This window comes from Macaca fascicularis, chromosome 8, assembly GCF_037993035.2.
Source record: "Macaca fascicularis isolate 582-1 chromosome 8, T2T-MFA8v1.1".
Classification (NCBI taxonomy): Eukaryota; Metazoa; Chordata; class Mammalia; order Primates; family Cercopithecidae; genus Macaca; species Macaca fascicularis.
Genome location: NC_088382.1, coordinates 99,941,115 through 100,085,293, shown reverse-complemented (window position 1 = coordinate 100,085,293; position 144,179 = coordinate 99,941,115). Strand labels below are relative to the sequence as shown.

Below are 144,179 nucleotides of genomic sequence, written 5' to 3'. Positions count from 1 at the left end.
AATTCTCTCACTTGATGACTTCCAACACAGCCAGATTCATCCCTGAGGGCATCAGAAGAGCTACAGCAGCCTCTGATTCATAACCTCCCCATTTCAAGTGCAGAAGAAAAGATCAAAAGCCTTTTGGTGGGGGTAGGCCCCCTAAAAGGAACAAGAAGTAGCTTAGTTCAGGTGACCAACTCTAAAATGATCAACATTCCTTGGAAAACATTTTGATTGTCTAGACCTTTGTCAAATGCTCCACCACTGGAATCAAGAGTATAGGCCTGACAGAACCCTCTGAGGTCATTCCAAGACAGTATACAGTCCTGGGGTCTCCTTGGAAATCTGTATAGATAACATTTCAAGGGCAATACCTTGTTGGTTTTGACTGGATATTCATATAAGCTTTTTAAAGAGTTGAGTGATAGAGCTAACTCTTATCTGTAAGTTTTGAATTTATACTGTTTTATCCCATGGGCAAAACCATTTTTTCCTACAAATAGTTTGGGTTTTTGTTGTTGTTATTGTTTTATTTTTTGCATTCGGGGGTTGTAAAAGAAAAGAAAGCAGGATGTTTTATCATGGATTTTGCTTCAGCAGCTTGAGGACAAATTAAAAGTCAACTCTAGTGCCAGGAAAAAAAAAAGATGGAGTAGATTCTGGGTGGCAAACAACCCTATCCACTAAACCTACTAAAGTACAGGATCCCAGTGTCCTCTCTCTATCTCTCATCATTCAACCCTTATCTCATATAATCAATCACCAAGTATTGCAGACTACTTCTTAAATAATCCCTTTCTTCCCATCGATATTATAACTCCATTAGTTACCTTGAAACATTTCATTCGTTCATTTCTTCAACAAGTATGCATTATCTATAATGTGCTAACATTATAAATTATCACTGAGCAAGGATATATAGATGAAGCAAACATAGATTTTGCCATTAAGGAGCTCACAGTCCACGCAGGAGAAAACAGATTATTATTATAAGATATGTGTGATATAAATATACACAGGGTGCCGAATGAATAGAATTTAAGGCTAATAAAGAATTACTAAAGGAGGTGGTATCTGACTGAAGCTAGGTAATGAGCATTATGACAAACAGAAGGAACACTTGAGCAAGGCTACTGAGGTTACAAACAGCAGAGTCAACATTCTGATTTCAATGATGCATTATAGTTATATAGGATGTCACTACTGGGGGAAACTGGGTGGTGGGTACACGGGACATCTCTGTATTATTTTTGCAACTTACCGTGAGTCTACAGTTATTTTTCCCCAACAGGTTTTTACAAATCAACATGGAATGTGAAGTGTTCTAAACTTCTTGGACACTGCTGGTGCATCTGCTTGAAAGGCAGAGTTTGGAAGATGTTGCAGAGAAGGTGGACAGGTGCCATCTTGTAAAGTAGGCTTACTATTTGTTTGGACCCTGTACCATAGTATTGGAGAACTTGTTGGGTTTTAAGCTGGAGATTGACTTGATTCCTGCCTATTTGTGTCATCTTTTCCTTGTGTATCAATGTGGACACTAGTCCTTACTCTGCAACAATTTCTCGAAGCCTCTAGTTTTTAAAAATCTAGTACTTTGCTTGTTTTTCTCAGATTTTTTGACCTTTTGAACTTGGTAGGAAGATTCTTGCCTTATCCTCTGAGTGACTTCAGCAAATTCTCCAAGCCCACCATATGAGTCTTAATGCCAACCCTCTACTATAGGCTAACCTTGATACCTATGTTAGAATGTAATCACAACTGTGGAGAAGTCAGGGTGGAGAAACACAGCATTACCCAGGGGGTCTAGCCAACAAAAGCTCAGCAACAAAGAGCCATGAAAAACAGTTTTCAGTTTGTTCCAGCGGTTTATTTATTAGCTATTAATACTTGTTTAAAAACATTTATTGTGCACCAACTTCATAGTAGATTCCATGGAAAAATGAGTAGGACAAAATCTCTGTCCTGAATCACCTTCAGCTGAGGGATCAGGGATATAAAAGTCTCAGTAGAAGACAAGAGCCATGCTTGTGGTTCATAAAAGCAGAGTGTTGGCACAAAGAGAGAGAATCAATTCATCCTGAGATGGCTGGGTCACCAAGGGGGCAAGGAATCAAATCTAACTTATGAGGCATGGAAACAGCGATGAGTAGCAGTGACCTGAAGTAGATGAACTGAATTTATCTTCATGTCCTAGAGAGTCATCAATTTTGCATGTTACAAAAGCAGTCTGGTACCCTCTCCAGAGTGGAATGTGAAAAGACTTCAGCAATGCTTTCCTGAACCCCTGAACATTAGAGATTAGACATCCCAAGACATAATTTTAATACAAATTCCAGAGGGAGAATTTTCCCTAGAAATGAAAGACTCTAAATGTGTGACAACTATTTTAGATGAAGGACAAGACAGAGACTAAAGGAAAGAAGGAGATTCATTCATGGACTCATTCAATGAATATTTATTGAGCCCTACTTTATGCAAAACACTCTAGTAGTATCTCAGTATTTTGAGAATTACAAAAATCAACCATTGGCATGAGTCTCTAAAAATACTTATCTTGTTAGCAAGTTCTGATGCAGCCTCTCACAACTGCCTTCCCATTCAAAAAAAAAAAATGAAAACACAGTGAAAAAAGGAACAATTATGTTAAAGAAGGTAGGAAGCAACATAAACATTCTTTGTTGTCTTGTTCAGTTTAGAGACCTAGAAACTACTCACCCTGAAAACCTAGGTTGACATTTCTCTATTGGTTAGGTGCTACATTTTAGGTTTGCCAGAGAAGTGTCCCCGCCACCCTGATATTTGTATAGCTAAACAGAGAGAGGGAAGAAAGGGTAGAATGTTATGGGAATGAGGGATGGAGGTGTAAGGATGGAGGAGGAAGAGGAGTGGAAGAGGAACTCTGCACTCCCAGGGCTGTGGATTCTATTAAAATGACTGAAGCATGAGAAAGAGCCCTGTGCTTCTAAAGGCTTGCTGTATGCTGTGGGGAGTTTTTGTTTGTTTTGTTTTGTTTTTCAATATATTCCATCATTTCCATAGGAGAAAGTCCCAACTTGGTTATGCAAAGCTTTATGAGATACAGGACTCCCAGTCTCTAGAGTGTTTAGTGGGAGCTATCAAAATGAGACTTCCAATCAAGTATCTAAGGGTTCCAAGCATCCAGATAGTCAGAGAGTGAGGTCACTAGTAACACACACCCCTCACTTAAAGACAATGTCAGAATTTGGAGAAATTTCTTCTCATTTGAGGATGATTGTTAATATTACCATCAATAATAAGAATAAGAATAATTAACATTAATTAAGGACTTTCTATGTGCTGGGCACCGAACTAAACACTCTAAATGTTTTATCTACGATATCATTTCAACTCTGAAATAAAATCGATTACTCCCTAAACTGGTTGTATTTAAAAATTCACAGAAGAGAAATTTTATGGTATAACTTATAATAATTTAATGACAATAATATTTTGTTAAAAATGGTAAGTTCTCAAACAGAACAGGTAAATAATAGGACCAAACTTTTTAAATAAGAAATACAAAAGGTCAACAAATAATGGAAAATGGTACTTTCAACTCATTAACAAAAACAGCAAGTTAAAAACAATAGGTAACAACTACATTTTAGGAAACATTGCAATATTATAATATCTAACATGTTCTTTTTAAAAAAATTTTTTATTATTATACTTTAAGTTCTAGGGCACATGTGCATAACGTGAAGGTTTGTTACATATGTATACTTGTGCCATGTTGGTGTGCTGCACTCATTAACTCGTCAGCACCCATCAACTCGTCATTTACATCAGGTATAACGCCCAATGCAATCCCTCCCCCACCTCCCCATAATAGGCCCCGGTATGTGATGTTCCCCTTCCCATGTCCAAGTGATCTCATTGTTCAGTTCCCACCTATGAGTGAGAACATGCGGTGTTTGGTTTTCTGTTCTTGCTATAGTTTGCTGAGAATGATGGTTTCCAGCTGCATCCATGTCCCTACAAAGGACATAAACTCATCCTTTTTTATGGCTGCATAGTGTATATGTGCCACATTTTCTTAATCCAGTCTGCCACTGATGGACATTTGGGTTGATTCCAAGTCTTTGTTATTGTGAATAGTGCCGCAGTGAACATACGTGTGCATGTGTCTTTATAGCAGCATGATTTTTAATTCTTTGGGTATATACCCAGTAATGGGATGGCTGGGTCATAAGGTACTTCTAGTGCTAGATCCTTGAGGAATCGCCATACTGTTTTCCATAATGGTTGAACTAGTTTACAATCCCACCAACAGTGGAAATGTGTTTCTATTTCTCCACATCCTCTCCAGCACCTGTTGTTTCCTGACTTTTTAATGATTGCCATTCTAACTGGTGTAAGATGGTATCTCATTGTGGTTTTGATTTGCATTTCTCTGATGACCAGTGATGACGAGCATTTTTTCATGTGTCTGTTGGCTGTATGCATGTCTTCTTTTGAGAAATGTCTGTTCATATCCTTTGCCCACTTTTTGATGGGGTTGTTTGTTTTTTTCTTGTAAATTTGAGTTCTTTGTAGGTTCTGGGTATTAGCCCTTTGTCAGATGAGTAGATTGCAAAAATTTTCTCCCATTCTGTAGGTTGCCTGTTCACTTTGATGCTAGTTTCTTTTGCTGTGCAGAAGCTCTTTGGTTTAATTAGATCTCATTTATCAATTTTGGCTTTTGTTGCCGTTGCTTTTGGTGTTTTAGACATGAAGTCCTTGCCCATGCCTATGTCCTGAATGGTATTACCTAGGTTTTCTTCTAGGGTTTTTATGGTATTAGGTCTAACATTTCAGTCTCTAATCCATCTTGAATTAATTTTCGTATAAGGAGTAAGGAAAGGATCCAGTTTCAGCTTTCTACTTATGGCTAGCCAATTTTCCCAGCACCATTTATTAAATAGGGAATCCTTTCCCCATTTCTTGTTTCTCTCAGGTTTGTCAAAGATCAGATGGCTGTAGATGTGTGGTATTATTTCTGAGGACTCTGTTCTGCTCCATTGGTCTATATCTCTGTTTTGGTACCAGTACCATGCTGTTTTGGTTACTGTAGCCTTGTAGTATAGTTTGAAGTCAGGTAGCATGATGCCTCCAGCTTTGTTCTTTTGGCTTAGGATTGTCTTGGCAATGCGGGCTATTTTTTGGTTCCATATGAACTTTAAAGTAGTTTTTTCCAATTCTGTGAAGAAACTCACTGGTAGCTTAATGGGAATGGCATTGAATCTATAAATTACGTTGGGCAGTATGGCCATTTTCACGATATTGATTCTTCCTATCCATGAGCATGGTATGTTCTTCCATTTGTTTTTGTCCTCTTTTATTTCACTGAGCAGTGGTTTGTAGTTCTCCTTGAAGAGGTCCTTTACATCCCTTGTAAGTTGGATTCCTAGGTATTTTATTCTCTTTGAAGCAATTGTGAATGGAAGTTCATTCATGATTTGACTGTTTGTCTGTTACTGGTGTATAAGAATGCTTGTGATTTTTGCACATTGATTTTGTATCCTGAGACTTTGCTGAAGTTTCTTATCAGCTTAAGGAGATTTTGGGCAGAGATGATGGGGTTTTCTAAATATACAATCATGTCATCTGCAAACAGGGACAATTTGATTTCTTCTTTTCCTAACTGAATACCCTTGATTTCTTTCTCTTGCCTGATTGCCCTAGCCAGAACTTACAACACTATGTTGAATAGGAGTGGTGAGAGAGGGCATCCTTGCCTTGTGCCAGTTTTCAAAGGTAATCCTTCCAATTTTTGCCCATTCAGTATGATATTGGCTGTGAGTTTGTCATAAATAGCTCAAATGATTTTGAGATACATTCCATCAATACCGAATTCATTGAGAGTTTTTAGCATGAAGGGCTGTTGAATTTTGTCAAAGGCCTTTTCTGCATCTGTTGAGATAATCATGTGGTTTTTGTCTTTGGTTCTGTTTATATGCTGGATTACATTTATTGATTTGCGTATGTTGAACCAGCCTTGCATCCCAGGGATGAAGCCCACTTGATCATAGTGGATAAACTTTGTGATGTGCTGCTGGATTTGGTTTGCCAGTATTTTATTGAGGATTTTTGCATCGATGTTCATCAGGGATATTAGTCTAAAATTCTCTTTTTTTGTTGTGTCTCTGCCAGTCTTTGGTATCAGGATGGTGTTGGCCTCATAAAATGAGTTAGGGAGGATTCCCTCTTTTTCTATTGATTGGAATAGTTTCAGAAGGAATGGTATCAGCTTCTCCTTGTATCTCTGGTATAATTCAGCTGTGAATCCATCTGGTCCTGGACTTTTTTTGGTTGGTAGGCTATTCATTATTGCCTTCATTAAGGAGCATGTTATTGGTCTATTCAGGGATTCAAATTCTTCCTGGTTTAGTCTTGGGAGAGTGTAAGTGTCCAGGAAATTATCCATTTCTTCTAGATTTTCTAGTTTATTTGTGTAGAGATGTTTATAGTATTCTCTGATGGTAGTTTGTATTTCTGTGGGGTCGGTTGTGATATCCCCTTTATCATTTTTTATTGCGTCTATTTGATTCTTCTCTCTTTTCTTCTTTATTAGTCTTGCTAGCGGTCTATCAATTTTGTTGATCTTTTCAAAAAACCAACTCCTGGATTCGTTGACTTTTTAGAGGGTTTTTTTGTGTCTCTATCTCCTTCAGTTCTGCTCTGATCTTAGTTATTTTTTGCCTTCTGCTAGCTTTTGAATGTGTTTGCTCTTGCTTCTCTAGTTCTTTTAATTGTGATGTTAGGGTGTCAATTTTAGATCTTTCCAGCTTTCTCTTGTGTGCATTTAGTGCTATAAATTTCCCTCTACACACTGCTTTAAATGTGCCCCAGAGATTCTGGTATGTTGTTTCTTTGTTCTCATTGGTTTGAAAGAACATCTTTATTTCTGCCTTCATTTTGTTATGTACCCAGTAGTCATTCAGGAGCAGGTTGTTCAGTTTCCATGTAGTTGAGCGGTTTTGGTTGAGTTTCTTAGTCCTGAGCTCTAGTTTGATTGCACTGTAGTCTGAGAGACAGTTTGTTATAATTTCTGTTCTTGTACGTTTGCTGAGGAGTGCTATACTTCCAATTATGTGATCAATTTTGGAATAAGTGTGATGTGGTGCTGAGAAGAATGTATATTCTGTTGATTTGGGGTGGAGAGTTCTATAGATGTCTATTAGGTCTGCTTGCTGCAGAGATGAGTTCAATTCCTGGATATCCTTGTTAACTTTCTGTCTCGTTGATCTGTCTAATGTTGACAGTGGAGTGTTGAAGTCTCCCATTATTATTGTATGGGAGTCTAAGTCTCTTTGTAAGTCTCTAAGGACTTGCTTTATGAATCTGGGTGCTCCTGTATTGGGTGCATATATATTTAGGATAGTTAGCTCTTCCTGTTGAATTGATCTCTTTACCATTATGTAATGGCCTTCTTTGTGTCTTTTGATCTTTGATGGTTTAAAGTCTGTTTTATCAGAGACTAGGATTGCAACCCCTGCTTTTTTTTGTTCTCCATTTGCTTGATAGATATTCCTCCATCCCTTTATTTTGAGTCTATGTGTGTCTCTGCGTGTGAGATGGGTCTCCTGAATATAGCAAACTGATGGGTCTTGACTCTTTATCCAGTTTGCCAATCTGTGTCTTTTAATTGGACCATTTAGTCCATTTACATTTAAGGTTAATATTGTTATGTGTGAACTTGATCCTGTCATTATGATATTAACTGGTTATTTTGCTCATTAGTTGATGCAGTTTCTTCCTAGCATCGATGGTCTTTACATTTTGGCATGTTTTTGCAATGGCTGGTACCATTGCATGTTGTTCCTTTCCATGTTTAGTGCTTCCCTCGGGGTCTCTTGTAAGGCAGGCCTGGTGGTGACAAAATCTCTAAGCATTTGCTTATCTGTAAAGGATTTTATTTCTCCTTCACTTATGAAACTTAGTTTGGCTAGATGTGAAATTCTGGGTTTAAAATTCTTTTCTTTAAGAATGTTGAATATTGGCCCCCACTCTCTTCTGGCTTGTAGAGTTTCTGCCTAGAGATCTGCTGTTAGTCTGATGGGCTTCCCTTTGTGGGTAACCCGACCTTTCTCTCTGGCTGCCCTTAACAGTTTTTCCTTCATTTCAACTTTGGTGAATCTGACAATTATGTGTCTTGGAATTGCTCTTCTCGAGGAGTATCTTTGTGGCGTTTTCTGTATTTCCTGAATTTGAATGTTGGCTTGCCTTACTAGGTTGGGGAAGTTCTCCTGGACGATATCTTGAAGAGTGTTTTCCAACTTGGTTCCATTTTCCCCCTCAGGCACCCCAATCAGATGTAGATTTGGTCTTTTCACATAATCCCATACTTCTTGAAGGCTTTGTTCATTTCTTTTTCCTCTTTTTTCTTTAGATTTCTCTTCTCGCTTCATTTCATTCATTTGATCCTCAATCGCTGATACTCTTTCTTCCAGTTGATCAAGTCGGTTACTGAAGCTTGTGCATTTGTCACATAGTTCTCGTGTCATGGTTTTTATCTCTGTCAGTTCGTTTATGGCCTTCTCTGCATTGATTATTCTAGTTATCCATTCTTCCAATCTTTTTTCAAGATTTTTAGTTTCTTTGCACTGGGTACGTAATTCCTCCTTTAGCTCTGAGAAGTTTGATGGACTGAAGCCTTCTTCTCTCATCTCGTCAAAGTCATTCATTCTCCGTCCAGCTTTGATCCATTGCTGGCAATGAGCTGCGTTCCTTTGGAAGGGGGGATGCGCTCTTGATTTTGAATTTCCAGCTTTTCTGCCCTGCTTTCTCCCCATCTTTGTGGTTTTATCTGCCTCTGGTCTTTGATGATGGTGACGTACTCTTGGGGTTTTGGTGTGGGTGTCCTTCCTGTTTGTTAGTTTTCCTTCTAACAGTCAGGACCCTCAGCTGTAGGTCTGTTGGAGATTGCTTGAGGTCCACTCCAGACCCTGTTTGCCTGGGTATCAGCAGCAGAGGCTGCAGAAGATAGAATATTGCTGAACAGCAAGTGTACCTGTCTGATTCTTGCTTTGGAAGCTTTGTCTCAGGGGTATACCCCGCCGTGTGAGGTGTGGGGTGTCGCTCTGCCCCTAGTGGGGGATGTCTCCCAGTTAGGCTACTCAGGGGTCAGGGACCCACTTTAGCAGGCAGTCTGTCCATTCTCAGATCTCAACCTCCATGTTGTGAAATCCACTGCTCTCTTCAAAGCTGTCAGACAGGGTCGTTTGCGTCTGCAGAGGTTTCTGCTGCTTTTTCTTTTTCTTTGTTTGTTTGTTTAGTTGTGCCCTGTCCCCAGAGGTGGAGTCTACAGAGACAGGCAGGCCTCCTTGAGCTGCTGTGGGCTCCACCCAGTTCGAGCTTCCCAGCGGCTTTGTTACCTACTTAAGCCTCAGCAATGGCAGGCACCCCTCCCCCAGCCTTGCTGCTGCCTTGCAGTTAGATCACAGACTGCTGTGCTAGCAATGAGGGAGGCTCTGCAGGCGTGGGACCCTGCCGGCCAGGTGTGAGATATAATCTCCTAGTGTGCCCTTTGCTAAGACCCTTGGTAAAGTGCAGTAGTGGGATGGGAGTTACCCAATTTTCCAGGTGTTGTGTGTCTCAGTTCCCCTGGCTAGGAAAAGGGATTCCCTTCCCCCTTGAGCTTCCCAGGTGAGGTGATGCCTCGCCCTGCTTCAGCTCTCACTGGTCGGGCTGCAGCAGCTGACCAGCATGGATTGTCCGGCACTCCCTAGTAAGATGAACCCGGTACCTCAGTTGAAAATGCAGAAATCACCCGTCTTCTGTGTCGCTTGCACTGGGAGCTGGAGACTGGAGCTGTTCCTATTTGGCCATCTTGCTCCACCCCCAATAACGTGTTCTTAAATTGAGGAAATTGTCAAGCATGCTGATAAGGCTATTATATTTTCAGAACTTTACTAAAAGCCTTTTGGGCTTATGTCTCAAAACCTGCAAGTAATTCATATGTTTTCCCCTGGTAATTCAACTCTACAAATCTTATTCTAAGGTATCAAAAATCTGCATAAAAATTTATAAAAATATTATTGCATTATGCAAAAAAGTGAAGACATCCTAAATATTCAATAATTCACAATTTGTTTTGAAACACATTGTGCATTCAAATAACAGAATCTAGGTGCAACTATTAATAATAATAATTTTGAGTTCTCCCACTTTGATTTTCATTTTCTTTTTTTTATACATATCTATTTATTTGTATATCTACAGATACACATACATGTTTGAATGTTGAATATTTGCACATGCTCCTGTGAATACACACATACACATATGAAATATATGATTATGTGCAGTTGCATGATCTAATCTTATACTTTTCAAAAATCAGGCCAAACTCTTTTTAGGTAAACATAGCAATATAGGGGCTTCATACATAAAATACATCAAGATAAAGTATTAGTCTGCAAACCCAGAGTGAAAACATAGACTCCCAGTCTGTTTTTGTTTTCTTTTCAACACATGGTTTTTATCAGGAGATTCTTTTTTGCCAGAGATTCTTTTTTTTTTTTTTTTTTAAAACTAGATGTACCATATGACCCAGCCATCCCATTACTCGGTATATACCCAAACGATTATAAATCATGCTGCTATAAAGACACATGCACACGTATGTTTATTGTGGCACTATTCACAATAGCAAAGACTTGGAATCAACCCAAATGTCCATCAGTGACAGACTGGATTAAGAAAATGTGGCACATATACACCATGGAATACTATGCAGCTATAAAAAGGATGAGTTTGTGTCCTTTGTAGGGACATGGATGCAGCTGGAAACCATCATTCTTAGCAAACTATCACAAGAACAGAAAACCAAACACCGCATGTTCTCACTCATAGGTGGGAACTGAACAATGAGATCACTTGGACTCGGGAAGGGGAACATCACACACCGGGGCCTATCATGGGGAGGGGGGAGGGGGCAGGGATTGCATTGGGAGTTATACCTGATGTAAATGACGAGTTGATGGGTGCTGACGAGTTGATGGGTGCAGCACAGCAACATAGCACAAGTATACATATGTAACAAACCTGCACATTACGCACATGTACCCTAGAACTTAAAGTATAATAATAATAAAAAATAAATTTAAAAAAAAAGATTTTCATTTTCAAGATGGTTTGGCATCTCTTTCAAGATGGTTTGTATTTCCATATGAACTTTAGGATCAGCTTGTCAATTTTTGCAAAAATACCAGCTGATATTTTGATAAGGATTTTATCAAATCAGCAGATCAATTTGAAGAGTATTGCCGTCTTTACAGTCATAAGTGATTTCTTTCCATGAATTTTTGTGGTATTCAGTGTACAAATATTGTAGTTATGTCACTAAATTCATGCAAAGTATTTTATAGTTTGAGATGCTATTGCAAATATAATTATTTTCTCAGTTTCATTTTTGGATTATTAACTGCTAAGGTATAGAAATATGATTGATTTTTGTAGGTTGATGGTATGTCCTGCAACATTTCTGAACTCATTTATTAGCTCTAATAGCTTTTAGTGAATTCCTTAGGATTTTCTATACAAAAAATCATACCATCTTCAAATAGACATAATTTTTACTACATCACTTCTGAACTTGATGTCCTTTGTTTCTTTTTTTCTTTTTCTTTTTGTAATTGCCCTGGCTAGAAACTTCATTAAAATGTTGAATACTAGTGATGGAAGCAGACATCTTGTCATCCTGATCTTATAAGAAAAATATTACTCACAATTATGATACTATGAGATTTTTATAGATGTCCTTTATTGGATTGATTTTATAAGGCATTTCCCTTTTGCTTGGCTCATTCTCTCTTGCCTGCCACCATGTAAGACTATGCTTTTCACCTTCCACCATGATTGTGAGGCCTCCCTAGCAACATGGAATGGTGAGTCCATTAAACCTCTTTTTCTTTATAAATTACCCAGTCTCAGGTATGTCTTTATCATCAGTGTAAAAATAGACTAATACAGTAAATTGGTACCAGTAGAGTGGGGTGCTGCTGTAAAGATAACCAAAAATGTGGAAGTAACTTTGGAACTGGGTAACAGGCAGAGGTTGAAACAGTTTGAAGGGCTCAGAACAAGACAGAAGAATGTGGGAAAGTGTGGAACTTCCTAGAGACTTGTTGAATGGCTTTAATCAATAATGCTGATAATGGTATGGACAATGAAATCTAGGCTGATATGGTCTCAGGTGGAGATGAGGAACTTGGTGGGATCTGGAGTAAAGGTGACTCTTGCCATGTTTTATCAGAGACTAGTGGCATTTTGCTGCACCCTAGAGATTTGTGGAACTTTGAACTTGAGGGAGATGATTTAGGGTATCTGGCAGAAGAAATTTCTAAGCAGCAAAGTATTCAAGATGTGACTTGGGTGCTGTTAAAAGCATTCAGTTTTAAAAGGGAAACGGCATAAAAGTTTGAAAAATGTGCAGCCTTACAACACAATAGAAAAGAAAAACCCATTTTCTGAGGAGAAACTCATACTGGTTGCAGAAGTTTGCATAGGTAATAAGGAGCCAAATATTAATTGCCAAAACAATAGGGAAAATGTCTCCAGGGCATATCAGAGACCTTTGTGGCAGTCCCTCTCATCACGGGCCCAGGGCCTAGGAGAACAAAATGGTTTCGTGGTCTGGACCCAGGGCACCCCCTGCTGTGTGCAGACTAGGGACTTGGTGGCCTGCATCCCAGCTGCTCTACCAATGGCTAAAAGGGGCCAAGGTACAGCTCGGGCCATGGCGTCAGAGGGTGCTAATCATTGATTTCTGTTTTTTTTTTTTAATCCTTATTATTTACTTCCAAATTGCTTTGGGTTCATTTTATTCTAGCTTTTCTATTTTCATTGGTAAGAGCCTAGATTATGGATTTGAGAAATTTCCTCATTTCCAATGCAAGTTTTAGTGCCTTAAATCCCACCCACCCTCAGCACAGCTTTAGCTATATGCCACATGTTTTGATATATTGCATTTCATTTTCATTCACTTCTATGGGTTTTTAATTGTCTTTGAGACTTTTTCTTTGATCCATCCGTTGTTCAGAATGTGTTGTTAAGTTCCATGTGTTGAGAGATTTTCCTATTGTCTTTCTAGCTTAATTATATTATGATCAAAGAGTGTATACTCTATAATTTCAATTCTTTTAAATTCACTGAGGTTTGTTTCATGGTCCTGGATATAATCTATGTTAGTAAATATTCCATGGGTGTATTAAAATGTGTGATTCTGCTATTGGTGGTTAAAGTGTGCTATGTAAATCAAATAGACCCTGTGGTTGACTGCATGGGTTAGATTTTCTATATTCTTGTGGATTTTCTGTCTAATAGTTCTATCTGTTGCTGAAAAGGAAATGTCAAAATCCTCATTGAGGACTGTTGATTTGTCCATTTCTCCTTTCAGCTCTATCAGCTTTTGCTTCATACATCCTGACACTGTTTCTTGGTACATAAACACTTAAACCCTTATGTCTTCTTGGTAGACTGTTTCTTTTATCATTACAAGTTGTCCCACTTTTATTTAATAATTTCCTTTGCTGTGAAATTTAATTTATCTGATATCAATATGGCTACATGTCCCTTTTCAAAATAATGGTTGCATTAAATATCTTTTTCCATCCTTTTACTTTCAATCTACCTATGTTGTTGAATTTGAAGTTAATTTCTTATAAACATCATATTGTTGGCTTTTTCATTATGTCCACTCTACATATATCTGCCTTTTGATGGTAAATTACACCATTTACCTTACAGCAATTACTGATACTTAGTGCCTACATTTGCCATTTTATTACTTATTTTCTGTTTATTTCCCCTAAGTCTTATTCTTGTATTTCTTTTTACTTGTCTACCTGAATATTAATTGAACTTTTTGAAAAAATAATTTCTATTTCTTTATAGTGGTTTTGAGTGTATCTCCAATAGTTTTCTTAGTGGTTACTCTGAATATTTTTTTAAATGCATATATGACTGAATTACCAAGCTGGGGCTACCATAACAACATATTACAGAATGGGTAACTTAAACAACCAAAATGTATTTTCTCACAGTTCTGGAGGCTAGAAGTCTATGATCAAGGTGTCAGCAAGTTTGGTTTTTTTTCTGAGGCCTCTTTGACTTGCAGCTGGCTGCTTTCTTGCTGTGTCTCACCTGGTCTTTTCTCCATGTGCACACACATCTGTGTCTTAATCTCCTCTTCTTATAAAGACACTGGTCATATTGGATTACAGCCCATACATATGACCTCATTTTACTCTAATTCCCTCTTTAACAGCCCTATCTCCCAACACAGCCACATTTTGAAGTACTGGGGGTTAGGACTTCAACACATAAATTTTGGGGAAGCAGAATTCAGCCTGTAACAGTGACTTATTTACAATCTAATGGTATCAACATTTTATTACTTCAAGTGAAATGTGGAAATTTTATGTGCATTTAGGTTCATTTACCATTTCAACTTTAAATATCATTGTTTTGAATATTAAAAGTTGCTATAATTTTTGCTTCTACCCTCAAATATTGTTTAGAAAGTTCATGAGGAAAAATATACCCATATGTCTGCTGTCTGTTATTTTTCTTCCTTTCTGATGCTCCAAGCTTGTTTCTTTTATGATTTCCTTTTTGTTTGAGTAACTTTCATTTGCCAATCTTTTTTTTTTGAGACAGGGTCTTACTCTGTTGCCCAGCCTGGAGTGCAGTGGCATGATCACAGTTCACTGTAGCCTCAATTTCCCAGGCTCAAGTGATCCACTTTATCCTCCTGATTAGCTGGGACTACAGGTGTGCACCACCACACCCAGCTAATTTTAAATTTTTTGTAGAGACAGGGTTTCATCATGTTGCCCAGACTGGTCTCAAACTCCTGACCTCACTGATCTGCCTGCCTCAGCCTCCCAAAATGCTGGGATTACAGACATGAGCTACCACATTCAGTTTTTTAAGAGAATGTTTGCTAGTAACAAATTCTTTTAACTTTACTTTCTCTGGGAATGTTTTCAGTTCCTTTTTATTCCTGAAGAATAATTTCACTGAGTTTAGACTTTGCAGTTGACAGTTCCTTTCTTTCAACACATGAAAAATGTTGTGCCACTTCCTCTGACCACCATGATTTCAAAAATAAACTCACTGTCGGCCGGGCGCGGTGGCTCAAGCCTGTAATCCCAGCACTTTGGGAGGCCGAGGCGGGCGGATCACAAGGTCAGGAGATCGAGACCACAGTGAAACCCCGTCTCTACTAAAAATACAAAAAATTAGCCGGGCGCGGTGGCGGGCGCCTGTAGTCCCAGCTACTCAGGAGGCTGAGGCAGGAGAATGGCGTGAACCCGGGAGGCGGAGCTTGCAGTGAGCCGAGATCGCGCCACTGCACTCCAGCCTGGGCAACAGCGTGAGACTCCGTCTCAAAAAAAAAAAAAAAAAAAAAAATAAACTCACTGTCATTCAAATTGGTATCCCCATGTATGTAATGTGTCATTTCTCTGTGCCTGCTTTCAAGATTTATCTTTGTCTTAAGTTTTCAGAAGTTTAATTATGGCATATCTTAGTATTAATTTATTTGGATTTATATTATTTGTGGTTCACTCAACTTCTTGAATCTGTGGATTCATGTCTTTCACCAATTTGGAAAACTTTAAGGCATCATTTATTCAAAGTTTCTTTCAGTCTGTCTCCTTCCCTTGCCTTTCTTTCTAGGGTTCCAATGATACAAATGTTGGATCTTTGGTTATTGTGTTAATAGGCTCCTGAGGTTCTATTTTCTGTTTTATTGTTTTGGTGTAGTATATTTTTTCTCTGTTGTTCAGACTGGGTAAATTTTATCATTCTATCTTCAAGTTCACTTATTCTATGTTTTGTTATCGCTAGTCTACTATTAAGTCCATCTAGTAAGTTTTAAATTTTCTGTTGTATGTTTTAGTTCTGTATTTACCATGTTTCTCTTTTATACCTTCACTTTCTTTGCTACAATTTTCTATTTTTTCATTTGTTTCAAGAGAATTTATAATTGATTGTTGAAACATTTTTATTATAATTGTTTTAGAATCCTTGCCAGATAATTTCAATGTGTGAGTTACTTAAGTGCTGGCATTCATTATCTCTCTGTTCTCAAGTTGTGATTTCCTTGATTCTTCATTATGTTTGGTTGTCAATTGCATTCTGGATATTTTGTCTCTTATGCTAGTAAACTCTTAAGTTCTACTGAAATGCTCTATTTTAGCAAGAAATCAGCACATTTAGGTTTAGCATGCAGATCCTGGCCTACTTCATGGACTGTAGTTCCAATAAGTTTGCTTCTCAGAGCCATTGCAATGTTATTTCGGTCTGCTTTGTTTATCTGTTGCCATGGTTCCTATTTGTACCTGCTAATGCTCTCTGAGGGGATGGAAAGTGTTTCCCTAGGTCAGGCTGCTAGATGTGCTTCGTTGCAGAATTGGGAGGCAATGTGGGTGTTGAAGGAGGATTCCTGGGACTGTGGTGATGAAGATGCCTCCCAGGACAGGGGCTTGTTGTAGTAGTGTGATAGGGCCTGGTCATCCCAGGTGTCTCTGGGTAGGGAATAGGAATCTCAGGTTCACAGGTGCAAAGTCAGGTTGCTTGTTGTGGCAGGGTCTCTTTTGCTAGTGCCACAAGGACATCTCAGTTTCTCTCAGCAGGGGAGTAGTCTCAGGTCAGGTGTGAAAGGAGGGCACTTCCCTTGGCCTCTTGTTATTTGCAGGGCAGTTGATTCTACTTACCAGTGGTGCTGCGCTCACATGGTATTGTTGGAGGTATAAGTATTCTATCTAGGGAGAGGAATAAGCCTCCCTGGGCTGCCTTTTGTGGAAATTGCCTGGTCTTGGTCACTTTCTGCAGTTGAGTGAAGGTAGAAGGAATAGTTCACTATACTGCTGTGTTGTTCTTCCAGTCCTAGGGTTTCTAATTAGTTTGTCATTCTCTTACCACCTTTCAAAGTTTTCCCTTGGTTGCTCCTTGTTCTGTTTTCCAGATTTATTGTTATATTTATCAGGGAGGAGCAGAGAATAATGTATCCATAACAATGTTTCCCAGACTATAATTCCTTTCTTCCTTGGTGACTTTTCAGGCTTATGAAAATTTTCTAAAATTAGAATGTGCTGATGGTTGTATAACTCTGTGAATATACTAAAAACCACTGAATTATATGCTTACATGGATATTTTAATGGTATGTAAATTGTATCTCCAGAAATATATATATTTTTAAAAAGAAGCCAAGGTTCTTTTCATAGAAAGTGGCTTTGGACTTTGCGAAAAAAAATGTATTTCATATTTCACAAAGCTAAAGTACATTTACAGTGAAGCTAGAAGAATGCTTTTACCAGTTCCAGCAACAGGTGACTATCTGGATACAGTGGTGGTGATGTGAAGTGCAACAAGAAGTGTTTCTGACTCCCTGGATAGTCTGTTGAAATCCATCAAACCTGCTGCCAGGTCTTAGTGATCACTGACTGCATGATACATATATAAAGACAAAGTGTCATTTCTGTAATCTTGAAACCCTCAACTAAAGAAATTGCCAGTCAAGTACAGAAAAGGTTTTCATTAATTTTTCCAGTCAAGGGAAGGATATAGTACAAGTTACAAATGTCAGATTTATTATTTTAATCACTGGTTTTAATCAAGAGGATTTCAAACTTCACATATTTCTATAGCGGTTAAACAATGTCTCTGAAAAAACACAAAACAGCAGCATGGAAGACTAAAGATATACTAGAAAAATAAGCCCAGTCATTCTAAGGAAATAGTAATAAATCAAAGCTAATTTCTAGAAAACCAGAGAAAGCAATGTACAAGGTATAGATAGATCATATATAGATATATAGATAAGTAAAACACTGAAACTTTTAACACCCTGAGAAAATATAAACAAAGAGTTATTAATGAGAGATTTGAAGGGATATCTCATTCTTGAAATAGAACAATAGAAATTTTCCTTTTCAAAAGAATCAGCTATAATAGTAGAAAATATTGCATGTTAACTAATGCATTAATGCATTTGTAGGACAAAAAGCTGAGAAAGTAGCAAACGGAGAGATATTGAGTTAAGATAAAAGGAGAACCAGACATTCTTTGTGGTATGTACTACAAATTTTGCAGCCTTCGCTTTGGACAGGCAAAGCATAGGAATGATGTTTTCCTAATGTCCATTATGATACCAGCACTGAGGCAAAGCTTTCAATCTCCAAGTTTTTGATGACCAATGTTATTAGGAGTCCCAAACAACAAAATTTTTTAGAAATTGTATACGAGGGTGGGGTCAAAACAATGAAAAGTGGTGTTGTATACAAAGAAAAACAACACTCCTATAATATTCTGCCATAGTCCAGCCACATACAGGGACCTGAATTTATTTCCAGATTCAAAATTTTAGGAGGACGTTTAAAAATTAAAGCATATTCCTAGGAGAGTGACAGGAAGAAGGGTACAGATACCATGTCATATGAGGAATTCTGACAGACATCTTGTCATAGGAGGCTTGGAAATAAGGCTTAATGAGACAAGGTAACAAGATACCTATCTGAAATTTGGCCCCATGAAAGGTAGACTAACAAAAGATGAGACTCTTAGAGGAAAATATCTAGCAACCATAATGATGAAAATAGTTGACCATTCCAGCTCAGCTGGAAAATAGTTATTAACTTGCATTTTTGTCGCTACCCAGACTTAAAACCAATGAAAATTTAGGTGGGAAGTGGACTATTATTAGAGCGATCTGAAAGTCATTCTATGACGGATGGGCGAATAGATGTAGATAAGTAGAATTCTAGAACTGAACTGAAGCTTTCTATCTAATACCTAATATCTTTTCCTAATTTCTTTCTGGCTTCGGTTTATTCATGTCTTTTACATTTCTTCATATCCATCTTCATTTGTTTAGAATTTTACCTCAAACTTCAGCTAAGATATGAGGAATTCTCATTCCCAGCTATTGCTTAACTACGGGGTCAGAAAAGACTGTCAGGCCTCTCCCAGATTCACAGCTGGACTCAAGATACAAACAAGGTGCCAGGGCCAGCCAGAAGTCTTGATAGCATACACCACCTTATCCCTTCAGATGAGATGCTATAAATATTAACAAATGTTAGGAACTGACTTGAGCCTGTTGAAACTCATTTATTTAAAATAATTTGTTCAAAAGCATATTTCAGATATTTTCAAAGTACTTGGGGCAAATGCAAGGCTGTGTGTTTACCAAGCTCTCTTTCTTTCCCTCCTGGGCACACAATTTATTCACATTTCTGAGTCTTGCCTGCAGCTAGTTTGGGATGTGTAACTCATTTTGACTGGTCAAATACCAGTGGGAGTGGCATGCTTTACTTTCCAACCTTCGTTCCTCCATACTTTTCTCTCTCCACCCTCTGAAAGCAGAGGAGCATGAACAGAGGATGCAAAGCTACCTGATATGTGGATCCTGGATTCCCTAATGACTGTGTGGAGCAGAGCATCCCACTGGTCCACAATGGATGTAGTGTGAGTGAGAAATAAACTTTTATTGGGTTAACTGCAGAAATTTTGGCATTGTTGCGCAGTCAACCTATCTTGCTTGATAAGACAGATATTCATTGCTTGAAAAGGATGCTGCCAAAACAAAACCTAAAATATGTGAAATTGACTTAGCAGTCAGATAGTGCATGGTAAGGAAAAAGATACTGGAGGTTGGAATGTTGACAATTCATGCAGTGTCGGAAACATTTGGTAAAACTATCACCTGCAGCCATACACAGTGGCTCATACCTGTAATCCTGGCACTTTGGGAGGCCAAGGCAAGCAGATCACTTGAGGCCAGGAGTTCAAGACCAGCCTGGCCAACATGGTGAAGCCCCACCGCTACAAAAAAATACAAAAATTATCTTGGTGTGGTGGTGCACGCTTGTAGTCCCAGCTACTCGTGAGGCTAAGGCACGAGAGAATCGCTTGAACCTGGGAGGCAGAGGTTTCAGTGAGCTGAGATCATGCCACTGCACTACTGCCTGGGCAAAAGAGAGAGACTCTGTCTCACAAAAAACAAACAAAAAAAAATTGTCACCTGCAATAACTTGGAAAGCAGATGATATGCTTCCAAGACAGAGTCTTGCTTTGTCACCAAGCTGGAGCACAGTGGTGTGATCTCGGCTCACTGCAACCTCTGCCTCCCGGGTTCAAGTGATTCTCCTGCCTCAGCCTCCCAAGTAGCTGGGACTACAGGCGCCTGCCACCCCCCCGGCTGAATTTTTTGTATTTTTAGTAGAGATGGGGTTTCACCATGTTGGCCAGGATGGTCTTGATTTCCTGACCTCGTGATCTGCCCACCTCGGCCTCCCAAAGTGCTGTGATTACAGGTGTGAGCCACCACACCAGGCCAGTATCTTGAAGTTTTAATCCCCAGTACATGTGACCTTATTTTGAAATAGGATCTTTGCAGCTGTACTCAAGTTAAAAAGGGATTATTTGAGTAAGCCTTATTCCAACATTACTCTCCTTATAAGCAGAGGGAAATCTGGACACAGACAGAGATACATACACACAGAGGGAAGATGATGCAAAGACAGAAGTAAAGGTTGGAGTGATGCATCAACAGCCAAAGAGACATGAAGGATTGCCAATCACCACCAGTAGCTAGGAGAGAAGCATGGGACAGACTTTCCCTCAGACCCTTGCACTAGAAACCAACCCTGCCAACAACTTGATTTCAGACTTCTAGCCCCATAACTCTGAGACAATAAATTTCTATTGTTGTAAGTCACCCAATTTGTGATACTTTGTTATGGCAGCCCTAGGAAATTATTAATAATCCATATACCTATTGAATCTGTTGCTCTAGGGGAAGTGATTAGCATTAGAGTATCACTATATTTTTATTATCATTGGTTTTCAGTGTCTGATTTTTAAGCAGAAATGAAAGGGCATACAGAATCCAGAAATATGAAGCATCCTAGAGTTAGAACAGTTGATTGCTTCAGATCCCAGTTAGTAAGATAAAAAATTAAAAGATCTTGACCAACAAGGCAGCAGGAAACATTGTCAGTTGATCAACACTACAGTAAACCCTACTGTACAGCACTAGTGTGGTCTTCCTAATCATTGGTTTAGATGATATTAAGGTAATTTATTAAACTGAGAAAGACATGAGGAAAATAAACTTAAAAATAAGGCATGTTTTACAGCTATGGTTAGAAAAGATCTATGTAGTCATTTACATGTGGAACTGACTGGGACCAAATAAATCAGAAGCCTACTGATTTGTTGAGATAATCATATTGCCAACGACAACGTGAGTCTTTGATGGTCTGTACTATAAAACAAACTTTATGTTTTCCACTTGCTGTAGCTAGAAGCAGTTGAGATAGCTGTGCATATTCCTCAATTCCCATTTCAGATATGGTCCAGTAGAATAATAAACCAAAAAAATATCTTAGTGTTGAGCCAGATGCTCTGGAGTAAAAACAGACACTGGAATTCTTCCCAAAAAGGGAGATCAGGCCCTAATCAAGCAACTCTCCCCACCTCTAAGTTAGACAGACTTCGGAATGTTTGTCTCAAGCATAGATCTGCAGACTACAGGCCAGGTGCATGTGTACTGTTTTTATAAATAAAGCTTCATTGAAATACAGCTGGGCTTTATGTATTCTCTATAGCTTCTTTTGAACTACAATGGCATAGTTGAGTAATAGTTGAGGCACAGTGGGCAGTATATAGCCTGCAAACCTAAAATATTGGCCATTTTAGGAAATAGGAATTGAATGTCCTTCAGGAAAGCATTTGTTTGGGTGGCTGAGGTGGGAGGATTGCTTGAGCCCAGAAGTTCAAGACCAGCCTGGGCAACCTGGCAAGGTCTCATCTCAAAAGGAGAAAGAAAGAGAAAGAGAAGAAAAAGAGGAAGGAAGGAAGGAAGGAAGGAAGGAAGGAAGGAAGGAGGGAGGGAAAGAAAGAAGGAAGGGAGGAAGGAAGGGAAAGGAAGAAGGGAAGAAAGGAGGGAGGGAGGGGAAAATATTTGCTCACCCCCTGGCCTAAAGTATTTTAATATGCTATGAATAAGTAACTGCTGCATCTTTTATTTTTCACTTTTCTGAATGGGAGATATTATTGAAGTTATTTTGTTCTTGTTGTACCACTATATATTGGGTGCATAAGATTGGAGTGGGGTGGCACTTGCAGAAAATTTGTCTTTCTAATTCTTAACTTCTAGGATCATGGTGGAGAGAACTGAGCATCACCAAGAGATTCTGATCTTTGAGCTGTACACTGTGATTGAATGGGACTCTGAGTTGTCTCTCCTATAAGAGAAAGAAAGACATTTGGTGGCCAGAAATGTGTATTGTGGTATAAGTAATCCTGTGTATTAACTAAATGGCATTTCTTCTTCTCCCTGACCTCACAGTTAGACTTCATTTTCCAACTCCCTGGCAGTTAGGTGGGAACAAGAGACTAAGTTCTAGTCAAAGGAACATACACGGAAGTCATATATACCTCTTCCAGGTCTACCACCTAAAAAGTAGTATACCTCTGCCCCAATTCTTTGTTTTTTTTCTTTTTCTATTTTCTTTATAAAGGAGAAGAAAATAGGAGCCTGAAATATGGCAGAGTTGAATAATAAAAATAGCCTGGATTCCTGAATGACTGGGTGGAGCATAGCCTCCACTGACTCAAATTGAACTATAATGTGAGTAAGCAATAGATGTTTATTCAATAAATATTTACTGAATCAAGCCATTGAAATGTTTGTATTGTTTGTTAAAGGAGTTATCCATCCCTGATGAATACTATTAGATACTATATTTCAACATGAGGATGAATAATTTGTGGACCTGTCTTTCAAGGAACTCACAATACAATGAGAGAGACATGTACCCACAAAGTGATGATAATTAAATATTATAAGTTTTACAAAGATAATGTACTTGATACTACAGCAGAGACAACTGACCCAGTATTGGAGAATTAAGGAAGGCTTTCTAGTAGAGGTAATGCCCAAACTTGACCCTGAGTCAGGAAAACCCACAGAAAGAAAAAGTGAAATAAAGCAAAGAAATAATAAAAATAAAGATGCAGAGGCAAGAAATGGCAATTTATTTGCTCAGTGGACTCCAAGCAGGTGTTGATATTAATTTGTAGGTAAGGATGGGCAGAAGTGAAGGCCAGAATCAGATCATGATGAATCACACATTCATCATGTTGGGAGAACAAGAGGGTGAAGAGGTTGGTGGAGTAGTTCATACTGTTTGCAAATCTTATGAATTTGTGTAATTCATCTCAGATTGCTCAGATACTGCTGATGGCCTGGGAAGAAGTCAGTTTGCCCAAGTCCTTTGTCCTCATGAGCTATTGCTCAGGTCCCTGCTCACAGCTCCCACCCCACTGTGGCAGATGATGTGAGTGTTCAGCTCACTCGATGTGTTTAGACAGATGAAACATTAAAAAGTCTATTTCTAAGGTTCCAGTGGAAGAGGTTCCTTATTTGAATTAGAGTCTACCAATCAGACACACTCATGCAGAGTTTTAATTTGAAATGTAGTTATGAGTGGAGAGAAACAGCTGAAAGGCATTCAGTCAGCCATGCACACCCTGGCAGACTTGGCATGGTTCCAGAGCAGGCAGCAAGGACTCTCTCACTCTGAACCATTGGATCAGCAGCAGCACACCGCGGTGGCGGGCGCCTGTAGTCCCAGCTACTCCGGAGGCTGAGGCAGGAGAATGGCGTAAACCCGGGAGGCGGAGCTTGCAGTGAGCTGAGATCCGGCCACTGCACTCCAGCCTGGGCGACAGAGCAAGACTCCGTCTCAAAAAAAAAAAAAAAAAAAGAACCCAATTGTGTGGTGCGGTTTGGGGCTTTCCTGGAAACGAAGAGTCTGCTTCTTCAGGCTTCTCAATGATTCTACGCTGTTTATGCCTTTTAATAAATTCATCTCCATTTAAACATGCTAAAGTGGGTTTTATTGTCTGTAACTAAGAACCCGGGCCAAGACATTCACCAAATAAGTTTCCAGCACATATGAAACTGGCACTGTGCTTTAAAAAGATTTATTCACTCAACTAATAGTTATTGAGGCCTTACCATGTGTTGGATGCTGTATACCACCCTTTGTACGTTATTTATTCATTTAATAATAATAACAATATTAACAATACTCAGAATGTGGAAATTATAGCATGAGGTTTAAATGAAAAAGAACATAAACACTTTAAATGTAAAGTACAGTTACACTCATATAATTGTTCGTTGTGGTGTCTGTGATACTTAAAGGATTATATATAAATGTAGCCTTTCTTCAAAAGGACTGGATTATCAAGTAGGTTTCCCACCACTAGAGTTGTTCAGAGATAGAATAATAATCTGACACAGATATTGTTTAAGAGATCTCTGCATTGCAGTGAAGTTTGATTAAATAATACTCAGAATCTCAGCTTATCCAAGTAGGGAATCCATATTTCAGCCCCTGCCTCACACCATCAAAGCAAAGCAACAACAATTTGCAGTGGACTCTCCAAAATTGTTCATCTCTTTTATATACGCAATTGGAGCTGGACTGTGGCTCCTTTTGGGAGACAGATGTAGCTTGAAGGGTTTCTTCCCTCCTTGTTCTTAATTCTTCCTGCCCTGATATGGCATTCCATTTCCGAACATGGCAAGCATCTTCCCCCTGGTGCCGCCCCCACCTCGCCCACACTAGGGGAGTGTGGGAGAGCAGTATGCAGCCAATGTGGACACTCTGTTCTATATTTTTGTCTCCTCCTCCAGGTGTCTGAACCTATCCTTACTGGTAATTACAGTACCAGATGCTAGTTGGAAAAAAAAAAAAGAAACCCACAGTTTCACAAAACTGCATCTCCACTCAGACTCCTAATATTCTGTCATTAGTCGCAGCTCATTTATTTGTGTTTTGATGGCAGGAATGGTTTGGTGTGTTTTCCATGGGAAGAAAAATGTATTTCAGTGAAAAGAGCTACATGTTCATGTTCCTAATATATTTATAGAGTCAGTTTATCTAATCTTAGAGAGTTGCAGTTTGAACACTTTGATGTTCAGGGATCACATAAGGGGAACAATAGTAAGCTTAATGAAGAAATCTTCCTGGTGAGCTGCAGGTGTCTCTGTCTAATGAACCATTCATATAACGATCCGGGTCATATATAAAGGTCCTTTCTGGCCGAAATTGCTGCCCACATGAGAGACTCAAATCTGGTTGGTCCCATTGCTGGTCCCGAGTATTGAAATGTGCCCCTGAAAACTATGACTTAGGAGAAGCCTGAAAACAAACACTAATCTGTATGGCCAGGACCTAGAAGAATCTAGCTTAGTCCTAATGAAAACCAGGCAGTGGGCCAACTCCTTTTATATTTGGTTTTCATGAGAATCTGTCTGTGGGGGAGCTCTGAGTGTTTTTAGTGCAATAACAAGCTTGTGTTCTCTGGGCCAATTAGTATGTAATTAGGTGTTGGCTAATGAGGGGGAGGATAAAAGGTGGAGCTGGCAGAGAGAGCGGGTATGGGTGTGACTCATGTGTATGCAGGTGGTGAAGTGGCACATGTTGAGAACTAAATTGAATTTCTAAAGCCCAATAATTTGTTACACACTATTAGTAAGTTCTGTGCTAGACCTTCAGCAGCTTTTTCATATCTCTATTGAAACATGCTTCTATTCCTCTCTGCAAAATAAGATGTTCAGCACATGCATGTTAACGTTTTTCCCTGGCCATCTTCTAAAAGTTTAAAATGAGAGTTGGTTGGGATGCTTGTTAGTATTGAGTTACCTATAAGAAAAACAAAAGAAAACCATTGGTTTGTTCTTCCACTCAGCATATATTTCTTTGCGTGTTCATCAGTGAGCTAAACAAAGATCCCTGCCCTCTTGGAGCTTGCATTCTAGTGAGGAGAGATGGATCATGAACAACAAACTTAAATATGAAAATTATATACTACCTTAGAAGGTGATGAAAAAATTTAGGGTGAGACAAGGGATCACGTCCCCCCTCCCCCACCCCAACACACACACACACAATGTTAAGGGATGTGTGCAAGTTTCAAAAGATAACGTCCCTGAGAAGGTAAGATTTGAGCAAAGACTTGAAGGCCTTATGGAAGGAAAATGTTGGGGGAAAAGAGGTAAGAATTGACACAAATAAGTAATGTCATGCGCCTAAAATGACTGAAGATTCAGCAAAGACCAAATGAAGAAAAAAAAATTCTCATTTTTTTTTATTCCTCTCATCTTTGATGTTTGTCAAAGTCTGTACTGGTGCAGGCACTTTGAGTGTTTCTGTGGCCGCAAGAGGCTCCTGATACTGCTCTCATTTGAGTTTTTTTTTTTTTTAAAGGAGCAGGGCAGAGAGCAAGGAAAATAAAGGAAAATACAGCTTTCGTGAATGAGAAGAAACTGTAGTTTCAATTGCATAGGTGGGCCAAATAGTTTTGGCATTTTTTTTGGTCAGGCAGCAAATGTGTTTTAATTCTGTGAGTCCTTCCCGAGTACACCAGAAACTGTGATATGAGCTTTTTATGAATGCAGCCTTCACCATGTCTCCTGTTAATTCATCCTGGTCTTCATAAAACTGCATAGTTAGGAAGGTAGTCTTCTTGGTTCTCCTGACTTCTGTGTGTCAGAGAGCTACTGCAAGTGAAAGCACCCAAGAGAGTGTAAAATACTTTAAAGATGTAAGATACTACTTTACTGTTAATCTATGTTGTTAAAAAAAATTCTAAATGATGATGAATGTGCTTGTTCTCCTTCTCCAGGGAAGCAAGGTGATAATTTGATTTTTTAGTTAACCTGATGAGTTTTTGTAGCTGTCAAGAACTCTAAAATTGAGGTAAGCCCCAAATGATAAGTAAATTATGATATTATGGTCTGTTTTTCACCAGACTAATTCAGTAAAGCATCATCCCCACTACTTATCAAGGTACGTCTCACACTGCCTGTGCCAAAGGATTCGCCAATGGCAGAAACCGGAAAAAAATCAAATTCTTTTATTCATAGGTTCTCTTCATATTACCACCTCGCTATTATATTCATACATCATCAAGGAAACCACATTACCCCTGATGTTTACTTTTGCTGTTCTGTGCCTCTGGCAAGCTGATAATCTGAAACTAATATCCTTTTATTATTTATACAACATTTGGCAAGAGTGGAATAAGCACCAGTAAAGAGTGTTTATCTTTTGACTTTGTTTTTAATTTCTACTCAAGAGTGCTTCTTTATTGGAAAGGGAACCAATTTTCACATCTCCAATTATGTAAGGAATTTCATGTGACAATATGGTTTAATTGACATCATATATCCAAATTATTCCAGTCATATTTAGTCCTCCTTATAACTAGTTCTGTGGCAGTAGCCTCACCAAGCTCCTGCTTGAAATCTACTCACTGTGAACTTCCTTTCCAATGTAACTTCGCTCTTTCATAAGATTTTACTAATTCATTGACTTCTCCCAGTCCTCAAAGGTAACTGCAGGTGAACATTTTATTTTTGAGCAGACAGACTTAACATTAATATTGTTCTTTGTGTATGAAGGTGACCTTACTGACTGACCAGCCTAGGGGCAGACATTTGATTTTTTTCTCCAGTAATGGGTATAGATTTATTCTGGCATACTTATGGCCTTGCTGAGTAAAGCTGAGGCCATGAATCAGAGTAAGGCTGATTGGCCTCCATAGAGCATTGACCACATAACCATACACTTACTAGCACCATGGGCTAATCTGCTGCATTAATGGTTACAGATGTTGTGTTTAATATCCAAGTCAAAGCTAACCTTTGCAAAGCAGAACAGACTCTGTGCTAAGTACCAGACATAGACCATTTTCTATACTCTACAACTCAGTAAGATTGGTAGTCTTAATCTATTTAGAGTGAGAAGATGAATACTTAAAAGGATTAGGTAATTTGTCCAAGGTGACAATGAGAATAAGTAGTAAACCCAGGATTCGAACCCAGCTTTAATATAGATCCATCATTTTTAACCTCTACACTAAACTGTGTCCTTCATTAATGGTATACCTAAGTTATAGCCTGTAATCTATACTGTAATCTAGCCCTGTAATAATCAGGAATAAGTTGACTTCTATATAAGGGCTATACTATACTATCCTTGACCAAGAAATATCTCCAAGTTTCAAGCAAACTCTCAAAGCTTCAGGTCAAACTTCCTCTTCAGAGTTAGCCATAGAGAATATAGGCCAATATATGGTATATTGTCCTGATACTTAAAATATTTTCTGTAAGCAAAGATTTATCAGGAAATTGATTTACTGAATGGCCATGGGGGCACCATCACATCCACTCCTGCTTCAGTGAGCTGACCAATTGGGTCTTTATTCCTCACAAGCAGGTTGCTTGCTGAAATCTAATTTATTAAATCCATCAAATTTTGGTTTACAGTGTGTACTCAACACAAGCAAAATAATCTCAATTTCAAAGATAAACTTATACAAATTGTATAATTCATATAATAGACTGTTCTACTGATAATCAATGAATAAAAATATGTCATATTTTAAGATGATTTTGCAATTAGGGGAAAAAGGAGATTTTCCTCAATTAAAAAATTAGTAGGCATATGTAGAATATAGTATGTTTTAAGTGAAAAATCAGAAAAAATGATTTAGAAATGGCAGTATTTCTTCGTCTTTGAAGGGTTTAAGCTATTTTAAAGAGATTTTTAAACCTTTGAACTTTAGAGAGAAAAAATGGTCTACCAGTAGTCACAAAAATAAAATGTAAATTAATTTTTGCTTTAAGAAGCAAAATATGAAATGCTCCACAAGATTTACTTTTGTGTGGTGTTTTTTTCCTTCTTGTTTTGCTTTTACTTTGAGCAAGAAACACAAAGTGTCATGAAATAATTACAAGTAGTAACAAATTTTTTATAAGACTGGAAAATATTGCTCTTAGACAAGTTTGAGGTCAAATCTCAAATCTAACACTTACTGACTGTGTTATTTTACATGAGTTAGTTAACTCTCTAAGTTCTAAAAAATGTTTAATATAAAGTAAGACACTCTCCCGCGGAATCTTGGAATAACCAAATTGTGGTAGACTATGTATGCAAAGAGGTGGGCATAGTGCATGCCTTATAGCAAGTGCTCGATGGATGCACATTGCAGTCTTTTAAAAATCTCTATTCTCTATTTTAGACAATGAAAGCAAAATTCAATAGAAGAAAGGAAAAATGAAAAAGACAACATTAAAAGAGAAGATCAAGGTAATTTTACTCTTAAGAGATCGTAGAAAAATACAGAAAGTAACAGGAAAAATATGATGTTTTAATAGAAACATAATATTAGTGCTTTCAAAGCTTTAAGAAAAAGAAAGTTAATTTATTAATAATGTAATACCCAAGTTTCATAACGGGCACTAAGCAATCTCAACATGAGTAATAAAAGTATTTCAACTGATTTAAAAGATGGACACATAAGACTTCCTGAAGCCTTTTAAAAAAAATTCCAACAGAGAAAGCCCTAAATTTCCATTTTGAGGAATGTGACATCTAATTATACAGGGAAAACCTTTCTACTTTCATTGAACATCATCTGCATACCATAACCTTTTAAGAAAGCATTGTTAAATCACTTAAGGTATGTATTGTTTTCACAACTCTAAGAATAAATGAAGATTATTACCACTTGGAATTTCCCTATAGTGTCACCATCTGAGTAACAGACGTAGCCACATTTCTAAATGTTGCTCCACTACTGACAAGTTACTATTTGGTCCTGGCAGAAGTTGCTTCAGTTTTTTTGTTTGTTTATTTTGTTTTGTTTTGTTTTCTGTTTTTCAGCTTTCCAGCATCATACTGGGGCTTAATAATGCCTTTGGCTTTGGGATTGGGATTTTTTGATGTGACCAAACAGCCATTTATGTTCTCAGAAAACTGGAATAGGAATATCCTATGGTGGAAGAAAAGAATGGACCATGATGAAAATTTCTACACCAGAAGACTTGAGAGTAATTATGTCCTTCCCCACCTCTAGCCCCCACTCCCTACCCATCATCCCTCATTTCACTATATTTGACACATCAGTCAAGGGACTGATGTGTTTTAAATAGCAAATAGAGAGTCTTCCAAGAACCCTGACTATTTGAACATTGCTTCTATGGTCTCGGCAACTGAGCCCTTGCCTACCCTTCGTAGGGCAAGAAAGAGACCCTTACTCCTAAGCTTTTGATACCAAATACAGTCTTCTTTCTACTTACAGTAGTGCAATCAATAAGATTGAGACTGTAAACATCCAAATCTCTTTTAGCTGGATCACATTTGATGGGTAGTAGCTATGATCAGAGTAACCTAGTTGCTCGTTATGTAGTAAACAGTACCCAGGGTACCCTGGGACTGTGCAGTGACCTCATATGACTAAATTACAAATGATTACTCTTCATGAGACATTTATAAGTTGGTATATCATTTCTACTTCAAACAGTTACTCTCGACTTATGATTTTCACAGTGGGGAAATAACAACTGTATAATGAACTAATGGAAGTGAGGGTTTGGAGTGTGTGTGCACTGTGTACTCTCTGATCACAGCTGGGATTTTTTTCCCCTCCAATTGTTTGAAGCTATTATACTATATCATTTTGTAGTAACAAATAGTGTTGGGATGATAGAAGAATTATTTAAGTGAAATATTATAAGTTCTCTATAGTAATAACTTCATTGTATCATGTTGAAAAATCACATAATAGAGACACCTAAAATGTCATATTCAGTGATAGTGTATTCATCAGGCCAGGGCAGTAGAACAAGATGCTTCACCAGGATTTTGGATAGAATGTAATGGTCTTTCTGCATAGATGTGAGTGGATCCAAGGGTACCAACAGGTATGTTGTGATACCCAGGGACTCAGAACCCATTACTGCTGGTGGACATGAGGGGCTAAAGAGAGATCATGATGTCACTAGAGCCCAGTGACAATTGGAGCCAAGAAAGGAGGAGAGCATGGCCAAAACAATCACTGACAGAGCCCCCAAAGTTGAGGAAGAGAGAGAGAGTAGAGAAAACAGTATCTTGATCTCTCCCTGCTTCCACTGTCAGATCCCCTTCCTGTGTCTTCCACTGGCAGATCCAACCAGAAGCCAGAGGGAAAAGGTGCTCCATTTACGTAGTCAGTAAGAGTCAAATTTCTGGAGTAAAAGCAAGGTAGAAAAGGGTAAGCAGATTAGGGGCAAAGGCATGGCACGAAATGTGGAATAATCACAACTCCTCAGTGCTGGTGAACCCTAGTGTTTGCTTTTGGTCCCACTCAACATTTTTAACCACTTGGGTAAAGAAATAGTGCCAGATTATTAGACTGTGAATAACAAAAAGCTGAAATCTGTGATTAACCAACAAGTCTTCTGTCTATCAAGATGCAAAATTATCTTGACAGAAACCCACAAAATAAAATTTAATAAGAAAATTAGATAAGTTTCCCAGTTAGGATAATAAAAAGTTTTCTTTTTCAGGATAATGGGAAGGGTGGGAAAAGTGCTTGATGACAGTACACGTCCTAAAAGATGTGAATGTCAATTGACGATGGGTCATGATTGCTTACAAAGCAAATGTAATCTGAGGTTGCACTTTCAGTGGCTGCTAGACATCTCCTGCCTATTCTACATGCTTCTCAAATGCAGCTTGCCAAAGCCTAATCCTGTTACCTTCCCAATCTCCCTCCAAAACTGTTTGAACTCCTCTGTTCTTTCTTTGGTTATTGGTATACTGCGCACAGGGTTCTCAGCTAGGAGCCTTAGAATTATCACATGTCTCCTTCCTGTCCCATGTTTAATGCATCACTAAATCATGCTGATTCTATCTGAAAACATCACCTGAATACCCATTTTTTATTTCTCTACTCCATTGTCCTTGCCTTTTTCAAGCCCCACTGTTTCCAGTCTCTAGACTTCTATAACAGCTTTCTCATTTTCCTGACTTCAGTCCATTCTCCCGACAGCTGTTAGTTACCTTCTGATAAACAAATGGGCATTTATCAGTCCTGACTTTACAAACTCTGTTCTCATGGTGGCATTTAGGACTAAGGGTGGACTCATTATTTAGTATGAAAGACACATTCCAGTCTCATGTCCTTGTAGGACTTCTCTTCTAGTATATACACATCTTTACTCCAGCAACAAAGAACTGCTGTTCTGAAGATACCACAAGGCTTTGTGCTTTTGTGCTTGTGTATTCCCTCTGGCCGAAGTGCTTCTTCTCCTTTGCCACTCTTGATACACCCATATTCAGCCTTCCTGACACCTCCTAAGCATCTACCTCTGATTTCCTCCTAGAAAGTGTGCAGCCACAGTTCTTCGCTCTAACTTCTGCAGTAACATCTGCCTGTTTGTATGTATCCTTCCACCACTATTTCTAATTTATTTTTACTCCCCTAGCACTCAGTAGAATATTTTCCATATAGATTTCAATCTAATTCCATTAGATTTCAACTAAATCTTTGTTGACTTATGAGTGCATCAATTAATTAATTGAAATGTATTGTCTAGAACATTCAAGCTAATGATACCACTACATTGGTCAGGCTATTTTCCATGACTTGGCCATTTTAAGAAATCCACAAACTATATTATAACCAGGAGATAACACATAGCATAGAGACCATATCATATTTCATCCTTCTATTGGTCTTTCTTCTGAAATAGGAATAAGATCATTTATTCTGAGGTTACCTCATATTTCTAATCATATAAAAATACCAAGTCAAAAACAGTCCTCATGTTATGAAGTTGCAATACAGCTATGCAGCACATAATGACATTCCAGTCAAAGAAGGACTATATATACCATGGTGGTCTCATAAGATGAGCTGAAGAATTCATATCACCTAGTGACATTATAGCCTCATAACATTGTAGGACAATGCACTATTCATGTTTTTGTGGTGATGCTGGTATAAACAAACATACTGTGATGCCTGTCATATAAAAGCATAGCACACACAATTATATACAGTACCCAATACTTGATAATGATAATAAATGATTATGTTACTGGTTTATGAATTTATTATACTATTTATTATTTGTGAGCACACTCTTTCTACTTATTAATATAAAAAATGTTAACTGTAAAACAGCCTTAGGCAGATCCTTCAGGAGGTGTTCTAGAAGAAGGCATTGATATCATGGGAGATGACAACTCCCATATGTGTTATTGCCCCTGAAGACCTTCCGGTGGGACAAGATGTGGAGGCAAAAAACAGTGTGATATTGATGATGCGGGCCCTGCGTAGGCCTACTTTAATGTATGTGTTTGTGTCTTAGTTTTTAACAAAAAAGTTTAAAAAGTGAAGTAAACATAAAAAATTTTTAAAATAGAATAAAACCTTATAGGAGAAGGCTATCAAAAAAGAAAATATTTTTGCACAGCTGTACAATGTGTATTTTAAGCTAAATGTTATTATAAAACAATCAAAAAGTTTTTAAAAACTTAAAAGCTTATAAATTGAAAAAATTACAGTAAACTAAGGTTAATTTATTATTGAAGAAACTTTTTTTATAAATTTAATGTAGCCTAACTGTACAGTACTTGTAGTTTATAGCAGTGTACGGTAATGTCTTAGGTCTTTACATTCACATACCACTCACTCATTGACTCATGCAGAGGAAATTCCAGTCCTGCAAACTCCATTTATGGTAAGTGCCCTATACAGTGGAACCATTTTTTATCTTATACCATATTTTACTCTAATTTGTCTATGTTTATATGTGTTTAGATACATACTTACCACTGTGTTACAATTGCCTGCAGTATTCAATATAGTAACATGCCCCTAGGAGCAACAGGCTATACCAAATAGCCTAGGTGTATAGTAGGCTATACCATCTAAGTTTGTGTAAGTTCACTCTACAATGCTCGTATAATGTCGAAATCGCCTAATGACATATTTCCCATAAGGCATCCTCGTCGTTAAGTGACCCATGACAGTAGTAGAGCAAATAATGCATGCAAAGTGTTTACATACCTGATACATACTAAGTATTCAATAAATACAGGATTAAAATTATTATTGGGATTTTTAGTAGCAGAATGTAACACTATTATCATATACTTTTACTTAAAATGTTATCTGTACCAATTTTCAAGATAGGAGTCCTGCCTAAGATAGCTGTACCTATGCAAGTTAACCTTTAGCTAAGAACAGTACTTTTCACTCAATTATATCAAGAGAAGAAAACTTCCAATGTTATTAATTCTTTCTGCTTTCAAGTTGGTTTCTCCTAAATGACCCCAGATGTCATAATTTACCTCTGTCTGCATTAAATGTTGTTTAATTGCAAGCTACAGAAACACATTCAGCATAACAATACAGTAAGTGCAATGTATCAGGAGGACATCAGGGATTTGCCGGAAACCTGTAATCAGGAAGGACAGCCAGGTTTCACAGAAACTGGTCAGTCTCTGCTCTCCTCAGCACCATCGTCATTTGCTTTTGTATTTATGTGTATAGGCTGATTTTTTCACACTCCAGGATTAGCTTTGGCTATTCCTCAGGGCACATGATGGGCAATGCCATCACCCCTGGGTTTGTACTGCTTCCAAACCCCATGTCCTTTAACAGGCTGTGCTTTCTAAATTCCAATGGCACGTTTCTAAGAATTAAATTTGTTGGTCTTGTTTTAGCCAGTTGTCTTCCTATGACCTATCTACTATGGGCAGGAACAGTGAGAACAAACTCTTCTGCAGGCACACGTCCCTGTCCTAAGGGGCATGACTTTCAGGGAAGCTGGGATGGCCGGCTATCTCAACTCTTCCTACTCCACAGTGCAATTGCTCATGATGCCCAAGGCAGGAAACTAAAATAGGTTTAATCCCATTCTTTAAAAATTTCCATACATAAAGACTTTCTTAAGTCTAAATTAAACACTTTCTGTTATTGGCTAATAATCTCAATTCTTTGTCTATTTCTACCGCATATAAAATTGCTGGGTCATGTTAACTCTGCATAATAACTTTTGGAATAAGATTACCAGTTTCATTGCAGCAAAAGGCTCTGGGAAATTATTTTTATTTCAGCTTCCAAATGTTTAAAGATAAAGAATTATAAATTTGCACTAATTTGACTATTATAAATACCTCTCTGGAGACTTCTGGTCTAGGAGAGCCATTTGCTGATATCTGGGAAGGGAGTGGAACTGTGAGAAAACCAACTCTCCATACAGAATAGGTCATAAGTTATATCCAGGCAGAGCCCAGCTCAGCTGCCAAGAAAGAGAAAAGATAAACAGAATTGGATTTTAAACTGGAAGGATGGTGATCCTCTTTCTGACGATAATAGGAGCTGATGCTGTGTGAGGGAATAAAAATGCTGATAGTGTGAGGAAGATGAATAAAATGATGTGCTTTACCCAAAATGCACTAGAAGAGCATAGAATCAATGATCCAGGTAGGACTGATGCATCAGAGAAACTGGCCTCATGTAAAGATAGATACTGACTTAGTATTCTGGCAATAACCACATGATCAGGAAGTTCCATCAGAAGAGAGAAGTCAGAATTTGCTCAGGAGAAAAAATGCAAGATTTGTGGTGGTGAAAACCCCACAGAGAAGCAAGAATAGACTCTCCTGGTGCCAGGAACAGTGGAAGAGTGAGCATGACGTGATGGAGGTCTCTCTGCAAGGTCGGGGCGGGATGGCAGGAAGCCAGTAGCACATGCACAGGCAAGAGAAAAACTTTCTTTTATTCACAAGGTTTCAGGAAACAGTGTATCTCAAGAGGGCAGAACTGGTGGACAGAGTACAAGCAGCAAGTTCTGACGCATGGAAAATCCTGGGACCCCTCCAAGCACCCTGACAAGGGTGTAGACAAGGCAAGGGTAGGACACCAGGAGTGGAGTTGGAGTTCTAATTAGATCTTCCTCTTTCCAGGCTAAGGCAGAGTCATAGGCTCCCATGAGTTACCGAAGGATAGAGAAAGGGCAGCCAAAACTGAGAACAAGACTAGCTCCAGATTTTGGAGGGGTAGCAATCAGACAGGAAGTCCAAGAATGTCTGGATAAAACTACATAAACATAGATGTTACTAGATGTCTATGTGCCTTAATTTTCTCATTTGTAAATTTGAAATAGTAATAATCTTTATCTCATAATGCTATGAGAATTAAATAATATATAAATTACATGTTGTTAACAGAATGTGTATATATGTATGGGCAAGTGAGGGGCAAATTTAGAATCATTTATAATAGATATAAGAGAAAAAACCTCAAATACTATGATTCTTTGAAATTTTAAAACTTTTCTCCATACATTCCTTCCTATTTCCCAAGCATTTAGATGGGACAGAAAAGAATGGAAATCTGAGAAATGATCTCTAGAGAAATATATTCTCTCAGACATTTTTATTGGGATGAAAATTGGTATAAACTTTGATGGGCAATTTTTTAATGTTAATCAAAATTTAAAATTGATACACATTTTGTTGGAGGAATTTAGCTTCTAAAATATGATATAGCTGCATTCACAATGAGGCAATGATTTTTTACTATAGCATTTTTCTGCAATAATAACATACAAAAAAATTAGCCCAAACATCAATTAAATCAAAATTGGTTAAAAAAAATTCAGCACATTCATAAAATGAAATACTTTGCAAAAGTCAAAAAGAATAGTGTAAACTTACACTTCTGGTCAAGATACATTAAAAGTGACTAGATTTATTCTCCTACCTGAAACAACCAAAGAACAGACATTCGAACCAGGCAGTGAAGAATAGCAACCCCTGGGAGAAGAGAACAGATGAGATGAGCCCAACTATTGTTTCAGCTTCTTGCCTTGAGAGTGTTTCCAGGCCACAGTCCACGGGAGTGGCCAGGGAACTCAACCAAAACCTGGTGGACTCCTTAAGAAGATGGAGATGAGAGTTTGGGAAAACCAAGGCAGTGAAAACTCACAGGACAAAGCACTAGAGTAGGGAGAGCTTCACAGAGAGAGAAGTCTGAAAGTCTTCAAAAGTTCTTCAAGTATTAAGATGAGTCCTGGTTAGTGCATGTACCTGAGGCCAAAGAAAGAGCCATATCAAAGGATTAAAGGCAGCAGTGCCTTCTGCTCATATAGAGATGAAAATAGTGCCTCTTCCCACCAATCAAACTGTAAGGTCTCAAGATTCACAGGACATTGGGTAGAGAACACAGGAACAAAATGCAGAACCATTTGCCTTGGACTTAGCAATATTCTGATCACACTTAAATCTTAAAAGCAACAATTGAAATGATAAATTGTTTTCAACTAACTTAACTACATGACAGAAAAGTTCAAAAGTATTTATAGGAACAAAAAATACATATAGTACCCAACAAGGTAAAATTTACAATGTCTGGAATCTAATAATAATTACCAGGTATGCAAACAAACTAGAAAATATGACCCCTAATGAGTAGCTAAACTAATCACTTGAAATTAACCCAGGCCTAACACAGATATTAGAATTAGTAAACAAAAATAGAAAAAGGGTGTTTATAACTATATTCCACGTGTTCAAAAAATAAAAGTAGAGCGTGAACATAGAAAATATTTTAAAATTCCAAATCAAACTTCTGTAGATGAAAACCACAACGTATGAGATTTAAAATGAAGAAATCACTAGAAGAGATTAGCCTCAATTTAGACAATGCAGAAGAAAAAAAATAGTGAACTTGAAGAGATAGCAATAGAAACTATCCAAAATGAAATACAGAAAGAGAAGTGAATTTTTAAAAAATAAATAGATCAGCGGAAATCAAAGTATGTTGTTATAAGGTTCATATACTATATGTGAAGTGGTATACTATCATTTGAAGGTGGAATTTGACAAGTTAAATATGTACATCATAAAACCCTAAATTAACCATAAGATAAGAAGACGAAGAGTTATAACTAATAAGCCAACAAAGAAGATAAAATGCAATAATAAAAATAAGAGCCAGTTCTTCAGAAAAACCAATAAAGTTACTCAAATTTTTGCAAGCCTATTTAATTAAAACAAAAAAGTAACCACAAATATAGAATATTAGGAAAGAATTGCAGGTATCATCATAAAAATGAAAAGATTTTTAAAATTGGGTACACTTATTTCTATAATAGGAGTTGGCAATGTTTTTTATAAAAGTCCACATAGCAAATATTTGATGCTTTGTGTGTCATATAGAGTCTGTTGCATAATTCCTTTGTTTCTTTTTACAATCTTTTAAGAACTGTAAGAATAATTCTCAGCTAATGGGTGGTACAGTACAGTGTGCTGGTCATATTTGGCTCACCATTTAACTACATTATGACCCTTAAAGCAACCAGCAAAATTGTTTAAATGTTATATTAAAAAGGACATAAGATTGAATCATAATACATTTACAATAAATACAAAATACAGAAAAGAGGAAAAAGGGAAGAAAGAATGGATTGGACAAACAGAAAACAAACAGAAATATGGTAAATTTAGAACTAATGATATAAATAAATATAAGTGGTTTAGATACTCCCATTTAAAAAGCAGAGCTTATCAAATTAGATGAAAAAGCAAGATCCAACAATAAACTACCTATAAGAAATGCACTTAAGATATAAAGACACAAATACACTAAAATAAAAGAAACAAAAAAAATTGGCAGTATTAGTACTAATCAGAAGACAGCTGGTGATCTATAGATTCAATGCAATCCTGATCAAAATTGCAGTAAGTTAGTTTGTAGCTGTCAAGTAACTGAATCTAAAATGTGTGTGAGAAGGCAAAGGATCTAGAATAGCTAGCACAATACCCAAGAAGAACACAGTAGAAGGACTGGCACTATTTGGCTTTAAGACTTACTGTAAGGCTACAGTAATGCTGACAGCATGGTGTTGGTGAAAGAATAGACAAATTGATCAATGGAACAGATTTGTAGACCAAAAACAGACACACAAACTGATCTTTGACAAAGGAGTAAAGGTAATTCGATAGAAAAAAGGATAATCTTTTCAACAAATGGTGCTGTGAAAATTGGATGTCCGTATGCAAAAAAAGTGAATCCAGTAGACACAATCTTTATGCCTTTCACACATAAAAAAATCAAAATGGATTTTAGGCTTAAATTTAAGGCAAAACTATAAAATCTGTGGAATAGAACAGAAAAACATCAAAGTAATCTTGGGTTTGGTGATGAGTTTTTAGATACAATATGAAAAGGGCAATCCATAAAGAAAAAAATGGATAGGTTGGACTCTATTAAAATTTAAAGCTTCTGCTTTGTTAGAGAATGAAGAAACATTTTGGGATAAAAAAGTTTGTGAACATATATCTGATAAAGGACTTTTGTTTAAAATTACAAAGAACACTTAGAACTCAACAGTAAGAAAATAAGCAACCCAATTAAAAATTGCACAAATAATCTGAGCAGATCCCTCACCAAAGAAGGTACAAAGATGCAAATAAGCATATGAAAATATGCTGATCATATGTCATTAGGGAATTGCAAATTAAAACAACAAGATACCCTAAATACCTATTAGAATATACAAAATCAGAAAAGCAGATAACATCAAGTGATGGTAAGGATGTGGAAAAACAGGCATACCCATTCATTGCTGGTAGAAATGTAAAATGGTTGCAGCCACTTCGGCTGTTTGGCAATTTCTTACAAAGATAAACATAGTCTTACCACATTATCCAACAATCGTAATCCTAGATATTTACCCAAATGATTTGAAAACTTAGGCCCACATAAAGAACTGCACACAAATGTTTATAGTAGCTTTACTTACAATCTCCAGAAATAGGGAGCAACCAAGATATTCTTCAACAGATAAATGGATTCACTGTGATACATGCATACAATGAAATTTTATTCGATAATAAAAGGAAGGCCGGGGCACGGTGGCTCACACCTGTAATCCCAGCACTTTGGGAGGCCAAGGCAGGCAGATAAAGAGGTCAGGAGATCGAGACCATCCTGGCTAACACGGTGAAACCCCGTTTCTACTGAAAATACAAAAAATTAGCCGGGCATGGTGGTGGGCACCTGTAGTCGCAGCTACTTGGGAGGCTGAGGCAGGAGAATGGCATGAACCCAGGAGGCAGAGCTTGCAGTGAGCTGAGATTGTGCCACTGCACTCCAGCCTGGGCGACAGAGCAAGACTCTGTCTCAAAAAAAAAGTAATTAATTAATTAAATAAAATAAAAGGGAATGAACTAACTATCAAGCCACAAAACTACATAGGGGAACATTAAATGCATATTGCTAAAGAAAAAAGTTAGTTTTGGTGCAGAGGAACGTTACATGCATATTGCTAAAGAAAGAAGTCAGTCTGAAAAGACCATGTACTATATGATTCCAGCTGTATGACATTTTAGAAAAGGCAAAACTATAGAAACAGTAAAAATGTCAGTGGTTGCCAGGGGTTTGGATAAGAAGCAGAGTATAACGAGGGGAGGAATGAATGGGTAAAGGACAGGGCAGTAAAAATATTCTGTATAAGAACTATAATAGTAGGTACATGTCATTATGTAACACATTTGTCAAAACCCCTAGAACCGTAAAACACAGAGTGGAACTTAATGTAAACTACGGACTATAGTTAAAATTAATGTATCAATATTTATTAATTTTAATAAACATATTATACTAATACAAGACATTAATAATAGAGAAAACTGGGTACAAGAGCAGGGGGTGGGGTTGAGAATATGGAACTCTATGTACTGTCTGTGTAATTATTCTATAAACCTTGAAATGTACTAAAAAATAAAATTTATTATTTTTTAAAGGGGGTGGGGCTATATATCTATTTTTATATTGCAGTAGACTTTTTCTAGATACAAGAATGTGAAAGTAATGATTATCCCTGGAGGGGGAGACTGGAAATCTAGGGTGGGGAGGACAGGAATGTACTTTTCACTAAAAACCCCTTTTTACTATTTAAATTTTTAAAACAAAACATGTGCATTGCCTTTTCAATTAAACGAAAGGGAGCCTATCAGGACCCATTCCATTAACATTGGGATTGACCAAAGATGTTTTGAGTTTGGAGTTTTGAAATCCAGTGAACTTGGCAGAAGAGAATAGTTCACAGCTTCAGAACATGCAAATGAGTAGTGACCAGTCAAGGAGGCAAGCATTTGTGCTCGCCTTTACTTCCTAGAGCTGGTCTGTGCAGTCCTACACAGTCATTTCTATTAGAATCAAATTCTAAGAGCCTCAGTGGCAGAGCTATGTTTTCCATTTTTTTTTCCGTTTCCTATAATGGCTTTGTACTTAGTAGCCACGTAAGCCCACCTGTGGTCCGTATACTCTTGGCATGCTGTGTGTACCACTCTGGTGTTCAAGAAAAATTTGTTGACTGTTTTTGAAAATGATTGCAACTCAATTCCAAACCTGCAGAGCTTTTAAGATGCAGAACAAAAGAATGAATGAATCAGAAATGATGAATGCCTGTAAAGCTTCCTGGCTCAAGAGAAGTCTAAGAAGCTGAGTTGATTGAACCAGAAGAAAAAGGATGACTCAATGCTTATTTTAGAATAGCAGAGTTAATAGGTGTTCTGTATTTGGATCCATTTTGGTAAGGGTGAAAGGGGCAGAACAAGATGAAAAAATGACTTTTTGGGTTTTATAAAATGCTTGTTCCATGCAAGAACATGGTGTTTCAGGAATCCACACGCTCTCCATCTCAGTGGCATGAATATTGTTCTTCAGATACATCTTATTCAAACTTCCAATTACTAAGGCTGGGGCTTTGATTAGTGATGTATTTATCCCAAAGTGTTATTTTCCATGTATATTCTTCTAAAGCCTGTCTGTCTCTGGCTTCCACAACAGTTTTGTTTTTGTTTTGTTTTGTACATTCACTATCATTAACGTATTAATAAGGCTATTTTCCTAGTTTTGAAACATATCTCTTCCTTTCACAAAAAACAGTAGAAAACGTTATGCTCCGTAGATGATCTTTTCCTTTATTTTAGTTAAGTAGGATGAGCTATAAGCAACTTAAGGATACATAAGCATGACTATGAATTGCTATAGATCAAAATTTCTATGCACAGGTTATTATTTCTATTTTAATCTTTCAGCATGGTATTTTTAAGGCATCTAATAGATTTAGACCTTTATTAATAATAAAATAGTACAAATGACACTCAATATAATGAAATGCTTCCTTTCACATATATATGTATCTGATTTCTTAGAAGTATTTCCTAAAGTCCTGAGGTCTTCCTTCTTGTAGTCACAAATAACATCATAGATCACAAGTTTTCTTACAGCTCTCTTGAAAGTGTGAAAGCTGTCCTCTGTGCCACTTCTTGTGTACTTAAAATATCATTCTGCCTTCCTTACTGCTGTTTATTCAAACGATTATGCCCCAGATTTTCCCTGACTAGCTCTTTCCCTCAATGTGAATTTTATTTCATTTATTTCTTTAGTGGCCATTTGTCATATTGACCAAGTCATATGCTCCCACAGACACATGGAATGCCTCCAGAGAGATGCAAACCCACAAATGTAAGGCCTGCTCAGAAGTGCCCAGTCTAACGTGTCGTCACCCTCCCTGCCCTGCAGACATTTGTAGACACCAGAGTTTACAGGTTCATTGTTCCCTATGTCCTTTTCTTCTTTCATATAAGCCTCCCTATTCTCATTTTGATCTGATGGTAACCTAGTTTAAATGACCCATTTATTTTTATATTGTAAATGAGCACGTTGTTGCTAGCAGTTAATAGTCCACTTGGAAGAAACTTAGCTTTATGAATGTTTTCAATATGTGTTGGTGCTTTTGCACAGGACCTAAATCTCCCTTCTGAGGATTGCACACTGTAACCTAAAAGGATATACCAAGAGCTCCCACTGCCACTTTCTTCAGACATCCCTGTAGTGAAGCATGTAATCCAGCAAGCATAAAATTTCACTTGCTAAGATTGAAACCTAACTTCCTTTATCTGGTTCTGCCTTAGTTCCCTTACTCCAAATGGCCATAGTTTGGGGCAGATTTGTATTCTCCTTACTAACTAGTTGAATACCCTTACATAGTTTTCCACTGGCCTTGTCATCATATATTTTATGCAAATTCAGTTCCTATGATAAGCTAATGGCTGGTTTATTTGATGATCAAATCCTAGGACAGGAAGAAACTGTTACAGGTCAACCCAAAATGAAATCACATTTTGTGTTCGAAATCCCTAAAATGTTATGTCTCCTGTGCAGATTGCTTGAGCTTTGCTAGGCATATTCCTAGTGAAAGAAGAGGTGAGTGTTAACTTGTAAACATGTGACTTATAACACACTTCTGACGAAAGAACTTCTTAGTAGGGTCATAGTTCATGGAAGTCTGAAAAACATCCCAGATTATAACATCATTCTCTGCAGCCTATGAAACAGCTCATAGTCTTGCCAACAAGACTTAAGCATAATCCTTACGAAAAATTCGGCTTCAGTTAATGTTATTAATAGAGGATCTTCTTACAAGAATAGATTATAAAGAAAAATGGAATGTTGTTACTATTCAGTCAGCAATGCTATTCATAAGTATCCCTTTTAAGAAGATGCATTATGCATGGAAACATACAGGATGGAAGAAACTCTATCCTTTGTCCCACTCTGCACATAATAACACATGCTAAGTTTACATTTTGTAAAAGGTGCAACCAAAGCACAGTTCAGTGTGAATATGCCAGCTGGGAAGTAAGAGACTCCTGAGGGCTAGACAGGGCTAAGGGATATGGTCCAGAACCTCACATTTGAAAAACCTTTGGCGTCAGACAGAACTTGCTGTGAATCCCAGTTTTACAACAGTTATCTCTATAACTCTAGGAAATAATTTTTTTTGAGACAGAGTCTTGCTGTGTCGGCCCAGGTTGGTGTGGAGTGTGGTGGTGCAATCTTGGCTCACTGCAACCTCCACCTCCTGGGTTCAAGTGATTATCATGCCTAAGCCTCCTGAGTAGCTGGGACCACAGGCGCATGCTACCACGCCCAGCTAATTTTTGTAATTTTAGTAGAGATGGGGTTTTGCCGTGTAGGCCAGTCTGGCCTCAAACTCCTGACCTCAGGTGATCCACCTGCCTCAGCCTCCCAAAGTGCTGGGATTGCAGATGTGAGCTGCCATGCCCAGCTGGGAAATAATTAAAATTCTTAGTTTTTCTTGTCTGTGAAGGTGAAATAATATTACCTACCAATAGAACTGCATAGTTAATTAGGAATTAAATTATGTAACATATATTAGGTTCATCACAGTTTCCAGCATAAAGTAAATTTTCATTAAGTAATAGCTATTTGTTATTATTGCTTCCAAAGGGCTTCAATGCATGATGTTGAAAGGAGTAATCTGAAGTGTTTAGATTTTCATGAAAACCAAATTCAAGGCCAGGAAGGCCCTAGAGTCTCAGAATCAGGAAATCGTTGGCATGTTGCTCACATGCCCCTATGATACCACTAGGCCTGTGGCAGACATCACTAAATGAGCATGATGTCCTTCTCCACTGAGCCCTGAAGGCCTCCCAGTGCTTTTCAACACAAAACTTTAGTATCCACTGCCAATCATCAGAATAGACACACTTTGCTGTGAGTGAGGATCAGGAAACAGAACTAAAATCAGAGAAAGTAGAAAAGCTTATTTGAAAAGTAACACAGCATTTGAAGTAAAGATGGCAGCAGCAGCCATCTACTACATTTTTATTGAAGATGTGGTTGTGAATTTGGACCAGGAACATATTGTGGAAGCCACTGTATTAGTCCATTTTCACACTGTTGATAAAGACATACTCGAGACTGAGAAGAAAAAGAGGTTTAATTGGACTTACATTCTACATGACTGGGGAAGCCTCTGAATCATGGTGGGAGGTGAAAGGTCCTTCTTACATGGTGGCAGCAAGATAAAATGAGGAAGAAACAAAAGTAGAAATCCCTGATGAACCCATCAGATCTCATGAGACTTATTCACTATCATGAGAATAGCATGGGAAAGACCAGCCCCCATGAATCAAGTACCTCCCCCTGGGTCCCTCCCCATATCATTCTGCTTCTGGCTCCTCAAAATCTAATGTCCTCACATTTCAAAACCAATCATGGCTTCCCAACGGTCCCCCAAAGTCTTAACTCATTTTGGCATTAACTCAAAAGTCCAAGTCCAATGTCTCATCTGAGACAAGGCAAGTCCCTTCTATCTATGAGTCTGTAAAATCAAAAACAATCTAGTTACTTCCTAGATCCAATGGGGTACAGGTATTGGGTAAATACAGCTGTTCCAAATGGGAGAAATTGACCAAAACAAAGGGGTTACAGGGCCCATGCCACTCTGAAATCCAGTGGGGCAGTCAAATTTTAAAGCTCCAAAATTTTAAAGCTCATTTTCTCTTTGGCTCCATGTCTCACATCCAGGTCATGCTGATGCAAGAGGTGGGTTCACATGGTCTTGGGCAACTCTGCCCCTGTGACTTTGCAGGGTACAGTTGGCTGCTTTCATGGGTTGGCATTGAGTGTCTGTGGCTTTTCCAGGTGCATGGTGCAAGCTGTCGGTGGATCTACCATTCTGGACTCTGGAGGATGGTGGCCATCTTCTCATAGCTCCACTAAGCAGTGCCCCAGTAGGGACTCTTTGTGGGGGCTCCGACACCACATTTCCCTTCTGCACTGCCCTAGCAGAGGTTCTCTGTGAGGGCCCCACCCCTGCAGTAAACTTTTTCAGGGCATCCAGGTGTTTCCTTACATCTGAAATCTAGGCAGAGGTTGCCAAACCTCAGTTTTTGACTTCTGTGCACCCACAGGCTCAACACCACGTGGAAGCTGCCAAGACTTGGGGCTTCCACCCTCTGAAGCCATAGCTCGAGCTGTACATTGGACCCTTTCAGCCACTGCTGGAGCAGCTGGGACACAGGGTACCAAATCCCTAGGCTACACCCAGAATGGGGACCCTGGGCCCAGCCCACAGAACCATTTTTTCCTCCTGGGCTTCTGTGCCTTTGATGGGAGGGGCTGTCATGAAGGTCTCTGACATGGCCTGAAGACATTTTCCCCATGATCTTGGGGTTAAACATTAGGCTGCTTGCTACTTATGCAAATTTCTGCAGCTGACTTGAATTTCTCCCGAGAAAATGGTTTTTTCTTTTCTATCGCATAGTCAGGCTGCAAATTTTCCAAACTTTTATGCTCTGCTTCCCTTATAAAACTGAACACCTTTAACAGTACCCAGATCACCTCTCGAATTCTTTTCTGCTTAGAAATTTCTTCTGCCAGATATGCTAAATCATCTCTCTCAAGTTCAAAGTTCCACATATCTCTAGGTCAGGGCAAAATGCCACAATTCTCTTTGCTGAAACATAACAAGATTCACCTTTGCTGCAGTTCCCAACAAGTTCCTCATCTCCATCTGAGACCACCCTAGCCTGGATTTTATTGTCCATATTGCTACCAGCACTTTGGGGCAATGCCATTCAACAAGTCTCTAGGGAGTTCCAAATTTTCCCACATTTTCCTCTCTTCTTCTGAACCTTTCAAACTGATCCAATCTCTGCCTGTTACTCAGTTCCAAAGCTGCTTCCACATTTTCATGTATCTTTTCAGCAATGCCCACTCTACTAGTTCCAATTTTCTATATTAGTTCTCTGTAGGCACATACCCAAGACTGGGAAGAAAAAGAAGTTTAACTGGACTTACTGTTCCGCATGGCTGGGGGAGGGGCCTCAGAATCATGGTGGGCACTTCTTACGTGGCGGCAGCAAGAGAAAATGAGGAAGAAGCAAAAGCGGAAACCTCTGATAAACCCATCAGATCTTGTGAGATTTATTCACTATCACGAGAATAGCACGGGAAAGACAAGCCCCCGTGATTCAATTACCTTCCCCTGGGTTCCTCCCATAACACATGGGAATTCTGGGAGGTACAATTCAAGTTGAGATTTGGGTGGGGACACAGCCAAACAATATCAGGCACCAATCTGGACTGGCCATGGAAATGGAGTAAAAATAAAAGCCAGAATATATAAAAATAACTACAGGAGTATAAGATGCAATATGCATGTAATATTGCACATGACCACATAAACTTGGTCAGTGTTATGGGTTGAATTGTTTCCCCCCAAAAAGAAATGTTGATATCCTAACCTCCAGTACCTCGGAATATGACCTTATTTGGAAATATGGTCTTTGTAAATGTAATTAGTTAAGATGAGGTCATGCCGGAGTAAGATGGGCTTCTGATCCCACACAACCAGTGTCCTTATAAGAATACAGCCACGTGAAGACACAAAAATATAGGGAGAACACAATGTGAAGATGGAGGCAGAGATTAGAGTTATGCTGTCACAAACTAGGAACACCTGGGGCAGTAGAAGCTGCAAGAGACGAGGAAGGACCCACCCCCTAGAGGCTTCAGAGAGAGCACTGCCTAGCTGACACCATGATCTCAGACTTCCAGCCTCCAGAACTGTGAGAGAGTACTGTTCTGCTGTTTCAGCCACCCAGTTTGTGGTACTTTATTATGGCAGCTCTAAGAAATTGACACAGTTAGTAAGCAAACAAGATTATTGCACACACACCATAATCAGCAGTTTTCATGCCTGCAACAGGCACCTGGAAAGGTAGCCTCAAATCCTCCAGCTCAGCCTCAGCATAGGAAGCCAGGCAGGGAAGGAAAACTTCCTCTTAGCAAGTGGATTCGCTTCACCTCCCTGAATGCGCCACAGGTGTCTCTAGGAGATGGGGACAGAAGTTCCATGATTGTTTTTTTGATAGGCAGTAGAAACACCCAGACACAGTGGGAAATACCCACTTTATGTTCACAGAAAATATCACAGGAATGTAAAGTGGGAAACATCCACTTTAGGTTCACAAGAAATATCTCATATGATAGATGGTGGGGAGCAAGGATGTCGGTGAAGTTTCCCTTGTAGCTGCCCCAGGCTGGTTAACTCATGCCATCTGTGGTGGGCAGAATAATAGCTCCCTGAAGTGTCTTTTTCTTAATCCTCGTAATCTGTGAAAATGTTAGCTTATAATGCAAAGGGGGCTTTGCAAATGTCCTACAATTAAGGACGCTGAGATGGAGAGGTTAGCCTGTCCAGGTGGGCCCAATCTAATCACAGGAGTCCTTAAAGCAGAAAATCTTCCCTGGCTGTGGTCAGAGGGAGATTTGGTATACAGTAGGGTCATAGAGAGGGAACGTTGCAGGCTTTGAAGATGGAGGAAGAGGCAGTGAACCAAGGAATGTGGGCGGCTTCTAGAAGCTGGGAAAGGCAAGGAAATGGATTCAGCCCTAGAGTCTCCAGAAGTAATGTGGTTCTGCTAACGCCTCGGTTTTGGCCAAGCGAAACTCATGTTGGACTTCTGAACTGCAGAACTGTAAGATAATAAATTCGTGTTGTTAAAGTGCTAAGTTTGTGATAATTTGGCAAGTGGATGGGTGTGCTGCCAGGCTTTGGGGGATCTCTGTAGGCACATTCCCTCGGCTGACACAACATTATGCCAGAACCCTCTGTTGTCTTCACACTCTCCCTACTCTCTATCATGTGCTCAGCCCTTTCAGTCCTCCTTGTCTGTCCCTCCACCTCCAAATTTCCGCTTCTCCCAGCTTCCTGGGATGACTCCTTTCACACCCCCAAACCATCTCTTTTTTCGGATGGTGGAAATCTTCGGCCTCCTAGATGTTCTTCCTCCACCCATTTCTATTGCTGAGAAAGGACATTTTCTGAGCTGCAGAAAGGAGAGATCTTTTAAAATACATTTTTACAATGTTTATAAATTCTAAATTTGGGGGCTGTGGGAACAAAATCCCAATTGCACTTTCCTTGCTAAGGCACCAACCGTATGTCTGATAGATTCATTCTAACCAACTCTGCTAAACTGCAGCCAAATCAATCTTGTAGCAGTTTGCACAAACCCATTAAAATGCTCAAAAAGGACAGATAAGGGTTCATTTATTTCAAAAGATTAGAAATGGTTCCTGAGTTGTCATCAGCCCCAAAACGCTTTATTTTCCATTTGAAAGAACTGTATTAAAATGTTTTTTTGTGGGTGATGATGCTTCTCAAATGAAAAAGAAAAAGAACTGAAATGATTTAAGGTTTTCAAGCAACTGCTAGGCACTTAAAACAACCAAAAGCAGAGCATTTTATTTTTTTATGTGGCACATATATACCATGGAATACTAAGCAGAGCATTTTTTAAGTGGAGATGAGTGAGCCTTCTCAATTTGTAAGTGGGACAGGATGAGTTGTGAAGTGTCAGTGGAGTGGAGTCCTTCCCATTACTGTGGATTCTTCTCCCATCTGCAGGCTAAACCTACTGATTTCCAATGCATTGGAGAGGGTTTACCCCAACAGCAGAGATTCTGACCTTAAATTGCTACATCTAGAGAAGCTCTATTCTTAATGTAAAACCAAAAGATTAGAGATAGCTTTTTTCATAGAAAAGAAAATTTGATTGGGTTGTTGTGGGGGGGGAAGGGGGGTATAGAGGGGGATGGTAAGGAAGGGAGTAGTGACCATTCCAAGCACAAAACAGTGTAAGTACAAACAGTGAGAAAACTGATGGATGTTGTTCCCCTTGACCTCTTAGAGCAGTATTTTAAGGGAGTAGGGGTGAGAGAGGTTGGGACAGAGGGAACAAAACACAAGTTCCTCATGAAGTTTAGAGGACATTTAAAAGAAGAGGGGTTAGAATTATTTCCTGTCTACACCTTTAGAGTGACAAACCTACAAATTGGTCTCACCCAACTGAGTTGGAGGAAGCCAGAGAGATGGCCGCATGGCATGAATAGTTGTAACATCGACCTCAGGCTCTCCCTGACTGTCACTTGGTGAATGGTGGTCCTCAAAATATAGGTTCACGTCTGAAGCTCTGCAACCTGTGAAAGGGAACTTATTTGGAAAAGGGGTCTTTACAGATGTAACTAAGTTAAGGATTCCAAGATGAGATCATCCTATATTATCTGGATGAGCCCTAAAATCACAAGAACAAGTGTCCTTATAAGAGAGACAAGACATGGATACAGGGAGAAGAGAGGCCATGTCAAGCATGAGGTAAAGTTATGCAGCCACAAGTCAAGGAACACTGGGAGACACTAGGAGCTGAGAAAGACGAGGGAGAATTCTCCCCTACAGCTCTGGAGAGGCCCTGTGGGTAGACTGATCTGGGATTTCCAGCCTCCCAAACTGTGAGGGAGTATATTTCTGTTGTTTTAAGCCACCAAGTGTGTGCTAATTTGCTAAGTCAGCTCTAAGATAATAGGATTCATCCTTTCTGTAGTGACTGAGGACCCAAGAGGAGTATGGGGAGGATTCATTCATAAGCTTGCTGTGCATCCGGAATAAGGAGGGAACTTTCCAGTTCCAGACAGGGTGTGCTGCAAGGGCAGGCAGAAGCAGCTGAATCACTTACGAGGGATGGGGGAAGAAGAGAAGCTGCATCACTGTGGGATTTTTTTTCTGTCTCTTGCGCTGTATGGTTACACTGGAGCCAAACACGCCACCCAGCAAAGCCACCACTAGGTATCATCTGCACTGTGAGTGCAGACCACAAAGACAATGATTGCTGACCAGAGTGGGAGCCTGAAGTGGAAGAAGTCCAAGGAGTGCAATACTACCCCTCCCCTCACAGCCGACCCCCACAACAGGCTGTGGCTGTGTTAATTTCCAGGGAATTCCTTGGCACCAACATGAGCAGAAGAGGAACTCAGCTGAGCCTAAGTAATGATTCTAGATTAGACCAAGAAATCACTGAATTTAGGAGTTAATTTACACCTGACCGCCTATATAAAGTTAAAACCAAGAGAAGAAATGCTTAGGGCATGAAAACAGAATGAACAGATGGTTTGAAATAAAATACCAACTTTGGACACTTGAATTTTGTAGACTATTATAAATAATGTCTCCTACTTAATTAAAAAACAAATTCTTCAAATTATTTAATAGTATATAAATAGCCTGAATAGTACACTTTAAAAAAAATACTATTTAATATAGTACATAAATACATTTTGGGAAATGTTGGAGGAGGTTATCCAGCAATAGGAAAAGTATAAAATAGGGCCAGAATTGTGTTTTAAAGGGAAAAGTGGATAATACTAGAGAGTACAAGTGAATTTTTTCAACTTCCCAAATATTCCCCATTCCATTACTGGCAGATAGAGTTTTTTTCAGGTATTCACCTTCCTTGTTGGGGAAGTGGGCCCCGGAACGAAGGTGATCCTTCTGCCCCCAGGCAGAAGATGGTGGCTTTTCAAAGTCAATAATGATTATTTGATTCTCTTTTCATTAAATTGTATATTGGAGACAGGTGACCTGCTTCTAGTTGAAACATAAGAAGTCTGCTAGGAGGTATTTGGGAATGATCCTTGACAAGAAATAGATGCATGGAAAAATTTTCCCTCTTCATTTATTGCATGTTATAGTGACTGCACATGATGTTGGGAGCTATGTCGTTCATCTTGTGACATTAAGAGACAAGAATGACAAGCAGCTGAGGGCAGAGAAGAAGGATGGAAGAAACTTGGGTCCTTGAACTTGCGTTTGAACCTCTGAATGACCTTCCCTGGACCACTATATATAGCTACAAAGACCTGTTGTGTGAAATAGTGAGTCTCCACTTTTGTCACATGTGGCTAAAAACATCCTAATTAAAAACAAAATAAATTATTAATTGCTGGTATAAACCTCATAAAGAAAACTTTAATTGAAGAAAAATAAAGGAATTCTCTAAAACTAATTTTACATTAAATATGCAAAAAATCAGTTAATACTAGTAACTAAAATGCAGATCACAGTATGAAATAAATTTAAATGAATCCTTACCTTGTAATCTAGACAAAGCAAATGTCAGTACAAATTGATGAAGCAAGGCATAAAATGCAATACATTTGAATGAATGCCTTCACAGATATCTATTATATATATAAATAAATTCATAAAAAATGAAGAAATGTTAAATGCGTCCTTGCACATACAATGAAAACAAGTATTTTTCTCAATAGGAACAAGCAAAAGGAAAAAAATTGAATGAATTTTAAAAGAAATTAGCCTCAACCAAAAAAAAAAAAAAAACAACAATGATACTGCTTTTGAGTCATGGATTTTGTAGGATGCTGATATATTTATATCTGAAATGTTAAGGTACTAATCCGGGATCTGTGTGGCTGCTTGATTACATTTTTAATAAAGAAAATTACTCAGCCTGAGAAACTTCCTCTTAGTTCAATGATAGTTTGAATTTCCATTCTTTACCACTAGAAAATCACATCATCTTTGCTGTCTTATCCCATGTTACCTTTCTCCCTAGTCATGTGAAATTTGATATTGTTGGTGATATTTAGGGGAAGAATTTTGTTAGAAATATAGATTTCTATATTTCTATAGAGTGAACCCTCTAAGGGCTTGTAGGAGTTCATGGATCTAGAAATGCTTTAGAAATTGTTAAGTGCTACACAAAAGTATATGTAGTTAATTATCTTATTTCAAAAGAGACTTTGAATCATGTGATCACTTTTAATAAAAGTATGTTAGAAGAAACAATTTCGAATACACAACTATTGAACAATTATATAACAAAATGATAACAGCTTAGTGTTTAATATTTTCAGTGGAACAATTATATAACAAAATGATAACAGCTTAGTGTTTAGTATTTTCAGTGGCTAGTTATGTAATGGATAAATAGCAATCACAGAACAGTCAAGGGTAGCTCTGATTTGGGGAGAAGGGAGGTAGCCACACGTTGGGCAAAAGATTCAGTGTTCCAAATGACTTAGGTGGATGAATCAGTTATTCAGAAGAAGCTGAAGAGGCTCAATAAGTGAATCTTCAGTAAATTGCCCTTGAAGAAAAATCCAATGATAGGGAAGAACGGAAACCCCATTGAAGTCATGCCACCTGCAAGAAGCTTTTTTCAACTATGCCTGCCAGCTTTTCCGTTCAGCATGCCTACTGCACTACATGAATACTAGTTATTCCAGTTCCGTGAGTACTGGTAAATCTAGTTAAACCTTGTAAGTTTTATGTATGACCCACAAAGTTTTATACTTATTCTCATTTATAGAACATGAGTAAGATATCAAGAATATGATTAAGAATATTTTAAATATTCTTCCAATGTAATATTTCCAGCTCATCAAGCAGGCTGTGAATTCATAGAGCAGGGATCATGTTTTCTTATTTTTTTTTCTTTTCAGTACCCTGATGCTAAATACATAGAACATACTGAATAAATATCATTGGTTTGTGTAATGGTTAAAAGTACAGGCTTGGGCTTTTGCCAGGTGAAATTTCATGTCTCTCTCTAGCAGTTATTTCCACATGAAACTAGGCAACCATTTTAGCTTTTCTGGACATCATTTTCCTTATTACAGGTCACATGAAATTATGTAAAGCTGCTGGTCATAATATTGTAATAACATCTTTCTTTTCTTGGGCACAATATTATGACCAAGAGGAATGGGATGTACTGACAAACAAGCCAGAAGTCAGAAAAAAGACCACAGTTACTAAAGAACAACAAAAGATAGTCTCTGAAATAAAAGATGTGGATGGACTCATAGCAGAAGACATGGAGGATCAATGACACAATGGCTATTTCAAAGACAATAACCTGTTCTTAGTGTCTACTTAATATATAAAAGAAGGCAAGGCAACATGAAAGATTTTGGATGGATATAAAGGAGGACTTTCCAATGGGTATTATAATATTAGAAGATATTATAGATAGAGATGATAAAATTCCTTGAGCTACCCTAACAATAGTTTGTGGAGAAAGGTAAAATAAGAAAAATATGTTTGTGCAAATTTTATGGCCAAAAAAATGGTCTACAGTAGAGTAATTAAAGAAATGTAAACTTAAAAAAACTGAGATTCATAAAATACGATGCTATAGTTAGAAATAATATCACAGTTGAGAAAAAAGAAATAAGATATAATTAAAATAATGTACAGTGTCTATTGAGATGAAGAAAATGTGACTATGGCACACAAAAGGAAGAGGGATAGCTTAAGTATAGAGCTCATTAAAGCACAGCTCAGTTCTCATAGCATACCTAAAATGCAGTTATTTTAGCAAGTTTCAATGATATGCCTTATAAAACCTATCATCCACAGATCTGATTTACAGTTCCTTCAGGGTAGTTTGAATACGATTTCAAAGCTGTCATTTTGAGCTTGCCCTTAGCAAGTTGACTTGCTGAACTTACCTTTGTATGCCCTTTACTACATCCCATTTCTCACCTAGACTCTAATTTTGCCTCTGTCAAGTCATCTAGTTTTTCAAACTCTTCTCAAGGCCTATCTCCTTGGGGAATCTTCCTAACCTTTCAGGAAAATTAGACAATATCCACTGTTTCAGATACCTGATGCATAAACAGACCTCTGTATCTATTCACAACCCAACATTTGAAAATTTTTAAAAGTCAATAATTTAAGAACAAACCTTGAATAATACTCTTGGTTACAGGATGAAATTTAAGATAAAGGTCACTCTTGGATCTCATTTTTCATTAAACAGGATGAAACCTTATTGTTGCTCATTTGATGATAAAATATTTCCTAAGGTAGGCTAATGATCTTTTTTTTTTTTTTTTTTTTTTTTTTTGAGACGGAGTCTCACTGTGTCGCCCAGGCTGGAGTGCAGTGGCCGGATCTCAGCTCACTGCAAGCTCTGCCTCCCGGGTTTTTACGCCATTCTCCTGCCTCAGCCTCCCGAGTAGCCGGGACCAATGATCTTTTAACAAGCAAAAGTCTCTTACTATATTGAAACACTGAAGAATTATCTTCATAAAAATTTTTATTCCCCAGGAAGCTATAAAACTTTGGTGAACTCAAGTCATTGCTAGTAACATCAACTCGCCTCCTTCTAGAAACATTTCAGGGAATGCCTAGACAGCAGTTGCTGCTTGAAAACTCTGTTGGAGGAAGCTTGTTCTAGAAATTTCCCTTTTTCTGATTGCAAAAACTAGTTATATTTTCATCAGCATCATGATGTCACTTTAATGCTTGTTACCCTTTCTCTGATACATAGAAGAAAAATAAGGACTCTAGTGATGTTGAAACCTTTGGAACTTAAAAGGCAGTTCCAAGTAGAAAGCACTCAGAAGAATGATTCATTTGGAAGATATACTTGAAGGAAAAGCTGGGGATTCATAGTGAATCTTGATGGCCAAATATCTTAAAAGAAGGATCCAATAGCAATTTAACAACACCAGTGTGTCAGAAAGAAGCATTCTAATTATGGTTCTAAAAAACATGGTTGTATGAATAAGTCATATTATCTAAGATTAGTAAGTTGCAGATACTTTTGTCCCTCCATGCATCTTCCTTTTATTTTCCCCTCTGTGGGATTTCTATTGTTTAATATTTTAGATTAGTATTAATAAAAATTTCTAATTATCAAACATTTGATAAAACAAAATGAATTTAACATACATTCATTTTAAAACATAAAGTGTTTTCTCATTTCCTCTAGCTTTCCATTAAGATCATATAATGTGACTGGTGCATAGTCCAACTCGAGATAAAATTCTTACTGGTAAACAACCATGTTAACATGAAGGAGAACTGTGAAAGTAGAAACTAGGTAATCAGATAAAATATATTATTGCACTGAAAATATTAAATATATGCTGTTTCCACAAATCAATAAAGATAACTCAATAGGAAAATAGGCAAAAGGCTTGAAAAGTTTCACAGAAAGCACATCTACATATCTACATGACCCATAAATATATGAAAAGCTGCTAAGCTTTGTTAACTATCAGAGAAATGCAAGTTAAAAATACAATGCAGAAGTAGTATGTACCCATCAAATTGGCTAAATTAAAAATTTTAAAGAATGCAATGATGATGGTGAGGATGTGGAGCAACTAGAACTCTCATTTTCTTCTGGGAGTGTAAATTGGTACAACTCTGGAAAATTCCATGGCAATATTGTGTACAACTATAATTTTCTTTTAAGTACTTTAGTATAAATAGTTATGTGTATGTGTAGTTAATCTATATCCTAGATGCAGTTCATTAACATTTGGAAGATTTTAACTAGAAGCTCACACTGTAATAGCAGCTAGTTAACATTTGAAAGATCCTAATCAAGAGTCTTCTTAGGGCTTGCAAGCACGTCAAAAATGAAAGTGCTTTCTAAAGTGTTTCTAACTGGCAAAAACAGTAACAGAAATGATTTTTCATTTGTAAAATGAGTGGTGTTCAGGAAATGTGGTTGCTTGAATATGTTCTGCAGGTATCTTCACCTTTCTAGGTATAGAATAAAATAACCTGGTGAACCCAGCAACTTAACATCTTTAAGTTATGTCTTATAATCAAAATCAGCTTCTAGTTGTCTTCCTTATGGAGAATTTAATATCTAATTCAGCTGGAAGGTTAACTTCTTCTGCCATCAGCATGTATTTTTCATTCAAGGTGCTTGTGGCATACCCAAAATGACAGAGAAAAGGGACTTCAGGAGCCAGCAGAACAGGTTACATCACTGTGTCACTTGCTGAGAAGTGTTCATATGTGTGGCACACTCTCAACTGAGACCCACTTTCATTGTAATATAACACTCATCTGCGGCAAGGTTGTGGGAGCCCAGTCTTTTTGTCCTCATCCACCTCTAGTCCTTTCAGACTGTAGATATCTTTTTTTTGTTGTTTTGTTTTGTTTTGTTTTGAGACAGTCTTGCTCTGTTGCCCAGGCTGGAGTGCAGTGGTGTATAGTCTCGGCTCACTGCAACCTTCCCCTCCCAAGTTCAAGCAATTTTCCTGCTTTAGCTTCCCAAGTAGCTGGGATGACAGGTATGCACTACTAGGCCCAGCTAATTTTTGTATTTTTAGTAGCGACTGGGTTTTGCCATGTTGGCCAAGCTGGTCTCAAACTCCTGACCTCAAATGATCCGCCCATCTCGCCCTTCCAAAGTGCTGGAATTAAGGCATGAGCCATGCGACTGGCCTTGTAGATATCTTCTAAAAACAACTGGACAATTATAAAGGCCAAACCATCTTAGGTTAGTTCACAAGTGGAGAACAAAACTCCTCAAAGCAGAATCAATAAGCATTGTTGGTAGACAATGTCAAATAAATCCATTAAGGTACTTATTTACAAAACATCAAACTCTTAATTTTCAGCTATTCATTGAAATCATAGACATAGCCCAGTACAAACCTGAAAAGTAATCTGACAAAAGAGTATAATAAGGAGTTAGGATTCTTTCAACAAATATGTGTTAACCACCGAATATATTACAGCCACATGCTCAATGCTTCAGGAAACTATAATGTTAATTTGGTCAGTCCCTGACCCCACATTGCTAATTGCCCAATGAGAGGGACAGATGCATCAATTGCAATCAATGTGGGTGCTATGATAAGGGGCATACATAGTACAATAGGCACCCAGAGAAAAGCAGAGAGGTTTCATCTGAGTGACAGTGAAGGTGCAATTTTATTTTGGTCAAGAGCAGAGGAGGGCCGGGCACGGTGGCTTACACCTGTAATCCCAGCATTTTGGGAGGCTGAGGCAGGTGGATCACCTGAGGTCAGGAGTTCGTGACCACCCTGCCCAACATGGTGAAACCCCACCTCTACTAAAAATACAAAAATTAGGCAGACGTGGTGGCAGGTGCCTGTAATCCTAGCTACTCGGGAGGTGGAGGCCAGAGAATCACTTGAACCCCAAGGCAGAGGTTGCAGTGAGCCAAGATTATGCCACTGGACTCCAGCCTGGGTGACAAGAGCAAAACTCTGTCTCAAAAAAAAAAAAAAAAAAAAAGGCAGAGGCGGGAGAGTGTCATTAGCAAAGTCTTAAAAATCTTCAGGATCATGGTTCTCTCCCTGCAGGAATGTAGGAAGTCAGAAGTATCTCAAGCCTAGAACATAAGAAGAGGTGTGGCAGGCCACACAGAGTACATTCAATCCCTATTCCTTTTAAAATTGCATTTCTTAGTAAAGTAAAAATACAATGCAGTAGCACTACATACCCACCCGAGGCTTAGCAGCTGTTCATGTATTTATGGGTCATGTAGATATGTAGATATGCCTTTTGTGAAACCTCGCTTCAAGTACTTTGCCTATTTTTGTATTGAGTTGTCTTTGTTTCCTTTATTGATTTGTGGAAACAGTAGATTTTTAATATTTTCAGGGCAAAAGTACACATATCTTCTCTGATTACCTAGTTTCTACTTTTGCAGTTCCTTCTAGCTATTTAACACATTAAACCTCTCTACTGCAGCTTCCTCATCCACATACAAGAAATAAAAGTAGTACTATCTTACAGATGTTGTGAGTACTCAATAAGTTTACAAACATACACTGTATCAAACAAAGCATGGCACATAGTAAACACTCAAAAAACATACTAGCTATTATTATTTATCTCTCTCTCTTTTTTATTTATTTATTTATTTTTTTTTGAGACAGGGTCTTGCTCTGTTGCCCAGGCTGGAGTGCAGTGGCACAATCACGGCTCACTGCAGCCTCAAACTCCTGGGCTCACGTCGTCCTTTCTCCTCAGCCTCCTGAGTAGTCAGGACCATAGGTGTGCACCACCACACCCAGCTAAGTTTTAATTTTTAATTTTCTTTTTTTTTCTTCTTCTTCTTCTTCTTTTTTTTTTTTGTAGAGGCGAGGTCTCACTACATAACCCAGGCTGATTTTAAACCCCTGGGTTCAAACAATTCTCCCACCTCACCCTCCCCAAGTATTGGGATTACAGGCATAAGCAACTGTGCTGAGCCTATAATTATTTTTTATAGTAGCATTGTGTTAGTTTGCTAGGGTTACTTAACAAAGTACCACAGGCTGGGTGGTTTAAACAACAGAAGCTTATTTTCTCACTGTTCTAGAAGTCAAAGATCAAGGTGTTGGCATGGTTGGCTTGTTCTGAGGCTTCTTTTTTTCTGAAGCTTGTAGATGGCTGTCTCTTCCCTGTGTCATGTGATCTTCCCTCTGTACATGTCTATATCCTGATTTCCTCTTCTTACAAGACACCAGTGATTTTAAGTTAGAGCCCACCTTAATTACCTCATTTTATTGTAATCACCTCTTTCAAGACTATCTCCAAACACAATCACATTCTGAGAAACATATTTCAATTCATAACAAACATATCAGAGATACTAGCAGGCTATGTATCTTGGCAGTGAGAAAGGTTTAATCTTTACTTTTTGTAGAGATGGGGTCTCACTATGTTGCCCAGCCTGGTCTCAAACTCTTGGACTCAAGTGATTCTCCCACCTCAGCCTCCTGAGTAGCTGGGATTATAGGCAAGTATGTACCATTTGTGCTCTGCTGCTTTAATTTTCTTTGGCTTGGTTTGGTTATATTTGTTTTATTTTTAATAATCTACCCTAAATTTAGGTCTTGATGATTCTTTTTTCCAGTAAACCTCTCCTCTAGCATCAGTGGCTATACTACCCCCTTGAGGCTGAATACAAGAGGACAGTAGATGGAGGACTAGGTTAGTAGAAGAGAGGTAAGGAATTAGATAGACCGAGGGACCATGGAGAGGGTAAGAAGCAAGATGTCCCAAACAAAAGCTGTCTCTTTCCTTCTCAGCCTCAATTTGCACTTTCAAAGCTACTGTTCTCATCTTGACTCTGCAAATTGGGTTCTTAGACTGCTTCAGTGTGAGAAATGGAAGGCAGGTAAAGCAAGCTGGCCACAACCATTTTATTATCATTTTTTAAAATATTATACTGCTATGGATAGATAAGAGCTCTGTTTGAAAGAGCTTGCCAGCCATCTTGAGTTTGCATTTTATCTTGTGAATGATGGACAGCTGATCTATATTTCTAGATACCGAATTAAGATGGTCAAAGTTTAGAGAATTGTAATTTTGTAAATAAAGAAGAGGAAATAAAAGAGAGAAAAATGAATGACAGGGCAGCCAAACAAGGCAGGTGACACACACCTAAGATAAAGTAAAGGCTGCAGAGGTAGAAGAAACAGCTGGATTAGAAAAATGATCTCTAATCTCAAATGGGCAGGGTTTGGGTGAGTGCAAAGTAACAATTGCTGATTGTGGATTACAAGTCAGAAATGATGTCATTAACTAACACGGAGAATACAGGAAGAGAAGCAAGTCCAGGAACAGAGCCTATCCACTAGGCTGTGGAGTCTTTTATTTATTTATTTTCCACTCTTTTATTTTCTAGTATAAACATTTAAAGCCTATAGGTGTGTCTTGGTCCAGTTAAGCTGCTATAACAAAATACCATAGACATAAACAACAGAAATGTATTTCTTACAGTTCCAGAGTCTGGGAAGTCTAAGATCAAGGTGCTGGTAAATATGGTGTCTGATGAAGCCCTGCTCCCTCATAGACAGTGGTCTTCTCATTCTAATCTCACATGGCATAGGAGCAAGGAGCCTCTCTTAGACCCCTTTTATAAGAGTACCAGTCCCATTTATGAGGGCTTCAACTCCATGACCTAATCACCTCCCAAAGGCCCCACTTCCTAATACAACCACCTGAGAGGTGATGATGTCAACAGATGAATTTTAGGAAGATATAAACATTTGTACCCTAGTAACATGTAACTCAAAAATGTGGAGCCATTTTTAGACATGTTGAGTTTCAGGAGCCTGTGGAATAATCAGGTGCTGACAGCCAGAAGTCAGCTAGAAATGGGTTTGGTACTCAAGGTAGAGATATGTATTTGGAAATATATTAGTTTTTCATTACTAATCCTGGAATTGATACCAACCAGGAGGAAACAGAGTGAGAAGAAAAGACAGCTGTGGGTATTGCTACCTAGAATGAGACAAAGGCAGTGGGCAACATGAGGACACAGAAGAGAAGGCGAAGGGTGCCCAAATGAAGGCTAATCAGGAAGGGCAGTAGAAAAAACACAACTGATGCTCATCAAAAGAGGCAAGGTCACCGCATGCTTGATTGTACCTTATTGTCCTTCATTCTCCACTCCAAGACATGCACAAATCCTATTTTCTTTCAGGCTCCTGATACAGTTTGGGTAGTGGTTAAACCACATAGGCTCTGGAGCCAGACTATTGAATTTCAATACCCATCTCTATTACTTACCAGGTATATGACCTTGGACTAATTACAGAACCTCTTCCTTCAGTTTTCTCATTTATGAAATGAAAGTAATTTACGAAATGATTTTATGAAATTATTTTGAAATTTCATAAATTATGAAAGTAATTTATGAAACGATTTTATGAAATTATGAAATGATTTATGAAAGTAACTTATGAAATGAAAGTACCTGTAACATAGGGTTTGGTCATTAAAAAACAATGAGAAACTGTATGTATAAGGCTTAACACTCAGTAAGTGTTAGTTGTCATTAATATGGAGCAAAGGTACCATGTTGTAAGATGGTTGCAACTTAAAGCAGGTCTTGCCATGCGACACCAGAGAGAATCCACTGAATTAATTTGCAAGTGAATAAATGCATTTATTCCTTTCAATTTTAAGTCTTTTCTAGAAAGAAATATGCCCAGGAGTTTTACTTAGCATCATCTATCATGTTGCTGCCACTTGAGCCAGTGTAGGAAAACAACTAAATAAAAAACTTGAGTCAGGATATTCAAATGCACAAATTCCTAAGTCCATACCTCCTAATAATTATAAGCAAGGAGACTCTTCCAGGTATCTAGCTAGACAACTGCAATGGCTTCATCTCTGAAGACATGCTACCATTAAACAAACTTGGGTTTACGTTACCATGACATGTTCTCATCATACATCAATTATTGCGGCCCACAGCATACTCAGAGTAGAATAAGTATTTTTGCATGGACTTTCACTCATATACAATAAGCTCCTAAGAGTCAAAATCCATAAGGAAACAGTTGTCAGTGCAGCACCTCAGGGGTACCTTCCATTTCTAGATTGAGTACAGCCTTCTTCACAGTTTACACAGGGTTTGGTTTTCTGATTTACTGTTCAGCACTTTTTTTCCCCAGACAGTTCAGAGAAATCAAAGTGTTCCTGTGTTTTCTCCACATTCACATATGTGAGACAAGAGCACCCAGGGCTGGAAATGAGTGAAATCTAGGCACAGCAGGGCAGGAGTGGAGCTCAGGTCGGCCTTGGCTGTCATTCTTCCCACCTGAGCATTTCAGCCCAGTGTGTTATGGAGTGGTGAGAGAATCCCATTTCCTATTGGCAATTTATATATTTCCTCACACTCTCTCTGCGTGGAAACTCACTGTTTCAGCCCTCTGCCAGCACCTGCCACTTCTTTTTCTTGTATGTATCTTTTATCTCCTCTTTATCTCTCCTAGCTCCAACAATGAGGTTTTATTCCAGTTCCTTTCTTCTTAATATGAAACTCTGATATCACTAGAGCCCAAGCTTCACACTTCTGTCAAATTCCTCAGGACATTCAACCTTCCCCAGAGTTATAGGGAGTGGGAGGAAGCAAACAAGGCTGAATAGGAGGGCCATGCTGCATCGCGCTGACCTCTGAGTCAGTTTCCAAGTGGGGATAACGATGTTCTGTGATCAGGACAGGATTAAAGCAGTATATAAGAAAGAGCAAAATGTATGAGTCTGTGATAAATACCAGGAGGGGAATGAGTCACGATGTTCTCTCAGAATCCATTGTGTTCACTCAGCAGGGGTCAGGTAGAGAGAGGTTTTCTGGTGAACAGCTGCTCCTGTTTACCTCCAGCTCCCCTTTTCCAATCATTTTGAACATCTTGTAAAGAGGATTAAAATTCATGGACTGAATCTAAGGGATCAAACTGCTAATAACATATGCATTAAATCTAGAGGTCATCATTTGCTCTAGATGGAGGACATCACTTGAACTTGGATGTAGAGCTATTACAAGTCCTCCATGGTGTATAGTTTAATGAGGATCTTTAATTCATGAGCTGGTCTGATTTTTAAAAGTCACATTTTCTCAATTAAAAGTGTTAAAGCATTAATTTAACTTAGCTCATGTTTTCATTTTATCTAGTAGTTTTTGAAAGATCTAGTTTTTCTAAAAAAAAAAAAAACAAACCTGTATTACCGAATCTAATAGGTTGGTCTTGACATCCAGTGGATGAGAAAAGACAATCAAAGTCCACAAAATATGTCTAGGGACTTTATCTACTCTTGTTATTTTGTTACAAGTAAATATGGTCAAAAATCCTCAGAGTTGGAGAGCATATATTTATGATCTTCCCACCCCATCCTCCAAAAAGCCACACCCATAACGCTAGTCCTGGCAAGTACTTTAATATAGCAAATAATTGCCATTTGCGAGGATGCAGCTAATGATATAAGAATATGCAAGATCCAGAGACTGTAAAGAAAACAAAATAAATAAGGTGAAGGTGTAGAGATAAGGAAGTTCCATAGAGGAGGAAGGAATGGATGGAAGGATTAATAAGCTCTTTTCTTGCCGCACAAAGAATCCAACCTATGATCACTCGCTAACAATGTTGCCTGGAAGCCAGATAAGATGGTATGTATTAACCATATTGCCAGACAACCTTACTGGTGGTAGAATGGCCCCTGATTGACAAATTGCATTTAGAGTTAGTGAACTACAAGTATCAGATGGGGGAGCCATAGCTTCGAGTTTCTCTGAGTATAGTGACCCCTGGAAGCAGTGACTATGGACTTTCTACAAGATCTATTGGCCCTGTGAGGCAGGTATCTTCTTCTATGCCAGGGCAGAAACTATAGTGCCCAGATGTGGATTTCATCTCATTGCCCTTGAGCTGTCCCTGGGGACATGATAGTCATATGGGTGTTTTCCCTGAGACTCCACTTGGTGATACCCTGCTGGCAAGCTGTGGTTCCTATGTGGCACCTTCTGATAAGTTGATGCCAACTGTGGCCTAGTCTAGCCCTGTGAGTCTGTGTGTTTAATAGAGCCTTAGAAGATCCTTTGATGAGCATAGCAAAAAGGGAACCAAAGGTGTTGGCAAATCAGACAAGGCAGGAAAAATGTATTCAAGGAACAGAAACACTTTCACAGGAAGGAAAAAAGTCTGGGAAATTAATCAGTGTTGTTGGGTGGAGAAGAATGGTGGAAAACTAAGTAGGGAGGTGGGCAGGCGCCAGATCGAAGCTTGAGAAGCTGTGCTGTCATCAATGGGAAGCTACTGGTGTATTCCAAGAAAGGGAGTGGTATAATTTGCAATTTAGAGAGATTATTCTGGTTATAACATGAAGAATGGACAGGAGGGGATATGATCAGAAGCAGGGAGACTACAGAAGAAGCTATTGCAATAGCCCGCGTAACAGGTGATGAGGACTTGAACTAGGGCTGTAGGAATAAATTGGAAAAGGGGAAACTGATTTGACAGCTACTTTCATGAGACAGAATTTAGTGACTGATTAAATGGAAAATGAGGAAGAGAAGTCTAGGTGATTCTCAGGTGAGGCTTGGATGACATCTTTAGTAACAATGACGAGCCATTATCCTGAACTTTGGCAGACTTCTTTTACAATGAAATATTAAAAACGATTCTCAGCATTTCTATTTATCATTATACTCCTGGCATTTTATTTCAGAAAACTATACAAATCCTGCTGCCTTGCCATTTCCTATTTAATAAGGGCTATTTTTAGTTCATTTCATTGTATAAATAATGTTTATTGAATGGGCGAACACAGCTATGCCAATCAGAAAAATCTTTATTTTTCTTCTCCTGAAAGTCCTTCAAACCCACTCTAGTTAATCTCCCTTCTAATCTCTCCTCCCTGCCTCTAATAATATCTCTGACAGATCCCAATTTTAAGCAATATAACAATCTCATTTCCAGGTATTAACATAACAAGTCAGATCTATATAAGCACTCCAACTCCCTTGCAGTGCCAAGATTTTCCCCCTGCAGTAGTGGTAAGGGAGGTAAAGTACTGCTTTCTGCCCCTTCCCACCTCCTGCCCTCTGGCTCCACTGCCTCTGGCTGTTCCAGAATAAAGGAGGGGAATGAGATGAAAGATCTCACTTGGTTGGGACTGTTGTTCTCTTGCATCTTTGTCTGGAAGATAACTGGTACTACCTTGAAATTCTTGGGAGAACTAGCGCTGTGTCCACTGGAATATGCAATGGTGTGTCCCAGAAACTGTGGTGTTTGACTCTCTCTGGAAAGGCCTGAAGGTAAAAGGCTTCCAGGCAGATCAGACAAGGCAGGAAAAGGGTATTCCAGGAACAGAAATGCTTTCGCAGAAAGGAAAAAACTATTTGGGGAATTACTTAGTGTTGCTGGGTGGAGAATCTGTCTGAGTAGTAAATGGGGCCTTTCTGTGAGTTCTGGGACTGCGTGGAAACCAAGCAATTGCCTCTCCCTTTGTCTTTTTGGCAAGGTCTCAGCAGTTGCTCCCAAGGCACAATCCACTTTTCTCTGGCAGGCAGTCCTCTCTGACAGTATTCTCCCAGAATACTCGAGCCCAGCTGCTTGTACATTCTGGTCCCTGGGAAGCAAAGCCCATCTGTACCCTCCTCAACCTTGCATGTGCAGAGTCTTTCCTGTGGTCTTGCTGCTCACTCTCCCTCACAGTTGTCCCCACCCAGCCCTTTATCTTCAGGTCTGTCCAGGGAAAGTCAAACACCACGATTTCTGGGACATACTCCGGTGGACAGAGTGCTAATTCTCCCATGAATTTCAAGGTAGCTCCAATTCTCTTTCATTTATCTTACCAATTATTTTTTAAACTTCCATTTAGGATGTTAAATGGAATGAATAGGATGAAGAAAGCACCACAGAAGCAGTTCATGTCTCCCTAAGGCTAGACACTGATGGGTCTAACGTCTCTCTTTGGAATTTATTGGCATTTAACACCTATTATAGTCAACTCTGGGGTCCTCAGCTAAACTCTAAGAGCACAGGCAAGGTACCATTAATCATCCAGTTACATGCATTAATTGCATGTCAATGCAAGTAAGCCAAACACTTTTACACTGGACCAGAAGCACAAGGGGTAATTAATGGCATAATGGGACTTGCATGACCAGGCAGATGAAAATAAGGGTCCACCTCAGGGAGGGGAGCTCAGTGATTTTTTTTGGTTTTGGTTTTTGTATTTACCTGGCAACAAGGGTATTATCTGCACGTTTATAGCTAGTGTGCTAAATGGCACTTTGACAGCCTGCCAGAAAAGTCAATCAGAATTTCCCACTGATGAATGCTTCTAGGCTTGAGTTTTGTTTTCCTTTAGGACCAACAAAAAACTAGCAAAAACAGCAACAAAAAAGAGCTATGCAGCTCACGTAAAGCAATTACCCTAATTTGGAATTTTATTTTTGCTTTTTGCTTTGGAAAATCATCAATTAATTTTTCGCTGACAGCCAATATGTAGAAGAACCACCTCTCTTCAAAAATGTTTAATTCAGCATCTGCAGTATATATTCATTATTATGAAATTTTCTCACAAAGTTTACTCAATTTGGACACCAGTTCAAAAAACTAAACAAAGGTGTGGGTATTGAAAGAATTGAGGTGGGGGCAGGGAGTTATGAGTAGTTATTTTGCTTTTAGACAAGCAATTCATTCCATATTTGTTAAAGCTTGCTGGATTGAGTCCTGTAACAGCTTTTATGCAATAGATTTGTTCCTGTAAAGTTTCTTGTGAAATGGATACGAGACAGAGAGAACAGCTTTATTTAAAGACATGCCTGTATAATCGGTCATAGGAGATGATTTGAAAAAGTATACAGGTGTATGACTTATTTTTAAAGCAGCCTAGCACTGGGGTCACAGAAACTATGATGGCTAACAGCTTTGTGACAAAATTGTATTCCCCAAATCCTGTAAAGCAATCTTTACGCTACAATGCATGTCCAGAGGGCTCTTGTTCTCATTTCTGCTTTTGAGTATCTCACATTGGTGAATGGAAAGGAATCAATAAGATCACTTTTTGTTCCCTAGCAGCAGGCATGAAAATGCCCAGAAAGTTAAGAACATTACTGGAGATACAGGACAAAATTAATCTCAGTATTCAGAACAATTCTATGCCATGCCAACTGCCATTAGCCACATTTTACAGATAAGGAAACTGAGGCAGTGAAAGGTTAAGTAAATGCCCAAGGATGCTTCATTGATAGCTGTCAGAGTCAAGGTTTGGACATCAGCAGTCTGACACTCGAGCTCAGATTCTTTAATAACCATGCCTCACACCTCAGAGACATATGTGGATGGATGGATGGATGGATGGATGGACAGACAGATGGACGGATGGATGGATGGATGGATGGATGGATGGATGGATGGATGGATGGATGGATAAATGGGTGGATAGGTGGATGAATGAATGGGTGGGTAGGTGGATAGATAATTTGAGATAATGATATAATAATATGTAAGTGCTAATAAATGATATAAAATTACATAAATAATTTGTAACTAACATTTTTAGTGTTAAATAAAATAGTCCTTGTCAAAATGGATCTTGGATATAGCTCATTGGTTTTCACTGTTCAAGAGGCCAAACATTTGTCACATTTATAAGATACAAAAGTTTACAAGGGATATCAATGTTGATCCTGAAGCTTAGATCCTCTCATCGCTTTGCTTTGTAGCATACAAGGGTGTCTCTCATCGGGAAATTCTATATCAAATTTCAGCATTTTAGCTTCTCACAAAATTGAGTATTTGGCAATACTAGCTCACATTTTTATAGGGAGACAATCAGTTTGGGACTAACTATGCTCTTCAGTTTACCACCATTGCTGTAATGCCACTTAGTTTTCCCCATGGCCTTCCTCATGCATTCACTTACCTCTTGGCATCTCTGGGTAAGAGAGTTTTTGAATCTTGAACCAAAAATGCAAATAGACAAGCCTCATTGTTAGAGAGCTCAAAGTAAATTTGTGTACATCAGATAACTATTTTATGCAAAAATATATACAGTTCTGCTAATCAGAAAGAACTTTCAAAAAAATTATAAAAAACACAAACCACGTGCACATAGTTTTAACATAATTATTTATTTAATTAATATTGAAAATTTCCACTGCAAGGCAGCATTTAATATCTTAGTCCTACCAGATTTGTTTTAAGGATTCATGGCTCTGCAGATGAATGAAAAAGGGTGAAGAAGTTATATAAGGTCCTCTAGAAGCCTTTGCACACAGGAAGAAAACTGGAGAGTTTATATCATTTTTGTGTATATTCCAAGTATGAGCAAAAATGAGGTAGCAAAAAGGATCTCTATACACACATAGACCAGAAAGTGATTTTAAAAAGCATGACACAAAAAACACTTCTTTCCATGCATTCTTAAATTCACAACCAGATGGAAATTATCACTTGAAAGTTACAGTTCCAATAGACATATATTTAAAATCCTATCATTTGATAGAAATATTAGCTGGCATAAGTCTTTCATCTTGTTTTATTTGTACTCTATTCTATCTGAAATTAGGTTCTGATTGTCTCAGTAGGAGACTCAGGCAATATTTGTAGGAATTATAGTACTTTAAAGGAAGTCTATGAAAATAATTGTGTGCTGTTATATTTCTTTTCACAACTCTCCAAACACCATTAATGAGGAATCAAAAGTGCCCTGCAATCAGAACAGGAATATAAATACCCACTCACCCTCCTGCGTAGCCAGCACAAACAATGGGTGCAAGTTTCCTTACTAAACAAATATGTTCCCTACTTCCTGTTCCATTGGGAGGAAGATGCCAAACGTACGAGGCAGTCATGAATTTTGTCCACTGAAAGGGCCTCTTTCAATGTGCTGCTAGTTGTATTTTAAAGAACATTTTGTAATCGGCCTTGACAACTGCCTTCCAGAAGGGAAACACTGAACCATTTTAAACCCCAAACATTTGGAAGCCAGTTGAAACAACATACCACTTGTGAAGAGGTTTATCATGCTTGGATATCTACCACCAAACGAACAGGAAGGAAAAACAACTGAGTTGAGGATCAAATATTTTATAAACTCCTTCACAAAAACCAGGACTTGTTTTTTTGTGAGCATGGACAGAATCATATGTTTAAAATGTCCTTCGGACAGTTTATGAAATGCTTGATAATTTCTTCTTCTACACCCAAGATGAATATTTTTATCTGTGATTTTGCTTTCTGTGATTGCCTTGGCTGAGTTGGTATTCAGTATTTATTAAATTTAACTTTGCATTTGCCCAAGCTGTTCACCCAACCTGATATTTCCTCCCTTCTTTTTTTGTGCTTAGCTACATATTACCAAGTCTAGAAGCATTCGTGGATTATATCAGCCATGAATGATCCAATCTCTGACCTATGTATACTTACACTAACACTTCAATATCTAAAACATTTATTCATGTCTTGCCACTTTTTGTATTTCAACTGTAAATGTATATGTATCTTCCTTGCCAAGCCTTATTTCAGTTTTTGAGTGGTGGAGACTATATATTATGCTCATTGATATTCTCCATAACATCAGGTATCATATTCCTAAACCTTAGGTGAAATAGAGAATGATAACATTTTTAGTTAGTAAAGGATGTACATAAAATTCCTTGCAACATCATTATGAAGCTCTATCATCATGAAATAAGCTAAAAAACTGAAAATCTAAACCGTTAATATTTCAGGCTTTTCTTTTTCTGAAGTCATTTTGTTTATGGGGCAAAAATCAACATATTGGCCTATAGGTACACAAATCTAAATGTATACTTACAAGCTAGAAATTTACAAACTGGACAAAATATGAGCAGTCATGTTAGTAAGAATTTCTTGCATTGAGGTATTATCTTTTACATGAGCATCTTAAAATATGTATTTTCCCCACACACTATATTGTAGAAGTCTCTTCCTATGCCTATAAAATTTGGAACCATTTATAAAATTGGCAGTTTATATATAAACACACTGAGGAAGAGTTTGTGATGCTCAAGTTTTAACTCCTCATCCAGAGCTTTCTCCACAAGACCATCTTTTATTCCTTATTTGATACCTCAGGTCCCATAAACCACGGAAAGAACAAAAGACAGCATCATTTGAGAATCTGAAGGATGGATAACCATCTGGCTGCTGGATTGAGAGTTGAGAAAGGGAGAGCTGGTCAATAAGTCAATGAAAGGCTGTTGTTGCTGTGCCTGGCAGTGCATATAAGATTAGTGGTATAGTCACTACAAAGCTGGCAGTCAGAAAGAAGAGCTGGTTGCACAGCAGGGAGAGCAAGGACAGCTGGAACTTACTGGGGCTTCTGTACGCTTTCTCAGCATATTTACCCACTAGGACCTTAAGAGACCAGTGGCTGCCTGCATACAGCTGCCTTCCAAACCCTGCACACATTTCTTTTTAGGACAAAACTGGCCATACAGGAAATGGGATTCTGGAAATTATAGTTCCAACTTAGCCCTTTTCCTCCTGAAATCAATCTTTCACTTGGGTTTCCAGCAGGTCACTACCTCATCTCTCCCTTACTGTTTCTCTGAATGCTGCTTCTTAAAAATAGATCAGGACATGAGTGTGAATATAAATATGGATATGTATCTAGATATATGGATATGAAGATTAATTCTATTTGGACTTGGATTTGTTTAGGTATATTTAGATAGATTAGAAAATGATTCAAACCAATTAGGTTACTCGACAAATGTTAGATTCTTTTAGTAAATATTAGTAGACTCTGTAAATAGTTAAGTGGCAATTTTATATATATCCCTTATTTCACAAACTTACTAATAGATGCTATCTTACAATCAAACCAAATTTCAGACCAAGTTCCATCAAACTTATAATCATTTGTTACCAAAATGGCTCCTAAGCGGTTATGCAACAGTTACACAGCTTGGAGGAAATCCAATTTCTGCCTAGATACATTGATTTTACCACCTTGTATGAGAGGCTCCCTAAAGTGAATGCACTGATGTTCTGACAGCGTATCAAGTCAGGCTTAGAGTAGAATCCTTCATCTGATTTCTCTAGGAGGTAGAGAAACAGGACCAATGGGACTGTAGACTTTGGTTATTCCACCAATGACATTAAACTGCTGGGCTTGTTGAACTTTTGTATTTGACTTATTCAAGGTGGTGAGGCTTCTACAATATATTTTAACCATGCATCTATCTTGACAATTGTCATTTTACCAATTATGATTAACAAACACTGTGGGATATATTTCAATAAATATATGTCATATGTTAAGTAACCATTTTGAAAATGTTGATTCCTGGTTAAATGGACTTCAAATGCTGATAACCACATCTAAAATGGTTAGAGTTCATTTACACACTCACACACATACACACACACCTGTTTATGTAAAACTATTGTAAAGTAAATCAACACCTCAGCAATAGGATTATAAATAATTAATAAACAATCTAAGTATAGCCATGTATAGCTGTATAACCCACCAGCTGAGCTACTCTATGTTTGGAAAGGCAAAAATAACAATTATGTTTGGAGAGTAATTTACTATAACATAGTCCATTTCCAAAAACCTTTTGCTGTTATTTAAGCAACATCCTTTACACAGAGGACATAAGATGATACTTATGTGTGCTTATGGCTAGTTTAGCAATTCGTCCCAGTTTGCCTCAATAGATGGACCCTACAGTCTTCTTAAATCAGAGTTCTAATCATAGGATATCTGCTTGACAGCCTCTAGTGGCTCATTGGCCATCTCCTTTTATCTTTTACCACACCTTTTTAAGCCGTCAGTTCTCTGGGAGTAACCTGGAAGTAGATCTGCTATTTTTTTACCAACCTCAGATTTAACAAAATTGGAAAATCCATCCTGCCTCTTAAATCATAGAAGATGAAGGAGGAACTACATGTGGCCTAGACAGTGGTCTTTTGTGTTGCTATAGTTCCTTTCCACTGGACTGAGTGTATGTATCTGGCTTCCTTTCTCAGGATCTTCTTTGTCCAAGATCTTCTCTCCTGGCATGTTTTTTTGGTATACCCAAGGACTACCTCAAAGGAAACCTTGACCAGATATAGTACACCAATAGGCTTATTTCAGAGAGTTAAAAAAAATCTACAAATCAGGTACTAACAGGAATGTAAGAGAATTCCAAATATGGGGGGAAGAGCAGGTTGAGCAAGAAGTGGCACCTACATAGTACTTATACACTATAACCCAAAGATATTGATAATACCATGATATTTTCTGAGAAAATACTATTTATTTTTTCATATGTTTATGTTCTGCATCCCTAACAAGGTAATAAACACTTAAAAAGCATGAACTATCCTCCCACCGTTAGTTTCTAGTATTATACCAAAACTACCAAAATGACTTGTACCTATTAAAACCTCAACATTTTAGATATTTTAAGAAGATATTTTATTCAATTTCTCCTTTAGATAAATTTTAGAGACTTTAAATGTTTCGTGGATTCAATTACAGAAAAGAAAGAGAAAATGAAAATGGTTGGTAAATGTAAAAGTCATTACTTATTAATGGCATTAGAGAAGAGGACTATTTATTCCCTGTGGCCAGAAGCAAAAATAAAATAAATAAAATAGTTGAAACCCATTAGATGTATAGTATGGGGAAATTTATAGCAATTATACTGTTGTACTAGTTAGACCCTAGCAGTACTCAAGCAATCACATCTAAAACAAACACAGCATGTAAATTTATCTAGTTAGCACTGAATATATTAATAAATGTGATTTCGTTAAAGCTAATTTTTGTAAAGGATACATTCTGATTCAATGAAATTTAGTTCATATTAACTTTCCATTCTCATCCGTTTTTATTAGATGTCTTGATAATTGCAAATGTTTATTGAACACATGAGTCATCCTTTCTTCCAAGCTCCCATTTCTTCAGACAAATAATAATTTTCAATATTCAAGTCCTCAACTTCCATGTGATTATTTGTATATTACAGATAATAAATTATTGAAATTCCTGACTTAGTATCTGTGTAACAAGGGCACTGTGGTCTCTGTAATGCAGATTAAATTGAACAGGCATTCCCTCGTTTTGCATTAATGTCTGGATTTCTAAATGTATGATGGATTTACTAGAAGTTTTACAATGTAAGGATCAATTATTAAACAAGTTACCCTAATTATTGAGCATACTCAAATCACAGAGATATTTTATCAAATGGGCTTATTATAGAATCATAACCACTGTAAATTTTGACAGGATGAATCTTGAAGAAAATAATTTTTCATTTTACAGTATAAATGATTTTATAGTTTATAAAAGTCAGGGCTCTTTAAGTAGATGCAGATGCTCTAAGCTGGCACCATGAGGATGAATAGTTTCTTATTTATAGCTGTATAGTCAAGAAGGACTGAGGGCCTGTAAACTATCTTAAATTTTTTTTCCACAACCTCTGTGGTGTACCACTGGTTCACCTTCATTAAGCATCAGTTAAGTAATATAAGGATCAGTAAAGGATTTTCTGACCTGTCAGACCATTCTACCGTTTAAGTGTTACTATCCATGAATACTTTAAAACAGGATGCAGAGTCAGTTCTAGATTTGGAGGCTGGCCCAGCATCCACTGACTGAAACCTGAGATAAGCCACTCAACCTCCCTGAGCTTCTGTGTCTTCTTCTGCCCAACCTAACCCTTAAGATTGCTTTGGGAACAAATGAGTTAGTGACTGTGAGAGTTATATGACCTGCCAAACAAATGTATACCAGTTGTATTAGTGTTCTATTGCTGTGGTAACAAATTACTGCAAATGTAGTAGCTTAAACAATACAAATTTATTTTCTTACAGTTCTGAAGGTGAAAAGTCTGACACAAGTCAATCTGGGCTGTAAACAATGCAAGGATGGTGTTTCTTTCTGGAGACTTAGGGAGGAATTGGGTTTCTTGCCTTTTCCACATTCTAGAGGCTGCTAGCATTCCTTAGCTCACAGCCGTTTCTTCCATCTTCAAAGTCAGCAACATTGAGTTTTTCTCTGACCCCTCTTCAGTCATCACATCTGTTTCTCTGACACCTAGGAAAAGTGTTCTGCTTTTAAAGCCTCATATAATTAGTTTGGGCCCAGCAAGAAACTCCAGGATAATCTCCCCATTTCAAATTCCTTAACTTTGATAATATCTGCAAAGTCCCTTTTGGCATGTAAGGTAATGTATTCACAGCTCCTGGGATTAGAAGCTGAATATTTTTCGGGGGCTCATTATTCAGCTTACCATATTTCATATTGTTCTTATTAAATCACGTCTGAAATGATTTCCCCAATAATTTTGCTCTTCTCCACCGAGATTTTTTCTTATAAGTATTTATGTATATGGATTGATCCGTATAATCATCTATTTGTTCACAGGTTGTATATTAGTTGATTTTCACACTGCTATAAAGATACTACCTGAGACTTGGTAATTTATAAAGCAATGAGATTTAATTGACTCACAGTTTTGCATGGCTTGGGAAGCCTCAGGAAACTTACAATCATGGCAGAAGGTGAAGGGGAAGTAAAGCACGTCTTACATGGTGGCAGGAGAGAGAGAGAGTGAAGGGGGAACTGCCGCACACTTTTAAACCATCAGATCTCATGAGAACTCACTGAGTATCGCAAGAAAAGCATGGAGTAAACTGTCCCCATGATCCAATCACCTGCTACCAGGTCCTTCCCTCAATGAGTGGGAATTACAATTAGAGATGAGATTTGGGTGGGAACACAGAGTCAAACCATATCAGGTTGCTTTATAATCGCATCATTAAACCTAAATCTGTGTCACACATTCATTTCTTCTCTCCCAATTAGTAATCAAGTTCTTCTAGTACACAAAGTATACTCTATAGATACTCAACAAGTGCCAATAATTAAACATAGATTAATGAATGATATGGGAGGTTGTGAGAGACTGAGACCTGACAATTCACATACATGTGTTTTAGATAGGTCACAAGCATATGAGCAGCATTGCAAGTGGGTAAGTGGGTAGTCTTTCCCACCAGACTGCCCGGGTTCAAGTCAAACATTTTTCTTCTAGTTAGTTGCATGATCATGGTCTGCTTACGCCTCCATTTTCTTAGCTATGAAATAGTGTTAATAATAGTCAACAACTTAGGGGTTTTATAAGGATATAAGAATGACAAGTAAAAGTCTCACAGTCTTGGTAAGACTGACTAGTACATAGTAGGCACTTGATAAGTATTGCTGGACAGTGCGCCCATAAATCCAGTCATATGTATTCTTGAGGCTTCATCTTACATTTATCTTTCCCACAGTTTTTTAATAATAGCCATTTATGAAAAAAAGACATGAGGATTTTCTCTTTGGATTAGAAAAATATTGGTCTTTTTTTTTTTTTTTCAAAATTATACAGAGATTTGCAATTTCTACTTGTGAATTATTTGGCCCTGTTCCTATTCCTTTTTGCTACTACTGTCTGAATTTGGGGCAATGCTTTACTATTATCAGCTGTGGGGGTCCTTCCCGTAGACCCTGACCCAATGACGGATGAATAATGTACACTGACATAGATACTATGCTTGTCAGTCCAGCTGAGAGTTGGGGTCACTTACAGACTCCCAGGAGAGTGCTGTAGAAAGTTGCAACTTTGGCCCTGACTTGCTGGCCTTCCCAGCATTTATTCAGCACACATTAAATGATAAAAGTTTCAAGTAAACACCACTAGAAGGTAATCACCGCTGCTGACCGCACCCCCCGCCCACCCCTGCCCAAGTAGAGAGCAATCACGCACCCACAGATGGTTAAAAGTTAGTCTTAGGACCACATGAGTAAGCAATCTATTTAGATAGACTCCTCTACATTCCTATATTAATTACCCTTGCTATAGCTCAAAGAGGATTAGGCTGCCTTCAGCCATAACTCTATTCTGAGGCGTTTGCAAAAACCTTCTGGCCTTCCAAGAAGGTTTATTTTACAATTTTTCCCACTATCATGACTGAACCCCTATAATCAGCCTGTAATCCAGAGTGGGCAGAAGGAAGGAAATAGGAAGAGAAACCCAAATCAGTCTATTTGGGTTTCTACTGAATCAATTTGTTTGAAGCTTAAAACTGTTGACCATCAGAAAGTTTTGCAATTATCTATGAATTTAATATTTCTGTATTTTCTTATCCTTAACCTATAAGAGACAATTCAAATTTGAGATTCTTATCCTTTTTCCATTCAGTGACATAAAACCTAGACATTCACAACATCATGTTCCTGAGAGATTCTGAAACTCTTAGTTGTATGAGTCTGAAAGAAACCACTCCGTGTCTATCCATACAACACAATAAAACCTCCAGACTCTGGAGACTTTAAGCAGAAGTCAGCCTCTTGAAAGGAAGCTGTTATAACGCTTTTTCAAATCCGTTTATGTATAAGGGCTCTACAGACAAGCACACTGTAGTTCTTGAGAAGTCCGTAATTATTTCAGTGATTGCAGTCCATTCCGAGCAGGCTGTATATTATCTTCCTTTTAGTGGGTGTGCTTTGGAAAGCTGAAGCTCTCTCTAGTAATGTATGCTCTTCTGTTCTATTAACACCTCCCAATGCAGAAACACCTCAGGCCCTGCCAGGTTCTTCATTATAAATTCTAGTTTTCAACAGTTTATAAATCATCTATAAATATTCACTTGCGATAGGAAGAGACTTGACAGGATTTTCACAGTGATCATTTGAGGAATTATGGAACAAGAAATTATATGTTACCGTTGACATGTTAGAAGAGGGAAGAAAAGAAGGGGATCATGTGGATAGAGCAAAATGAACTATTTGGAAATTCAGAAGCTTTAAACGATATTTTCACAATACAAATTAATTGCTCATGATCTTATCCGAATCAAAGCAAATTCAAAAATACTTTTGGTGAGATACCTAGAAAAATAAATACTTGAGAAGGTATAAATTTCCTATGTGTGTTATTTAATCCAATCTCTTTCATGTGGGGAGGGCACACTTTGTTTATGTTGATGTTAGAAGACCATTTGTAAGTCAAAACAGGGGAATTCTTTTGTTGCAAACTGGCTGTCACCCAGTTTCGCCAACATATTTTGGCAAGACTTGTGATGGCATACACACAAAGAAGCCAAAACATGCACTGGAAGTAGCAAAAATAAGCAAGTAAAACACTGAACTTGCAAGAACAGAAAAATAACAAAGATCTCAAGAAACATTACTATGGTTCTTTTTCCACCAAACACTCATTTTATTTTTATGATGAATCCCGACACTGTTTTTAGGTTTTTGAAGAAAGAAATAAAGGTTAAAACAACTCCTTAAATGAATCTATTTTTGTAGGGAAAAAAAAAAAACAAAAACAAAAAAAACAGAAGAAGGAGGAAAAAAAAAAGAAAAGTCCTAACAACAACAAATGCAAACCAGTCAGTCCTCTGTGATTACTGATTTGGGTGGGAAGGAAGCCTTTGTGGGCAGCAAATATGTTTTCCCTAATTAAATGAACAGAAGAAACAGAAGAAAGGCCAGCTATGCTCAGAGAGTCTCAGACAAAGCCGTATACTTCAAAGGGCAAGATTTCTTTAAATGAGATAAAATAGCACTAAAACAAAGTAAGACTTTTGAAAATAAAGATACAGTAGCACAACATCTTAGCACTTTGCAATTCTAAATTTCAGGATACTGCAGACCACTGACAGTAGCACAACATCTTAGCACCTTGCAATTCTAAATTTCAGGATACTGCAGACCACCTGTTTGTGTGTGTCTGTGTGTGTGTGTGTATCAGTTAAGTCACTGTGGTCATTTTCATGTTACAGAAAAGCAAACTAAAATGAAACATAGAGAATATACATAGATAATAGACATGCCAGAACAAAGGTCAGACATATTTAGATACAGACCGAACTGAGAATCACAAAATTCAAGATGCTGGTTATTTCATTCTCCATTCATTTTGGCCATACAAACACATCTTTTTTACCTTGTTACTTATCTGCAGGTAGGAAATATAATCCAGTTTTCACTTTTAAAATAATATCTGCAACAGAATCATTAATACGTAGGAGAGAAGAAATTAAAAGTCTATGACCTACATTAAGCATTACGAATACAAATAAACAAAACTTGAAAAGCATAGCAGTATATGAAAATATTTTTTAAAATTTACAATGGACATCTTTAAAGTAACATTTCCATCTGAAATCTACTCCTGCTTTAATTGGAAATACCAGAATTACCTTATCTCTAGGTATATTTAATAATTTCATTTTTTCACTCATTTATTCAACAGATATTTATTGAATATTTCTTAATAGCAAGTACTGTATTAAACACATGTAGTATGAAGATAAATACAACTCAGTTTCTGCCTTCAAAGGGCTTACAGGCAAGTGAAGAAGAAAGATAAACATATCATTGCAATGCAGTATGATGAGGGCAATCAGTACCCATCACTGATGTTTGCAGTTACTGTTGCTGACAGACAACAAGGAATGCACTCTTTTTTCTGCTTCTAAGAGAGTGGTTCACAAATTTTAATATTCCTAAAAATCACATCAAGAGTTTAGTAAAAGATAAAATGTTAAAATCCTGGACCCACACAAACACTATTAAATTCAAATCCAGTAGGTAGGTCTCTGTCAAGGTGATACTGCGTCAGGTGGGTCACTTTGAGAGACACTGATACATGAGCAGTATGAGCACACATGATCCCTGAGTGATGTGTGAAGAGAGCTAACTGCAGAAATTAAGGGCCAGTATTTAAGCAATGTGTAACACTAGGAACCAAATGGCCCCTTATATTGCTTTTATTCCCTAGACATCAAGAGCCAATGCAATTTTCAAGGAGAAAATTATCTTTGGAATCACAAATTGGAATTCTGAGCATACTTTTCCATAGAAATATTATATACTTAGTGGTTAAATTCAATGACTGCTGGTTAAATTCTCCAAGACTATTGGTTAGGCTTTTCAACTGTCTTATAGATTTCATGGATTTTGTTAGCCAAGCATGAAACCAGGCCAATTTTCTATATTTCTGTTTCTGTGAGGAAAGATTTTCTCAGGTGTGAGAGTACACCCTGTTGGACATTAAGCATGATTTTTATCTCATTCTTGATAAGAGTGACATTGCTATGACATCGAAAATATTTCACTTTTATGCAGGGAACAAGTTTTTTTTAATGTGTGGAGGGTATGGGCTCCTGAAAACAACCTATACATAGAACTTCAGCATGTGAAATGACTGGTTCCCACTGGAAACAATCAACTTTGATTGTTCAGAAAATGGGCCACAGTCAATATTTTGTTTTCTATAATTTAAAAGTGGAGGCTGTGAGATCCCAATGGATGACTACCTTTCCTGGGCAAACTATCACTGACTGATAGATTCTGACCCACATTAGCATTCATGTGCATTGAATGCCTACCCACAAGTCCTTATCAGTTTATAAAGGATAGTTTCATAAACACCCTTAAACCTCACAAATAATAGACCTCACTGAATGTGTAATAGAGACAAGTGGTAAAAAGGTGGTTGATTGGAAAGTGCTGCCTTACCAGTCATGTAGTGAAAATTTTAATACCTATGTTCTTGGGGTCAGAAGTGGTACACAGAGCTTGAGGCAAAGAGATGTGGATATCACTATTACAAGAACACAAAAATAAATTTGAACTCCCACTTGTAGGGGCATTTGATCATTCAACAACTCAACTAACTACAGATTTTTTTAAAAAGATTGTCTCAATCAGTTATTGAATTCTCTGTTCTAAGCACCTTTATGTGTTTGCTTTTTTTTTTTTTTTAAAGAAACTCATGAGAAAAATTAGGAAACATGAACAAGTATATATTTGACAAGGACTTTACTAACTAATGGAAACAACCTCAGATCTGAGGTCTTTACCCTTGAAGCATTTGGGTGCTCCTGGAATTCAATCACAGAGTGGGGATGCCCTGTGTTCATTTTTCACTCATTTAACCACTCTGGTTAGGCTGCAAGATGGCATCTGCCAATTGAGGGGCTGCCAATGTCATGGCAGAGTAACTGTTACTCCGTATGATTTTTAAAAATCTTGTCATTCAAGATTTTAATATATATTCATTGATGAGAAGTTTCCCATCAGTGAATATACATTCAAAGGTAAAATTAATGAAAGTTCTCATTACTTACACTAGTGATTACAGAGGGCAAATTTCAGTGGGATTTCTTTTTCCTTGTTTATATGAAGGAGAAAGGGTAACAGGGCTTCAAATGAATGGCATAAGGATGAAAGGTCTACTAAATGACATTGAGCTTACATAGAAGCAATCACTAATATAAATCCATCAGTGATAATTTATGTCAAGAGGTTGCTTCATAAACCTAGCGGGTTTCTGTTGCTCAGTGGTATCATTTACATTTCAGCCATCCAATAATTAAAAATTGTTCATTTCTTTCGATTCTCAAGAAAATCTATGATCAGAAACTTTTCCCCATAGACATCTACTATACAAACGAGTGAAGGAAAAATATGTGAGTGAAATTTAAAGTCACATCATAAATACAATAGTTGTATTTGGGTGACACTGTGGGAGAGATTGTTCAATAATTTTGCCGTTTTGATATTTCTATGGAATATGTCACCATAATTTTTTAATGTCAACCTCTCTAATGCATATTTATCCCAGAAGAAAACTTCCAATCTTCATTTTTTAGGCTAAATTCAGTGGAATGCAATTTACATTACATGGAAAAGACTTGGGAAAGGAAACTGTTAATTGAAAATAAGGATTTTTTTTTTCAACAACTCAGGCTGGAGTCCAGAGATGGTATCAACAACTAAAAATAGAAAATTAAACTCATCCTCAACTTTTCCTGCTTCCTTATCTTTTATTTTCAATTGCTTCCTGTTTATTTTACTTTTTAAGTCTTTCTTTCATCTGACCCTTCATCACCATTTCTACAGTCTTTATTATCTCTTCGTTACCTGCAATCATCCCATATTCTTTCCCCACCGTTGTCTGGGCTCTATAGTTACTTTACTTAGTACTGTTCTATCAAGATATAATTCACATGCCATACAATTCAGCCCTTAAGCATGTATAAATCATGGTTTCTAATGTACTCACAGAGTTATGCAACAATCACCACAGTCCACTGAAGAATATTTCATCACTCCAAAAAGAAACCTTCCACCCTTTAGCAGTTACCCTCCATTTCTCCCCAATTTCCTCCACGAGCCCTAAGAAATCACTAATCTACTTTCTATGTATTTGCCTATTCTGGACATTTCAGCTATATGGGATCATCCAGTATGTGATCTTTTGTTACTGGATTTTTCTACTTAGCATGAACTTTTCTAAGTTCATCCAGGTTGTAGTATGTATTTCATTCCTTTTTATTACTGAATAATATTTCTTTGCATAATATAACATATTTTACTCAACCGTTCATCAGGTGATGAACACTTGGATTATCCAAGCCTTTGGCTACTATGAATAATGCTGCTATGAATATCTCATGTGCACCGTTTTTGTGTGGACATGTTTTTACTTCTCTTACGAGTGGAATATCTGGGTCATATGGTAAGTCTATGTTCAATTGCTTGAGAAACTGCCAGACTATTTGACTGCTCCATTTAATTTTCCATCAGCAATCTATGAAGAGTTCTCCATATTCTAGACCTCAGTTATTATTTGTCTTTTTTATTATTGCCATACAAGTGGATGTGAAGTAGCATCCCATCGTTTTGATTTGCATTTCCCTGATGTTTAATGACGTCGTGTATCTTTTTATATGCTTATCAGACATTTGCATATCTTCTTTAGGGAAATATCTACATCATTTGCCTATTTTTAATTAGGTTGTCTTTTTATTATTGAGTTATAAGTGTTATTTGTATACTCTAGATACAAGTCCTTATTAGATATACAATTTGTAAACATTTTCTCTTATTCTGAGGATTGTTTTTCATTTTCATGATGATTTCTTTGACTCTTCACAAAAGGTTAAGATAAAATAATAAAATATCTAAATGTTTAAACCATAAAATTATGACAGCAAAGCTGAAACAGTAGTGGCAATATGGAGGTATGATTTGAAGACATAGCCTGAAAAACTCAGGTTAAAGAGTGAAGAACCTTTCCTGTAATTGGTAATTATACAAATAATAAAATATGTGTGCTTCATGTGTCTTCAAAATAAATAAGTGAAGTTTAGCAAAGGTGAAATGGAATAAGTTTCAGTAGGAGTTACGTATTTCATATTTAGGTACCTATACTCCTATTATTTACAAAGTACATCGTGAGAATACTCTAATAACAGCACTGGTACAATTAAATCCAAAACACAAAGTAAAAGACCAAATGTCACAAATAAAAGGAGACAGAAGCAGAAGAGCTGTGTTACAATTTTCTAACTCAGGAAATCTGTACCTCACCTCTCAGCTTCTGGATCAAAATGAGGACCACCAGCTCAACTCCCATACTCTGAAAATAGAATAAACTATCAGCTTAGTAGGAGAAACTATGTCCTTTCATCTCAGAGCTTTCAGAGTAGCTCCCATTCTGGAGATTTTTTCTTTGTTCTCTATCAAGTTACAGTTTCTTAGTACATGTGAGAAAGTTTTCTTAGGTCTCCACCAATAGAGATTCAAATAACTCATATGTTTAAGATTTGCAATATGGCGTTCCTCAACCTAAGAGGCATTTTTGAAGCCCAAAAAAATTTTGCCAAATTTCCTAGCATTCTTTGATGACAAATATAGCTGACTGATACAGCAAGATGTCCCAGAGAGAATGATTTTTTCACAAAACACTAATGAGAAAAGCAAGTGAAAAGTCTTACTGTACACATTTTACAGATTGGGAAACTAATGCCTAGTCAATCAAGGTATCAACAAGCACAGTGAAAAAGCATCAGAAACTCCTGCTCATGTCCCAAACCTGTCTTCTTTGTATTAGGCAGTTTATAACATGCTTAGCAATGCGGAGAGTTATTTTTCAGAAGATGGAAATGTTTCCCTGTCTCCCCACAAGATAGAATGAAAGTTAATGGGTTTAACAATTTCCAGCAAAAAAAAAAAAAAAAAAAAAATTGGTTTAAATTGAATAGGAAGGACCATTTTTCAGTGGAGAGGGTATCCGAGGATTGTATTTCCGTGCTTGGAAATCATTTGAAATAAGAGCTCTTCTTATCTGTGTGCAGTAATGGAAATGGCATTATAACTGCAGCAGAAGGGAGCTGGATTTTAATGAACTCTCACAGTCCTTCTTATCTTCAGACCCTGTAACTTAAATGCCATACCTTCATGGTTAAAAATGATAGCGAACAGCATTTACTTTCCATCCTTTCAAGAGCTATCTGAGTGTGCATCTTGACAAACTTCTGACAACATCAAGAGTTCCATTTGGTCTACAATGAACAAGGAAAGAGCTACTCATGTACTTTGCTAGAGTAAATTGTCTGGTTGTTGATTTACTCATGAATGCCTTTGTTTGTGTTACTTATTTTTTAAATGTTTCCTCTGAATGTATCTGGAGCTAGAAATTGTTAGCACACAAGTTTAGATTAAATGCAAATTTAAATGATGACTTTTTTTCGCCTTTACATTAGCTCAGTTTCCCCAAGAGCAGTGATGGGGTTCTTAATCAATTATAACCAATAATTCAAAAGTTCTCATTGAAAACTCACTCATGCTTCATGAGGCAATCATGGATATTAAATGTATTACATTTCTATATTTTTTGTCTACAGTTAATGTTGTAATTGGCAATTATGCATGCCTTTGATAATTGGTATTTATAAAATTAGAAAATGTATTGCATAGTAAATCCTTGTGTGCCTGAACCTAGGGAATCTGGACTTGGAGTTTGTACTCATACCCGCCATGCTCCACTGCCTCTGAAGTATAAATGTGACTATATGTAATATGTGGTAGTAAGTGTTATGATGAAGAGATGCATGGGGTTTTGTGAGAACTGACTGAGGCACGTGGGCAAGGCTTCATGAAGGCTGTGTCTCCTACTGGGAGTAGAAGTGGTCAGGTAGGGTCTTGTAGTGGAGATAGTGGTAGGCATTTGCTTATTCTAGGCCAAAGGAACTTAACAAACAAAAACACAGAAGAGAAATAAAGTCAAGTTTTACAGGAAACTACAAATATTTTTGCAAAGTTTTGCACTGACAATGCAATGGATGAGGTGTGAGAAAGGTGGCCTCTGTTGGACATCGAGTACAGGGTTTTGAATAAGGTAGATATTTTGAATTTAGGACCTCAATCATACCAGACACATTTCAAATGTGCAATAACCACATGTGGCTACTGGCTATCGTATTAGTGCAGATAACAGGACATTTCCATCATTGCAGAATTCCATTGGCCAATGCTGCTCTAGACAGTACCTAAATGTATCTCTTATTCACAGCTAAATCTCTAGTATTAAGAACTGAGTCTGGCACATGTGAGTGATCATCAAATATTTATTGAATGAATAAAGGAAAAAACGTCAGATTATTATATGAGTGTCTCTATCAGCAGTCTTTTTTTTTTTAATTATTATACTTTAAGTTCTAGGGTACATGTGCATAACGTGCAGGTTTGTTACATATGTATACTTGTGCCATGTTGCTGTGCTGCATCCATCAACTCGTCAGCACCCATCAACTCGTCATTTACATCAGGTATAACTCCCAATGCAATCCCTCCCCCCGCCCCCCTCCCCATGATAGGCCCCAGTGTGTGATGTTCCCCTTCCCGAGTCCAAGTGATCTCATTGTTCAGTTCCCACCTATGAGTGAGAACATGCGGTGTTTGGTTTTCTGTTCTTGTGATAGTTTGCTAAGAATGATGGTTTCCAGCTGCATCCATGTCCCTACAAAGGACACAAACTCATCCTTTTTTATGGCTGCATAGTATTCCATGGTGTATATGTGCCACATTTTCTTAATCCAGTCTGTCACTGATGGACATTTGGGTTGATTCCAAGTCTTTGCTATTGTGAATAGTGCCGCAATGAACATACGTGTGCATGTGTCTTTATAGCAGCATGATTTTTAATCCTTTGGGTATATACCCAGTAATGGGATGGCTGGGTCATATGGTACATCTAGTTCTAGATCCTTGAGGAATCGCCATACTGTTTTCCATAATGGTTGAACTAGTTTACAGTCCCACCAACAGTGTAAAAGTGTTCCTATTTCTCCACATCCTCTCCAGCACCTGTTGTTTCCTGACTTTTTAATGATCGCCATTCTAACTGGTGTGAGATGGTATCTCATTGTGGTTTTGATTTGCATTTCTCTGATGGCCAGTGATGATGAGCATTTTTTCATGTGTCTGTTGGCTGTATGAATGTCTTCTTTTGAGAAATGTCTGTTCATATCCTTTGCCCACTTTTTGATGGGGTTGTTTGTTTTTTTCTTGTAAATTTGTTTGAGTTCTTTGTAGGTTCTGGATATTAGCCCTTTGTCAGAAGAGTAGATTGCAAAAATTTTCTCCCATTCTGTAGGTTGCCTGTTCACTCTGATGGTAGTTTCTTTTGCTGTGCAGAAGCTTTTTAGTTTAATGAGATCCCATTTGTCAATTTTGGCTTTTGCTGCCATTGCTTTTGGTGTTTTAGACGTGAAGTCTTTGCCCATGCCTATGTCCTGAATGGTACTACCTAGGTTTTCCTCTAGGATTTTTATGGTATTAGGTCTAACATTTAAGTCTCTAATCCATCTTGAATTAATTTTCGTATAAGGAGTAAGGAAAGGATCCAGTTTCAGCTTTCTACTTATGGCTAGCCAATTTTCCCAGCACCATTTATTAAATAGGGAATCCTTTCCCCATTTCTTGTTTCTCTCAGGTTTGTCAAAGATCAGATGGCTGTAGATGTGTGGTATTATTTCTGAGGACTCTGTTCTGTTCCATTGGTCTATATCTCTGTTTTGGTACCAGTACCATGCTGTTTTGGTTACTGTAGCCTTGTAGTATAGTTTGAAGTCAGGTAGTGTGATGCCTCCAGCTTTGTTCTTTTGACTTAGGATTGTCTTGGAGATGCGGGCTCTTTTTTGGTTCCATATGAACTTTAAAGCAGTTCTTTCCAATTCTGTGAAGAAACTCATTGGTAGCTTGATGGGGATGGCATTGAATCTATAAATAACCTTGGGCAGTATGGCCATTTTCATGATATTGATTCTTCCTATCCATGAGCATGGTATGTTCTTCCATTTGTTTGTGTCCTCTTTTATTTCACTGAGCAGTGGTTTGTAGTTCTCCTTGAAGAGGTCCTTTACATCCCTTGTAAGTTGGATTCCTAGGTATTTTATTCTCTTTGAAGCAATTGTGAATGGAAGTTCATTCATGATTTGGCTCTGTGTTTGTCTGTTACTGGTGTATAAGAATGCTTGTGATTTTTGCACATTAATTTTGTATCCTGAGACTTTGCTGAAGTTTCTTATCAGCTTAAGGAGATTTGGGGCTGAGACAATGGGGTTTTCTAAATATACAATCATGTCATCTGCAAACAGGGACAATTTGACTTCTTCTTTTCCTAACTGAATACCCTTGATTTCTTTCTCTTGCCTGATTGCCCTAGCCAGAACTTCCAACACTATATTGAATAGGAGTGGTGAGAGAGGGCATCCCTGTCTTGTGCCAGTTTTCAAAGGGAATTTTTCCAGTTTTTGCCCATTCAGTATGATATTGGCTGTGGGTTTGTCATAAATAGCTCTTATTATTTTGAGGTACGTTCCATCAATACCGAATTTATTGAGCGTTTTTAGCATGAAGGGCTGTTGAATTTTGTCAAAAGCCTTTTCTGCATCTATTGAGATAATCATGTGGTTCTTGTCTTTGGTTCTGTTTATATGCTGGATTATGTTTATTGATTTGCGAATGTTGAACCAGCCTTGCATCCCAGGGATGAAGCCCACTTGATCATGGTGGATAAGCTTTTTGATGTGCTTCAGCAGTCTTTACATAGAAACTCAATAGCACTTCTTTGTAATGGAACTTTGATGGAGGTCTCCAGAACTTCTCCAAATAGGCAATGATATAATGTGGGTGCATATCTCTTCAAACTTGTACCAGGGTTTCTGAAGTGGAATGTGCACAGTCCTGGATGCTGATACATAGTCTCATCTTATCATAGCAGTTTTCCATGTCACCCCTACTGTTGATTCTTTATACAGATGCTAAGAGTTAAAACTGTCTGACATGGTAGGAAAACTTTCATCTCATTACTGCCCTGTTCCAGGCCCTACAAGACCTTTGAGAGCCAGTCATATCAGTTGAAACTCTGAACCTAATCAGAGACAACCTAACCTCTTCAATCTTTTGTCACTATTCCTCCACAGGTATGACATTCCAGTTAGGCATGTCAATGTGAAAGCCACGTCAATAATCAGCTCCCAAAATACTTGCCTCAGGAAACCTGGGCGAACTCCTCAGAAATTGTCACAAGCTTGAAGAGACATGAAAAAAGACACTGCTTCAAGAAACATATCGAGCACATCCAAAGCTATCTCTTGCTCTGGCTTTTGACTCATGCTTTGTATGACATACTGTTTATTTGGAGTTCGACTTATGCAAATCTTTTTAAACATACCTGTGACTCTAATCCCAACATCTGACACCTAGAATCGTCCAGCATCTATAGCCTGAGTGACAGCCCAGCTCTAGGAAAGGACTGTCTCCACATCCACATCACATATTTCACTAATACTTCACCCCAACACAGTGTAAACATGCAGATAATCTGCTTTAGTGCTTTGTAGACACTGAGCTTCTTTATACTCCTTAGGCTATAGGAAAAGTGCATTTATCACCTCTTTAGTTTACTCATAGTTGTTGAGTGCCTACTATGTGTCATGCATACATGGGTCAAGGTAGGAAGATGGTCATGATGGATATGATACCTGCTATCCTGTAGCAAATATGAAACAATATCAAAAATGCTCTGATAGACTTACAGGGTGCTGTTGGAGCCAAGTACAACTCTACCTCATATAAGGGAAGACCTTCATCCCTGAAGACATGATGTTTAGGTTATGGACTAATGGGCTTACAAGACTTTATTGAAAAAGGAGAGGATGGTGGAAGATAGAGTGTTCCTGAGAAAATAAGCAGGAGTCAAGAGGTGAGAGGAATTCAGTGGAGGAATGAGTGTGGAGCAGAGTGAGGAAGTAGACAAACCCAAATTGTGAAGGGCTTTGTCAGCAATGTAAGGGTTTAGGCTATTCTCAGGCAACTGGAAGCCAATATATTTCAAACAGTATAGTGACATCATGATATTTGTGTTTGAAAAATGTCAGCCTGCTTGCAGTAGGAGGCTTTGTAGTAATCCAAATAGTCCCCAACAGCTTCATCAGCTTTGATGTTGGTCACTGTCCCTCTGATGGTTCTGAACATATATACATTATTCCAGAGGCAGCTGTTAATCTGCACCCTTCACCCTGCTAAAGCAGATTTGTATGGATGGCGATTTCACTAGATGAGTGTCCCTGTCTCTAGAGAAGTTTTGATAGGATGTTTAAGCATTCATGCCAATCACTTCTTTACAGTCTCCATAAACCCTAGATGGACTTTATAATCCAGTCCCACATGCCTCTCCCGCCACTCAATTAAACTTCCAATTATGGCTCATTCATATTCCAACACCAAAATCAAGCACTTTTTACTCTGCCATTACACTGACTCATATGTAAAAAATTGTTATTTGAGCACAGTTACAGCACCATTACAGGTGCCACCTGCACACTTAAGAGTCTTAAAACCTTACCAGGGGATGCTTTTCCTGCTATGCACACTGGCCAATGAGTGCTTGTATTGCATGCTGTCTGTTAGCTAAGATTTCACTCAGAAGGCTGCACTATCACTGAAGGGTCTTTGATGAAGATGACTCTTAAAACATTTTTAATTTTAAAATGTATATTTACCTCTGCAAAATATTTTATTTAAAATACCACGTGTCATCTCGACTTGAATTGTCCTGTAGCCATCATGTATAACTGTGGGGTCTCCTGTGCACCAGGGAGTTTAGAACATTGTTATTTATCCCCAAGGTGGGATTCATGGATGTGCAACCAGTGCAGTCCCACAGTCCCCTGTACTGAAAGAGCCCTGGGCTCAGGGTTTAATCCTCTATAGCAGCCTTCTTGAAATGCTTAATAATTTTATTTCTGAACTTATATGTTGTAAGTGAAGTCTACGGAACAATGGAGCATGAGAGCCTTGGAGCCTCAGGTCACATGGATCCCTCCTCTGTTCAACTTCCTCCCTCCCCGGGATAGGTTCTTGCCTTACACTCCCCCACTTGTGGTGCTGGGAGTACCAGACTGCAAGTGCTGTGGGCGCATTCAGTGGATGACTCCTCAGCCTTTGCTTGCCCCAGGTACTGAGCACATCTTGGCAACCAGGTCGCAATCCCTTGGCAGTTGCCAGTCTATCTTCATTGGAACAGCAGGCCCATGGAAGGGGAGTTCTGCAGAAGTGAATCTCCCTGTGAAAGCACAACATAGCAAATAAAAATGCTGCAACCAGTATAGAGAGAGATCAAGGAGAAAGGAAAATCTTTTTTACTTCTAGTACCTTCAACAGCACCTTTTTCTTGATTTTTTAACAAAAGATTCTATATTTTTATTTTATGTTGGGCCTCCAAAATTATGTAGTCAGCCCTGTTTAACCCTCATCACAATCCTTTGAGGCTGGTATTTGGGGACTCATTTTACCAAGAGTCTAAGGCTCCAAAGTGAAAAGATCAGTGCAGAGTCCCAGAACTTGTAAATGGTGGGGTTAAGATTCAAACCCAGAGTAAGCAGGCTCACAGCAGGCTCTAATACCTCCAGCCTTTCTTGCTGTAACCTGCACTTCTGGTCTGTCAGGATATAGCCAGAGTTTCCTGGAATTCATAGGTGTACAAATCAGAGGTGCCGTCTTTGAGAGTTTCGTGTCTTTGATGTCAGCTGATGTGGAGTTGTTTCTATGAAAAGAGTTCAAATAAGAACAAAGAGGTCCTAAATCATCCATTTCATTCTCATTTTTCACACATATTCTAATCTTCTGGTGCTTCCCCACAAAAATGCAGTTTTATATGAGAGATTTCAAGAGGGATCTTGCTCTTGAAATCTTTCATACAAAAGCTTCTTCTGGTCAGTAACTAAACCATACCTTACAGACTTCTTTCATTAAGGGCAGTTCTAAGAAAAACCACATTTGACTTTTGTGTGTGTGTGTGCGCTAAAAATGGTGATGAAACTTACAACCATTATTTATTGACTTACTTTTTGTTCAAATTTTCCCAAAGATTTACGTAATGAAGCCAGAAACACACAGACCTGAGTTCCCACAGTGTTTAAATGAATTTCAAATTCCTTTCTAAGTATTGAGCTTGTTTAAATGAATTTCAAATTCCTTTCTAAGTATTGAGCTCCTTTCTAAGTATTGAGCTTTTAAGGTGTACAAATCATGCACTTAAACACTACCACCATCAAAATCAAGAGAAATATAGATCCCTCAACTGAATAGTCCTTTAGAAAGACATCACAGTTATGGGAAATAAACAAGCAATCATCTTCCAGATATATATGTAAATAATTCTTAACACAATAAAACATTATCAAATAATACCTAGAAATCTAATATTCATCTATATTTATGGGGTTGTCTCTTACACATTAAATAGCAAAGCAAATCTTGATAACTGAATGGACCAAAATATTATATAATCTTCAAGAATGAAAGTTATCTTGGGAGACATGAACATGGTCTTATCCTGGGTGAATTCAAAAATTATTTCCGGTTCCTCCTTCTGTCACAGGATTTCAGATTGAAACTGTGGACAGGTGAGGATAGCCAAGATGCATTTTTAAAAAAGAATTTATTAAAGATCTGAGACAAGGATTAGTGATACTGGTACCCCACTAAGTCAGCATAAAGTGTCAACAGCATAAAATAAACTGAAATTAAATTAAATGAAACTTTGGCCTGAGGCAAAATGAGAAGTGAACAGAATTTTCTTCTTTGTATCTTGCCAATTCTGCTTTCTCCCTTTTTCTGAATTCAACGATATTCTTCCTTTGCTTAAGGCCATCAGTGTCCTCATAAACTACTACAATCCCAAGGCTGGAAAGTCCTCTGAGCCTGTGTTTCTTCTCCCTCTCCTGGAGGCTACAGGGGGAAATAATGCCCTAGGCTTGGATCTAGTGGGAATGAAAATTCATCTACGCAACGAACATTGACTGAGGTCCTACAATGTCCCTGGGTGCTTTGGATACAATAGAGTATATCTGAGTCATCTTTGCTCTCAATAAATTTACAACTCTAGCAGAGAGGGATTGTCAAGTAAGTAAGCAACTAAAACATAGTGTGAAAACTGAAATGGCATCACATTTTTGTGTTGTACATTGTAGGGCATCTGGTCCAGTCCCCAGGGTCAGGTGAGGCCCTGCATAGGGGCCAACATCTAAACTAGACCCAAAGGACTAGTGGGAGCGAATCAGGAGAAAGGAGAACCGCATTCTAGATAGAGGGTGTGGCTTGTGGAAACACCCAAAGGTGACAGGAAAGGTGGAGCCTTTGTGGTCTGCACCCAGTTCAGTGGGGCTGGGGCAGGAGGAATGGGGCAAGGGATCAGGGGTTTGATATGGCACTGAAGAGGTCCCCAGGGGCTAGATCCTAAAGGGCCTTATATGTCATGCCAGGGAGTTAGATACTAAAATGTTTTAAATAAGAATGTAATAAAATTAGATCTTTAGGGAGCTCTTTGGGTACAAAGTACATAATAAAATGGAGTTGAGAGAAACTAGAAATCCACTAGCCTAATTGAGAGGTCATAGTGAAGGTAATGGTAGATAAATGAACATGCTTGGGAAATAGGAGGCAGAATCAACAAAGCAGAGTGATAGATTGGGTGCAGTGATTATTGTGAGGCAAACTAAGGAATAATAGAAAACCAGGGAAGATGCCCAGGTTGCTGTCTTGGGCCACTTGATGGGCCATTGTGCCACTGCCTGCAGTGAGGAACTCCAATGGAGAAGCTGTTTTATGAACATTTCTGCAGGTGACTACTGAGAACCAGAGAAACTTGCTCAGTGCTTTGAGTAAATCATGTGACACCAGAGCACATTGGGATATTCAAGGCATTTCTCCTTTTGGAAGATATGGGATCTCTTCACTACGTGGCCTTTTACAGTTCTCTTCTGCTTGCTGTCAAAAACTGTCTTCAGAATGGTATCTAACAAACACATTCATCCTAGCAAAAGTAGAGCCTTATGAAGACTCTGCATACTGACAGAACAGCAAATACAGTTTAATCCTTATGTGTAATTAAGGGGACCCATTTTGTAGCTGGCCTTCCTTCCTTGATATGTGGCACATCCAAGGAAGAACAGTGATCTGCATTGGCTGTGTCCCCACCCAGATCTCATCTTGAAATCCCCATGAGTCCTGGGAGGGACCCGGTGGGAGGTAATTGAATCATGGGGGCTGTTACCCTCAGGCTGTTCTTGTGATAGTGAGTGAGTTCTCACAAGATCTGTTGGTTTTATAAGTGTCTGGCATTTTCCCTGCTGGTACTCATTTTCTCTCCTGCTGCCTGTGAAGAGGTGCCTTCCACCATGATTGTAAGTTTTCTGAGGCCTCCCCAGCCATGCAGAACTGTGAGTCAATTAAACCTCATGTCTTTATAAATTACCCAGTCTTGGATATTTCTTCATAGTAGCATGAGAATGGACTAATACAAACAGGTCTAACACACATAACACCATACAGATTTCTTCTCTAATCTGCCAACTCAAAGAGATTCCTTCTTCTGGCCTCGGCCTGCTTTGGGGATCTTTTAAAATATAAATAAGGTGGAAATATCTAGACATCAAGAGATCTGGAGTTCAATGAGTTATTCTGACACTTTAAAAGTTCCATTTCGAAACACTTTCAAGGGTTAACACATCGGTGTCAGGTGTATGCGGGTAATAATTATCTTCTTTTATGTCAAAGATGATCTGGATGTCCACCTTTCTTAGGGCAGGACCCAAAACATTTTCCCTAGAAATGATGGAGATGTTTTTGACTCCTTTTATCACCTCTTTCAGAACTGAAATGGCTTTTGGTGGTAACATCCAGTTGTAACTCCATCACTTCTCCACTTGTAGTATAATTTTATGCTTGCTTGATCATTTGATTAATTTTAAATAACTGTAAGCTTCGTTTGGGCAGGGAAGGTGTTGATTTGGTTCTCCCAGAGCTGCCTCATAGCAGATGCTCAGTAAATATTGCATGAAGTAAATAGTGTATGAAGGGATGGGTATCGATTCTCTCTCTCTCTCTCTCTCTGCTACAGTGTGGTGGCCTGAAGGGTTCTAACAGATTCCCCACACACATAGACAATTTTTACATCTGCAGTGAAAAGAACATCTCTCAAATTGACCAGCCCTGGACCATACTTCATACCTGCTTCCTTCCCCGAGACAACTTGAAGTTATCTGTTTCATAAGCTCCACAGTTAGGTTTCCTTTTCACTTAACATTTTGCATTCTTAACCCTTACCTTTTATATTTACAATATTTTAATCCAAGCAAATGATCTTAAGTGTAAGAATTTTAGAACCATGAAAATGTTTTCAATATGGGAACATTCTGAAAGCTTATTAAATAATCCTATAAGTAACCACCCCCTCTGCCTAAATACAGAACTCCTCCTCCAAAAACCTCTAGAAAGTTTCTGTGAACCCATTGTGACAGATTTAGATATGTGACATGCTTTTAGTTTCTTGGAGGAACCAACAAATTTTAAAAATTTATAATATGTCAATATTTTGTGTAGTTTATTTATTTAATTATAACATTCTATGAGAAAGATAATATCAACTAAATTTTTAAATGAGGAACTTAATTCCAGAAGTTAAGAACTTGCCCAAACTTAACCGCTAAGCAGAACTTAAATTCAATCTTGACTTTCTGTAATTCACAAATTTCAAGTTTTTCTGTCCAGATTTATATCCTCCTGGGAAGAAAAGGAGTTCAGCCATGAAGTCCTGAAGTTTGAAGGAAGAAAATAAATCATGTTCTCTTAGAAATGACTTTTTATAGGAGAATATGAAAGTACGTAAAGCAATGTGATATGCCAAGATGCCCTCCAACAGTCCAGTAAGTGTAAAGAGAAAAAGATAGCCTTAAACCACCATCCACCCTGTTCAAGGTACCAGTGAATGAAGACAGATACCAACTACAAATTGCAAAATCTCTCACCCCTCATCATCAACTACCTTTCTCTCTTTTGTCAGTTACTTTTCCTTGATGACTCAGTTATAGATTTCAAGTATGAGTACACTGTACAGATTATCTCTCCCCATCTTCCCTGGTGCCTAACACATCCCTAAGACTCAGTAGATGGGAGCCAATAAAAACAACCCGAATCTTGCACCGGGGGAAATTTCCTCCTAGCAGGAGCTCGAGATTGACTTTAAAACTGACAGCTATGATAACCTCTGGCATTCTTACTTTCACTAGACTGTCTGAAAAGACTCTTTTCTTTCAACACTGTTAATATAGTAGCTCTTTATTGACAGATACACTGGTGGTTCTTTCCTTTTTTAATTATGAATTTAATTTAACTGTGAGTTTAATTTAGATGAAACACAGTATTTCCAGTAGCCTCTTACCAATACATTTTTTTAAAAAAAAATCAATAAACATAGCTTTGTATGGATTAAATCATTTCTGATCATGTGTGCACTATTTTTCACTGCCAGCTCTAGAGAATGAACTCGACTGAGGAGATCTGTAGACAGACTATGATCTTTTCAATGTTTCTTACAGCCAATTATTTAAAGAAATCAGGAAAATCTTTAATTTACATCTGTGTTAGTGGTTAATTACAGCAAATATGAAATTAGTCTCTTAGCCCATAGTTGAGCTTCTCATTGCATAAACTGAATAGAAAAAAAAGTCCTCTTTTTCCAATAGAAATAGATCAATTTTTAACACCATGGGTCTTCATTGACTTCTTTTTGAAATATTGAAGGGAAAGGCTCAATTCTTTGTGCTTTGCACTTTTTTTCGCTTTCTCGGCTGTACAGCTGAAAGTCTAACTGAGAACAGACAGCCCAAAAAGCACGAGTAGTACTTGGACTACTAGGCACTAAACTAAACCTACTTGAACTAAACTAGGCACATGTAGGCCTAGTTTTCATTCCCAGCCATGCACCATCATCTCTTTAGAATTCCTACTTGAAAAGTGTTCCTATTTCTCCACATCCTCTCCAGCACCTGTTGTTTCCTGACTTTTTAATGATCGCCATTCTAACTGGTGTGAGATGGTATCTCATTGTGGTTTTGATTTGCATTTCTCTGATGGCCAGTGATGATGAGCATTTTTTCATGTGTCTGTTGGCTGTATGAATGTCTTCTTTTGAGAAATGTCTGTTCATATCCTTTGCCCACTTTTTGATGGGGTTGTTTGTTTTTTTCTTGTAAATTTGTTTGAGTTCTTTGTAGGTTCTGGATATTAGCCCTTTGTCAGAAGAGTAGATTGCAAAAATTTTCTCCCATTCTGTAGGTTGCCTGTTCACTCTGATGGTAGTTTCTTTTGCTGTGCAGAAGCTCTTTAGTTTAATGAGATCCCATTTGTCAATTTTGGCTTTTGCTGCCGTTGCTTTTGGTGTTTTAGACATGAAGTCTTTGCCCATGCCTATGTCCTGAATGGTACTACCTAGGTTTTCCTCTAGGGTTTTTATGGTATTAGGTCTAACATTTAAGTCTCTAATCCATCTTGAATTAATTTTCGTATAAGGAGTAAGGAAAGGATCCAGTGTCAGCTTTCTACTTATGGCTAGCCAATTTTCCCAGCACCATTTATTAAATAGGGAATCCTTTCCCCATTTCTTGTTTCTCTCAGGTTTGTCAAAGATCAGATGGCTGTAGATGTGTGGTATTATTTCTGAGGACTCTGTTCTGTTCCATTGGTCTATATCTCTGTTTTGGTACCAGTACCATGCTGTTTTGGTTACTGTAGCCTTGTAGTATAGTTTGAAGTCAGGTAGCGTGATGCCTCCAGCTTTGTTCTTTTGACTTAGGATTGTCTTGGAGATGCGGGCTCTTTTTTGGTTCCATATGAACTTTAAAGCAGTTCTTTCCAATTCTGTGAAGAAACTCATTGGTAGCTTGATGGGGATGGCATTGAATCTATAAATAACCTTGGGGAGTATGGCCATTTTCACGATATTGATTCTTCCTATCCATGAGCATGGTATGTTCTTCCATTTGTTTGTGTCCTCTTTTATTTCACTGAGCAGTGGTTTGTAGTTCTCCTTGAAGAGGTCCTTTACATCCCTTGTAAGTTGGATTCCTAGGTATTTTATTCTCTTTGAAGCAATTGTGAATGGAAGTTCATTCATGATTTGGCTCTGTGTTTGTCTGTTACTGGTGTATAAGAATGCTTGTGATTTTTGCACATTGATTTTGTATCCTGAGACTTTGCTGAAGTTTCTTATCAGCTTAAGGAGATTTGGAGCTGAGACAATGGGATTTTCTAAATATACAATCATGTCATCTGCAAACAGGGACAATTTGACTTCTTCTTTTCCTAACTGAATACCCTTGATTTCTTTCTCTTGCCTGATTGCCCTAGCCAGAACTTCCAACACTATATTGAATAGGAGTGGTGAGAGAGGGCATCCCTGTCTTGTGCCAGTTTTCAAAGGGAATTTTTCCAGTTTTTGCCCATTCAGTATGATATTGGCTGTGGGTTTGTCATAAATAGCTCTTATTATTTTGAGGTACGTTCCGTCAATACCGAATTTATTGAGCGTTTTTAGCATGAAGGGCTGTTGAATTTTGTCAAAAGCCTTTTCTGCATCTATTGAGATAATCATGTGGTTCTTGTCTTTGGTTCTGTTTATATGCTGGATTATGTTTATTGATTTGCGAATGTTGAACCAGCCTTTTACACTGTTGGTGGGATTGTAAACTAGTTCAACCATTATGGAAAACAGTATGGTGATTCCTCAAGGATCTAGAACTAGATGTACCATATGACCCGGCCATCCCATTACTGGGTATATACCCAAAGGATTATAAATCATGCTGCTATAAAGACACATGCACACGTATGTTTATTGCGGCGCTATTCACAATAGCAAAGACTTGGAATCAACCCAAATGTCCATCAGTGACAGACTGGATTAAGAAAATGTGGCACATATACACCATGGAATACTATGCAGCCATAAAAAAGGATGAGTTTGTGTCCTTTGTAGGGACATGGATGCAGCTGGAAACCATCATTCTTAGCAAACTATCACAAGAACAGAAAACCAAACACCGCATGTTCTCACTCATAGGTGGGAACTGAACAATGAGATCACTTGGACTCGGGAAGGGGAACATCACACATTGGGGCCTATCATGGGGAGGGGGAAGGAGGGAGGGATTGCATTGGGAGTTATACCTGATGTAAATGACGAGTTGATGGGTGCTGACGAGTTGATGGCTGCACCCATGGCACAAGTATACATATGTAACAAACCTGCACGTTATGCATATATACCCTAGAACTCAAAGTATAATTTAAAAAAAACAAAAAGAATTCCTACTTGAAGACAAAATAAAAGGCTGCTGCATACAGTTACAAGAGACAAGAGGAAGGTTGAGTTTGCTCATTGTTGCTGTAAGAATTTCTTCATCTGAGTTATGAAACTTCAGACACCAGTCATAATTGACTGATTACAGAGGGTCTTCTTCCATAATTACTATGGTCTTAACTGGCATTATCATCAATTTCAGCTTCATTAAAGTTTTTAGAAGATCTGCATTGTATATTTTAATCACTGCATGTGTATATTTTTTCTTTTATCACAAAGAACAAATCAACACAAATGTTTTAATCCAGTATACAGAGCTTCCCAACTTAATTTTGTATTATTAGGCTTCTAATCTCTCAATTGTTAAAAAATTTTCTGTGGAACAGTTACATTTTGACTTGGAGGAAAGGAAGGAGAGGGGTATAGAGAGAAGGGAAGTGTCTCTCACAAAAACGCAAATAGAGTTAAGAAGGAGGGTGAGTAACTTAACAGAAACTATGACTTATCCACCAATGGCAGCTCAATTTAATAACCAGAGTTCACCCCCATGATAGCTTCTGATACAGGAAGGAGAGAGGACTCTACTATTACTGGAAAAATTTAGCAGAAAGGTTCAGTTACATTGGCAAAAAGAAACTGATAATTGAGAAAATTTCGCTTTTCTAAAACACACCGGAAAATCCCCACCAGAAGAAGAAGGAGGAGGCAAAACAGGAGAAGGGAGAAGACAAAAAAGAATGACACAAAATAAGGAAGATTATATTTATTAATACTCTTTCTCTTCTTGTCCTGAAACCTTTTCATTCATGTGCTTGCTCTGGGGCTCAATTCCTATAGGTTTAATTCTTCATTAGACATTCCTGGGAAAGAGAATGCAAAATCTCTGAAACAGGAAACTGGCTTCGTTTTCAAAAAATAGCAGAGATGGACTGAGTAAGGAGTGGAGCAGAGCTGATGGTGTCAAGGAGGGAAAAAGGCGGGGCTCTGGAGGCTAAAATGGTAACTGCTGTTCATTACAAAGGTTTTATTAGAAATGTGACTTGATTTGATCTGCATTTTAAGGGGTCTACTCTGGCTACTGTGTTAAGAATAGATTAAAGGAAGCAAGGTGGAGACAGAACAGTTCATGTATGAACAGGAACTTGAAGTACAGACATCCATGTGGATATCTTGAGAAAGAGTATTCCAAGCAGAGGGAAGAGCAGGTGCAAAGGACTCAAGCCAGGAGGATGTTTGATATGTTCAGGGAATAGTTAGGAAGCCGGCATGAAAGGAGCAAAGTGAATGGGGGGAATATGGAAATGGGTGTTAAAGGTGATGTGGATCTGGATAATGTAGGGCCACGTGGGCCATGGAAAGGGCTTTGGTTTTCACTGAGGTTGAAATGGGGACCATTGCTATGTTTTTAAGAGAGGTTTGAGATGATCTGATTTAGGATTCAATAGAATCACTCTAGTTGCTGTATTGAACTCACACTGTAGGTAAACAATTAAAAACAGTTAAGTTGTAGTAGTGGCTCAGCCAAGAATGTCAGCAGTGGAGTCAGTGGGAAATAATCAGATTATGGATATATTTTGAAGGTACATGTGATAGGAGTTCTTGATGAACTGGATGTGTGAAATGAGAAAAAAATAACTCCAAGTTTTTTGTTGATTTAATTTTGGCCTGAATGTTGGAAGAATGAAGTTATCACCTGAGATGGAGGCTTCACATTGAGATACTATGTTTAAGATGCCTGTTAAACATCCAGTGTAGACATTTAGCAGGCAGTTGTCTATGTAAGTCTGGGTATATGAAAAGAGATACTAGAGAGGTAAATTACATGGCATGGCATGAGTTCTTAATAAGCATTGGAAAATATGATAATAACCAAGATACAGACAAGATTCAGGGGAATATAAAATAACACCACTAGTTTCCTAGATCAGGTGGAAAGGTTTGTACAAATGAGATAACATTTGAGGTGAGTCTTGGCACAGGATATGGAGTTTTGCAGAAGAAGATGATTAAAGGAGATGGAAAGAACAATCAAGGAAAATAACAAGTGCTGATTTTCAGAGCAGGATGAGAAAAGGTCTGGAATCCACAGTGCAGACATAAATTAATCTGTGACTAGTACACATGAACAGACCTCCTTTCAGGGAACCAAAATGTATCTAACAAGAAATACTCTTTAAATGCTCCTCTTCTGAGCAAACAGGCAGCTTCTTTGAAGCATGGGATGCTTTGGAAAGATAGGCTTTAGTAATCTTGTTTGTTTGTTTGTTTGTTTGTTTGTTTGTTTGTTTTTGAGACTGAGTCTCTCACTCTGTTGCCCAAGGTGGAGTGCAGTGGCACGATCTCAGCTCACTGCAACCTCTGCCTCCTGGGTTCAAGCAATTCTCGTGCCTTGGCCTCCCAAGTAGCTGTGACTATAGGCATGCACCATCATCTATTTTTAGTAGAGACGAAGTTTTGCCATGTTGGCCACGTTGGTCTTGAACTCCTGACCTCAGATGATCTGCCCATCTTGACCTTTCAAAGTGCTGGAATTATAGGCGTGAGCCACGGCACCCGGCCAGCTTTAGTAATCTGATAAGTTTACACTTAGATCTCTTAAAAATACAAGTTGGGTATTTTCTTTAGATTATGATGTTGCTTTTGTTGCTTTCTAGATGTTTATATATATATATATATATATATATTTCTGCAATATTTAATATTCAAACCTTCATAGTATGAAACAAATTTCAATACAGGAAAATGGAACTCTGGGCTACCTGTGTATCAGAAGTCAGAACTATTAAAATGACCTATTTTTAACATCTGGATCCATTAATGGGAGATTTTTGCATGAATATTAAAACATGCCTGTCTCTCTGGTACTTATTGACATTTAATGAATAAAGGAAATTGAACCTTTTAATTGTGAGACTCTCTTGAGGCTACTGGGCATTAAAGTGTATCTAAAGTGTCCATTTACTTATATTTCTTCATGAGCCAGATATGTGAGCTAAAAATAAAACCCTCTGGGATGAAAAAAAAAAAAAATGTTGCTATTGTAAAGGCCTCTCTAAGTCAATTTGGAAACCTCAATCATAAAATGCTTAAAAGGGGTTTCCAGCAAGTCCCTGGTTGATGGTGAAAGCTACACATTTTTAAAGACTTAAAAAAAAAAATGCTTGTCAATAAAATGAGTATATGATAACACAGAAGTGGTATCATTCAAGAGCTGGAAGACCGGTATAGGAATCAGTCACATCTGAACACAAAGACAGCCATGAGGCAGGAGTTCTAAAAGTCCCCTTGTGCCTCCAACGCCTCCTTTCCTCGCTGGCCTGGAGGTTACTGAGGGCAACTGCAAGTGAGCCTTATGGTGGTGTCAGACATAAAACCACTAACAACTCTTAGCTCCACAGATTGAAACAGGAGACTGAAAAGCACTTGAAATGAGCAGACTTTTAATGGTGGACTCCAGGGTGAGGGAACAGACTGAGAGGGAATGGTTCTAAGGCAGGGCAAAATCTGGGAGGCATACCTGGGAGAAAAGCCCTGAGGGTGGTTCTAAGCCCATGGGGAGATGTATCAGCCTGGACGGGATACCTGTAGGAGGATCATGTTCCTACTCTGCTAGGTTAACTAGGGTGACCCTGGCCAACCAATCAACTCTGGGCATCTTATCTGACCTTATCATGAACTGTTTTTCCACCCATAAAACGGAAGTGGTAAAATCTGCCTGACCTGTTGGTGAAGAACATTGTGTGAATAAACATGTTAATATAAACTTACAAACCTAAGGCTTTTCTCAGGAAGTATGCTACATGAATTCAAGGAATGAATAAAGTTAATTATTATTGTAAATTGAGTTATAGTTACTAAAAAGATTGCAATCATTTAGCAGTTAATCTTTATCTTGTGTAAAGCACCAAGAAGCTCTTTTATTTTCTAGGGGTAACAATTGCCTTTGGTCAATGAGATAATACTTTTTATTTAATTTTGTGCATTAAGAGAAGCTGAAGAATAATATTTCAATGTGTGTGTTGAGTGATCAAATAAATATACAAAAATGTTTTAAAAGCTAAAAAGCACTATAAGCAAATAAGATACTACTATTGTTTAGTGCTATTTTAAATCATTTATCCTGCCACTGGAAAAAATTTTTTAAGCATACGAAAGCGAACTGGCAAAATCCAAGAATTAAGCTATACTGCATATCTGTTTAAGAAATGATATAAAACTAGATAAAAGTGTCTGCTTGTTACAATTCTATTGTAAATGGAATATATTTTCAGAACATTCATTTAAGCAAATATAACATAATTTTAATGTATTTTTTGTTTTTTATTTAAATTCACATTTAAAAATATTCCATCTCTCGATTTTTAAATACATTTCATTTTCCGGAAAAGTTCATTCATATCCTGAGGTCATAGGCAAGAGCTAGGTTAGACCTGCCATCTCCCATAATCGCAAGATAGAGGATAAAGGAAAGTTCCATTTTCGTCAGCCCATTTAACTAGGAAAGGTTGAAAACTGAAAAGCAAACCTGGAATATGGCAATAGACTAAACTTTCAGGCATCTCAGAAACTACTTGACTTTAATAGGCTGTGAGAGTCATTTTGTGTCCTTGAAAAAGTTACTCTATGTTCTGGAAGCATGCTCCCAAGCCAGCAATCCAGAGATTGTGCACCATTATCACCACATCCCTCTTCCCGAGTAAGCCAACATTATTTCCCTTCAGACTCCTAGATAAACTTTTTTGTAGCCTAAAATCTTTCTCTAAGTGAAATATGTTGACAGTGCAGCAAGGTGAACTCCCCAATGTCAAAGTAGCAGAAGGACAACCAAAATGTTTTCCCACATTGTTGGGAAAACATGTGACTGAAGCACATTGTGCAGTATTGGATGATCTCCATAATGCAACCGGGACAAAATCTCAGTGAGCCTGAAAGCTTCCAGGTCAAGAGCTACAGTCACCCTCCTATGTAAACCACCCAGGGTACCATCTGTAGGATGGTTAGCCTGCAGATCACTGAGCAAATTCCTAGATGTTCAGGTCTAGCCCAACTTCAATGACCTCTTTGACAAATCAAGATCTTGAACAGAAGGGAGAATTCCCACACCAAAGCCCAGTCAGATCATCATAATGTTTCTGCAATCCTCACTGATTCTGATGGGTGCTGGGTTTCCTCTAGTAACTCTGAAGGATAAGGAGCAACTGCAAAGTTCTGAACAGAGATGAGCTCATTCCAGTCCCAACCTGATATAACACCCTACATTTGGCAAAGTAAATGTCCAAACCTACTGAAAATCTGGAAGATCTTTATGGACTCAAACTCTATAATCTTCCTAAGAGGTCCATTATGATACAATTTTCCCCTTGGTGATCAGGAAACCTAGTTTATTTCTTATCGAAATGATCTACTCTTTAGAGTCTGTTCATCCTTATTTTAGTTGCTGCTGACAAGGAAAGCTGTTTTAATTCTTTTAATTAAAATCTTTATAAATTAAAAGTAACCTCTCACCTTTTTCCTCCCTTTGAAAAGCTAAATAAAATATGCAAAACAACATAAATAAGTGAAAAATTAATTACTTTGACCCTTCCTTATGGGACCTAGTTTTCCTCCCTCTAATTCTTGTCAAAAAAGAAAATGACTATGTAGTCAGATATGTTTTTAAAATTGTACTTGACACTGTAGTCCTTTGTTGGAAGCTTCTGGTGCATAGTAACAAATTAAAGACTTTAAGGAGACCAGGCATAGATAAACAACAAAACTTGAAAACATATATTCTAAAAATGATTGTTTCACATCATTGTTTAATATATAAAGAACAGCAAAATATGCAGAGGAGTTATTAGATTAGTAAAGCAATATGCGAGGGCATGATATTGTTCAAAACCTGCTGATCGAAAGGCAGAATTAATGAGAGATTTCAGAATCAGTCTGTCCAGAATCTTGACAATGTTTTAAGATATTGGGTTTCTTTCTCTTAAGCAGTAAGTAAACTTGATAATATTATAGAGATTCTTCTAGGAGTGGGAATCTTTGTTTATTACTTCAGAATCAATTTTACTATGACATAGCTTAGTACATTTCAGCAACATAGCCACTGTTTCTTACGTACAACTCTGTGCACACATAGAAATTGGCTGGTGTTTGAAAACTATTAAACCAGTGAATTTTTTCCCACTATAAATTAAACTCACCTGAGCTGTTCTGCCATTCTAGCCAAATGTAATGGGGAAGATGGATGCCATCTCATGAAAGAGGATGATATAATGACTGCAAGTTCCATAAAAGCAAGAGAAAGAGTAGGAATCTCACTTTTACCATCTCTACCTCCTAGTGACACTTGACTGATTCCTACACCAGGAAAAAAGGGAGGGAGGCAAATTTTAGACCAATGGCTGCACTGTTCTAGCCTTGAGAGAAAAGATGTCTGGGTGCAGTTGGAGGGAGGAATTCAAATCAGAGGAGGCTTTGGGATCCTTGGGAGGATACGCTTCACAAGGTCTCTCTACAGTAACCTGGGGTGGGCTCCAGAGTGGACAAGCGGCATCACATGAGTTTTGGCAGCTCTCCCAGCCCACCCAATCTTCCCTTGTAGGTCAGAAGGATCACTGGATTTTCCAAGCAGCCCCAGTGGCTCACATCAATCACTAGGGTCTAACAGGGATATTTGACAGAGGGGATTGGAGGGATGCATAGGAAGTGATCCTCCAGCCAAAGGTTCCTACACTAGACAGTGACAGGGACAAGAGGCAGAGAAACTCTGGGCAGAAGAGGCCAGGTGCCTGGTGAGGGCCCCACCCTCAAGCCTGGAACCATGGCCTAAAGTGAGAATATACATCCCTGTTTTTGTGCTCAAATGTTGCCTTTTCCAAAACCACCCATGGTCTGCCCTGCCCCCAATCCTGTGCCCATAAAAACCCCAGGCCCTGCTGGCAGAGAGAGGAGAAAAGGAGAAGCAACTGGATGTCAGAGACTATGGTTGGACATCAGAGAGAAGCAGCTTGACTTCAGAGGGTTGGCTTGAGAGTGTAGCTTTAGATGGACTTCAGGGGAAGATTACCTGTAGTCTCCAGTCAGGCTCCAGAGGGAGAATATCTTCCCACTCCATCCCCTCTTCAGCTCCCCATCCCATGGAGGGCGATTTTCATTGGCAATAAAATCCCCTGCATTTACCATCTGCAATTCATTCATGTGACCTCATTCCTCCTGGATGCTGGACAAGAACTCTGGTGCAGGTGCAAAAGGCTGTCACACTGACCCTCCACTGAGCTGTTAACACTTAAGCTGTCCACGGTCCACTGGTGGCAAAATTAAAAGAGCACTGACTGTGACACTCCTTCTGGGTCTTCAGAGGTCACGGGCAACCCTCTAGATGCTGCTGCAGGGCTGATATGGAGTTCATTCCTGCTGGCTCCCAGAAGCACTCACCCTGGGTCCTGCACTCATTCACTTGCATGCTCCCTCCCACAAGGAGGTGAGCACAGCAGGTTCGAGTGAGTGAGTGGAGTTCATCCCTGGCCAGTGCTGGTGCACTCCAGGTCCTACCTGCGAAGAGATGAGGGAAATTATCCTGCTTCACCAGGGACTATATAAAAGCCTTGAGCCATTGTTATTGAAATGCCAGGGTTTTGTCCTGCTGCTCTCAGCATAGAATTCCAATCACTGAATCTATGAGTATGGCTAGGGAAGAAGACTTTAACTGGGTGCTGCAGCCAAGGAGAATGAGAGATAAAGTCACAAATCTTTCTCTCCAACTGATCAAAAATTGGGGTATTTATATAGTAGAGAAGGTGGGAAAACAGGAATTGGGGAGAGTAAAGAATTAGAGGTCTGACATCTCATTTTCTGGACGTGGTGATCTAGTGAGTGTCAGTTCCTTGCCTGAGAGTCAGTTTTCTGAGGAAGGAACTCCGTTAAGACAAATATAAATTCAAGTTTCAAGACAGAGCATCAATTTCTATACTTACTTTAAAAATGGTAAATATCATTTCTATAGGACAATTGGGCCGGTTTCACCATTCTGCTGTGAAGGCAAGGGACAAAGTAAGCAGAGTGCTCAGTGGAGTCCTGACAAAGCAAGAACTGACTGTGTACTCACCTGCTATGTGGCCAGCGTCAGATACCAGAGGGTGCCCAAGAGCAGGTGGTCTCAGGATCCTGGGAGAAAACCAAGTACAAGGGCTACAAATGTATCTCTGAGCTCCCCCTGACACCCACTCAATCTTTCCCATGACCCTAAGGTCACACAAGATGTCATCTCACATGAGATGGCTTTTTATGCCCAAAAGCCATCTTGGGAAGCCACACAGGATAGGAGCAAATCTGAAAACTCAGCATTAAAAAAATGCCTATTATTAAAAAGTCAAAAAAAAAAAAACCCCAGATGCTGTCAAGGTTGTGGAGAAAAAGAAACACTTTTACACTATTGGTGAGAGTGTAAATTATTTCAAACATTGTGGAAGAGAGTGTGGCAATTCCTCAAAGACCTAGAGGCAGAAATAACATTCAACTGAGCAATTTTATTACTGGGTATATACCCAAAGGAATATAAATCATTCTGTTATAAAGATACATGCACGCCTGTGTTCATTGCAGCACTATTCACAACAGCAAAGACATGGAATCAACATAAATCCTCATTAATGATAGATTGGATTTAAAAACTGTGGTACATATACAGCATGGAATACCATGCAGTCATAAAAGAAATGCCCCTTTGCAAGAACATGGATGGAGCTGGAGGACATTACGCTTAGCAAACTAACTCAGGAACAGAAAACCAAAAACCAGGTGTTCTTACTTATATGTGGGAGTTGAATGATGATAACATGTGGACCCATGGTGGGGAACAACACACACTGGGGCCTGTTGGAGGGTGGCGGGTGAGAGGAGGGAGAGCATCAAGAAAAATAGCTAATGGGTGTTGGGCTTCATACTTGAGTGATGGGATGATCTGTGCAGCAAACTACCATGGCACATGTTTACCTATGTAAGAAACCTGCACATCCTGCACATGTACCCCTGAACTTAAAATAAAAGTTAGAAATTATAAAACATAAAAATAATGCCTGCATTACCTAAAGAAAGTGTTTGCCTTATGTGGAGAAGCTTAGTTTAGCAGTTGGGTTCATTTAGTGTGTCCTTCCACATCTGTCATCCTCTGCTACCCAGGGGAGTATAGTTTATTAGGAGGTTCAATGAGCTATGGAAAATAAAGAAGCTACACATTCTTTGCCCATTTGTATGTAGAGTGTGTACATTTATCAGTCCACTGCACAGAGAGATGCTGCTTTGCTAAAATAGGAAGTGAAACCATTGGCTTAAAAATCTGTTTCTCATCATGACACTGAAAACCCCATCTAGCCGTGAGCCTTTTCCTGCTAACATCTGCAGAGGCTGCACTCTGGTGAAAAAAAAAGGCAGGCGTTAGACTGAGACAGACTTGGGCTCAACCTGGGCCACCACTTCCCAGCTGTGCAGCCTCTTGTGAGACTCAGCTGACTCTCCTTGGTTTACTATGCTGAGACTCAGCTTATTCTACAGCGGGAATAATCATTTGTTTTCAGAATTAACTCACTTGGGTACTTGGGCCCTTTGGAAAGCCTCAAAAACAAAACAAAACACAGAGATTGAACTGGATTGGATTTCCAATGCCAGTGATTTTAAAACTTCCCCAAGTGCCTTGCTGTGGGTTGAATTGGCTAATGCCCTCTTCCTTTTGGTGGGCAGAAGTTATTGTTTTAGAAAGAGAAAGATGTTTTTGTTTTTTTCTCCACAGACACAGGTTCCTTTAAATAATTTTTAATGTACCAAACCAAAGTAGATATCTTTCAGTATTAAGTAATAAAGTCGAGGGGCTTTTCTTCACCCATAATGAAAGGAATAGGGCCTTACAACTTCAGGAGGACCAAGGGGGAATAGGTGACAAAGCATTTGTGGATACTTGAGAGACAGAAAGGTTTTAATGTATCATCTGTCCCAGCTTGAACTTTAAACAGTTTTACACTGGCAAATAAAAGTTCGGGAGGTTTGGGGGTTCAAATGCCCAGATGCATTTGGGATTTACTTCACATTTATCTTTCTTGGGAAGCAACACATTGATGCTCTCTAGAAGCCCTGAAGCTGATGGAAAATTGAGGTCACAGAGTAAGACTGTGAAGATAGAGGAAAAGGAACTTGACCTTCAGTGTTTTCAAGCAAAAACACATAATGTGGAAAGTCCAGCCTTTGAGCTGAACAAAAATATTCCCAAAGCTCAGGCCATTTCCCTACCTTCCTTGAAGACATCCTCATTCCTCTTGCTTTTGTTTTCTTACCAAATGCTATTTCCTTTGATCAATTAACAATGTGTAATTGGCTATCACGCATCTAAGGTTGCAAGGAAAAGATTCACATGTCTATTGAAGAAAAATATCTATGGGAATCCATATATTTTTATAGAAAATATGTCCAATTACCTTATCCATGAGTTTTGGGGGCAAAAGTTTAGATTCTTATAACTATCAATTGAAAATGTATTTTTTTGCATCACATTGACTATTAGAAAACACATAATTCCTACTGGAGATTTTGTGTTGCAAGATACCATGTAGGCAAACAGGACTAGAGTGTGCTGCTTATGGGGACTATATCCCTGAAGCCCAGTCCTCTTTAAGACAATAATGGCCTCTATCTAGTAAACAGTGACATCCTGCAGTACATCTTTGAAGCAGGATATTTCCCTGACCCCTTCATGTGTGGGAACTGGAGTGCCCAGGCGCCAGCAGGGGCAAACTCCACTCCCTTGCTGCTCTACCCCTTATGGGACTGGGAGCTCAGGTGAGTGGGTGCAGGAGCTAGGGTGAGTGCTTTTGGATGCTGGCAAGAGTAAACTCCATACTCCATACAGCAGCATCCAGGGAAGGGTGCTCATGACCCTGAAGCCCCAGAGGAAGTGTTACAGTGCCCCTTTAGCTTTGCCATCTGTGGACAACTTCAGTGTTAATAGCTCAGTGGAGGGTCAGTGTGACAGCCTTTTGCACCCACACTGATGGCACCTGAGTTTTTGTTCAGCATCCAGGAGGAATGAGATTACATGAACAAATTGAAGGTGGTAAATGTGAGGGATTTTATTGCCAGTGAATGGCTCTCGGCAGGAAGGGGAGCTGAAAAAGGGACAGATCAGGAAGGTAATCTTCCCCTGGAAGATTAACTGAAGCTACGCAGTTAAGCTGTCCCTCTAAAGTCAAGCTGCATCTCTCCAACATCCAACTGTAGACTGACATTCAGCTGCTTCTCCTCTCTTTGACAGCGGGGCCTGGGGTTTTTATGGGCACAGGAGGGGAGGCAGGGCAGGCCATGGGTGATTTTGGAAAAGGCAATGTTCGAGTGAGAAAACAGGGATGTAAGTTCTCACTTTGGGCCGTGGTATTAGGCTTTTGGACTTGAGAGTAGGGCCCTCACCAGGAAATTTCTGCCCAGAGTTTCCCTGCCTCCTGTCCCTATCATCTTGATATAATCTAATTTTTTGTCATAAATCAGATACTATGTTAATGTTGCTTATTATTCTTTTCTTATAACTCAAAGATTATTATTTCCCTTTATAGATTGATATTTCAATAAACACATGTTTTATTTGGGCTTATTCCCTGTAGCTTTTTCTTATCTTTTTTTAAAAAAAACTATAAGCCATAAAAATATTAATTAGCTCATACTTACCACAGTAAATTCTCTGATTGTATTCATAAAACTGTTGAGTAAATTCAAGGTGCCAAGATTACCAGTGGTTTATTTGGGGTTTAATAGCATGGCCACTGAACTTCATTCAATTTTCTGGAATCTTGGGGGCAAAAACTCTAAGAGATAATCAAATATAGCTCCAAGTAATATACTAATTTTTATGTATATCTACTTCTTAATAGAGTGCAAACTCACAGTTATTTGAAATAGCATAACAGCAGGGTATTTTGCAAATTATAATCAAGTAAATTAATCTTCAGCTCAGGGAGTTAACTAAGGAATATTCAGACCATATTGCAGATTGCAGGACTTTTCTACACCTTTCCTTCTGCTACTTCTGCCTTCATGGGTGCATCTCTATGAAGTATGCTGACTATAGCCCCCCAGATTCAGCAAACTCACAGCAGAAATGGTCCATCCCTTTCTTTCTTTGAAATATATATATTTTTTGTTAATAATATAACCAAAAACTGAAGTGGCCAGATAACTCAGTGTTTCAAATCCACTAAAAAAAAAAAAAAAAAAAAAAAAAAAAAAAAAAAACCCACTAGAAAACTACAACCACTATTACTAAAAAATAGCTTTACCTGAAAATTTTTGTATTTTATTACAGATACTCCTTATGTATCATTTTGAACCTGGCCATTTCTGTATTTTTTTTAACCTAAATACTAAAATTTTAGTTTTAAAAAAAGCAATCAAGAGTCTTAAAGTAATTTTGAAGCAAATAGTTTTAATTATGAATATTAAACATAAAACTGGTTTTCTTGTTGCTCAGGCTTTCTTCTTTGTCTTTTTTTCTCTCTGTCAATCAATGTATTTGTACCAGACAAATCCAATTTTGTGGTGTCTTACATGTTATTTAAATCCATCATCATTTTTTAATGGATGGAAGTGTATGTGACAGTCCTAGTGTTGATTAATAAGCCTAAGATGTTTAAGTTAAGCAGTTCATAGATGCATAGTCTGACAGTTTGAGTTTCTGCCTATAATTCCAAATAAAGCCCTATAAATTTTTAAGTTTAGGATATAATAGACAAAAGTAACAGGAAGCCAATCCTGTAAATATATCAGGATAATTGACCTCCTACTATCCACATTAAAGGAGACCACTGCTACCTGCTGATAATGAGAATGCTGATGATTAGAATGAAAACCTATGACTTTGTCAAGATGTCATCATTCAGTGTGAGATAGTAGAGCATAGCATAGCCTTTAAGAGCTAGGATTTGGAAGGAGAGCCTGGTTCAAACCCCAGTTCTCCCCACTGCTCACCAGCTGACTTTGGGAGAATTACTTATATAATTGTCACTGCTCATCTATAAAGTAAGAATAATAGCAGTGCCCACCCAGCAAAAAGCTGTGATGAGAATTAAGCAAGATAGCATGTGTACAATATTGCCTTGCTTAATATCAGTTTTTTGCCGGGTGGGCACAGCTACAAAACAGACTTTTTGTCGCAATAAGACACCAAATTCCAGCCAGACTCTAGTATAGTCAATCAGGATCTTGCAAATTGCAAGTCTTTGTTAAATATGCGTTCTCTTTTAGCCACAAATGGCCACATATATGGGTTCAAAGTGTTTCAATATCTTCAGACCCCACCACTAGAGAAGTCTTTCCATACCATTAGCATTCACTTAGCCAAGCAACATAATTAAAAGCCCCCACCCCCGTTTGCTAATATAAGATAGGGAGACAAAAGTTAATTAGCCTCAGATCTTGCTCTTAAGAGGTTTGCTCTCTAGGAAGATGAATGACATGAACATACACCACTGAAATGCAAAGCAAGTGGTAGTAAATGCCTTGAGCTAACATGCTGTAGGACAGTGGTTTCAAAGTGCAGTTCTTGTACTCACAGCATCAACACCATGAGGTAATTCTTAGAAATGCAAATTCCCAGGTCCCATCCTATTTCTATTGAATCAGAAACTCTGGGGTTGATGGCTGCAATGTGTGTTGTAACAAGCTTTCCAGGCGACTATAATGCACACTAAAGACTGAGAAGTATTTCTATAAGGAAAAAACACTTAAAGCTGAGGGAATCAAGAAAGACATGGAAGGGGCAGCATTTGACTCAGGTCTAGGAATAAGTGTGATTTGGACATGCAGCTATGAGTGAAGCAAATAATTTATAATGGGAATAACAAGTGATTCACTGTGGCTTAAACATTGGTTATATAAAGTGAAGGTTAAATTGTAGATCTGGTTGTCACACTAAGGAGGTTCGGCATGGACCTCTCTTGTCTTGGTCTTCTGCAGAAAAAGGGAAGGTTTTTAGACAAGGAAGTCTCATGATAAGATTAGTTTAGTGTAAATTAAAAATAAAATTCTAAGCCCCCAACCTTTGAATGGACCCTTCCTCTCAGCCAAGGGCATTCCAAAGTTAATCTGAAAAACTAGTTCAGACCACGATGAGGAAAGAGGGTTGGATGTGCTTCATAATATTCTCCTCCTTTTGGAATTCAAGCTCAACTAACCAGCATTAACATTAAAACAGAGATCTGGCCAGGTGCAGTGGCTCATGCCTGTAATCCCAGCACTTTGGAAGGCCAAGACAGGCAGATCACTTGAGGCCAGGAGTTCGAGACCAGCCTGGCCAACATGTCATAATGTCATCTCTACTAAAAATACAAAAAAAAAAAAAAAATAGCTGGGCGTGGTGGGACACACCTGTAATCCCAGCTACTTGGGAGGCTGAAGCACAAGAATCACTTGAACCCAGGAAGCAGAGATTCCAGTGAGCCAAGATCACACCACTCCACTCCACTGCAACAGAGTGAGACAATGTCTCAAAAAAAAAAAAAAAAAAAAAAAAAGGAAAAATACAGAGCTCTTAAGACTGATGAAACAGACTTTTTGTAGCAATGAGACATCAAATTCCAGCTTGACTCTAGTATAGCATCACATGATAGATAGTAGGCCCTGGAAGAAGTCAAAGTATTTTACCCTAAAGTACATTTCTTTGATATTTTGAAACGGCCTTGCAAAGCTCTCTTTTGTGGGGAAAATCTACATTCTGTAGAGAATCCCCTTCCCTTTCTAGGTCTTTTCCCTGATCCTAAAAGTCTGGCAACTTTTTAAGTCTGATAAGCAACATCTAAAATTTATTCTCTCTGAAGCCTGCTACTCAGAGGCTTTATCCATATAACAAGAACCTTGGTCTCCAAAATCCCTTATCTTAACCCAGATACTTTCTTCTATTGATTCCAACCAATTCCCAATCAGGAAATCTTTGTATTCACCTATGACTTGGAAGCTGTCCCACCCACCCCGCTTACCCCCTCTGGCTTTGAGTTGTGCCATCTGCCTTTCTGGACAGAACAAATGTATATCTTACATGTATTGATTGATGTCTTATGTCTCTCTAAAAATGTATAAGACTATACTGTAGCCCAACCACCTTGGGCACACGTCATCAGGACCTCCTGAGGCTGTGTCACAGGCATGTCCTTAAGCTTGGCAAAATAAGCCTCTAAACTGAGATTTGTGTCAGATACACTTTTGTTCACATTAGCAACAGTGAGTACACTTCAGTTTATAGTGGTATACAATGGATACAATATGTAAATGAAAATAAAAATGAGTGACTGAAGCAAAGATGTCAATCAATTGAGGTTGATTAAGCCAGCATTAGGTTATGTCCAAGAAAATATCAAGCCACAGATGCGTATGTGACTGCTTTTCTGAAAAAGTTTTCAGGAGATTTAGTACTTGTACATTTCCTTAAATGAGGGAAGATAGGTAGAAAGAAAGACAGGTAGGCAGTAAGGTGAACATAAGTCTCCTTATAAATTTACATTTACTGGGCACTAACTAAAGTCTCACAAGGTTACATTCTTCTGTACATGGAATACAGTGAATGTTTGAAGAGAAAAAGGGAGTAAAGGAAGAATCAATTATGCAGATGTCTCTGAATAAGTGGAGGAATTATTGATCTGGCCTTGTCTTTGTTCTGCACCTGGGAAGACAAGCTTGCAATGGACATTATCAGTGTGAATCAGACAGACTAGTTTTAGAAGCTAGACTTAGATTACAGACCTAAAATTATAATTGGCATGCCCTTATTTATGAGGGGCCAGCAAAGAATTTTCATATGAATGTTCTATGAGGCCAGTCTTTTGTAGATACCTGAGGTCTTTTACCTTTTCATGGGAATCTGGCTATTCACGATGCTAGTAACAGCTATTCATTTGGAAGGGGTGTTGCATGACTCAGTCTCCAGTCACAGAAGAATGGAGTCCTGAGATTTTTTTTTTTTTTTTTTTTTAAGATAGCATCTCGTTTTGTCACCCAGGCTGTAGTGCAGTGGTGCGATCTCGGCTCACTGCAACCTCTGCCTCCCAGGTTCAAGTGATTCTCCTGTCTCTGCCTTCAGAGTAGCTGGGATTACAGGTGTGCGCCACCATGCCTGGCTAATTTTTTGTATTTTTAGTAGAGATGGGGTTTCACCATGTTGCCCAGGCTCGTCTCGAACTACTAATCTCAAGTGATCCGCCCACCTTGGCCTCCCAAAGTGCTGGGATTACAGGTTTGAGCCACCGCGCCTGGCTGAGATTTTTTTATTTTCCTTTACATAGATTACAACAATGTGTGGAGAAGGCTTGAAGACTATTTGAAGATTGTTGCAATAATTTTTGTGTTTTATAAAGACGTGAATTCAAATACATCTCTGTTCTGGCTCTTTGTATACCTTGTCTTATGCCTAATTTCAAAGGAGTTCACACTCTATGATAGTATTATTGAACACTTAGTAAGAACCAGGCAAATGCTTTACATGATTTATCTCATTTAATCCTCACAACCACCCATTGTCACTAGGTAGACCATACTCTCTTCCTTCTACTATAAGTGAGGAAATTGAACCCTTGGTAAGATTATGCACACTGGGCAATATCTCACAGCTAGTATATGTGGAGTCTAAATTTAAATCCAGGTGGTCTGAATCTAGAAGCTATACTCATGAACAACTTAAACTTTTGTAATATAAACTACAAAAGTTTTGCTTGAAGACAGAATGTATTAACAGGAGTATATGATGCCTGGAGTCTAGGAATAGAACCAGAAACTCATGGTGAAGGGGTTAAGAGCGTGAGCTTTGGGGACAGGAGGTAGCCCTTGGTTTCATTTCCAACCAATCCTTATTACCTCCGTAATTATATACAAGTTCCTGAAGACCTCTCAGAGCTTTTGTTTCTTCATCTGCAAAAGAAGGTCATTGTGATGATATATTTTATGTAAAACACATAGCACAGAATATAACACATAGTAAGTCCTTAATAAATATTAAATAAAAGAGGGAAAGATATTCTAACTTTACCCGTAACTATCTCTGAATGTTTATAAACAGAGTCACTAGGGAAATACAAGTGCTGCCTGAATATCTGTGCTTAAGTGTAAACCTATCTAAATAAAATCAATTAAACTGGGAGCAATATTTCATAGGAAAAGACTAGAGCTTTCAACTCTTAGCCTGCCTGCTGTTAACCAACTCTGGGATCTTACTTAATATAGGACTTCATCATTACCATGCAGTTTAAGAAACTGCTTCCTGAACCGTCTATTCCAGACTTATGCTGTGTCCTGGGGATGTAAGAGGGCTTATACATTGCCCCTGCCCCAACTTCGCTAGATCAAGATTTTTCTCACTGATGAAATGGGTAGGCGGAAGGTGAGAAAAGTTTTACTAAGCTGATTTAAATTATTTTGATTTTAAATTAAAATTATTTTGATTTTTATCATTTAATTATTTTGCCAGATGCATCTATTGGGTATTAATGTAATGAATCACAATTAAAAGTTTTCCCAATTATCTTTTTTCTTTGGCGTATTCAAATTTAGATCAGAATGACAAGAGGGACTATACAGCTTCCTAGTCCTGAGGTTTCATTAGTGGCTAATAGCCCAATCTATATTATTTTATATCATTATTTCATGAACTATAAACTAATGTCAGTCTTTGTTCTAATGTTGACATTTTGTGAGCTAGATATGGCTGTATAAGAACCAACCTAAGCAAACATTTTATTTTCCTATCATTACATCTTTTAAATATGGTTTTCTTATTCTCTATGTTAAAAAAATATATATGATTATTCTTTGGGACTCTTATGTCTTTGTGGATATGTCGGTGTTTCCTTTTCTTCCTGGTTTTAGATGTTAGCACTCAGACAAACAGTTAAGCAAATGGAAAACTAAACAGCTTGCTATGGGGGCCATGAGCAGTAAGATTGGAAGAGCAGCCATCTGGGTCCCAACAACTCTGTGACCAACAGCAAAGGTTTTAGAATTAAAAATGGACAGACCTTGTTTTCAAACTCCTCTTTGCCACTTATTGACTGTGACTTTGGACAAGTTACTAATCTGTGCTGAACCTCAGTTTCCTTGTATATTAAATGGAAATGATGGTACTGTTGTCAAGAATAAATGAGATGCTCTAAAAACAGCCCTCAGCACTATTTCATAGTGCAGAGTCAGCATGCAGTGTAGTATAAATTCCAGAGAAATCTAAAGTTGTCTTTTATTTCCTTCCCTGTAGTAACTATTAAAGTGATCTGCACACTAAGAGTGCTCAATAAGGACTTATTAAATAAGTCAAACTCCAATACAAATTATAATATAGGGCTGCCATAGCAAGGAGGTGACCTAATGAATTAGTTGAATACTTTAAAATAAAAACTGTACTTCCTGTCATTCTTGGTCAATAGTGTCACATAAGGATAGAAAAAGAATGGTAGGCACAAATTCTCTGTTGATAAGTGACAAGCTTTGAGTTTTTCCATGCTGGCGAAGCATTAACACTTCCCACTCCTCTGCTATACCACCCCCTACCCTAAGTTACATTGATCAAAAGCCCCATTGTACTCTGAATATGCCACTCATATGATGTATTAGTCTGTTTTCACGCTGCCGATAAAGACATACCCAAGACTGGGCAATTTACAAAAGAAAGATTTAATGGACTCACAGTTCCACATGGCTGGGGAGGCCTCACAATCACGGCGGAAGGTGAAAGGCACAACTCACATGGCAGCAGACAAGAGAAGAGAACTTGTGCAGGAAAACTCCCCTTTATAAAACCATCAGACCTTTTGAGATTTATTCACTATCACAAGAATAGCACAGGAAAGAACCACCCCTATGATTCAATTACCTCCCACTGGGTCCCTCCCACAACATGAGGGAATTGTGGGAGCTACAATTCAAGATGAGATTTTGGTGGAGACACAGCCAAACCATATCATTCCACCCCAGCTTCTCCCAAATCTCATGCCATCACATTTCAAAACCAATCATGCCTTCCCAACAGTCTCCCAAACTCTTAACTTATTTCAGCATTAACTCAAAATCCACATTCCAAGGTCTTATCCGAGACAAGGCAAGTTCCTTCTACTTATGAGGCAGTAAAATCAAAAGCAAGTTAGTTACTTCCTAAAGTAGGTATACAGGCATTGGATAGATACACCCATTCCAAATGGGAGAAATTGGCCAAAACAAAGGGGCTACAGGCCCCATGCAAGTGCCAAATCCAGCAGGGCAGTCAAATCTTAAAGCTCCTAAATGATCTCCTTTGACTCCATGCCTCACATCTGGTTCATGCTGATGCAAGAGGTGTGTTCCCACGGTCTCGGGAAACTCCGCCCCTGCGGCTTTGCAGGATACAGCCTCCCTGCCGGGTGCTTTCATTGGCTGGCATTGAGTGTCTGCAGCTTTTCCAGGCTCATGGTGCAAGCTGTCAGTGGATCTAACATTCTGGGGTCTGGAGGATGGTGGCCTTTTTCTCACAGTTCTACTAGGCAGCACTCCAGTGGGGGCTCTGTGTGGCAGTGCCTACCCCACATTTCCCTTCCACACTGTCTTAGCAGAGGTTCTCCATGAGCACCCCACCCCCTTGGCAAACTTCTGCCGAGGCATCCAGGCATTTCCATACAGCCTTTGAAATCTAGGTGGAGGTTCCCAAACCTCAATTTGTACTTCTGTGCACCCACAGGTTCAACACCACGTGGAAGCTGCCAAGGCTTGGGCTTGCACCCTCTGAAGCCAAGGCCCAAGCTGTACCTTGGCCCCTTTTGGTCAAGGCTGGAGCTGCTGGGATGCAGGGCACCTAGTCCCTAGACTGCACACAGCAGAGGGACCTGGGTCTGGCCCACAAAACCATTTTTTCCTTCTAGGCCTCCAGACCTGTGATGGGAGGGACTGCCACAAAGGTCTCTGGCATGCTCTGGAGACATTTTCCCCATTGTCTTGGGGATTAACATTGACTCCTCGTTACTTATGCAAATTTTTGCAGCCACCTTGAATTTCTCCTCAGAAAATGGGATTTTCTTTTCTATTACATTGTCAGGCTGTAAATTTTCTGAACTTTTATGTTCTGTTTCCCTTTTAAAACTGAATGCCTTTAACAGCACCCAAGTCACACCTTGAATGCTCTGCTGCTTAGAAATTTCCTCCACTAGATACTCTGAATCATCTCTCTCAAGTTCAAAGTTCCACAGATCTCTAGGGCAGAGGCAAAATGCCACCAGTCTCTTTGCTAAAACATAACAAGAGTCACTTTTGCTCCGGTTACCAATAAATTCCTCATCTCCATCTGAGACCACCTCAGCCTGGCTTTCATTTTCCATATCATCATCAGCATTTTGGTCAAAGCCATTCAACAAGTCTTTAGGGAGTCCCAGACTTTCCCACATTTTCCTGTCTTTTTCTAAGCTCTCCAAACTGTTCCAACCTCTGCCTGTTACCCAGTTCCAAAGTCACTTCCACTTCTCAGGTATCTTTTCAGCAGCGCCCCACTCTAGGTACCAATTTACTGTGTTAGTCTGTTTTTGTGCTGCTGATAAAGACATACCTGAGACTGGGCAGTGGTAAGTCTGGGCAATACCTGAGATTTGTGCAGGGAAACTCCCCTTTCTAAAACCATCAGATCTCATGAAACTTATTCACTATCACAAGAATAGCATGGGAAAGACCCAACCCCATGATTGAATTACTTCCCACTGGGTTCCTCCCACAACATGTGGGAATTGTGGGAGCTACAATTCAAGATGAGGTTTGGGTAGGGACACAGACAAACCATATCATATGGTAAATGTACATATTACTTTAAAAGAAACTTCCAGATTGTTTTCCAAAGTGGCAGCAAAATCTTGCGTTCCTATGAGCAACATATGAATGTTCCACTTGCTCCATGTTATTGCAAGCACTTAGGATCACCAGATTTTTAATATTTGTCATTCTAATTGGTGAGTTATGATCTCTTGTTGTGATTATAATTTGCATTTTCCCAGTGACTACTAATTTTAAACACTATTTTATATGTTTGTTTGTTTGACAGTCATCTATATATCTATATATCTCTTTTGGTGAAGAATCTATTCAAATCATTTGCCGATTTTTAAAAATGAGGCTATTTTCTTATTACTGAGTTGTGAGAGTTCTTTACATATTCTTTACCAGACCTTTATTTGATAGGTAGTTATCAAATATTTTCTTTCGATGTGTGGCTTGCTTTTTATTGTCCTAAAAATGTCTTTTTACAAAGCAAAAGATGTTGTGGTGGATCCCAATTTACCAATTTTTTTCTTTTGTGATTTACATTTTTATATCTTAGCTAATAAATCCTTATGGTTAGCTGGAAAGATCAAGGTTAAGACAAATGAGTGTTTTGGTTCCAATTCACCTACAAGGAACTAAAGTGGCATGTAATTTATCGTACATGCCTTTGGTATAAAGCACAGTAAAACCCTTTCCGTGTTTTTCCCCAAATAAAATAGCAGTTCCAGAACATCCCATTGCCAGCTGAAATTTGGCTGCTGATGTTGTATTTTTTTCTTGCTTCAGAAACAGAAATTCTAAATCGCAGCTACGTTAAGATAAACAAGAGATGAAGTTTGGGCCATGCAGGCTTATCTCCAGGATCTCTGTCATTTTACAGAAGACTGGATTCCTCAGGAGGAAATGCTCATCCTATTAAGTAACATGAAAGTTTTCCTTCCTGGCATTATCAGTTCAGATGGTATGAGAAAGGAATGATGGTACTTTCTAACTAGAAACTTCCTTGCTTTTCATCAGCTTGGTCACATCTGCAGAGAGTTTTTATTTCTGTTCTTAAGAGGGCTCCCAAGTAGTAAGCTGTGATGCACACGACTTCAATGAGTCAAATTACTGAATTAAGTCAAACAGGATGCACAGCCAGATGGATGGCACCTGGCCAGCTTGAATGGGGGCCAACATACCCTTTCTGGGGGTGTCAGTTGATACACGTTTGTTTTATCCTTTGGGAGGAATACATGCTTCTTGAGAAACTTAACTTTCTTTCTGTAATGGGCATGACCTAGAAAATCTAAATTTATCCCTATAAAGAAGAACAGAAAGTATGGCTAGTCTTAAGAATGATGAAGTTATATCATCACACCACAAAGATTATGTAATGGGAGAGCACAGCATGATGGTTGAACAAGAAGCCTCTAAAGTCAGATGGCCCAAGGTCAGATTCTATTCAACCTCTTACAAGCCCTGACTGTAGTCCTTACTCTCTTGGTCTATAAAGTTATAAGAAGAGAGCCTACTCTACAAGATTTTCCTGAGAATTAAGTGAGATGCTTTACTAACTTAACACCATGCCCAAAGCCACAGACACTAGCAACTGTCTTTATTATCACCATATATGTATAATGTGTGTCCTAATAATAGAGCCTTTATTTCTAGGTTTCAGTGACTGTCCTCTACTTTCCAAAGGCCAGTTCTATCTCTGCCATTTTATGTCAACAGCTCCAAGAAATCGTGTCAAACTTCCTTGCCTGCAGATTTCAGGGGCTGCACACGGCTGCTTTTTCTGTCAGCCTTGAGACCGCCCCTTCTGCTAAGGCTGAACCTTTCCCTAACAGGAGCCTCTGACCTCTCTTCCACCTTCATCTTTCACTCCTCATCACCATTTGCTCCCAAGACGGTTCTCTCCTGCTGCTCTGCTAGGCCACTGACCTCAAAACTTCTCCTTAAAGAACCATATTTCTTTTGTCCCAAGTGGAAAAATTATTTCCCTTTATTGATCACCATTCTTTTAAACAACCTGAGTCTTGTGGCTCATAGCTTCTTGTAACGCAGAAGTTAATCTTGGTCTTTTAGTTTTAAGTCTTCCTCATGGGTAAACTCGAGACAGTATCCAAAGTCTGGCCTGGGAACAGTTTGGGTGAGAGCACTCTCAGCTAGGATGAGTTGGTCATATGTCTGTTTTCCTTCAGTTAAGGTCCCTTTCGTGGCCCTCTCTTGTGACCACTGCATTTTACATTACCCAGTCTCTCTTAGGAGCTTCTTTTCTGTGAGGCTGGGCAGTAGGAGGCTCTGGCAAAAGACAAGTGTGGACAGAGAGGAGAATCCAGGATAATTTTCCCCTCTCTTTGCTTCTCACTTTCATGAGAGCTTGATTCTCCTCAGTGGTTCCAGCTCCCACCAGGCAGTCCTACTCTCTAGGACCCAACTCTTTCTTGGTAGCTGCCTGGTGGTCTCAGCGCTGGTGGGTGGCCCCAGCTTCAGGGCTCAAGTGAATCCACTTTCCCCTTTGGCTCTCCAGGCAGAGAAAGCAGTGGCTTCCTGTAGTTTTTAATGTCTGAGTCACCTCACCTTCCTCTATTTCCTCTGTTGGAAAATTTAATAAAAGCACATTAAATTGCTTTTTGGGGCCACCTGTTCCTCACTAGACCTTAACTGACACAAAGCTCCTGTTCTTCTGGAATACACCTATGCCCCAGGTGGAAGAAACTTCAGATTTCTCCATGTTCAAAAAGAATATTAATTCCAGCATCTGAGGAACTATAAGTCCTCAAGTTATCCTCATTTACGCAAAGGAGTCTAGACTCTCCTGTGCAAGTAGAATCCAGGTCAGATGTGGGTAAACAGATAGAACTCAAGCTGATTTGGTGATAATAGTACCAAAGTTATTGTTCCATACAATTTTTAAAAATATATACTAGTTGGGAGCTGAAATGACAAACCTCAAGACTGTCTCCCAAAAACAGATTCCCAGTGTTACTTCTGGGAAAGGTTATTGTATTGCTAGAAGGTCTGAATTTAAAGAAAAATGGGGTATTTAAAAAATCTGTTTAAATACATTAATTCTCCATCCATATTGGTTCGGGAAACCTTACCTAACAATTCAGAGAGTAAGAGATGTCCCTAATTGGCTTCTCTGTTGTTTAACCCTAACTAAAACATAATCACTAAAGGAGGGAATTTCCAACACTGTGGATCCCACATAGCCCCAGCTTGACAGATGCTCGTATATGCAGCAAAATTCTAGTTTTAAAATGAGACTGGCATTTCTTTTCACTTTACTATACAATTTGTGTTCTAGGCTCTTTCTATGTCTTATTTGGTTCCTGTAAAAAAATATTTAAATCACGAATAATAATGTTTATTTTATTGTGGTTGCTGACCTTCAAGGTAGTAATAAGACCTGTCTCGTTGCTCTCCCATTTTATTACAAGGTGGCACACTTGACTTTTTCTTTTTGAAGGTCATGAAACGAATCATTGTATAGGTCTTTGTCTGTCCTCAATAGTAAAGGTAAATGTTGCTTTTATTTAGAAGTGAAATGGAATTCTTTCAAACAGAATGTAGTGATTTCCGTTTTCAATGCATCTTTACTCAAGAGAGCTAATTTAGAAAGTACATGTTAATAAGGAAAATTTTTTATATCTCTCAATACCTATGTCCAGATTGCATTCATCTACAAATCTCCCTTTTTGTGTGGTGTTAATATTTTATTACAGGAAATAGTGGAGTTTTAAATTATTCTACAGAGTGGTTCTAAAACTTTAGAGCAATTTCTATAGATATGAAATAGGTAAGGAAAAGAGAATCAAGAGATATCAAGGAATAGAAGGACAAAAAGAGAAAAAAATAATGAGAAGGAGCTCTGTTTCAAAAATAAAATGAAATTCAAAAGGAATAGAGCCACTATGTCTCATGAATTCTGTTTAAATAGAAAACACTTCACTTATGGATGGGATTAGTCACATTGAGGCAGGAAGATTGTTAACATTAATGCCCTCTTATTTTCAATCTTAGGTATAGTAACTACCTAAGAGAAACTGAAAAGGAGCTCAGGAAATATGGGGAAATTAGCAAATTGCTGGGAAAACAAAATAAATAAAGGGAAAGGGCACATGACCTTGCTGAATTGTGTCTAATAACTCATTGGCTAATACTAGTAATAAAAGAATGTGCTAAGAAGAAATTTTCAGCTTCCAAATACCCCGAGTAGCAGGGTAGACAGTGGAACACAGCTGCCGTTTTATTTTACCAATGGAAGTACTAAAGTGATGATATAAAGATATAACAGCTTTAAATACATGTGGTAGTGTTTATGCATAGAGAAAAATACCTGAAAGAAATAATCTGAAATGTTAGCAGCAGCTTATTCCTGAGTAGTAGGGATATGAACAGTGATAGATTAGATAGATAGATAGATAGATAGATAGATAGATAGATAGATAGATAGATAGATGACAGATAGATATATAGATACATACATACATAGATACATAGATAGACTTGAAAGAAATACTCTAAAATGTTAATAGCAGCTTATTCCTGAGTAATAGAGATATGTGTGGTGCTATATATATAGAGAGAGAGATACATACATACATACATACATACATACATACATACATAGAAATAACTAAAAGAAGTACTCTGAAATGTTAATAGCACCTTATTTCTGAGTAGTAGGGATATGTGTGGTGATAGATTAGATGATCAAAGAAAGAAAGAAAGAAAAAGAAAGAAAGAACGAACGAAAGAAAGAGAGGAAGGAAGGAAGGAAGGAAGGAAGGAAGGAAGGAAGGAAGGAAGGAAGGAAGGAAGGAAGGAAGGATATCGAGATATGTAGATATATAGCATTTCTAGTTTTTCTAGATTCTCATTGTTATACTTTCATAATAGAAAAGACAGCTTTAAAATATTCCATGCATTTTTTCTTTCATTAGAGATGTTAGTTTTAAAATATGCCTATAATCTCTGTGAATTCTATTTAAACTTGGTGTGAGATAGAGAAAAATAGCTTGAGCTATGAGTGGCCCACACATATTACACAAAATGCAATCTAGAACTTACGGGAATTTTTTTATTTGTGCGTAAGTAGGTATTTGAACATATGACAGGCCATGTTTCATGCAGATTGTGTATATTATGAGTGAAGACGTATTTTGTGCAAGTCAGAAAGAGGCATCACTTTCACCACAGCTCGCCTGAGGTAACTGTCTCCGTTGTTGCAGAGCTTCTTGGTGACCAACATCCGTTAGTCCCTTAGGAAGCAACCTAAATTAGACAGGTGGCTGCAAGAAAGTGAGCGACTCTGTGTATGTGTAGCTCCAGAAAGTCAGATATCTTCAAACAGTAATCTTAAGGTAATTTGGGATACTGTCTTATTTTAGTAAGTTTTTCTGATTATAAAAATAATGAATGGTAATCATAACATTGGAAAATACAAAAATGTACAAAGAAGAAAATTAGTTAATCCTGTTATCCCACCTCCAGAGATAACAACTAATAACTTTTAGATTTCCTTCTGGTGAAGTGATCTTTAAAAGCCAAGGACAGGAATATAAGAAAAATGAAGATAAATCTGGCAAGATAAATATTTACTTTTAGTCTGTATTTAAGTGTACATCATTGATGGGATCCATAAAACTTCAGGAAAGTTTTAGTTAAGATAGAAGTTATACTTGCCAAAACATTAACAATTTATGTTTAGAAATAAGAAACTCAATCTCAAGTTATATTACACTCTATAAGCCACATTTAGCTTTTTAAAAATCAAGATGTTGAGTTATGTTAGATTCATTGTGAAATTGACATTTTTGAGTGTAGTTTTATAAATTCTGACAAATGCACACAGTTGAGTTTACAACACCATAAACAAGAAATATAACACCAGAAGGATATCTCAGTGGAATCCTATAGTACGTAGCCATTTGAGATGGGCGTCTTTCTCTTAATACATTTGAGATTCGTCAGTGTTGTTGCATGCATCCGTACTTCATTCCTTTCATTGCTAAATAGTATTTCACTGAATAGGTTTACTACAATTTGGTTTACACATGCACATTTTTGTTGTTTTCCAATTTTGGTGATTATGAATAATACCAATATAAACATTTATGTTCAAGTATTTATACAGACAGGGGTTTTCATTTCTTTTGATTAAATTTCTATGAGCGAGATTTTGGAGTCATAAGGTAAATGTATGTATAACTTTAAAAGCAACTGCCAAACTGTTTTTCCAAACTGGTAGTAAAAATTTGCATTGGCATTGGCAATGTATGATAGTTCCACTTGCTCGACATTACTATAAGCACTTAGGATTATTCGATTTTTAAAATTTTAGCCATTTGAATAGATGGGTGTGATTATAATTTAAATTTCCCTGGTGACTAACAACAGCGGGAATCTTTTCGTGATTTTTTTCTTCACCATCTGTATATCTTCTTTGGTGAAGTATAGGCTCAATGCTTTTGCCCATTTTAAAATACAGTGTGTTTGTTTTCTAATTATTGAGTTGTGAGAGTTATTTATATATTCTGCATACAAGAGCTTTGTCAGGTAAGTGTTTAACCAACATATTGTTCCCACATGTGGCTTGTTTTCCCTTTTTTTAGGTTTATTTAAAATTTTAAGTTCAGGGGTACATGTGTAGGTTCATTACATAGGTAAACTTGTGTCACAGAGGTTTGTTGTACAGATTATTTTGTCACCCAGGTATTAGGCCTAGCACCCATTGGTTATTTTTCCTGGTCCTATCCCTGCTTCCACCTTCCATCCTCCAGTAGGCCCCAGTGTGTGCTGTTCCCCTTTATGTGTCCATGTTTTCTAATCATTTAGCTCCCACTTATAAGTGAGAACATGTGGTATTTGGTTTTCCGTTCCTGTGTTAGTTTGCTAAGGATAATAGCTTCCAGCTCCATTCATGTTCCTGCAAAGGACATGACCTCATTCGTTTTTATGGCTGCATAGTTTTCCATGGTATATATGTATCACATTTTCTTTATCCAGTCTATCATTGATGGGTATTTACATTGATTCCATGTCTTTGCTATTGTGAGTGGTGCTGCAATGAATATATGCATGCATGTGTCTTCATGACAGAACAATTTATATTCCTTTGGGTATATACCCATTAATGGGATTGTTGGGTCAAACAGCATTTCTGTCTTTAGGTTTTTGAGGAATCACTATACTGTCTTCCACAATGATTGAACTACTTTACACTCCCACAAACAGTGTGTAAGTGTTGCTTTTTCTTCACAACCTTGCCAGCATCTGTTATTTTTTGACTTTTTCATAATAGCCATTCTGACTAGTGTGAGGTGGTATTTCATTATGGTTTTGATTTGCATTTCTCTAATGATAAGTGATGTTGAGCTTTTTTTCATATAATTGTTGGCCATATGTGTGTCTTCTTTTGAAAAGTGTTCATATCTTTTGCCCACTTTTTTGGTTTGTTTTTCTCTTGTAAATTTGTTTAAGTTCCTTATAGATGCTGGAAAATTGACCTTTGTCAGATGCACAGTTTGCAAAAAATTTTCTCCCACCCTGTGGTTGTCTGTTCACTCTGTTGATAGTTTCCTTTACTATGAAGAATCTCTTCAGTTTAACTAGATCCCATTTGTCAATTTTTGCTTTTGTTGCAATTGCTTTTGGTGTCTTCGTCATGAAATCTTTGCCCATTCCTATGTCTAGAATGGTATTGCCTATGTTGTCCTCCAGGATTTTTATAGTTTTGGGTTTTACATTTAAGTCCCTAAGCCATCTTGAGTTAATTTTTGTATATGGTGTGAGGAAGGAGACCAGTTTCAATATTCTGCACATGGCTAGCCAGCTATCCCAGTACCATTTATTGAATAGGGAGTCATTTCCTCATTGCTTGTTTTGTCATCTTTGTCAAAGATCAGATGGTTGTAGGTGTGTGGCCTTATTTCTCAGTTCTCTAATCTGTCCCATCGGTCTATGTGTCTGTTTTTATACCAGTACTATGCTATTTTGGTTACTGTATCCCTGTAGTATAATTTGAAGTCAAGTAGCGTGATGCCTCCAGCTTTGTTCCTTTTGTTTAGCATTGCCTTGGCTATTAGGGCTCTTTTTGGTTCCATATGAATTTTTTAAATAGTTTTTTTTTTCCCCCAGTTCTGTGAAGAATGACATTGGTAGTTTAATAGAAATAGCATTGAATCTACAAATTGCTTTGGGCAGTATGGTCATTTTAACAATATTGATTTTTCCCATCAATAAACATGGAATGTTTTTCCATTTGATTGTGTCATTTCTGATTTCTTTGAGCAGTGTTTTGCAGTTCTCCTTGTAGAGATGTTTCATCTCCCGCATTAGCTGTATTCCTAGGTATTGTATTCTTTTTGTGGCAACTGTGAAAAGGATTGTGTTCCTGATTTGGCTCTTGGCTTGACTGTAGTTGGTGTATAGGCATGCTAGTGAGTTTTGCACATTGATTTTGTACCCTGAGGCTTTGCTAAAGTTGTTTATCAGCTTAAAGAGCTTTTAGACCAATACTGTGGGGTTTTCTAAATATAGGATCATGTCATCTGCAAACAGGGATAGTTTGACTTCCTCTCTTTCTATTTGGATGCCTTTTATATCTTTCTCTTGCCGGATTGCCCTGGTCAAGACTTCCAATACTGTGTTGAATACGAGTGTTGAGAGAGGGTATTCTTGTCTTATGCCAGTTTTCAAGGGGAATGCTTCCAGCTTTTGCCCATTCAGTATGATGTTGGTTGTGGGTTTGTCATAGATGGCTCTTATTATTTTGAGGTATGTTCCTTCAACACCTAGATTATTGAGTTTTTAATATGAAGAAAGGGGTGTTGAATCTTATCAAAAGACTTTTTTGCATCTATTAAGATAATCATGTGGTTTTTGTCTTCAGTTCTATTTATATGATAAATCACATTTATTGATTTGTGTATGGTGAACCAACCTTGCATCCTAGGGACAAAGCCTACTTAATTGTGGTGGATAAGCTTTTTGATGTGCTGCTGGATTTGGTTTGCCAGTATTTTTTGAGGATTTTTGTGTCGATGTTTATCAATGATATTGACCTGAAGTTTTCTTTTTTGTTGTTGTTGTGTCTCTGCCAGGTTTTGGTATCAGAATGATGCTGGCTTCATAAAATGAGTTAGGGAGGAGCCCCTCCTCCTCAATTTTTTGGAATTGTTTCAGCAGGAATGGTATGATTTCTTCTTTGTACATCTGGTAGAATTCAGCTGTCAATCTCTCTGGTCCTGGGCATTTGTTGGTTGGTAGGCTATTTATTATTGACTCAATTTCAGATCTCATTATTGGTATATTCAGCGATTCAATTCCTTCCCAGTGCAGTCTTGGGAGGTGTTTTTCATTTTCTTAACGTATTTTTTCTGTTGTGATTCATGCCATTTGTGTCCTACCTAATAAATAAATCCTGGCCTAATACAAAGTCCCACAGATTTTCTTCTTTGTTTTTTGTTTTGTTTTGTTTTTTGTTGTTGCTGCTGTTTTTTCAGAGAAAGGATCTCTCTTTGTCACCTGGGCTGGAGTGCAGTAACACAATTATAGCTCACTGTAGCATTGAACTCCTGGATCCAGGGATCTTCCCACCTCAGCCTCTTGAGTATCTAGGATTACAGGTATGCACCACCATGCCCAGATAATTTTTTTAAATAGGCTGGTCTTGAACTCCTGCCCTCAAGAGTTCCTAGTGCTTTGGCCTCCCAAAGTGCCAGGATTACAGGCATGAGCCACCACACCCAGCTCTTCTTTGCTTTTTATAAAAGTTTTATAGAGTTAGGCTTTACATTTTTGTTTTTCTGTGATCCATTATGGGTTCATTTTTGTACACAGGGTGAGATAGAAATCTAAGTAATTTTTTTCTTTTTTTCCAATTGGATGTTCAGTTATGCTGGCATAATTTGTTGGAAAGATGATTTTTCTACCTTAAAATGTCTTGATCCTTTTGTTGAAAATAAATTGTATGATTCTATTTCTCAGTGTTCAATTCTGTTCCAATTATCTGTGTGTTTGTTCTTTCACTGACATCACAGTGTCCTGATTACTATAGATTTAGAGTGAGTCTTGAAATCAGATAGTTTAAATGTTCCAACTTGCTTTTTCTTTGTCAAAGATTTTTGGCTATTCTAATTCCTTTACTTTTCCATATACATTTTAATATTTACTTGTACATTTCTACAAAAAAAACCTGAATATAGATCAACATGTGGAGAATTGACTTTTTAACAATACTGATTATTCCAAACCTAATATTTCTAAACCAAATTATAGTGAATCTCTCCACTCATTTCAATCCCCTTTGATTTCCTGCTCAATGTTTTAAAGTTTTTAGTATTCAATCTTGTACATATTTTGCTATATTTACAAAGTATTTTATGTTTTTGATACTATTATAAATGGTAGTATTGTAAAATAATTTCAAATTTTTATTGCTGGTATATAATAATGCAGTTAATTTTATATCCTAAACTCTGCTAAACTTACTTATTAGTTCTACTACTTTTTTTCATAGATTTTCAAGATTTCCTACTTAAACATCATAATATCTGTTAATTGAGACAATTTAGTTCTTTTCCAGTCTGCAAATATTATATTCATTTGACTTGTCTTGTTGGACTGGATAGAAGTAATAAGATTGAGTAGGAGAGGTGAAAGCAGACATCTTTGCAATATTCCCAATCTTAAGAAGAATGCATTCAATCTTTCACCATTGAGTATTGTCTTAGCTATAGGTCTTCTATAGATGCCTTTTATTATCTTGAGAATGTTCTCTTCCATTTTGAGTTTTCTGAGAGTCTGTTTTAAATTGATGAATGGATGTTGAATTTGTCAAAAGGTTTTTTTTCATCTATTGAGATTAGTCATATAATTTTTCTTCTTTTTTATAAACACAGTAAATTGCATTGTTAGACTTTCAAATGTCAAATCAACCTTACATTCTGAGAATAACCCCTACTTTTTCATGATGTATATCTGTTTACTATACTGCTGATTTCAGTTGGCTACTACTTTATTGAGAATTTTTGTGTCCTCTCTTTATGGTTGATATAGTTTGTAGTTTAATTGCAATGTCTTTAGCTGGTTTTTCTATAAAGATAACAGAAAATTGCATTGGGAAGTGTTTTCTACTCTCCTATTTTCTGGAAGAGTATGTGTAGAAGAATAATTTCTTCTTTAAATGTTTGGTAGAACTTTTAAGCAAAGTAATCTGGACCAGCAGTTTTCTTGAATAGAAATAGGACTACACAGATTCTCTATTTCTTATTTAGTGATTTTTGGTGGTGTCTTTCAAATAATTTGTGTATTTCATGTAAGATGTTGTATTGTCATAAAATAGTTCATGTATTTCCTTTATTATCTTTTTAATATTAGTATGATCTTTAGTGAGGACCCATCTTTCATTTCTGACATTGGTCATTTAAGTATGCCTTTTTTTCCTTTTTTTTCCTTTTTATCAATCTGTCTAGAGAAGTGGTTCTAAACTGGGGGCAATACTGCCTTCCAAAGAACATTTGATAATGTCTGGAGACGTGTTTAATCATCCCACAAGTAGTTTGGTGGGATGCTACAGGCATGTAGTGGGTAGATGCCAGAGATGCTGTCAAATATCCTATATAGGGCAGCCCTTAAAAAAGAAAATATTACCTAGCCCGAAATTTCAGTTGTGTCAGGGTTAAAAAATTCTAGTGTAAAGATTCATCAATTTTATTAATTTTCTCAAAGCACTAGCTTTTGATTTCAGTGACTTTATTGCTTTTCTTTTACATTCTTCAGTTTTATTAATTTCTGTAACAAATTACTTCTGCTTTTGGGGAGTTAATTTGCTCTTATTTTTCTACTTCTTAATGAGGAAACTTAAATCATTGATTTGAGACTTTATGTAATGCAAGCATAAACATTTAAAGCTATTAATTTCTCTTGAAGCAACACTTATAATGTCTCTCTCAAATTCTGGTATGCTCAAGTCAAATAAATATACGTATTCATTCTCATTCAATTTAAAATACTTTCCAATTTTCCTCATGACTTCAACTTTGACCAAAGACTTATTTAGAAGTATGTTGTTTAATTTCCAAATATTTGGGAATTTTCCAGGTATATTTCTCATTGATTTTTAATTTAATTTTAATATGGATAGAGAACATGCTTTGTATGTAATTTAATTTTAATATGGATAGAGAACATGCTTTATATGTTTTAATTGTGTTAAACTTGTTGACATTTCTTCACGGTTCAGGATATGGTCTGTCCTGCTGAATATTCTGTTTTTACTTGAAAAGAATGTGCATTCTGTTGTTGGATTAAATGTTCTATAAATGCCAATTTGGTAAAATTGGTTGTTGAGATCTTCCTTGTCATTATTGATATTTTGTCTATTTGCTCAATCAACTATTGAAAGAAGAGTGTTAAAATCTTCAATAATAATTGTGCTTTTGTTTATTTCTCCTTCAGTCTATCAGTTTTTGCTTCATGTATTTTAAAGTTCTCTGGTAACCATATATACATTTAAGATTTTATGCATTTTTGGTAAATTAATCATTTTATGATTATGCACTGTCCCTTTCTTCTGTGGAGATATTCCTTTTTCTGAAATCTAATTTATTTAATATTAACACAGTCTCTCTTGCATGGTTTTGATTCATTTTTATTGTATATCTTTCTTAATCATATTACTTTTAGCCTAGCTATGTCTTTATATTTGAAATTAATTTGTTGAAGTAAATCCTGCCTGCTGCCTTCCTCAACTTTGGCAAACTCTTGTCTTGATTTGAGTGCTTATGATTATGTAATATAATCATTGACATAGTTAGATTTAAAACTACCATCTTGCTAGATTTTGTTTGCTATTTTTTCATCTGTTCTTTGTCCTCTTTCTCCTCTTTGTCTGCCTACTATTGGATTGGATACTTTTTAAATGATTCCTTTATCTTCACTATTGACTTCTTTATGCATCTATTTCTAATTGCTTTGTGGTTTCCCTAGCTATCATCTTGCTAGATTTCGTTTTCTATTTTCTCATCTGTTCTTTGTCGTCTTTCTCCTCTTTGTCTGCCTACCATTGGATTGGGTACTTTTTAAATGATTCCTTTATCTTCACTATTGACTTATTTATACATCTATTTCTTCAAGTAGAGTGTGCAAACCTTATAGCAGTGTGCTTGCAAACCTTTCTCCCATCTTTGGGTTATTGTTTTCATACATTTTACTTTTACAGGTTATAAATACCACAATATTTTACAATTTTTCTTTAGATAATCACTTATCTTTTTCAGTAAATAAAAATAAGAAAAATTTTAAATATTTACCTTAACCTTTTACAATATCTGGAACTCTTCATTTCCTTTTGTAAATACATGCTTCTGATTCACATCTGCCTGAAAGACATTCTTTAATATTTCTTCTAGCATAAATCTGATGTAAATCACTTCTCTAAACTTTAGATTGTCTTAAAAATGCTTTAGTTCACATTTGCATCTGAAAGAAATTATTGCCATAGAATTAAGAATTGACAGAGGGTTTGTTTTTTCCTTCAAAACTATAAAGATGTTGTTCAATTTTCTTCTAGCTTGCATAGTTTTGGATGAGATGTATACAGTCATTTTTATCATTTTTTTCTTCCATATGCAATGTGTTTAACCCCCTCTGGTTGCCTTCAAGATTTTCATTTTATCTTCGGTTTTCAGCAGTTTGAATATGATGTGTCTAGTTTATGCGTGTGCATATGTGTGTTTGTGTGTGTGTATTTTAATTCTTATTTGTGATTCTTGGTATCTCTTGGATATGTGGCTTAATGTCTTTATTTTGGAAAAAATCTACACTATTATTTCTTTAAATATTTCTTTTGTTTTGTCTTCACTCTCACTCATCTTGGATTGTAATTACACATATTTTAGACCAGTCTATGGTATTGTTTAGAAAAGACTGAGGTAAATAGTATATGTGCCTATAAATGGGCACAGATCTTTTCAGGCACTTAGTAAGAGGGATTGTATCAACCTAGTTAGAATTTAGTTATTTAGTTGAGTTTAGATTTCCTTGTTGGTATGAATACCTTCAGTGCTCTATAAGGCATCAAATTGTTCTAAGAATGCCCTGGGTTTAGGCTGGGAGGTGAGATTGCTATGAGCTTTTTCTCAGTGTTTGTGATTCATCCTCATCTTACAATCATTGCTTCATACCTTTGCCACAGGGGTGAGAGGGAGAGGCCTCTCCCCAGCTTCTTGCCCTTCCTTCAGGGGTAGGCTGCAGTAGGCTGTCACTGCTTGCTAGGCTACCAGAGAGAGGGCCCTGTTGTCCTGGTTGAGCATCACTCCTAAGAAAGCCCTGTGAGCCTGAGCCCTCAGGTGGGGTTTTCTCATATTCCTTTCCCTCTTCCCCATAGCAGTCAAACTCTGCCTGTGTCTGTGGTGGTGCTTTGTGAGAGCATATGGTTTCGGTCCCTCTCATAGAAGCAGGAGACCTCTAATGGTATCAGTTTGGTTCAGCCCTCTTTCCTGCCCAGGAGTAAGGGAGTTCTTTTGTCTCTATCTTTCTCCCGCAGCGCTGGTTCTTTGTCCTGAGTGTGGCAGACCTTTCCTCATGTTCAACCCCTAATTTTTTTTCATGAACACTCAGTGGAAATGGTATAGAGTCTGTGAGGGTGCTGCAAACGCCCCTTGGGTCTGAGGATCCCAGGAAGTCTATACTGTCACACTAGCTGAATCTCAACCTTTGACAATTCATACAATTTTAGCTAATTCTTTCTTCCCTCTTGTGGGGTGGCCCTTTCCTCCTACCATAACTCCCATAGTGGAGGTAGTACATGTGTTCCATCTCTCCTTATAGGAAGTCGGGGGGTAGGGGATCTGCCCTCCTTGGATTTTAGGTGACTTGATTTGTCTATGACCTCAGCCCACTGACAGATTAAAACAAAATCATATCTGTGGTTTATCTGTATTTTCCTCATTGTTAGTGAGGGAGCAACATTCTTTCTATTACATTCTATGCAAAAACTTACTTTTTATTTTTATTACATAGTCTCTTACATGTCTCATGAACTGAATGTTTGTGTCCCCCTAAAATTCACATATTGAAACTCAATATGTTGGTATTTGGAGATGAGGCCTTTGGGAAGTAATTAGGTCATGAGGGTGGAGCTCTCAGAATGGATTAGCTATTTTATATGAAGAGACTGGAGAGAACGCTCTGTTTCTCTCATTTCTCTCCATCATGTGAGGATACAATGAGAAGAGAGCAGTCTGGGCACTAGGACTCCAGCCCTTAACAGACACTAGATTTGCTGGCACCTTGACCTTTGGAGGTCCTTTCAGCCTCCAAAATGGTGAGAAATAAATGTGGTGTTTAAGCCACCCAATCTATTATATTTATGTTTTAACAACCCAAACTCAAACAATAAGTAAAGCTATTTCTTTAAAATATGGTATAATAGATTATGCTAAAAATATCAGCTTTTAAAGTTAACGTCTCTTCCACAGAGATTAAAAGCAAAACTCTTAGAGATTCGAATTCAAATTGTGCTTTCCCTAGTTGATGAAGCTAAAGGGTCATGGAACTCTAGCTAGATTTCCTAGATCTCGTTAAGTATAACCCTACTGAATCTCAGTTCTCCTTTTCTCTTGACCAATTGTTTGTATTATAACACAAAGGGACCTTTTGCTTTAGAAAAGGTCATGACATGATTTCCTTCAAAAGCAAACTCCCTTGTGGATGAAAAATATAATTCAGTTTACTAAATTCAAGGTATAAACAAACAGTGGAAAACAATATTATAGGGTAAGGTAAGGGACTCCTGTTTGGTACATTAACAGAACTGACCATATTTACACTGCCTTCCTACCACCATAGGCATTCTCAGCACCACAGATACCCACTCATAATATAATAAATAACAAAGGAAATAGAACAGCAAGAAATTGTCACTTGTCAATTAAATGTGTGGTTCCATTACTGACACAATAAAGCAGATTTGTCACAGAGGAGCCTGGCTAATTTTTTTTATCACATAAAATGGGAACAATTAATTTGAAATATGTTCCCCTTTGGCTTACCAAGCTGCTGAAGTCTCATGGGAATTTGTAAAACGCATTCCTGATAGAAGCTGGTTCATCAGCATACGGTTGCTACAGTTACGGTATCACTGCAACAGCAACCCAAACGGTGATGCCTTGACAGTTTTTCATTTAGAAAGACCAGAGGAAGATTATTTCAAAGTGTCCAGTTGCCTTTAAATTTATTAATACTGGGTAGGGCAAAGAAGATTATTAAAATGGTCTGAACTTTTCTCTAGTCTCACTCTAATGCCAACAATATCTCACATGAATTAGGATGAATTAGTCTTTCCCATATGGATAGTTTTTAACTAAATTTTTTATTAAAAATGAGATGCAATTACAGTAGGTAATTATACAAGGGATGTTTTTCTTGACTTTTAATATATTTCTGATTTAAAATTATGAAGTCAATCTTTTATTTTTTCAAAGAAACGGATTAACATACTTAATCTTGACTTAATAGAAATCACATCAGTTTTTATTGTTTTTTTAAAAAATAACTCCTCATTTTTCATGACCCTCTACTAATGGCAAAAAATTACCATTTGAAGAACATTGATTAAAGGAGCTCTGTTTGGTTTTGGGTTTTTATATTTTCTTTTCATTTTTTAATTAGTTCCTACCTTTTGGCACCATTCTCAAATTAGTACTCATTTCTAGCCAAATTTCTCAGGTTTCAAAATGAGCATCTGACAAAGAAGGTGGATTTTGGCAAATGTGAACACTTTCTAAATCAGGATGAATCAAATCAATTCTCTCCTATATTTCTACAGTGTTTCAATCAAATCAGAGGCTTAACTATGAGATATAAAGCAAAGGAACATGTTGGTCCCCCAGACTGGCATTTGTTGAGATGGGACTTATTACTATAAAATCACTGCCAAATGAGAAAAAAGAAAGATCAGATACAGAGAGGAGGTGACATTACTGTGTTGTGCCAATGAGGAACAATGTTTTTGGATGCTGCATCTTTTATTTGAGATGAAGTATAAATATATTTGCAGAAGTAATTCTAGACAAATTACATAAGACACCAACTCTAATTCTTTCAGAGATATAGCTCTTAAGCAATTACACTCAACAAATGTGAACAACAGCATATTTTCCCTACTAAACAGTGTAGAAAATAACACAGAATAAGACAATGGCATGTGTCCTAACATTCAAGAAATTTTAATCGGGTTAAGAAAAAGAAGATTAGAAGATAAAACAAAATTTTAAAAGCATGAAAATATATGTAATTGAATACTAAATTGTGTAGCAAAATCTATGTGTGAAAGAAAAGAACATCAGTAAATACTAAGAATAATCGGAGAAGGCTTCATTAGGGAGGTTGGGCTTAACTTGAGTCTTAACAGGTAGACATTTGTTAATTAATTCATTCACTCATTTGGCATTCATTCACTAAGAACTGACTCTCTACCAAGCACTCCGTTAATTTCAGAGGACATAAAGTTTAATTATGCCCTGACTTAATGATACACACAGTTATTCTGGGAAACATAAACATATAAAAAGTGATGCTAATACAGTATTAGGGCAATTATAGGGATAGGGGAGCGTTGTTGAAGTACAGGGATCACAGAAAGCTTTCTAAATCAGATGCCTGAACTAAATTTTTTTGTTTTTGTTTTCCGGTTTTTTTGTTTGGTTTTGTTTTCTTTTGAGGCAGAGTCTCTCTCTGTCACCCAGGCTGGAGAGCAGTGGTGCAATCTCAAAGGCAATCGATCTCAAAGGCGACCTCCGCCTTTGGGTTTCAAGCAATTCTCCTGCCTCAGTCCCACAAGTATGTGAGACTACAGGTGCCCACCACCACGCCCCGCTAATTTTTGTATTTTTAGTAGAGACGGGGTTTCACCATGTTGGCCAGGCTGGTCTCTAACTCCTGACCTCGTGATCCAGCAGCCTTGGCCTCCCAAAATGCCAGGATTACAGGCATGAGCCACCACGCCTGAACTGAACTAAGTTTTAAAGGATAATTTGCCAGGTGTATGTTTGCTGAAGCATGGAGTCATATCAGGTCAAAGGTGTAGAAATAACTGGTAGGACTTGGACAGTTGGAGGAGATACTGAAGCAGCATTTCAGATGCAGGCCACATTATCAAGTCATGGAGCGAGGAATGAACACGGCATTTCTGGGATAAACCAGCCCGACTGAGTGGAGGGTTTATATTGATAGAACAGAGAAATTTGATTAAATATGTAAAGCTGAATCGATATTTTCTAATTAATAAAAGCCAGGAAGAGGCACTTGATTTTTAGTAGCTGTTAGAGGTGCACTTCTAGAGGGTTAGACTTTTTAACAGGAGTCTGATAATTTACTTAGCAATATTAATCTAGCAGGTGAATGTAATAATGATTTAAATCCCTACATCTTAGTGTTAATGAGGTGAACTAAAAAAGCTATGACTACAATCCATGTGTGATTGACTGGAAAGTGGTATTGGGGTAAGGACATGTTTATTTGCAAGAAACAAAATCTCAATCCAGTTAGCTTAAGTAAAGGGAGACAGTACAAGAATTCAGGCTGCAAACTCACAAGCATGTCAGGACAAGAAAGAAAGTAGGTCAAGCCACCTGGAGGCTTGACCAGTAAGCCAGCAAGTGAGGCTCCTCCTTCAATATCTCAGGAAGTCACCTGCCTCTTGGCCCAGCCCCTGTCTGCTAGGTAGCAAAACATTCTTGCTTCTCTTAGTACCCTTTAGCTCTGCCCGTCACCTATATAGTATACATATAGACAGAAAGCAGTTATTCCCATCCAACATGGCCTTTGTTCATCTAATTGTCATTTGAGACTCCAACTCCAAATTCCTGGCTTAAATAAATTGCTCAGCCATGCTCCAGTTGGGGGCAGGATGTGGTAAGGCACATGCTAGGGAGCACTGCAAGTTTCTGATTTTGGGGCTGGAGCAGTTGCACTGAGCGGGAACAGTGAGTGAGTGACTGAGATATCCCACAAGGAGAGCCTGAACTTTGACTATAGCAATGGGCATGGGAAAGAAAAACATTTTTTGGAAGAAACAATAAAAGAAGTTGATGACTAGCTACACACAAAGGGTGAAAAAGAAAATATTTCAAAGTTGATATAAAAGTTTAAATTTAATTAACCTAGAGAATGATGGTGCTTTGATAAGGCTAAAAAATTTAGGAGAGAGATCTGACTGGAACAGAAAGGCAATGTATCCCAATGGAAAGAACAATAAGTTTGAGATAATTAAAGGCTCACATGAAATGAAGTAGACAACTAAAAATATGGAACTGAATCTAAGGTTATAAATAGAATTGGATGTTATGCATTAAAATTAGCTATAAGATGGTGAGAGTTAAAGCTATTTAAAAAGTACAATGGGAAAAGGTACTTTTTCTGAAGGAGAATATAGAAAGCGAAGAGTTAGGAATCAAGAACTGAGACTGGGAATAACTACAAGGAGGACAATTTGGGACCCGTAAGTAAATGTCCTGTCCAGCAAAGAAAATAGAGAATGGGTGGCCAGAGAAGTCTGGGGAAAATACAAATAGAGTGCCATAAAGGAAACAAAAGCACCAATGTCTCTCGAACATTTTTTAATGATATGTTTTATGCCTAATTCAAACTCAGAATGGGAGCAGCTGACCAGCTACATTTTTTTTTTTTCCATTTCTGGTTTTTACTTTTGCTGAAACTAAGAATTTTGTTTTTTCAGTTTTAAATGTCGCTTATTTTTAAATTCAATATTTCCTAAAAGAGTTATCAGGACTTTTTTTTTTTTTTTCAGATTGGAAATTAGTTAGCTAGTCTATGTAGATAGCTAGGAAAAAATAAATGGTTTTCATTTAAGCCATTTTTTTCCTTCAGTAATCTCCTTACCTGAACTCAGACTAAACTTATGAAATTTTAAGTTCAAAAGAGACCCTTTTCAAAATATTAGGAGTTGGTGAAAGAGGCATGAACAATGGAAGTCAATTTTCAATGGTAAATGCTATAAGAAGAAATTGGCTACAGCTTCCTCCAAGCTGGAAAAAGACAAGAGAACCTACGGGAAAAAGTTTGCTGCTCTTAAATTAAAAAAGAAAAAAATCAATGAAGTAAAATTACAATAGGGCCAGATGAAAGACTATGTGCTTTTACAGTTAAATCTGGTTTTGGTATAATAAGGAGGTATTGGGAACATGAACCCAGCCTCCTGCTAGGCTCTTTTCTTTCAAACACTGATATTGCCTTTAAACTAAAAACGTAGCAAATACCGTGACTGTGTTAAATCTAAATACTCTACCTCTCTATATAAAGCTCATAGTTGTACTAATTGTTCTAGCAGTCACTTCATACTATTCATTCATTTTGAACTAAAACCCCCTAAGAATTTTTCACATCAACCTCAACAAAGACTGTTTGTCTCGATTCTGTATTTAATCAAGTGACTTTTGAATCTGAATTTGAACATTTGCATTTTCTTTATGAGTTTTATCTCTTTCATTTTGGCACACACCTTTCAAATGTTTTTTGAATTCTTATGTTGTTATTTTCAGTTATTTTCATAGCTTTCTGGTTCCTAGAAATGTAATTACCATGCCATATTTTTCCCCTCGTTCATTTTAAAATTGAGTTTCTGCTGAATGTCAAACTCTGTGCTAGATGTCAGGGGTACAGACAGAAATCAAGTAAACTCTGACCTTAAGAGCCCCACAATCTTGTTGGGGAAAAGGGAGGAAAATATATATTTTGCAAACATTGTGACAAATGCAATGACAGAGATAGGCTCAGCTGATTATGGAATTAAAAGGGTGATGTCTTGTGAGAGTGTGAAGACAGGGAAGTTGGAGGATGGTATAGGGGACAGAAGAGGCCTTACTACACGAGAGTAGGCTTCCTGGGAAAGGCAGTGCTTTCTCTTGTTTTCCTATCAATCAAGGGTACTGATCTGATTACAGCGTCCTGCAGATAAATGCTGAGGAACTCTAAATCAGTGATTCTTGAAATGTGATCTCCAGACATATTAGCACCGTGTGGAGATGTGTAGAAACGCACATTCTTGGGCCTCATCCCAGATGTGCTGTATCTGAAACTATGGAGTAGGATGCAGAAATCTGTTTCAACATGCCCCCTCAGGTGACTCTGCCACCCACTCAAGTCTGAGCACTGCTGCTCTAAATGCCAATCCTTTAATTAGTATCTCATCGTGGTCATTCATTCCTATGGTAGCAATGGAGAAGTGGAGACACCTGAAGATGAAGTCAAAGGCTCTGCTTGGGAATACCAGCTCAGCCACTCACTAGTCTGTTTGGAGCAAATTACTTAACCTTGCCATTCAGACTACTGATTGATCACATCTTCCTCAGATTACTATAAAAATAAAATGAAAATATGTGTTTGCAAGTACCTAGCCCATTACCTAGAGTAGGAACCTTTTGTTTGTTTCACAACAGACTAATGAGTTTACCTATGTTGATACTATGAAAAAGCCATAGAAGGCTCTGAAGAATATAGAAATACGTGAATGTTTTCCTCTGGATAAGTGGACATGAGAGTTATCGTCAACATTCGGAAAGCAGTACCGTAATCCATCTTAAGATGGATTTTCACTTATCAATCTAAAGGGAAATAATTGATAAAAGGAAGATTCAATTCAGTACAGCAAGACATAGTCTAATAATGGAAAGGATCAGGGCAGAGGGGTGGAGAGTCACTGCAGTTTTCCATATAAGAAGACATTTTTACTTTGGTGGGAGAAACCACCATATACCTTCCCAAGCAAGCATCAGTATCTAATTCTCTATGATTGTTACCTTTAGCAGGTTATTCTGTATGGTTTCTGAAGATTCCCAAATATTTCACAGCAAGAGGCAATGGCTCTCCAACTGAAGATGCTTCTGCACTCTGCAAATAAGAAATTTTTACAAATGAGTCATCACATCCATATTGTCTATATGTCACAAATATAAATACTTTCTGTATTTCCTGAAAATCTTCATGACCCACTTTATTTGTGGCATCCTACTAGCTAATGTTCCAAGTTTACACAATTATACTTTGTGTCTCATTCTCTTCTGGGCTTATAAAAGAGGAAATAAATGTGTAAATATGCTAATCTTATTAAAATTTATTTACTTACCTATTTTATGTCTTAGATGTTGAAACATGCATCATTTTAAAATAATATATTTTCTGTTAATATTCTTTTGCATGATGGAGTCTTTATTCTTTGCTAAAATGAGGTAAATGCATTTTTTTTTTTAAATCTGAGAAAGGCCTGGGATCTATAAAAAGGGGACATTTCCAATGAGATTAAATTTTAATATTCACAGAACTACATCAAAGCAATTAAAAAAGAGTGAGTTAAATATAGCTTTCCCCTGACAGAGATGCTGCCCTTAGTAGGACACATTGCTATATTCTGTAACCAAATACACTGCCCCAGTTTACTTTAATTCTAGCTAAATCTGTATACCCTCCAGAGTGGTATCCTTGAGAAGTTAAGCACCACGGTTATTTAAATCAATGATAAAGTGAATAGCAATAATGGGGCTTGCCAGGTGCAAGTGATTGGCAGATCTGCATACCAGATTCAAGCAGACTATACACATTGACCTTGTAGGCAACACCCAGGACAACATTGTGATAGCAAATATTGTAAGGGTCTCTGATCAGAGGCCATCTCTTCTAACAATTACTTACTGTGCTAGCACAAGGCATGCTCCCAAAGTTAAACAATGGTACTAAAATTATGATGGAGCTATTTGCCATATTAGGTGAGTTTCTTAAGAGCAAGACCCTTGATTTACCCATTTCTGTATCCCCTAGAACTTGGCAAACACTGAATGTTTAGTGAGTTATTAACAAATAAATAAATAAGTTAATTTGTGGGATCTGACATCTCCAGATTGCCACTTTCTCCCTTTGATGCATTGCTTATCACGTGGACTCCTTGTGCTTTAAAATAACCGCCAGGGGTTGCTGTTTTATATTTTTTAACTTGCAATGTCTTCAGCATACTTTTTTAAAAACCCTAACACACTTCTGCAAATTGTATTTTTCAAAGAAGTCCACAGTAATATATACCATCTCACATAATCTTCTTACAGGTGATATTGACCTTCCTGCCATTGAGCAGTGAGGTCTATGCCCCTCCTTTGAACCTGAATAGACTTGCCTTAACCATTGGAGTATGGTGGAAGCAACGCTGAGTCACTGGAGCATAAAAATACCTTGTTCTATTAGTAGGCTCGCTCTTGACACCCAGCCACCATGCTATGAGAAAGCCAAGCAGCCATATGGAAAAGCCCCTTATAGGTATTCTAGCCAAAAGCCTCAGATGAGGCCCCAGCCAATAGTCAGCATTAACAGCGAGATATGTGAGCAAGGAGTCCTCGGATGATTCCAGCCCTCAGCCTTCAAGTCTTCTTGGTCTTCAAACCACTCCAGCTGATGAAAGCAAGGAACAGAGACAAACTGTCCCTCCTAAACCCAGCCCAAATTTTATGAACCCAGCCGATTCATAAAAATGATAAATGATTGCTCTTGATTCACATCACTGCAATGGAGATGATTTGTTGCAAAGCAATAGATAACTGGAACACATACATACCAATAAGTGGCTAATAACTGCACAGTTCAGTCATCACTAAATGAGCACACCTGTGTAATCATCATCTAGTTCCAGAAATAAAGCATTAGTAGTATCCCAGAAGCCTGTCCAGATCTCTTCCTGTTGTAACCACCCCCCAAAGGTAACCATTATCCTGATTTCTAATACCAGAGATTAGTTTGGAATATTTTGAATTCTATATTAATGGACTCACACAATAGGTACTCTTTTGTGACCAATTTCTTTATCTCAATATTATGTTTGTGTAATTAATCCATATTGTTGCAAAATCTGTAGTTTATTCAATTTAATTGCTATGTACTATTGTATGAACATACAATACTTTCTCTGTTCTACTGTTGATGAATATTTGGGATTCTAACAAATGATACTACTGTTAGTATTCTTGTGCATGTCTTTTGGTGTACATATTCGTCGTATATTTGGGGATGTTATGCCTAGGAATGGAAATTCTGATTCATAAAATATACAAATGTTTGTTTTTACTGATAATACCAAACTATTTTCCAAAGTAACTGCACCAATTTACACTCCTATCAACAATGTATAATGTTCTTCCCCAGCACTTTGTAATTTGAGTCATTCCGCTGGACAATATTAATGTACATTTTCTTGATGTTTAATGAAGTTGAGCCCTCTTTATGTTTGTTAGCTATGTGTGTATTTTCTTCTGTAAACTACTTGTTCAAGTCTTTTGCCAATTTTTATATTGGGTGATCTTGTCGTTTTCTTGTATGTTTAAGAATTCATTGTATTCTACAAGTCTACAAGAGACGTGTCAACCGCCAACTCCCCTCAAAGACTATTAAATTAACCTAATGATCAAGCAAAACCAAATTTCTTAACCTACTGTTGTGATGAACAGCATCAGTTTGACACTCTTCAGTCTCAGAAAAGGGAAGACAAGAGTGGATATCCATGGAATTTTTTAAAATCTAAAATCAAATGATTTATGAATCTTTCAATACAGACATCTGATTGGGCCTGGGAAAAATTCATAATAAATTAGTATAGGATTGAGGGACCACAAAGCAAGGGTCATAAAGTGAGTCTTCATAAACAAACAGTTGTTGTATGAGATTTTCCACTAAGTAAGCAAACTATTGTACTGAGAAGGAGGCAGTTTTTCTAGATGAACAATCTACTCTTTGGACAAATTAGTTTTCATGAATTTCCTGAAGCAAGCAGTGAAGTTATTTATTGTTTTCAGTCTTATCTTTTTGGCAAAACTTTCCAGAACAAATTGTAAGTGGTCTGTTTCCAGTCCTGAGAACTAAGCTCTGTAGATGCAGGTGGTTCCAGTTGTCAGACCCTGTGTCACAGACATTTTGCAAATATTGTCACTCCTTTGTTGCTTTAGAGTGACCATCCTGATTTGTCTAGGACTCTTCCAGTTTTAGCACTAAAAATTTATGTTGCAAGAAAGCCCTTAGTCCTGGGCAAACTGGGATGGTTGGCCACCCCACTTGCTTTGTTTCTCTTAAATGTATCTTTTGACAGACAAAAGTTCTTAAACTTATTGTAGTGCAGCTTAACAGATTTTCTTAGGATTAGTGCTTTTTGGAGTCCTGTTAAGAAATCTCCTCGACAAGTTTTTACATATAGCCTAGATTTAATAAACATATAATGTAAACTTTTGTGAGAGTTTGATAGTTCAAATGGATTTCCTATGCTTAAAAGTCCTTGTATATATTAATTTTGAAAATGATACGTCAGTACCAAAAGCTAAGCTACTTAAAGAATCCATTAAGTCTTTTTTATATTGTTATTAAATATAATGAAAGAATGAGCAAACTTTGATAAATGATGGTAGAAATTTCATGAAAAGATTATGCTATTTATGATTAAGCTTCATGACTCATAGTAAATGAAAAAATATATATCTGAGGGTTTTCTGTCTTTTTTTCCCCAAATAATGCTGAAACTAGAGCCTAATGTCACAAATATCACAAGCTGCTGGTAGCATTACATTTTTTTACAAAATACTTGGTAGTCACTTTCTCATTTCTTTTTCTTTATTTCTTTTTTGTTGTTGTTGTTGTTGTTGTTGTTGTTGTTGTTGTTGAGACAAGGTCTCACTCTGTTGCCCAGACTGAAGTGCAGTGGCATGGAAACAGCTCTACAACCTCGACCTGGGCTCAAGTGATCTTCCCATCTCTGCGTGGCTGGAATCACAGGTGTTCACCACTATGCCCAGCTAATTTTTTTTTTTTTTTTTTGTAGAGATGGAGTCTTGCGATGTTGCCCTGACCCGTCTCAAACTCCTGGGCTCAAGTAATCCTCCTGCCTTGGCTTTCCCAATGTGCTAGGATTACAGGCATGAACCACCATACTGGTCTTCTTTCTCAAAGTTAATGTCCTCAACAAGATAGATCCACCTCATCTCCATCTATTCCAGTCTAGATACCCTACAAAATGCTCATCATCTGACTAAAACAATTACGACAGGACTCACTCTTGATCTTTTTCATACCAGCTCAATGATTTCATGGCAGTCCTTATCAGTTGAACCTTTGTTTGGGCATTTATGTCATTACTATGTGTAAGGCACTGTACTAAACACCATTAGAGAGACAAAGACATATAAACAGCAGTCTTTGCCAGGCATTTCTCCTCCTTAACACTTTGTAGTCTAAGTTTCAG

At 37.9% G+C, this 144,179-nt stretch overlaps 1 long non-coding RNA gene across 1 annotated transcript; it reads left to right on the top strand.

Moving 5' to 3' along the window:
* Nucleotides 1–26,698: 26,698 nt before the first annotated feature.
* On the top strand, nucleotides 26,699–142,178 carry LOC135964771 (uncharacterized). The gene is made up of 4 exons (XR_010577395.2): nucleotides 26,699–26,776; nucleotides 29,103–29,170; nucleotides 29,747–29,913; nucleotides 139,723–142,178. It is a non-coding gene; the product is annotated as an uncharacterized lncRNA (long non-coding RNA).
* Nucleotides 142,179–144,179: the final 2,001 nt, after the last annotated feature.